The sequence below is a fragment of the Dermacentor andersoni genome, chromosome 3, assembly GCF_023375885.2.
Source record: "Dermacentor andersoni chromosome 3, qqDerAnde1_hic_scaffold, whole genome shotgun sequence".
In the NCBI taxonomy this organism is placed as follows: Eukaryota; Metazoa; Arthropoda; class Arachnida; order Ixodida; family Ixodidae; genus Dermacentor; species Dermacentor andersoni.
The window spans coordinates 16,384,315-16,528,493 of NC_092816.1; the positions used below are offsets into that span (position 1 = coordinate 16,384,315).

General features: G+C 47.4%; 2 protein-coding genes across 6 annotated transcripts in view; both read left to right on the forward strand.

The window, feature by feature from the left end:
* Nucleotides 1-1,584: 1,584 nt before the first annotated feature.
* Nucleotides 1,585-93,633, forward strand: LOC126520346 (solute carrier family 2, facilitated glucose transporter member 1-like). Of its 5 annotated transcripts, none has more exons than XM_050169306.3 (5): nt 1,585-1,907; nt 85,314-85,640; nt 86,953-87,378; nt 88,416-88,931; nt 90,975-93,633. In XM_050169306.3, exons 1-5 carry the CDS (start codon nt 1,749-1,751, stop codon nt 91,116-91,118), a joined length of 1,572 nt encoding a protein of 523 aa, XP_050025263.1. In that variant the 5' UTR covers nt 1,585-1,748; the 3' UTR covers nt 91,119-93,633. The 5 variants fall into 5 exon arrangements, with proteins under 5 accessions (XP_050025263.1, XP_050025274.1, XP_050025277.1 ...); XM_050169317.2 differs by lacking the exon at nt 1,585-1,907 and adding an exon at nt 40,437-40,523; XM_050169320.3 differs by lacking the exon at nt 1,585-1,907 and adding an exon at nt 71,692-71,791.
* Nucleotides 93,634-133,180: 39,547 nt separating this feature from the next.
* Nucleotides 133,181-144,179, forward strand: part of LOC126520395 (solute carrier family 2, facilitated glucose transporter member 1-like) — a 58,564-nt gene continuing 47,565 nt past the window's right edge. Inside the window, exon 1 of the mRNA XM_050169324.3 lies at nt 133,181-133,290. Within this exon, the coding sequence (XP_050025281.1) occupies nt 133,270-133,290 (21 nt within the window). The 5' untranslated portion in view covers nt 133,181-133,269. The remainder of the gene's footprint in view (nt 133,291-144,179) is intronic.

The following is a 144,179-nucleotide window of genomic DNA, read 5'->3' on the forward strand; positions in this document are numbered from 1 at the left end:
GTCTCGTTCCGTTCGTTTCGCTTGGAGAAGCGAACCATGTGCCAATTATTTCTCAGGAGCTTCGACGGGGTGAGGGTTTGCTGCCGAGTCACCAACGAAACTCAACTAGACGCTTACGCAACAGAGACGAGTCTGACGTCACCCACGCAGCGTTGCTCAGAGGGAAGCGTCGCGGGTGTCGAGAAATCGGAGGACTTCTCTCAGTTTACTTCAATAAAGAAATAATAAAAAAAACATTAAAATTTTGTTTGTATTGGTCAGTCGCGGGTCAATAAAATTTTCCATCCGTATTTTTTACCTAATAGGTATAAGCTGTCGTGCGTCAATCAAGTCGTGCTAAGTATCTAACAAGTTTAGATCGTGGTGCGTTATAAACGCAATGGTTGCCGAGTGACGCAACATGTGTAGAAGGGTTGTAAGAGTTTCTCAGAAACCTGCTATTTTCAGCGCTTACTGCATGGTGGTCCGCCTACGGTCTGGCCCTATGGTGAGGCTGTACAAGAACCGTCGTATTCGAATCACTTCTGCTTCAGACGTGGTAGCCAAGCCCATTAGCTTGTGATGTGGTTTGTGTTTCTTTGACTCCGTCCCAGTCGCGCTGCGCCTTTTGAATAGCCACGAACCAACTCGCCCAAATCAAAGTTTTACTCCAGCCTGAAGCTCACTGAAATATCTGTAATTGCAGCACGCCACACGCTGGGATGCCGTTCTGGAGCTGCTTCTTCAGCGGCGTGGTCACGTGCAGCGCTTTGCCGCGTCATTTGTTGACAGACGAGGCAACCCTTTTCCGGGCCAATCAGTAAATGACGGGGCTTCCTCAGTGAGAATGCCCACGTGCACGTCGCTTCCCGCATGCGTCGTCCTTCCCACGCGACAAATGAGGGCGCGTGTCGTCACTTTTTCGAGAAACGAGAGGGCGCACTAGACGAAGAGAGAGAGAGACCCCTGCGGAGCTGCGCGCGCCGTTGTGGACGACGTGCTGCGCCGTCGCGGGAAGAGCGAGAGGAGGAGGCACGGGGCCACGAAGGGGTCATTGATTTGGAGGCGTGCTGCAATTCGACTAGACATTGGGTCACCTTGGCAGGGATCGCGCTTTGTAGCTCCAAAACGGAATTGGCGTCAGTTTCCAACCGAACAGAAAAGTTTGCAACAACAGTTACAAGTGAAATCAGCACTCGAATTCAGCGTAACAGAATGAGAAACGCGCGAAGGATGACGCAAGCTGGGACGCTCCGCGGACCGCCGAGCCGCAAAGCTTTTGCGCGTGTGCGCCGCTCGCAAAAGCGCCCCCTGTCGGCTAGCATCGCGGTACGTAGTGTGAAGAGTCTGTTTCGTGTGACATGCCGTACGGCGACCGGCATCACGCGAGAGCCGAACAATGGACGTCGACAGTTGAGCGCGAGCGCGCTAGGCCCGCTGTCACGGCGAGGCGCCCACTAGCGCCGCTGCGAGCGAACTAGCCAGCGTAAACAGAGCCGCGGCTCGGAGCCGCCGGCTGCGGCTCGGGCTCGACCTTTCTCGTGACACACCCCGCGCACACCCCTCGGTGCGGCGCCGCTGCGCAGGCGCACGTGACGACAGCCGTGACGTCTGTCTGCACAGGGGGCCGGGCGCATGCGTGGCGCTCCGTGCCGCTTCGTGTGCGTCGCGGCCCGGTGCTTTCCGTCAGGGGAAAGGCGCCCAGACACAGGGCTCCAAGCACGCTCGCTCGCGCTCGGGGTTTTACGTGCGAGCCGCCGGCTACCGCCATGGAGACCGACCAGCTGAGGCTCAGCGAGATGGCGTACCTACACGTCCCGGACAAGGAGCGCTCCAAGAGCCCGTCTCCGTGCGACTCACTCGCCTCTTCCGCCACCGACATCTCCACGCTTCCCATCCACGACAGGACTCCGCACCACGACGAACAAGTGAGTGAAACCGTTCTCTCCGCACTCGGTGGGGGTCAAGCCAGAGGTCAGCCGCCGGGGAAAGAGTGAGCCAATGGGGGCTCGGGGGCTCGTCCACGACCCGGCGGGAGACCCGGTGACGGCCGTGGTTCGGCGTCGCTCCCCATGCCCCGGCTTCCCCGCGAAATAATTTTGCGCTCGCTTCCATCGATCCCTCGTTGGCCGGCATGCCGGCCGGTCTGGCGGCCACGTAGCAGCAGCCACGACTTTGCGGCAGGCTACGTATGCGGGAAGGGCCACGTCACTTTGCCGTCGCTTTCGAAAGCTTGTGTTAGGTGTGGTGGTCGACGCAGGCAGCAAATGGCTCTCCGCCACACGGCGATCAGGCGAGTGGCGAAGCCTGCTTGGCAGGGCGTCTCTCCGATTTTTCGAGTCGGGTGCCGGGACGCCGCTGCGGTGTACCGGCGCTCTGGCGAAGACGCACGCGCTCGGTCCGCCGAGGCTAAATATATAACGGGCCTCGGAAAATACCGGACGCGCTGGGCTTGCGGCAATGACGGGCTCCCCTCACTCGGTGCCCCGGGCCCCTGCAGTGTCGTCGGCACCGGCGCGCACAGACTGCTAGAAGCGCTGCCCTTGCTTTCGTGGAATACGCCCTTGGATGCTGCCGTCGCTTCACCATTCGTTATCATTATTTTATCGCTTGCTGTTGTCGAGCAGCTGTGAAGTGGTGAACATGTCACCTTTATCCGTCTCTGTACCGACAGACGTATTTTAATGCAAACGTCGGCAAGCGCGATGAGTGACCACTAAGAAGCATCACAATCACCTTTGTCTCTTAATACCACCACTGCGTCCCGATATAGTGACGATCTTGTGACACTCGGTGCTTGCATTCAATGAAGAAGATAGCGCCATCGCATGAAACCGAAACCTCGTTGACAACACAAATCTGTCTCGCCGCCAAGACCACGTCAGCCAAGTGACATAATTTTTGGCCTGAGTCCTGCCAGAAGTTTTGCGTTCTCGCACTATAACTCACAATGGTGACCCAAACTAAGTATTCCCGCCTAAAAGGAAGCAGTTACAAGAAACTAGGTCAACGGGTCGAACACGGACAACGTTGTCGGAAAAAGCTAATTTGTACTACTAATACCATAAGTGCGTGCTTTTCATTACTTCTTTTTAAAGAAGTTCACTATACGTACGGGCGGAGTCATTCGCATTCAGAAGAGCTTGGCATGATATTGAAACAGTGTTTTTGTTTCGCGCTAGAAAGAGAGAGAGAGAAAGGCAGGGATGTTATTCAGTGATTTAAATATTCGAGTGGGAGTATGAAGTAGAGATGCGTGGGAGGTTCGGTTATAATCACACGGTTACTGCTTGTACTAAGCGAAATTATGCTTCTCCCAAAATTGTTCAGTCGCTTTTCACTTCTTACTCATTGTTTTTTTTCGAACTTGTTGACTTCTGTAATACTACGCATGCGATGTTGATGTGTATCCTCGTAATCGAAAGCGATTTCGCACTGTCAAATATTCGAGTGGCCTGCATGGGAACGGTTATTCTGGTCATCGCCATACTCTCGCTGAAAACGAAGAAAATGTCGTAGACGCTACCAGTATCGCGGCTTATCGCAAGGTAGCGTTCTAATGAATACTGCAGACTCGTGAACCTGCATTACATTTTGAGCTACACGGTGTAACTTTACTCGTAGTGAGCCACGTTTTTGAAGAAAGTTTTGATCTAATATATCGCTTGCTTTAGATTAGTCTTTTGGACAACCCACGCCGCTTACTTGGGCTTGTTTTCGGAGAGCCATCCGCATGTCGGCTCGCGTTCATTTGGTTGCAGGGAAACACTTCACCGTTCATAGTTCCTGCAACTCTTTCTTGATGCATCTTCTTTTATATTGAACGGCTGATTACGATTATATAAAAATGAGTTCGAAGCATGAGCGCTGTGTGTTGGGGAAGTAACGGCAGCTAGGCGCCGAGTTGTAGCCCGCAGGGAGCTCTCTGCCAGATATTTATTTTATTTACGCATTGCTGCTAGTTTCTGGAAGGCCGTAGGCAGAGCGATAGAGTTTGAGTCCGCTGTGTCTAATGCGTAGTTCCACATTACGAGATTAGAGTTACCTGCTAACGCTCTTTCTGCGCGACTTTGCAAATAGGTGCAATGGATGTATGGTTGAGGCGGAATTGCGGTGAATCCTTAAAAACGAAAATAAATTTAGAACAGTTTTTCTTTTCATTGCAATTTACGAGTGCGGCCAAGTTTCGCACTGGCGTTGAGCAAGTCGCTTTTCAGTGGGTGAGAGCGATAGAGAGAGAGAGAGGGAGAGAGAGAGATAGATAGAGATATATATATATATATATATAGAGAGAGAGAGAGAGAGCACTGGTGCACAGTCAAGCTATAGCAACCGAACTCTTGCTAATTTTATCGCTCAATGGTTAATCTATACTCACTGTATACTGACCAAACATTGATTCATCTTTAGTATTGTGAATAATAATCAAGCTTGCAGACTATATATATAAGGATCAGAAGTAGAACTTCGCGGTTATCTTGGATTTATTATCCCTAACAGTTTCGGTCGGTGTACTCACCTTCTTCAGGGGCTACAGTATATATTGCAATACCTTTGTGTTCATCTATAGCGATAGCTAAACGTAAAGGAAGGACAGGAAGGCTAACCAGATGTCTCAGGTTGGCTACCCTGTACTGGGGTGAAGGAGTACGAAAGATGAAAGAAAAGAAAGAAAGTCTGCGATGTTACCACATAGTCACTCAGTGTCAGTGTCACATGCACAAACGATTGTTCTAAGGTCCGAAAGGAGGCGTCGACGTAGCAGCAGTTGTCGCGAGGAAAATTCCCAGGGCCAGCAGCGCTCATAACTGTAGCTACATCTAGCCGCAGAGTGCCTAAATTGGCAACTCGGTTGCAAGCGCAGCTGTGCGCTTTTTTTTTTTTTTTTTTTTTTTGCTGAACGTTGTTTACATTCTGCGAGACAGCCAGCTGTGTGGGCGGTCTCCTTGTGCCAGGGTTTATTTGTGGGCTCCTTCCTTCCTGCAGGCACTGACAGCTTCGACGGGGCGCATCGCGGGTTCAGACGGTTAATTGTGCGGAGCTTTCTGAAAGGGAATTCAAGACCCAAACTGAGCCGCGTACATGGAAAAGAAAGGAATGATTGTGTTGGTGTAGCACAATTTTCCAGTGAAATTATGTTGACATAACTTTAGTGGCACGTATTCTAAACACGTAGAAAATGATTTGGTCGTTATAGAACGGGCGATCCACCGGTTAACGATCGCCTTCTAATCTTTCCCTACATTGCCAAGATTGTAACTGCACGCCAGAGTTAGATGAATGCGCGATATTGTACAGGAATAAGAATGAAGATACGCGTCTTATGGCAGAGGCATGGCATATCTATAATGGTGGAAGTGCGTGCGTGAGTCAGCCTTCGATTACTTTACATAAGGAAGAGATTAAGTGCCTTAACAGTTATCTCTCACGTAGACCGGCACATGTACCCGACTGACACGTCGCATTCCTGAGCTTGCGCAGATGAGTTTTGTGTCTTCCTTTTTTCGCCTCAGTGCTCCCTTCAGTTGATAGCCGGCGTTCGTGTTGTCCACTTCTCTACTCTTATGTCCTGTCTACACGCCTCACGTCTTTTTTGCATAATGAATCCTTACCAACTAGCTCAGCTTTCTGTCGTTCGTGGCTCTTGCTCTCCTTTTTAAGTGTAGTAGGTGACACCAGGATACTGCACTGCGGCAAACCCGCAGGATTCACTAAGGCCTTATGAGGCACGTAGTATCTGTGCCTTGCTAGCGTAAGTTCGTCAACGTGAACCTGAAGCACGCGAATAACGACCAAGAGCACGAACGTAAGGTGCGTAGTGTGCGAGTGACACTTTAACTCCTCAGTGATGTGCGAAGAGCCTTTGGCTTTTTCGGTTCAGTTCCAGCATTTAAGGTTGCGCTGGTTCACTTGTCTGTTCACAGGTGTCGCGCTCCGTGGATTTCCCAAGTGCAGAACAGAGCAGCCCACCCGGCTTCCAAGGGAGGCTTTTTTCGTGAATGAGCTCCATGCGAACTCGTTGCGGAGCGTACACGCTTCCGTGAAGGAGACGACGCGGCCTCGGCGTCATTCGCGCGTGTGTGCGAAGTAGCGGGGCACGGCTGAATGAAGCAAGCGACGAAGGGGCCGGGGGGCGTCGGGGCGTGGACAAATGAAGCAAGCGACGCATGCCGTCGCGTCGCTCTATAGCGGCCGGGAGGCACGCGCGAGCTTCTTTAAGAGTGTCACGCTGCGTGCCACTTAGGACGCGGCGTGCTTGTTGTTAGCCGCAGTCTAGTGTGAGAGCTCTCGTGTTCTACCTTGGTTATCTTGTGACATTAACTGGCACGTACAGGAGGCGATGAGAAGTGGCGCAGTTCCTGCGTACCTCGAATATTACCTGTCGCACCGCAACGATTGTTGCGGTGACTCACGGGATTGTTTAATTTAGTGCCACGCACAACAGTGGGAGTCCGCGCTGACAGGCTTAGCTTATTGTTTTGACATAATGGTGTTGAGTTTAAACGAGAGCAATTTCGAATTGACGCGGACTGTCTCGCTGACGTCTTCTTATTTGCTTTTCATGCGCCAGCTGCGTGTGCGGAGGAGCGGCTCTCTGTTGGTGCGAATCATTTTAGCGAGAAATCCTTAATTGTGTTTATGGACCTTGTCTGCATTCTATAATGCTTTCCCGCTCACCATCTCTGTAGAGGAAGCTTTAGCGCGTGCTCTATTACACAACAAGCTGTTCCTTTTCTACGGGATCTCAGATCAAATCCCAACAAAGTTTTTTCTTTTTTTGACGTATTAGATTACAAAATTTGGTGCTACCAAGGCCATACACAGCACATTTAAAGTCGAGAGCCTACAATAGTCATTGCTGTGCATACGCATGTAAGATTGTACGCACTACGAAGTGCAGCACAAATCACCAGGATACCAATGATTAGTCGGACTAATTAATTAGTTCTCCCTTTTGTAAAAAGAAAGATTTTGCCGACGACTGGCCGCAAATCAAGTAAGCGAGAAAGTGGCATCCGCCGTCTTGACGGTCGGACGCGTGAGCGTGAAACTTCCTTAACCGGTCCGCGTCGCGCCTCAATCAGTCAGCGGCTCCGCTTTTGTTCCTCCCCCCCCCCCCCCCTTAAACCCCCCCATGCCCGCGCCCCCAGCGGCACTCGGAAAGCAGCGAATTGCTACATCCGCGGCGAGCGGCCTTCCCCATTGTCTCACCACGGCAAAAACGAGGGCTAAGTGCGTCGACGTTCGATGATGCCTCAAGAAGCCAGCCACAGTGCAACGACTTTTGCTCCCTTGTTCTCGACGCCACTGGGTCATTCCACGTTAAATCAACGAACTTTTTTTCGAACACTCCACAAGTACAGCTGAAAAAATTTGCGCATGTTTGTTGAAGTTCAAAACTCGTTCTCCACGTTTATTTTTGTTGGAAAACAATTTCTAGCATTTCGGCGACTTGCTTTTTTTTTTTTTTTCAGGCCAGCTCAGCTAGAAGGTATCAATCTACTTTTTTCTATCAAAGGCGCATTGTATGATCCAGTCGTTCAAATAGTCTGTATGGCAAGACAGTGAAGTGGCGTGGCTGCCAAAGCAGCCAATTTTTCAAGTAGTTTAATACTTTGAGTGCTGTTGGCACCGTAAAGCGACGAGAATTGCAAAGTTTGAATATCGTTTTCGGAACGCAGGAAATTCCAGACGGCAAAAATTAAGTATAGAATGGTAGCCCGGTTTACATAGTATAGCCTAAAAATATTTGAAGCTTTGGAACTTCAGCATGTCGCCTGAAAAAAAAAAAATATGGGAGTAAAGTTCAATATTTTTGCAAAAAGCTTCGTTTTCAAGGTCAAGGAAGTTGCTTTGGTGACCGGTCTAAAAATATATGTACTACATCATTAGATAGTTCTGCACGTCTGCTATGTATGTGAGGAGTTACAAAAAAGGATGTGTTATTTTTTAGACACGAAAAATGATTTTTTGATTGTTTGTCAGCACGGGCATTTCTCCGACATGCGCCCAAGCTTGCCGGCCTGAGGTGCACACGAGAACGAGAAATGATCCTATGAAGCATGGTCTCGCTGGCTTCATCTGCAATGCAGGTGACAAGAAAATGGTGTTATGGCTTGCGTTTTATTGCCAAGAGACGCACGCTCTATCTAACGCAATGTGGCGTGTGCTTGGTGTGTGCCAGGTGAGCCGTGCACACAGCCATTGCACGTGGAATACCACGACGTGTTAATTTCGTCAGGGAGTCCTGCATAGTTGAAGTGTACGTTTCATGTCGTTTATAAATAGTAATCTTTGCACTTAAGTAGCCAGCAAATCAAGAAAGAGCACTGATATCGGCCACGCTAACATTTTAAAAGATATGTCGCACTGCAATGCAATGCGACGTACAGGGGAGCAGGACACATTGTGCTCTGCTCCCTAGAGAAAAAAACACTGTCACGAGACGAGACAAGTGGAAAACAACTTCGTAGTCGCCACTGAAAGCCTACACGAGCGTGGACAAAGTCTTCTGGTGTTGCGTGTTACCACTGTTCAACAGCCTGAACATGCTTGGCTATCAAATTCATATGTGCCCTCTTCAGGGAGATGTGCCCAGGCTTGGTTGATGTTCACTTTTCGCATTTATAAAAAAATAAAAATAAATATGAGTGGAGGCTGTTACGCTTGATGTCCATTGTCTTCGTATAGATAAAAAAAGAGCAAGTTACAATCTGTTGAATAGTTTGTTTTATTTAGAATCTCCCCTTCACAGACAGCAAGGCTTTATATATTTATGCAGTCTTCATAATCCACGTACGAACATTTCAAAATTTATTTGTCGTGTTTAAAAATGACACCTTATTTGTAACATCGCACATACATAGCAGACATGCAGATCTACCTTATGATGCATCATATATTTTTAGGCCGCCCACCAGAGCAACTTTTTTGACCTTGAAAACGAAGCTTTTTTGCAAAAAATATTGAACTTTGCACTATTTCTTTTCTTCAGGTAATATCACGAACCACCAAAGGTTCAAATATTTTTCGGCTATACTATGTCAACCGGGCTACCATTCTACATTTGGTTTGTCTTCTGAACTTTCTTATGTCTGAAAATAATGCTGAAACATTGCAATTTTACTCGCTTTTGCGGGTGCCAGAAGGACACGAAATATTGAAATTTGAAAAATTCGCTATTTCGGTACTCACACCACTTCACTGTCTTGCCATAGCCAGAATCTGAAAGTCTGGATCATACAACATGCCCTTGAAAAAAAAAAAATTGATTGGTGCGTTGTAGTTTAGCTGGGCAAGACTAAATTTGGCAAGAATGCTAGCAATTTTTTGCAAGAAAAATAAACGTGGAGAGTAAGTTTCTAATTTCAACAAACGTATGGATTGTTTTTCAGATATATCTATGACGCTCAGAAAAAAAAAATGCTGGTTGATTCGGCGTGAAATGATCCCACTGACATCATGGGTTGTACTGTCTATGTCAAAGACTTGAGGTTCGAGCACGAAGTGTGAACTTCTGGTTGAATTTGCCATCATCTGAACCAATAGTTCATCTCTCTCGGCCAGAAAGCCGCTCAGAAAACTGCGAGTGAGTGAGATCCTTAGTTTAGCATGACTTAATTTCTCTCCAACATCCCTCGGCGGCGATGTAAGCTTTGCTGAAGACGACGACAGCAAAGCACAGGGTGGGCGAGCACGGAGGAAGCAAAAGTATTCTGTGGAGCACGACATGTGATGCCACCTTTTAACTCGGCGGCCTGCATTCCTCAATGTCTCATACAGTGCACGCATTGCCACTTGCAACCCACTTCGTTCTCTACCAGCTGCATGTTACGCAATTAACGTCCGTCTCTTTACGTAAGCCATCTAAACAGACCTAACTGCGCTACCTGTGGCAGCTGTCTTAAAAAAAAAAGAAAACTTTTCGAAAGGGAATATAAAATAAAATAAAAATATAGGCGGTATATGTTGTTCGATGGCGATACGCACTTCCTACAGTTGTCCGATATCGCCTTCTCCTCTTATCTGCTCTTTGATAATAATAATAATAATAATAATAATAATAATAATAATAATAATAATAATAATAATAATAATAATAATAATAATAATAATAATAATAATAACAACAACAACAACAACAATGTTTTATGGCTTGAGATGTACCAGCGACTTCCTGCCAGACATCTGTAACAGAAGTTACGTCATCGCTGTCACATATTTCAACCAGTCGTGCAAGTACTAAAGAAAGAATAAATACACAAGAGATAGATGGAAAAGATGCGAAAGGCGGGGAGGTTAACTCGAAGCTAAATAACCAGTTTGCTATCCTGCACAGAGGAAAAGGTAAGGGAAGACATTTCATTCACTGTTCGTTCTCACCACAGCGCTCACTTCACTCAGCACGCTAGAATTACCTCTAAACTGATTCCGAAAACAAGCTGTGATTTTGTATGCCGTTTTATTTTTCTAGCCCACTATATATAGATATCTGACGAATGACCGGATACGCATTTTCCGTGATAAAGAATATTTTCAGTATGGTACTTTCTTTTTACAAGCTTATATGTTTTTTTCCCTCTATGCTGTTTCTTTAACAGACAAATGTAGGCGAAAGAGATAAAAGGCTGCCCGAAGGCTGTCTGGACATGGCCCCGGTATTTGGCGCGTAAGAGAGATGGGCAGAAATAAACATGTGCGCCATGCTAGGCACAAACAAGATGTATGCGAGCACCAACCATGTGAAGTTATTCAATGCCTTAAATGCTAATAAAACAAACAAAACGAAAACCATTAACTTGCCAAAGGGACGCCCTTGAAAAAATTACCAAGAATTACTAAACACAGAAACCCGAAGGACATATTAGGCAATCTTACACACTACACAGCCAATCAATAATATTTTATGAATTAATAGAAAAAAAAACGAGGTTCAGTGGGGATTTAGCGGTAAATGCGAGAGAAATGCGTAACCGTCACGGCGCACCTCTCTGAGGTATCGGAACCACGATTTAAACCGCGTGCACCACATTGTAGTGCTGTTCTTCAGGGGCTCACTCGACGCACGTCATGCCTAAATACAGGGTACGTTTTTTTTAGCTGGAAGAAATTTTAAAAAATTGTCTGTGGCAGATCTCGCAATTCTAAGCCTTGAGCTAACTTACTCGATGAGGCGGCCTTTACTTCTACGAGAAATAAAACTGCTGCATTGAATAATTAACATAATTACACTAATCCATTTTTTACTTAATTACTTTACGGCACACATTTCAATCTACGAAGCGTAGCTAGTAAGTGTACAAGGCCTACCGACTTGCATGCAACGAATTCTGAGGAAGACACTGGTGTTGAGATATGCGCTATCAAACCCACGGTAAGATGTATTGTTTTTCTACTTTTTTAAAGAAAACGCTGTTTTATGCATTGAAGCACGAACGTAACTGGAACGCTACTGCGTTTCGTCGGACACCTTGAAAATCAATATCTCGAAACTGGTGTGGTACTGATAACTACTTCCAAGTGAATATACCTTGCGAACTATACGGCCGCATGTTAGGTAGGTAGAAACATGATGCATGCAAGTTCTAACAATATGAAGTTAACGCATATACAACGAGCAAATATATATATATATATATATATATATATATATATATATATATATATTGAGGCTCCTTTAAGAAAAGTATTGAACAGCCACTAAACACAGAAAAACAAGGAACATAGTGCGCAATTGCACACGATACTCCGTACATTTTTAATATTTGGCGACTTAGCAGGAATAAAAGCTATTAAAAACAGCAAAAACAACAACGTCGTCTGAAGCGCGACGTATATGGAGAAAGCTTTATTGCTTCTGCAAATCCATGCTCAAAAATGAACGACTGACTCCGACACCGTTCTATATCCTGCAGACGCGTTCTCTCTTTGCCTGGAAGGCTGGAGCCAATGCTTTACACGAGCATGCTGTATCTATAGCTCCTGTCTGTCTGAAAATGGAACGAGGCCAGGTCAGATGAAACGCCGCTCTCATGTCCTTACGCAATGGCGAATTTCGGAGACAACCAATGAATCTCACGGAGCACCGACGTGCTCGTGCCCGCATTGGGCCGCAGTATGTAATCGCGAACTTTGGCTAGACGGGAGGACGAACGCGGAGGCTGAATAAATGCGCATGCTTGCAAGAACAGAAGTCGTGGTCGGGTTAGCATAAGAGTGCGTGGTTAGGCGCCTTACTTGACTGCTAGTCCAAAATAATTTGCATGGATGGAAAGAGCTAGAGCAGTTCGTGTTGCACCTCGCTGGAGCATTTTCTTAAGACTGCTTTTGTGATAGCCGGCATTGTAGTAGCGAAACTTGACATGTTGTCGCAACGACGTTACCTTATTATTATTTTTTTAGTATGTGTGAGGGAATAGGGGGAGGAGCAAAGGGACATATGCGGCGATTCTTAGAAACTAAAGTATATATACGGCTCATTTTCTCTGCATTGCGGACGCCGGTTAACACGGTGTGCAGTGGTCCATCTGTGGAGCGTGTGCTTGTCGTGATTTTCTTCTCGTTTAGTCGCTCGCATTTATCTGGCTCGTGGCTGAGCTATAGCTACAGAGTTTCGGTTCTGCGAACGTAGAGTAACTGTTGACTTCCACGTCCACGGCCGCACGTCACAAGAGCGCGCAGCTGCGCTTCCGCTATGCTGTATACACCGGCGACGAGCCGCTGTTCACGACGTCACAGAACGCGCGTACTATATATCTGTGCTGTCGACGTTGCCCTCCGAACGCGTCCATCAGCCTTTGCCTATGGCAGGCCAGCTTGACGTCAAACACATTTGATTTTCTCCTAGTTCGGACATTTTTTGTTAAGTTCTCCGATGAGCGCGTAATTTGTTCGTTGTAACTTCTTTTCTTGTTCACTTGAAATGACATCTTCCTCTTTCGTTTCTGACTTCCGTTTGCCCGACTGTTCAAGTATAGGAGCGCACTGTTACAAGACTACTTGGTTTCAGTGCACCAGCGCCTATAGGAGTTACGCCACTTTCCTCGAGAATCAGTCCCGGTGCGAAGAATAGCTGTAAATCTTCCACTGAACTTTGCTGCTAAATATAACATTTAAAGAAGAAATATAAACCCGCTTTAGCTGGAGCAATGGCCACGGGAATGTTTTGCCAACACTCCCACCCTTTCTCTGTCCTCCACACGCGCCTCAAGCGCCGTCGAAAGACGGGATGGACTCTCGACGACCGTTCCATTTCCCAGAGACCCGATTCGGCGCCCACCCCGCGAACAGCTGGAACCCGCCTCGACAGCTACGACGGTGCGAGCGGCGGTCGCCGGCGCAGCCAGCACGACGTTCGCTTCTTCTGGCGCCAGCAGCCACCCAGTTGGCTGCTCGCCCCGTCGACAGCTGTGCGCCGAGCCCCATACCCGCAGGTCGAGAGACCGCAGCTGCGGCGGTCGCTCCACCCGTTCTTCGTGAAGAAGAGTTGGCGGCCGCCAACTCACGAACGGCACAGTGTGTGCTGCCACCGCGATTAGGTTACTGCCATCAACCTCGTAAGTGCCTGGCATCGGTAAGCGCAAAAGCGACCCGAGTTGTTTGACCCGGCGTCCTTTGCGTCTCCTTCAAGATTCGCCACGAGTCACGGCGATGCGAATAGGCCTCGCGGTGACACAGCGGAAGCGTTCAAATCCGTGCCTGGAGAGAAGCTAAGCCCCATCCGAGGAGTCCTTGTAGGACGAAAAAAAAAAACTACAAAAGTAAGACTTGCTGCCATGAGAGAGCACTTGAGATCAAAGCACCCACGTGCGGTTGCTGCCGTTCTTGGGACAGATGACGTCATGCTGCTCTAGTCGCTAAGGGGCACGGCCTACGCTATATGAGGCTCTATTTTGCAGGGAACGCCGCGGAGCCGGCTTACCAGGTCATCACGAGCAACCTGACCTCTCTCATGCTTTCTTCCAGTCTCCACCATCACCGCGTGTTATGGGATCGAGCGGCCCCGTTCTCGCCATGGAGGAAGGAAGGTTCTCGCACTCGAAACGTTTTCCATGGATAAAGGCAGCTGAGCGAGGAGGCCTCTCCGGCTAACTTTGGATGTTTCGGCGTTTTGCCACGTTTTGCTTCCTTCGTGCTTTGGCGATAAAGTGCTGCTGCTTCGCTCCGTGCAGAGATGGCAGCACCAATCAGTCCCAGGCTCGAGCAATCGCGCCGGCGCGCCTTTTGAAAACAAAGATAACTTTGGAGACCATGCGCTCGTGTGATGTGTTTCCGCAGACGATGTCATGCGAACTCGGGGTAGCCTAATGGCGTTTGTCGAGGCCAGCTTTTATTTTGGTTCCCGCTTCATCCAGTGCAAAGTTTGGCTGAGCCGACTTTCTGAGCGAGTCTCTGTGCTGCATTCCATCTGCTCAGCACGTGGCACCGCGCCTACGCTGCCGAACCCCACGCATCATGCATTTTTAGAGCGAGCTCAGCCCGCCAGATGACGTCACACAAGCTCCCTCGACATGCGCGTCTGCTGGCCGTCTGCATTGTGCGCGCCCCCTGCTTGTGGGACATGGGCTTCCCGGTCTTTCCGACATGCACGTCTGCTGGCCGTCTGTATTTCGCGCGCTCCCTACTTGGGGGACATGACGCTTCTCTGTATGCCGCTGGGCGGTTATCGCAACGTCGCGTCACATACCCACATGGGACATCTCAACATCACGGAGGCCATAACTGCACCTGCCTGACAGCGGTGCCTAAACCTGACAGCGGTAGTTGCGGTACCACTACTAGGGCCGCGGTAGCACTGTGGCTATGGCGTTGCTCTGCTGGGCTAGAGGTCGCGGACTTGATCCCGACCTTCACGTTAAAGAACCTTAGGCGGTCAAACTTTATCCGGGGTCCCCCACTAAGGCGTGCCTCATAATCATATCATGGTTTTGGCACATAAAATTCCAGGATTTAATTTTTTTACCACGTGACCTCAGGCTTCCCACAATCCACCCGTTTTTTTTTTCTTTTCTACTTCGACACTCCTAATGCTAACGCATTACTAATACTGGGGCCTCAGAAATCCCGTGCTCAATGCATAAAGCCTTGCTCAATCTGCCAACAACAGATAATGCGCAGGCGTTCGTCACTGCATGATCGCGTTTATCTCGGGGCGCTGGAGCGTCATACTTGCAGCGACCGGACGTTCTAGGCGGTCTAATATGAAAATGAAATTCTATGCGCTGCTGATATGAAATGGAAACGTTCCTAAGATGGCTCGTAGAATCTGCTATATATGCAAAGTGCGAAAGCACTTGTTCGCTGGTTTAGGTAGCTAGCACTCGGCATCGCCCTCAGAAACCCATTGAAGCCAGCGCTCTCACGTCAAGGACGGGTGCCGTTGTTGCACGTCCCGTGGACTGGAACAATGGCAGCGCGTGCGTACGCCTGCGAGGCATCGTCGCTGTTATTGTGCCCGCAGCTGTGCGGTCGTTCTTCGCCGCGTCTGTTGCTTTCATCCTCAGCACAACAATCAAGTACGATTGATTCGCGTACAGGGCATGGATTTGAATATCTGCAGAGGCAGTGAACGTTTAGTGCACTTCTTCTTTTCTTTTTTGCAGCACAACCGGCAGGCGCGCTTTCTTTCTTTCTATCTCAAATATTAAGTTAGCTCTCGTTTCTAATCCTCCTTGTGGTTCTGTTAACATCTCATACCCGCCATCTCTTTACCAATGTTTCGTCAAGATTTAAGAAAAGTAAATTCTCCTTGCGAAAAAGTATCGCTCGCCAGTATCCGACCATATCCCCTTATAAGTATTCCTGAAGGTGAAAGGACACGTCGCCTATAGCGAGCGTGAGCGGAGGTGAGTGCGAGCAGAAGGGTGTCCACCTGCTTCGAGCAAGTTTATTCGGACGAGTTCCTGAAAGAAGCGAAATAGGAAACACAAAAGTTGCCCAAGACCTCGCTGTGTGCTGCTTACAAGTCAGTTCGTGCTGTTCCAGGTTTGCTGCTCCTTGTGTGCCGATTCTAACGGCATATCGTGGTTAATAAAGTGTGTATGCGTCCCATAAAGGATGTGTACACAGGGGAAACATAAAAAAGAAGATAATAATAAGTGCGTATACTATTGGGCCTTCCTGTGAGTGTAAGCGAAACCTTTACGAATTTTAGAGTTTACAGATTGGCAGGTATCACATTCCCAAACGCGCAATACGCCACCCAGTAGGCGTGAAATAATCCTTAGCAATCCAAACGAGACAAATGTTCAGATGAAGATGAAGGCTCGATTATATATTAACAGCGGTCGAACAAGGGTTGTTGCTTGAGCAAGTGTTCGACAAGGGGACTTGTCTTCGTCAGGGCAGCGACTTAGCAGCATTGCCGTAATAAGAAGTTTAGTCACATCGCCTTGGCGCCGTAATAAACCTCCCCGTTGCCATCATCAAAGCCTCCTCCTAATGTCACTGCGAAAACGCACCGTTGTGCCTTGGCGCAGCTCGTTCGGGACAGCACAAATGATCACTCGTCATGGGTGAGAAACAAGAAAGAAAGAAGAAGGAAAGAGAAAAGAAAAATATTATCGATCTAACGTTCGAATGCTCATTCATGCGTCCACTCATGAAGAGGTTGCGTGCTCTGACGATCAATATAGCGTCCGTTCTGACTGGTCTGCTTTGGGTGTAGTTTGGGTTGATGTTAATCTCGCAGAACATTTCGGTCAGTGTCTCCTTTTACGAGGCACAGAATGTCCGCTACGTTTCCATAAAAAGATTAACTCACCGAACCCTCATTTTTTTATAGCCGCCCACCTTTCGGTGGTGCATTGTGCTACTGAGCACGACGACCCGGATTCGATTCCCAGCCACACTTAGATGTAGGGACTGAACGCAAAAAAAAAAAAAGGCTATCGTGTATCGTGTTTTGGACGCATGTTAAAGAACACCTGCAGGTGTTTCTTTAACGTGCACTCCTCCTGCCTTCTCCCTTAGTTATATTGAGGCGCTCCAAATTTGTTTATTTTTGTTTTCACTTTTAAGTCAGCAATCGCAGATACACATCTTGGTAACTTTCACTTCGCTGGAGTATTCGGGTTGTTCTCAACGTTTTCGTCGTTCGTTCGTTTCTTCCTTTCTTTCTTTCTTTCTTTCTTTCTTTCTTTCTTTCTTTCTTTCTTTCTTTCTTTCTTTCTTTCCTTCTTTCTTTCTTTCGTTCTTTCTTTCTCACGCGAGAGATACTGCTGCAACGGCGTCGACTACCTCGCAGCTGTCTGCCCCCCTTCACAGATATCTAGACCAGACGTACATGTAAATACCGCGACATTGGAAATGACATTGCTGCTCTTCTTATACAACTAAACTTTTGCAGCTACATTTCTGCATGTAACCTTGTGGGAAGAGCCATTTAATCGTGCTATTTGCAAACATCCCGTCGAGCACCGATTTGCTCATACAAGTGGAGTCCATTGCACAGGGTGTTGGGGAGGTCAACGCCTAATTGAAGTTCGCGATAAACGCTGAATCCCGAATCTATTTGGGAATAGAAGCGGATCAACATGGGCAATGGAGAACTTTCTCTGGCCGTGCAGACGACAGCAGACGCAGACGCCATTTTATGCAGACGGCCTGCAGATGCCTGAAAGGCTGCGACAACTTCCCTTGCGTGACTGCGCTCCGCTGCGTTCACCGTACAGCGCACAACAGCACTGGTTTGACGCGTTGCGCCTTTTTCTTGTGGGGGTTGGCGAACTAGAAATTTTATCGAAATAAGTAGCAGGCCATGAAAAGACTTGAGGCACGAATCTGTGACGTCCTCGTGAGTGTCCCATAGCAAATCCTTCGGAAACGACTGCAATTTTCCCAATGACCACATATACATATTGATACATGCATATTGCGTGTTTCTTGTGGACGATGCATGCGGGCGCCCCGACGAAGACGACTAACGCTCTCTGGCTCTCGAGCTGTCGGCTCAACTGGCCAGAGAGCGTCCGTCGTCTTCGTCCGCTCGTACGCTTCTCGTCAACGATAAGTCTCATTTTAACGTTCAACAAGGCTAAAAAATTCCCGACCTTCGTTCTGCAAAATTACTTTGCTCTCACTCAATTTTACCGCTGTAACAGAACCGTAAACTAAGAAAGGGCCGAGTTTAAGTACCTTGTTTATAACACTCTGACAAACGGGGGGGGGGGGGGGGGGGGGATGGGATACAAAAGTTAGCGAATCTGCCAAAATGTTGCATTTTGTGTTTTTATTCTTCTTATTATTATTTTTGCTCACAAGAAGCGCATGTATAGTGGCTAGATCCTAAAGTTTGTTCAACTAGTACGAACTTGTTAATTCAGGAAATTTGTGCGTGCGTGCGCAGGTGTTTATAATTAGGTGGGTGGGATGCATCTTATACCGCTCATGTCACTGCCTTATTGTTGCTAGTACTGTATTTTATATAGATGATCTTATCTTGTGGCTCTCCTTATCGTTTACGGCACTGTATCTATCGGCTGAAAATGGGTTCTTTCTCTTCTGAGTAGCCGCGGTATGATTAAAAACAGGTAGACAATAAAGAGAAAAAAAGAAAGAAAAGGAAAGAGACCGGTTTGGTGCTGCGGTTATAACCGCTTGGTTTAGTTCAAAGTTTTCTTTGCCGGAAAGAAAAAAGGAAGGAGAAACATTTCGTAGGCGGTTGATGACACCACGATGACGTTGCACAAATACTTGGCAGGCAAAGTGCAGGAAATGAAGTGCGGGAGAAACAATTCATCACACGTGGAAGTTCATATATTGTTTAGCCACGAGCCGTTGTCCAACTATGCATCCCAGTCTTATCTAGCTTTATCTTGTGAAAAAGCCAATACGCGGAGGATAGGTCGCAACGCAAGTAGTGATGAAAGAAAAGTTACGAACCTTGATACGCTGTTTACATAGGTAGGGCAGCAGTCAAAGGTGCGAACCATTATAAACATATATGATAATCTCATTAGCATGGATGTCTAGCCATAGACGCGGATGGCCGTTTATAATCGCGTCCTTCACTCCCTCTTCATGTCCTGTGCTAACTCGCGCAATGGCGAGATGTCGTCAACCGAGCCAGCGCGCTACACTTTTTCATATCGTCCGACCTCACCATTCACATGGCAGTCACTTTATCACCGGACTCTAATAATACCAGCGTCTCGTTACGCCAGTCTTATTGAGAAATGTAACCGATCTGAGTTCAAGCGTGGGCTAGTCGGTGAATTATATATACGGCTGAACAGCAACGAGGTGAGGGCTGGGCAAAGATACTTTGCGGTTGTACCATGATACGATACAATATACTCAGGAAACAACTATTTGAGATACAGATACAAGATACTACCGAAATTATCGCATTCGATACGATACTTTCCATTTGTATCTTAAGATACTTCGATACATTCGCAAATGTCTTAATATAGATGTATATTACGTAGCAGCAAACTCGTATGCACAAAATGTTTGCTTAGAAATTTCTTAACTCCGACCAACATTGTTTCATTTGAATGAAATGTCTGTTAGTACCTATAATTTTTTGTCTTTCTTGCTCAAAGTATGTTTTCACCCCGAAACGATGTAATGGGGTTGTTTTAGTTGCGTAACATGCAAGCTCTTCATACGCTACGCTGTCAGCGGTATTTGCTTGTTGATTTTGTAATTGATGGGAAACGCTGCCCTGCTTGCCAACCAGCTAGCGAGTCGCCACCTTATTACAAGAACGCCAATAAGAAGCCTTTGCATGATGCCGCAAATACCGCTGTGGAGCTTTACCTTGTTCGTAAAGGTATTACCGTTTACGCAATACCGGATCACCGGACAGGTTTACAGCAGCAACAACACTGACAGCGACATTTTCTTGTGACGCGTCGTGTATACAGAGAGCCCATGGAGCTGCAACGACCTTTCGTTAGCTGCATATTCATTAACGTGCGATGATTTACGATTACTTTTACGATTTTTCTTCTACGAGAAAACTTGTGCAGCCCAGCAACGTTTCATACGCATTGTAGTAGCACAAAGCGGCACAGGATACCACCGCTATTCACACTACTGCCACTTATAGCTCGGATTACCTTGTAATTTGTAGCAGTAAGAAACAAATAATACATGTAATATATTATTTTTGTCATATGTTATGAATAAATATATAATAATATATGAATAAAAATATAAAGGCTGTTCCGTATCACGAAGTCGTAGTGAATATGCAGAAACATGATACAGGCGGCACCACATATGACATTTAGGCATGAAGTATTCTGAACTTACATGTTAAGGTCAGACAATAGAAAATGAAATAGAAAGACAAATTCAGTGCTTGTGGAAATTCAGGTGGCTTAGTGGCGGCAGTATCAGCTTGGGAAGCGGAGTTCAGCCAACGTTTATAGTTTCGCACGGTGATGTTGCGATAGCGGTATTTGTATCTTAAGATACACCATACATTCTTTCATATAGCGTAAATACAGATATTGATACACGTCCTGCCAGACGTATCATGATGCAGATGCAAGATACCCAAAGAGTATCTAATATAATATCTAAGATACATGCATGTATATTCCATATTGCCAGCACTGAATGTGCCGTAGCAAAGACGGAAGAGAAAGCGGACAGACTCGGCTTTGACTTCAAATAAGCTCTTTAAGTTCTCTGTGCAAAGATATGAAAAAAAAAAATTGACGCAGAAACTCCACTCGAGTCGTTTAAGTATGCGTAAGCATCGTGCCACTTGCTCATCTCCACGCAGCCCGGTGTAATTATCAATCTTATCAAACTTAATCCGACTAACTTATCACCCCTTATCGGTCGTTATCAACGTTATCGCACTACATCCGACCCATATAAATCCCTATCGGACTCCATCCGACCTTTATCAGCCCTTATCAGTCGATCCGATTCCTGTCAACCCTGATCTGTTCTTATCAACATTATTGGACATGATTCGACCCTTATCAATTCTTATCGGGCCTTATTAACTTTATCGAACGTAATCCGGCCATTATCAACCTTATCAGAATTTCTCCAACCATTATGAGCCCTTATCGCTCTTTCGCACCTCATGCATCTACGTGGAACCATTATCAACCGTGATGAGAACCATATAACCCACCTTCACATCTTATCATTCTTATGAACTCAATGACTGGTTATCTGTCCGTGTTGCGCGACGCGAACCGCATGAGCTCAGAGAGATCGGTGGAATTTGTGTCGGGGAAGGAACGACCCAACGCAAAGCGCATACCGCGAACACCTAAACGCATCGGGGATGTGGCGTGTTGGGCATTGAATTTTCGCAAAACCAGAATTTTCCTAATTCCTATAGTACTCGGAGTCGTCTCCGACAAGGCGTTACGCGTCCTCCGCGACGCTGATCCGAGCACCCTCAAACACCACACCGTCATCTGGTTTCCCGCCCACCTGGGTCGGATCCCGGGCGCCCCGCCCAACCTCAACGAGACCCCACGACGCTGCGCGCGCGCTGTCACCGACCGCGCCGTCACCCCCGGGCAACCACGTCTAGATGAGTTGGGGGCGAACAGGGACGCCCCAGTAACCTACAATGAAATCACCAAACACTTTTACTTGGGACGACGTCTCTTTCCGCCCCCGCACCCCAAACTAAACAGGCCGCAGGCGCTAACGCTACGCTTATTACAGACAGATACCTATCCAAACCCCGCCACCTTACACATCATCTACCCGGACGTCTATCCAGACGATGCGTGCCCCTCGTGCGGGGTCACGGCGACACTCGCACGCGTGCTCTGGGAGTGCAGAAACGCTCCGCCCGACTCTACCTCCGAAAAGTGGGAGAAGACCACACGAAGCCCGCTCCTACAAGACCAGCAATGGGCCGTCCAGCAGGCTCGCGCAGCGGCCGCCAGGTACTCCCTGTCGGTCCCTGCGTGGGAGACGCCCACTGCGCGCTGTCGTGCGTCCTGCAGCACTTTTATTAAAGTTTTTCAATCCAATCCAAGTCGGGTCTGCATGTAGACTTAGAGATGGCTTTTATTCCACCATCACGAAATCTTTCCAGAAAGCTTTCGTAAAAACTGCTGTCCGTTGACATTTGTTTTGCGCCGCCGGTACAACGCATTCATATGGTTCAGATGTATATACACTTTTTACAAGCGCGGGTGTTTACACCCAATAAAGAAAAAAAAAAGTGGGTGCTTAGCCGAGTGGGTAAGATACTCAGCTTCTGAGAGTGGGGTCGTGGATTCGAAACTCAATACCGTCAACGTTTTTCCTTTACAATTTATTGTTTCTTTACATTAATTCTTCATAGCGATTCGTCTTACGTGATGGACAGGTTTTCTCGTTGGGCATGCATAGAAATGCTTACGCATTAAAAAGAAAAAAAAAATAGGGAACACTCAAAGCATAAAATACGGAATGAAGTAATACAGAAATGCCTTATATGGGTGTCATACGTAGTTCTAATGGAGCTAATTTGTCGGAATACAAGTTTCCTTATATGAAGACTGTAGTGGGTATTTGCCTTGTTGATATATATACTCTTTGACGAGGGAAACAAGGGTCAGAGTGCCCCAGAAGGAACGAGTTTAAACCTCCTGAATTAAACCTAGTACAACCACATTAAATACGCAGTTTAATCCGGTCGCACCGCATTGCGTATGTGAGCGCGTTTAATTTCCTCCTTCTCACGCGATGCTGGTCGAACCGGAGAGAACGCTTTCACTTCGGTCTTTCGGTCATCGGTCTTTCACTTCAGCCAAGAGACCGATCCGTCCAAGAAAGCTTTCGTGCTACGGGAAACCGCGTTCTGTATTAGCGCAAACAGGTCGTTCTCATGATTAGCCGCGCGTTGTTCGCGCTTCCAGACCCTCCGGTGGAAACGAACCGGATGGCGCGGTCGTCGAGGGACGCTTGGACGCGCACCCTTCGCGTTCCGTGTGTGGTATACGTGCCGCGCCGCGGAGTGACTCATCCGCCGGGGCACGGACTCTGCGCAGGATGGATGCCGCAGAACATGCCATCGGAAATAAGCGCGGCTGCTTTAAGATTTGGCTCACCTCCTATCAGCGGCCATCGTGGCTCTTATTTCGGGCCAAGGTCGGGGTCCCAGTCTCCCGAGAGCCGCGGTTTATTTAGAACAATCCGGCGCAGTGCCGCGGCGCCGCTCGCAATGGCCGCTCGTCATCGCCCACGTCTGAGAGAGCGCTGCCGCGATTCGGACCTCTCAGCTGCGGAAACATCCGATGGCCTGTGGAAATACGGTTGCCCTGGAATACGTAGCTACAGGCTCACCTAGTCGCGTTACTGCAGCTAATTTCTTCGCGCGAGCACTTCCCTCGTTTTAATGAATCATTCCGAAATAAGGCGTTCCGAAACGACCCGAAATAAGGCTTCGTCAACAAGTTGGAGCTTAGCGCTGCCGTCGTACAACTCCTCGTCACTGCATTCTGTGATCGTTCCCTGGTGCCGCTCCTCGCGTCGCATGCGGTACCGTATTCTCCACAGCACTGTGAGGGTTTGGCTTTTCCGCAGCGCTTTGTCGCTTAATGGCGGAGCTCGTCGAATGTTGTAGTGATCATAGAGGGGTGAAAGCGAAAATTTCGTGTCTTATTCGGAGAATGGCGCCGAACATATAAATATATATATATATATATATATATATATATATATATATATATATATATATATATATATATATATATATATATATATATATATATATATATATATATATAACGCACGAGACCTTTTCGGGATGCTTAATTAAGAAATAGTGCTCAAGTCAGTCTTTCTTCTTGAGGTACAGAATGTCCAATGTAATATGACGCCATTGCGAACCTAAAGAAATGTCAATGACGCAACTTTTGAAACCCTATTTCCCACGTTCTCAAGATATTCTGGACAGGCTACACGTTTCAAAACAAAATGGGTGCGACGAAACGCATGTAGTAAATCTCCCAGTTGGGTGCTGCGCTGAAAAAAAAAGGAGCAGGCCCATCGAGTTTCAGCTTGGCTTTCTGTGTTATATTTATTTTCCTTCTCGCTTTCTTTTTTTTTTTTGATCTGCCACCACGAAATATAAGCTTCTACAGAAAACGCTTTCAATCTTGTCGCTACGTGTACAGCTTGTCTTGAGAAATGTGCGCCAATAGGTTTTGTAATTACCGACATAAAGCTCCTGCATGGAGAACGTCATTCTATGTGTTATTCATTTGTTTTACAGGTCAATAAATTTGCACGCATCAGCGGTAAATGTCACCTACATGGTCAAACTTTTGCCTGTCGCATTTAGTCCTCAAACATCCAGATCCATAGCTTGCAAAAGGAAAACATTCCCGTTGGAGTTGTCGAGAAAGGTTACTTACACCTTTTTCAGACATACCGTAGCGCTCTGTGGCGCCTTTTATTTGATGTTCTCACAGCGAGCTCAAGTGCGCTAAATCGCACGCATTTCTCATATTTGAGGGAAAGTAATTTGAGGAAACGCATCTGAGTAAGTTGTCCTTTGTCCCGCCACTGTGCTCTGAGAAGCCACACTGGAATTTGCACACGTTCACGTTCTGCAGGCTGTCGTCATCGTCAACCCCCCCTTTTCCAGCGTTTGACTTCTCAGAGAAACCACGCGGAAAAGGATGCCAACTGGAACGTGTGCGTTTGTCGAGATGAATGATAAATCTCATTTTTTGAAGGGGCGCAGACGGTGAGCCTTGGAACCTTGCCGACAGGGGGCGTGACGGGCCCAGACAGCGTGGAAGGCGAGACGGACTGAAAACGGAGGACAGCCTCGTCGGCGAGCGTGGGTGGGCTTCTGGCGTGTCTCGCTCCGACCGCACGCATGCCGGCTTTGTCATCTCTGTTGTTTTGGACGCCAATGCCATCGGCGATGTTCCTTGTACGCCACATCGCCTTTGCAGTGAAGGCACACGTGGGAAATCAAGACGGCGACTACTCCCATAGATGAAGCCGTTAACAGCTCACCCGGTCTTGAACATCCGCCGTGTTTCGCTCAACGAAGACGGAACCTTGCATGAAAAGTTGTGGAATCTCACGAGATGTGCAGCTGTCGGTCAGTAGAAAGATCAGCAGAGTCGCGACGAAGTACTGGGGCCAGACGATTGCCTTGATGAAGATCAAAAACTGTTCCGGAGGGCTAACGCTTGACAAGAAGGCGTCATCTCGGGTGTTTCAGAGAGTGCTGCTTAAGCAACGAGGCAACCTGCGACAACTCAAGGTGTCGCTGCTGCAGCGCTATCGCGAGAAGGTATTGAACACAGCAGCACATTAAGATGAGTATTAAGTACCTTGGAATCATTAAAGGGACACTAAAGTGAAAATTGATTTCTTCTGCATCAGTAAATTACCGTTTTACAACACCAAAAACACCACTGTTACAACGATAAGACGGTTGGTAAGCCAGAAAAAGCGGAAGAACGAAATACGGGTGGCGACGCCTACACAAGTTCCCGCACCTGGGGGCTGTGACGTCTTGGATTTTGATGACATCTTCTACGGCCTACTAAATATATATAGCGGTACAGATTGACTAAATTGTGTTCTAAAGGAACCAAATATTAAACATGGCAAGTTTCGGGAACCTTTACTCAGCCAACGCGGCCCAAATGCGAAAACATAGTTTAGCATACCTGACGTCACGCTGACGTACCGGCGCTGGGGTTTCGGTGCGAAATTCAAATACTGAGACTTGGACCTTCATTACCTCATCTAATAATCAAACAATATTTTTGAAATGACTGCCTGCAGGGTTCTCAAACAATGCTTCATTAGTCTAAACTGATTTATTGTTTCACTTTAGTGTCCCTTTAAAAACACCATTAATTTTAGTACGCTGCTGTATTGATCCTATTACACCAACTAGCCCAAAACGAACTTTTTGTTTTTGCAATGTTCTCAAGCAAGATTGATATTTGCCGATTTTTGATCTTTTGTAGCTTTTCTTCACAGTGATTTTCCCAAATGGAAAAACTAATTTCTGACGCGCTACTTCCAAGCTTGTGCGACAATATAATTACTTTGGTTTCTTGCACTTCTTGTCACAGCAAATGTCCCCATTTGTGTGGCGTGTGTTCCTTCCACTGCCTGCGGCTAGTATTTTACATATTACTTCCTCTAATTGCTTCTTTAAAATTTTTATGTGGTTTATTTTCAGCTTTCTCTTATTTATGGGACCTCATTTTCTCTCGCCTTCCTCAGAGCGTCCTTGTCGATGCAGTTGTTGCCTCTCATTATGCGACAATATTGTCCTCCTCCTAGAGATTTGGGTGCGACATCCACGGCTGTAACCTCAGGTATCTTCCGTCTCAACTATATCTGCTCGCGCCTTGTTACATCTCAGCATCCTCATTTCAGCCACACCAAACCTCAGAAGCGTTTCTGTCCTATATAGGGCTGTTCGTTGTACGCCACAGACTTGTGAGCGTTTCCTTTCAGCTCGGCTGTTAATTTCTTCGTCTCCTTTTCGCAGTAAGTTTTGTGATATTCGAATGACAGGTCGAAGGAGTGGTTATAATACTGCTTTTATGCCATCGATGCACACGATCCCGTACTTATAAAGGTCGTCTTGGCACCGGTTTGGCTTTCAAAGCCGTTCCTCCGGCACGCTAATCGTTCTGTCAAGCCTCCAAGGTCCAGCAGCGGCGTGCCAAGCAGCGGCCAGTTGCTGTCGGTGCCGTAAGCGACGCTGTTTTTGTTTCGTCATGCTTCGGCGTTTTGCGGCTCTCTCGCATCCTGTGGGTGCTGTTCACAAAGGGGGATTCCTACACTGCACACCGTTGTTGCAATCGAAAACGCGCACGGACGCGTGCACACACACGCGCACGTGGTCTTTATCAAGGAACAATGCAGAACTTCGGTTGCATATATTTCAACTTCAATTTCATTTTATTTCAGGTCTTGCCTGAGGAGACAGAGGCTAAAGGCTGCAATCGCCTGACAGTGGCCTCTGCTCCCCTCAGTTCGCAACAAGAGCAATGCAAAAAAAGAATCACAAATAAAATATTCAAAGCTGCATACAAACTAAAAATGATGCAAAAATTAAAGTGATGATCACAGTAGTGAAAAAACATTTGCATTTCTTCACATCAGAAGAGTTACTGAAAGAAAAATTTCTAGATTTGTTAGCAACAAAGAAGATATAGAATACACTCAGTATTGCAGAAGATCAGTGTTCTAACAATGGCCCTTCACAATATCACATCCTAAAGCAAATTGAACTAACAAGAGTAACTGTAAGTGCAACTGACTCACATTAATTACAGATTGAAAGTGTTATGGAACACAGTAGTATTTCGTGCATTTTTTCTATAAAATATATAATAAAGAGATGATCAAAAACTGACTTAAGTACTTATGAGATGCATCCTCAACGTATGCTCTGATTTTTTTTCTGGATCACTCCAGCTGACTACACCTTCATATATAATGCACGGTGTTTTCCATAATCTGTCCAGACTTTAAGAAGTCGAAGTTAAACTTTTCTAAATTTATATCTGTCAGTTTTAGTAGTAGTGTATTCTTTAAAAGCATTTGTATGTGTATATGTTGCATAAGCTTCAATAAGTATATTTGATTGGCTTTTAACATGTTATGTTTAATGAATATTTCCCGCGTGCGTAATTCGCCTTTGTATATAATTTTAGAATAGACGCAGTACTCTTCTTGTAAGAATAGAGAGAGAGAGAGAGAGAGAAATGAATGCATAGAAAGGCAGGGAGGTTAACCAGAGGTAGTTCCGGTTGGCTACTTACCATTGTGATTGCAGTCAGTAGTTGCCCCCCCAACTAAAGTACAGTATGCAAGTTTTGAATACACTAATTTGTAATAAAGCCACAACGGTATTAACGAATAATTTCTCTGAATGGAACCTATGGCTTTGGCTATGTCTGAAGTCAAATGTGTGTATTCTAGGCCATGTTTTCATGGAACCAGACTCACAGAAATTTCTTTTCATTTGTTCGCCTAATTTGTGTTCATTAATAATTAATTACAATATCGCATGCATTACGTTTGTTTGGTGGTGTAAAGTAAATAGTATGTACTGTGTCTGTGCATTCAATTGCAGCTTGTTTTGGTGTAACCATATGATAATTCTTCTAAACAGGGGTTTGTCATTGCTTCTAAGGAGATTATATTTTTTGGTGCGAAAAATACGTTAGTGTCGTCTGCATACATTACTATGTCATGTTTAATGCCGGTCTCCGCTATATCATTGATGTAAAGCTAGAACAGTGTTGAATCGAGTATCAAACCCTGTGGCATACCTGTTGTGACGTTTAACCGGCTAGAAGAGAAGTTATTTATTGCTGTGAATTGATATCGATGACGTAAATAATTGGTCATTAGTTCTAGTGGGATACCCCTTATCACATATTGTTGTAGCTACAACAACAGCTGTTCATGACTAACGGAATCAAACGCTTTTCGTAAGGCTAAAAATAGACCCAGTGTGTAATATTTTTTTTTCGATTCCTTGAATAATCTTTTGTTTCATATGGAGTAATGCCTGCTCCATTGATTTTTCTTTTAAAAAAACATATTATGAGTTAGATATTATGTTGTAGTTATAGAAAAATTTCATCGATCTTTCACTAATGGTCCATTCAAGTATTTTTTGAGAACACTAGTAACACGGATATAGGTGTATAATTGGTAAGCTGATTTTTATTTCCCCCTTTGTAGGTAGGGACCACCCTTGCTGTATTTAGGCAATCTGGAAATGAGCCCTTTTCAAACATCAAGTTCATTACATAAGTAAGAGTCGGTGCTATAATGCCGGCAACATCCTTCACTGGTTCCGCTTTCATTTCATCGTAGCCTGCTGAAACGTCATTTGCAAGTTCACGAAGCAGTAGCTCCGTCTCCGGTGTGGTAACTGCCTCAAAAAATGTAGTATTTGTCAAGGAATTAAGGGCCTTCATTGACAGTTCACTATCTGTATCTCCACTATCATGTTTTCCCGCGTTTACGAAATATACATTTACCGTATCAACTAAAGCTTTGCCTGTTATAACGCAGTCATTAACCACTAATTCTTGAGGGTTCACTGGAGATTTATTCCTTCCAGCGATTCCATTAGCTGATTGCCATACTCTTTTCGTATTAGTTTGGCAATGTGCGAATAGATTAATGTAGTAGTTATCTTTTGCTTTTTGCAGATCTGAATTAAGTTTGCTTCGCACCTTGTACTCCGCGAAAAGGTCGGGGCTTCTACATACAACAAAAGCACGATGCATCTTATTTCTTTCTCGTATTCTACGATGTAGAGTGTAAGTCATCCATGGTTTCCTTAGGGCTCCTTTCTGTGTCCTGGCATGTTTGTGAGGAAATGAATTGTCATAGCACCGTTTGAATTCGGAAAAGAACATCTCGTAAGCAATGTTTGAATTATTTTGTAGATTTGTACTAGACCACTGAGTGGCATAATTTTACGAAAGACGTCAAGAGATCTACTATTTATATTTCTGTACGCTATAGTGTTTTTAGTTTTCCTAGTGGAAATTTGAGTCATCATACGGTACTGCGGCGGAGATGTTCACTCATGTCGCAGGTTATCGCGTCTGAGTTGAGTTGCTCTCTTTTCACACAGGCAACGCAAACGCCTATGTAGCTTGCACTGTTTACTCCGATACGTGTTGGTACGTTAATCACGTTTTCTGAGTTATAAGCAGCCAGTAAATTCCTGAAATAAACGGCGTATGTTTCGTCGTCAGTTGTGTTTATGTTTTCATCGCCTACAATAAAGAAAGGAGTGCTTTGACGCATCAAAAAATTTAAAAGCCTTTCCGTATAGCTGAGGAAATAACGTTTTTTATAGGTCACCTATAAATAGCAGCTAGCTGGAACTGTTTTGTAGTAACTATGAGGCATTCTACATTGGTGTATGATACTTTGTAATAATCTATGACGTCATAGCTGTAACCCTGTTTCAAGTATATCGCCAGACCACCGCCCCGTTCTCGTAATCTGTAGAACCGTTCGCGCGTGTAAGCGCCAAGGGAAGGAGCGGTATCATATTTTGTAAGCCAAGTCCCAGAAAATACAACAGCTTCGAATTGTGTTCCCAGTGATCCTATAGGTAAGAATGCAAGTTACCATATTTGTTTCTATCACTTCTTGCGTTCAACTGAAAAAGCGGAAAGCATGATTATTGTACCTTGTAAGTTGCTTTATATGTTTGTGGTGAATGTATCATGCAACAGCCCATGCTTGAGTTTTGGTATTAACTAAACACCTGGGTCATCTTTGCTATATCATCTTGATTCGAAATCCGCATGGCCCCGCTTTCCTCGTCCTTTCGTGCAAAGATCTTTCCTCCGGCCGTTCATACCAATTCCGTCCATATGGCCGTCCATACGCCTAGTTCTCGCTTTATTTTTTTTTATTGTAGTGGTAAGAGCTTGATTTTTGTGTCGAGATAAATGCTCGTTGATATATATTGGTGATTTCTTCTCACTTTGTTCAATGCCTCTTCCTAGAATCTTTACCTTCTTTGCTTTCTTGAGCACTGTGTCTCACACAGAACGTCTTACCAAGCATGCAGTTATGTTCTTTTCTTCTAGGTCTTTAGTAGGCACAGGATGACATAGGCCAGTATCATCATCACGAATTTCCATATTTAAAAACTGGCGCGCCCTATGCACAGCACTCATTGAGTCAAGTTCATCGGATACACCCTTTATTTCAAGGTTGTTTGTTCCTTGGGGTTGTTCCATTTCTTAAATCTTAAATCTTAATTGCTTGTTTTGTTTTTCCAATTTCCCATTTCAATTTCATATATAACGAACCTCATGCTTATTCGAAGTATTTCGGGTTTCTAGAAGCAGCACATGTATACTTGAAAAAAAAAGAACTCTTTTAACGAAGTGAATTTTCTGTGCTCAGGATTTTTATAACAAAAGGTAATTGGATCTGGCCGTTCTCTTCGATTGATAGAACTTGAGATCACAGGTTTACCGCGGTCAATCGCATCAAAAAAGACGATCGGCAACAGGGAGGCCGTGCCAGGTGTCGCTCAGTAAGTTCCGTGGGCGGGAGGCTTCGACGCACTCCGGCCGCCCCAGTTTCTCGAGAGGGGGGCCACATGCCTTGGAGTGCCCATTTTTTTATTCCAAGACGGCGATGAGGATCTCGAAGGCACTGTGCAGTCAGAAGCGACGGCCCTCGCGCGCACGCTCCGCCGCGTAGCGTCGAAGCACGGAGAGGAAAGGTGGGCGAGGCGGCGGAAGCAGTACGTCGCATCTGGGGATGTTTTGGTTTCCACTGTTTACAGCGGGACATGGAGCCGCTCTCGCAGATGTGCAGAGTAAAACAGGGCCGAAGAAGGCGCGCGTGCGCGAGCGAAAGTCAACGACCGCGGGGCGGGAATCGCGCGTGCCCTTCGCACCAATTCGGGCCAGTCGAGCATCTCCCGAGCTGCGGAATTGCTAGCATCACTTTTAAGCCTCTGAAGCCTATGCCCCGGCTGATCCTAGCGGTTCTCGTATGGCGTACGCCCGCTGTGATTGACAATACAGCGTTTAAGCTTTTCTGGCCGCCGAGGCAGCTTGAAATTATAGGTCAGTGTCCTAAATGATGGGCGTTTCCGTGAAAGCAACTTCCGCGCCTGGACAAAGGTTCTTAGAGCGCGACGCACTGAACGGTCTAGCAAAAGCAGGATAGACTGCATTCTTTCAAACTTTTTTTTATCTAAAGCACAGCCTGTTCAGTAACCATTGCAACACTCTTGAGCAACGGCTCGCAGTTAACTTTTCAGTCGAGAGGCCTTTCATATCGCACAGAGAGATATGAGGATAAGGGAACAAAATGGATGTTAACCAGGACTGTGCCCGCTTGGCTACCAGACGGTAAAAGTGTGTGCGCCCTCCACCCCTCCCTTTCCCGTTACCCCCCTCCCCCTCCGCCTCTATCACACGCCTCCCCGCCAGCCCCCCCCCCCCCCCCCCCCCTTCTTTTTTGCCTTCGTTGATGCTGAGGTCAGTAAAGGGTTTTTGGCTTGAACGACAGCACTAGTTTCACAAGCGGGCATGCTCTGTGTGTCTAACTCGTCCACGACGTGGACTCCGAAAAACAAAAACAAAAGAACATCATACAGTCGAGACGTGGTGATTTCAGTTATTTTGCATCGGAAGGAACAGAAACATGAGCAGCTACTATATTTAAACCCTCGGTAAGCAACAGATGCATCATTAGCGTGGGGAGTATGCGGCGGGGGTGGCAGTTACTTGTTCCGGAGGCTGCACAATCCGGTGTGAATGCCGGAAAGGACAGCTGCAGTCACCTGGGAATATCGTCGCCTTCCTTGCCCCGTTCTTCCTTTTCTCCTAGCGCCACAGATAAGCATTGATGTCCGCCAAAACACCCAAGAGACAGTCGAGAAACTAATACACAATCTTTCTGTATTTCCACACCTGTCACAGTAGCCTTATGTTGAGTGCCTTGTGCAGTTCGGGCAACGAAAGGTTTCGACATTTTCGGAAAAATAAACGGGGCTTAGAAAGACGCACTTAGTGGCTACGGCTAGACGACATGCGTAAGGGCAGCAGCAGCCTTTCAAGACCCGCACCTGCGTCATCTGGCGGCACTCGGCGAACAGCCGTTTCCCAACCACATCGACAACGATGATGGTGGACAAACGCTGGGTCACATGAGAACGCCGGTCTCTCAATGGACGGAAAAGTCCCTTCGCCTACGAAGACGAACGAGAAACTGGCGGGATGCCAGTGCGACAAATAAGAAATTGATCCCCACGTGCCGTGGCAGCGATGGAAAGATGGCGAGTCGCCCGAATAACGGATGGTCTCGATTTTTTGTCGGACCCTCGGCAAGTGCGCCACCTACCTCTCTGCGCCTAGAGGTAGAGTGACCTGCTAGAGGGTAAGTAGAGTGGCAATACTAGAAGGTAACCGTTGATGCTTGCAAGTTCCAGTAGGAGCGCTGTTCTACAAACAGAACCAGTAAGGCATAGTGTTAATGCGTAACTGTGCAAAGGCTCCATCATCGATTATGAAACCACGAAGGTAAATCTCTTCATGTTTCTCGCGTGTGCAACGATATCCTATGCATCGAAGCGAGATCACCTAGATCGGCTCTTTATACGGAGATATTTATTTATTTATTGAACATACCTTACAGGCCCCTTGACAGGGCATTGAGTAAGGGGGGTAATAAAAAAGTACAAAGTAACTTGTCGGTGCACAACGTACGGCTCAAATTTGCAGTTTAACATAAAGGAGAGGAATCGATGATAGTGTGGTATGGCGGCAAGTACAAGGTTGGGCGGGAAAAAGGATAACATGAAGAGAGAAAAAAAATATTGGCTGGCATTATACATATGGCAAAACTGGATACAAGAACTATAAAGTATACCGATTACAATGACAACAGTAACAAGAAAAGAAACTACAACCAAAGATAGACTGACAAATATGCGGAATCTAGGTGCATGAACAGTTGGCAGGGTTGAAAATACGCACAATGGTAGGGCATAATAAAAACGCAGGAACTAATGGCGTGCACAGTAAAAACATTTATCAATATAAGGAATGGAGTCGTGCACAAAGTGGGATACTGAAAAAAACAAAACACGTGCAGTGGTACAAAAAAATGACGGATGTCTTTGGTCTTAAATCTGTCAAAATAACAAATAAATAAATACATTGGTGGTATACAGAACATGGCACCGGAAGTAAAATAAAACTGGGAATACTAGTGGCAAGTTTTTATTGCGAAAAGAAAGAGTGCAGGAGTTGACGGAAATTATCGTGGTCTGGTTCGGATGCATTCACGAAGCACGTTTTAAATACATAATGGCTCGTGGGTTCACTTTCCTGTGCCTTGTACCATCATCACGTGCTCACGACTACTGTAAAACAAGATATGCAGTGTTGATAAGAAGAATCACCTCGGTCAGTTTCGAACCTGACACCTTCAACTAACTGCTTAAACAGAACGACGGCGAATTGTGGACTCTAATAAACAGCAATATCTCGCAAAGCACCCGTTGCGATGTGCATTATACGGCCCGATAGTGTTGTGAGCTATGAATACGCTTAACTGGATGCCGAGTTCAATAGGTAGCAAAGAAGACTCAATTCCCTGACGCATCTCTTTCTATTGCTGACCCTTCTTTCCTTTCTTTTAACTAGCTAATCGCAAATAATTCTTTCAAACCTATTACACCACTTTCTCTAGTGGCAAGCATCACCACTTAGCATTCGAAAGTGAAGTCTAGTTCTATTAAGACGAGTAGAATGCAAAATATCGAGGTGCGTAGAGAAAACGCGTTCAAACGCAAAGGTAACTCACAAGAAGAATGAACGATATAGTTGTCCTTTGCAACGACACATGTCAACAATACTGTATAGGCTTGTACAGATGCGACGGTATAACGAACAATACCGGGTCTGTTAGGATTTAGCTAATTTACAAAAAGAAAAAAGAAAAAAAAAAGAGAAGGGGGTGCCAACAAAAGGGTCGTTTCTCAAATAGCAGGTTCTCGCAGGTTAAGCACAAGTTGAAGTTAAAGCTATGTTGGTCAGCAGCGCAGTATTTAAAATATTTAAAATTAAAGTCGTAAAACATAGATAATTTTCTCCCGTGCATGGCGTAGCCCCGTCAGGCCTACTGGTCTTTAACTTCACTTCTAGTTTCTGTGGATACATAAACTGAAATAAAGACTCACTCAACTCAACACAACTCAGCTCAACTCAAATCAACTGGCTCAACAATACGAGTTAGAATGTGCCAGCGGATAGACTGTTAGCAGTGATCAGTGATTTGCTGATGGCATGACAGATGGATTCGCATGTCCCAAGGCAAACTCCTTGGGCGCTTTAATGTCGCTTCCATTGTTCCTTCGCGGATAGCAACTGTTAGCATGTAACAGGTGCTATAAACGTATACATCGGTGGGGCTCACTGGTTCATGTGGCGCGCCTGGGTGGCGGCCAGGCTGGTCGCGAGGGCCGTTGCGACAGCCGCGTCAGCGTGACAGCTCGACGGCGACCCACGCGCGCTGGCCCGCTCCCGTCTCCGGACCACACCGACGCGCCCCGCGGCACGTCCGCACGGGTCGGCGAGCAATTCGGGGCCCGTTCCGCCGCGACCTTGGGGAATGCCGGCAGTGACGCGGCAGCGTGCGTAAGGAGCGACCTCGATTTGATCGACAGCTTGTGTCTTGGTGCGCTGCTGTTGAGAGCCGGGCCCTTTCGCGCGTCCGGCAATGACGCGTGCACGAACTTTGGATGAATGGTGCGAAGACGTGGGGGCAGTCGAGTCACTCCTTCTGTCTACAGCTGCTTCTGCGTGCTCGATTATTTCGTGTGATTAAAGTTGAAAGGCCCTCACCGCACTTAATTGCCTTCTCTATGTGCCAACGGAGTGCTTCGCATGCGTGGACAGCTGCTGTCCTTGAGGCGCTACCCGTGGACGCTGTTGTGGTCTATATGGCTTCTCGAACGGCGTACTGTATGTAGTGCTCCAGAGCGCTTATTCCTCTTTGTTCCATTCCTGTTGTGGATGGACGCTCGCAACACCTAGACTGACATTTAATGCTTATTGAGGACCTTACGGGCGCTTTGCTGCGTGCACTCAGTGTTCACTCTCTCCCGCTTTCCTCTTTCTGGTTACCCTTTCCCTTCCGCCAGTGTAGGGTAGCAAACCATACGCTCGTCTGACTGACCTCCCTGCCATTCTTCTCCTTGCTTTATCTCTTACCGGCGAACAAGCACGAGCTCTGGCGTCATTCGTGCTACTGAATTTCAGAGAAAACCGCTCACACTCGAAGCTTGTTGAGGCCAGTAATCTGCGAATAATAAAGGCATTATGTAATAGACGAACGGCAAGAAAAGGGCAGCCGCGCTGGAGACGTTGCTGTGCAACGACGCATGCGTCGTTACACAGCGTATATTTCATTACGTTGCGCACTTGCAGTAGATGACATGCCCGCCGTGTGCAGCGTGTACATAACCGTTGTGTTGCTCATATTGCGTGTAATCTAGTAATTAAAATTGAATTATGGGGTTTTACGCGCCAAAACCACTTTCTGATTATGAGGCACGCTGTAGTAGACTCCGGAAATTTCGACCACCTGGGGTTCTTTAACGTGCACCTAAATCTAAGTACATGGGTGTTTTCGCCCCCATCGAAGTGCGGCCGCCGTGACCGGGATTCGATCCCGCGACCTCGTGCTCAGCAGCCCAACACCATAGCCACTGAACATGCAACCACGCCGGGTTGCGTGCAGTCTACTACGTGTCTACGCATAGCACGGATTTTTTGCCACACTCATGATTTTACTCTTGTCCGCGCGCGACGGCACACCTGCTTTCCGAATGCCGTTCCAGTCGATGGAGTATAAACGCATGCTACATGCACGCGGCCTTTGTAACATTTCTTCTGAGCTTCCCGAAACAATATTTTGCGTCGAAACGCACAAAATTGGGTCACTCAAGATGAAATACAATACTGGCGTTCTTGTGTAACGTAAGTAGAGACTGTGTTAGCCGACAGGTCGGTGAAAGAACAAAGGCTCAGCATGCTTTCGTTTGATTGGACGAGTATCACTGGTGTAACAAGTGCTGCACCTGCAGGCACGGCAGCAGCCGCGAACGTTAGAAAGCGTCTTCAAAGAAATTACACGATGTTACTATGTTTTCCTTTTCAAAAATTTCATCTTCAGTGCGGGTTGCATATTTGCCTTTCAGTGCGTTCTTGCTCAAACACATAGTTTGGTTGAGGAAGTAGGCGCGGGCACTCTTTAGTTGCAAATGCCTGAGATTGCGAATCGCCTCACGTGTTGCTGTACATCTACATGGATGTTTAACTTTCACGAGACGCTACATGACATGCCACTATACTGAAGACCATGTGACTACCCAGAGACTGACTAGGTCAATCCCGAGCTATTGCAGCCTGTCACCAGTGAACATATGGAAGTGAAACCTCCTATTCGATGCGGATTCCTTCTTGTTCGTACGCTTACTGGTGCTATTTTTGGAAGCGTTCGCCTGGCAAGAAACAAGTCCTGAAGGGCGTGCCGAATTTTCGATGCTCTCTAACACGCCGTTTTTCTTATTAGTTGCGTTACTCAAAGGCTAAGCCTCGCTCAATGCGTGGCAGCTGTTTCTTGTGTAGCCAGTCGATCTTCTTTCGCCGATGCACGTGCCTTCTTGCGCCATGTAGTCTAGACTGACTGAAAGACTGGCGCACTCTTGTTTCATTCTTGTTGCTCTGAGGCTATCGACCAGTTGTTTACATCGTTTCTATAAGAAAAATAGATTGACAGAAGTGGTGATCGAAGTAATACATCGTTGCTGAACTGTGCGATATGTCTCTGGCAGGCATAGGTGAATCCTTAACAAACGGCGAGCAGTCCGATAGAGGAGCCGTCCTGGTCGTCACCTCCTCCTGCACTTTGCTCTGGCGTCGGGGCTTCACTTCCATCTCTCGACTTGTCTGGTCGTTTTCACACAGTGCTGCACAGCCAACCGACATGGTAAACTGTAGCGAGAGATAGCTTAAGCATTTACAACAGACTTCCGTCACCCCGTGGCTGAAGTAAACAGGCTGAGTGTTTCACTGCGGTGCATAATTGTATGACGAAGTAGCTGACCGCCAGGACAGTATCTGGATAAGATCGAGGGGCTGACGGTATGTGACGGTGATGACGGTATGAACATTATGATGAGGACGACGACGAAGCTGGAAAGATGATCGATCGATTGATAAATAAATAAATAAATAAATAAATAAATAAATAAATAAATAAATTTATTTATTTATTTATTTATTTATTTATTTATTTATTTATTTATTTGTTTATTTATTTGCCCAGGAACAACTGGACGTCTGAACAAAAATGACAACATTAATAATACAATTATATGATGATCCCCACTAAACAATATTCTTATGCGTATTAGTAAAACACAGTGTAGACTCATGTAAACGGTGAAAACGTAAAGTCAACACAACCACAAAGTTTTGCACAACCAAATGCGCTGAGATCTTCAGATGCTGAAGGTAGAAGATCTGCATCTGAAGACCTCAGCGCATTTTCTAAGATTAAGAATGACAAACTAGCCAATGTAATTACCATTACATATCAGTTTATGCGAATCGACTGAAGTGGTCGCCAGGCACTGAAGCGAAGGAAAGGACAGTGGAATCCTATAGGTCATGTTAAGATAATGTGGCAGTGGAAAAGAACACGCCAAGCAAGAGAGAGAGAGAGAGAGAGAGAGATAGCAAAGAGAGGAAAGGCAGGCAGGTCAACCTGACGCGCGTCCGTTTTGCTACACTACACTGGGGGTATGGGAAAGGGGAATAGAAAGGAGAAAAGAGGAAGGAAGTGATCACTATGTGTGCAGTGAAGCGCCGTGACACCAAAGTTCCATAGCTGGTGATCTGAGTTGATCACATCTGGGACGACAAAAGGGCCTGTGATCGTTGCGCGAATAGGAGGCTGCGGGTGAGCCATGGGGCTTACTCGAGGCTTGCACTGGATTAAGCACTGGATTAAGAGCATCCAGCACTAGCACTTCACTTCTAGCTGACGGAGTATGCATCTTGCTGAAAAGTACACGAAGGATATTTATGAGGGGCCGAAGTATCACAACCACTTACCGGTCTTCGGACAATTTATCGAGAGTCGGCGCTGTGGACTCAACCGCGGTGCGCTGTATCATTCGATGTGACTGTGGCTCCAACTCTGGCTCCAGCTCTGGCATCGGCTGTGGCTCCGGTTGTGGCTCCTGTTGTGGCTCCTGTTGTGGCTCGGGCTGTGGCGGTGGCTGTGGCGGTGGCTGTGGCGGTGGCTGTTACTTTGGTAGCGCGGGCCAAGCTTCAGGCTGTGTTCCAGTACTCGCCGTAGACGGCAAAGTAGACGGATAAGTGGACAGCGGTCATCTTAAGCCTCATTCTAATTGTTACTTCGTCAAAGTACACAGTTTCGCGAAGACAGCATCGAAGTCAAAAACGATGCAGGCTACTTTCCTGTCCAAACAAGATGGCGGCTGAGCAGAATGCTCGGAAAGCCGACAGGAAGGTTGTCTGTGCAGAAGACGTAGACACGCTATCCTACGCCCTTAATGTAAGCTGCATTGTGTTTTTCATAAGTTTGCAGGTGCAAAGACTTAAAATACAGAAATAACGTGTGCTTTTCTCAACTTTTTCTTGTCACCGCGAGGTGGCGCCATGTGGCAGAGGTGTCTTCCGTACGTCTTCCAGACGGCTAGAAACGCGTTCCATTACGTGGCCTCAAAGCTGTCTCGCTGTCTCTTTAGCTGTCTTCGTAGACTATCTCCGATGGCGTCCAGAATTGAAACACACCCTCAATATTGGTCTTGTCTGGCGCGGCCTTGTTGTAGAGTTAGACTCGACTTCGCCAAGCCCAGGGGGCAGACGAGGAGGAGTTGTCGGTGGTGGCGCGCTCTTCACGGAGGCATCTGCGTTCTTTGAAGTCTGACGGCGTCGGGAGCGTCGCCTTCTAAGGGCCGCAACAGCTTCCCGACTATACGAATGGTCTCTCGCCATGTGCTTCAAGACCTCATTTTCCTTCTTCATTTCTGTTCAGTCCTTTGAGCTAGCACCATGGAACCCAATGCAATTGGGGGAGTTCAGAACCGTGGCCACGCAGGAGTCTACAGCGTGGGATTCTGCGCAGCGCATGCAAACTCTCGTGTTCTCGCACACAGTGCTCACGTGTCCCAGCCTCATGTAATTGCGGCATTGGAGTGGCCTTCGGATAAATGGTCGCGCGGGGTGTCTAAAGTGACCCACCTTGAGGTGTGAGGGAAGAGATTCGTCCTTGAAAGTTACCTTCACATAGCGGAATGCGCCGTGTCGAGACACATGAGTTATGGCGAAGCCATCAACGGCTTGCTTCACTAGAATATTCAAGTCAGCAGCTGGAGATGGAGACACCAGTGATGGTGTCACTGTCCAGAGGAATATTGGAGCGGACCTCGAGGCCGCCAAGTTCCGTAAGTAAGACGCATCGAATGCGGGGCGCGCGCGTGCCGAGCTATAGCCGTAGCGGTAGCCGTCCAGGACAGAATCGTTTCCGCTGGGGCAATGGTGGCCTTCGTTGGACCCTCGCCTCCTTCTCCGCCCAGTTAGGTTTCATAACCACGGCAGCAGTGGTCATACCGAAGTCGAAGGAGCTTCGATAACCACCCCAAACGCGGTGTATACGTACAAACATCGTCTGGCAGTTCCATGACATGCATTTACCCCCCGCTGGGGCCGTGACGCCTTCGGTCGCGCCGAATAAAATCCACCGTCGAGCGTGTATGAGTGACGGCGGACGTTTCTTACGTAAGTCGTGGGCATGTTAGCGCGCATTCGCGGCAGTCGCGAAGACGGCGACTACGTTCAAACGTGGCGCGTCACAGAAGACCCGTTCTACAAGCGAGAAGGAGCGTCCTTTCCCCGCCCGTCTATTAAAGCCCCGGCGCGTGAGCGCACGCGCACACTCGGCTCGCCATGAGTACCACGAAAGGACAACTGGCCGTCATAGACACCACGGCAGCAACAACCAACGGCAAGCGGAAAAAGGTGAGCGCCGACGCCTTCGCGCGTGACCCTCGTGAAGACGCTCGCCGCGTGCGCGAAGACACTTATCACCGCTACTCGCGCCCACCGGTCGCCGATTCAGGCGCCCACGTGCATTCGCCCATTCGCTTTCGTGCCTCGTCATACCGGCATTGATTAGCCTACAAGGAAATGCAGCCCAACTCACGAAATTAGTCTTAAGTCTACGGGCGCGTCGTGATTTGCAGGTTCTTGGGAGCTTTCACGATTAGCCGAAGCAAGATAAGAGGACGATAGCCATAAGGATGGCTAGTGACAAGAGGGGGTTACGCGAAATAAATTTCGTAGTGCGTGGTCCAAACCGTTCACGATGTCTCTCATATTCTGCTGGCTGTTTTTATTTACAAACGGAACATTTTGATTTCTCTCGCTGTCGGCATTTCCCAGACCTCTCGGTTTTTCCCTTGAGAGAGAGGAAGAGGGTGAAGGTATGCGTGCGTCTTCGCGTTTCTGACGTTCCGCGGAGTTCTCGAGAAGCTTACGTTGCGCCCACACAGTGGGATTACCTGACATTACACGTCACGTTCGTTTGGCCGGTAACTCTGCGATTCCGGCAAAGTCTTATGAATGAAGAGAAAAGGCGCCGCTTGACTTGAGCAAGATAAACGCGCCGTATCCTGAAAAGATGGCGGTACCTCAGTCTCCATTTACTCTTTCCACTGCTAATAAGGAGCTGAAGTTTTTTTTTCTTTTCTAGTGAAAACAGGCGAGTATCTTTGCAGGCTGCATCCAATGGAGCACTGCACGAGATGAATGGCAAAACGGCGATTATGGGAACATTCGGCTGCGGAGTGGGCGCAGTAGCTTCAATGCTCATTTAATGTTGCCCAATTTATTGCGCAAACGACGTAAGCCAAGAGGAACTGAAGAATCGGCGCTGAGGAAACAGGAGGCGACTCTGTCGAATGAGAATAGCTTTCCTGTTCGGTTCGGTGCGCTGAGAGGAAAAGTGAAGCCTGCCGGAGGTAAACATATTCAAAACAGTTGTGAAACCTGGACGACGTATGACGATAAGGCAATACATGTATGACGTACACAGGAACTTACAGAAAAAGATTGCAGCCCGCTTCTAGAGCTATCATGATTTAGCCTTTGTTCTGGTTGCGCGAGCACATGACGCAATTATTTCTTGAACTTGAATGATGGAAGGAATCATGGTGCAAGCTTTCGTCGCGCTGCACGACGGCTGAGATTATGATAAATATCCGCTGTGCTGTTGACAAAGCAACAACTAAAGGAAAGGGGCGGAACTTATTGTATTCTATAGATATATATTATGGTGATTCTTTACAGCGCAATACAAGACAAGGACACAAGAACGTATAAAATAGACGACACGGCGCTGTTCCTCTCGACTGATATTTTGTTGAAGATATGTATAACACATATATAGGTGCCAGTTTATAACCATGACATTTACGAGGCACAGAGATGCATCGAGGCAACTGTGACAATCTGGCGCATAATCAAAATTGACATAGGTAACGCAATTCCTTGTCATAAAGAGTGATAGACGGTTCGCTGATGCACGCTTTGGCCCTAATCTTTATATTGTGAGCCTCGGCGATTTCCCTTAATTGGCTTGCGTGTTTAAAAATGACACTAGTTTTCTTTCTTCCTCTCTTTTTTTTTTTTTAATCGGGGCGACAACCGCACAACTTGCAATGCTCCGGGAGATGAAGTGGCGCCGCCCCTTGAAGAGATAGCTCATGCTCACGAAGTCGAACAGTCACACATCGCTTCGTTTGTCCCACGTACTCTCAACCACAAAGTAATGGAATGGCATACACAACCTGCCTAGCGCAAGTGATGTACCTGTTCACATGTTTGACAGTGCATTTTCCCATTTTCCCGTGTCGTCGTTTTTATACATTCTTGTGTCCTTGTCTTGTATTGCGCTGTAACGAGCCACTATGAATTCCAACCAACTGGCCCAACTTGCCGTTTTGATGCGATATATATTATGGATTCTTCTTGGCCGAAAACTATCAAGTTAGGTAGCAGCATTCTCCAGCTGACAAAATTTTCAATGGCGTGGCCATCGCAGAGGCTTTGCTACATTGTTTATGCGGCTTATAGCCTATGCATCTGTCAGCAAGCAGCTTGACGGCGGGCTTAAAAAAAAAGAAAACATGAGAGATTAGGCTATGCACAATTTGCGCGCAGACACGTGGTACTGATCTTGATGTGGTTCTGTCAGTGGTGAGTTTTCCGTGTTCCGTTTTCCACGCGGAAGAGCAGAGCGAGAAATGGTTTCTTTTCTTTTCTTTTTTTTTTTCTCACATACCCACTTGCTCTGTCGAACACCGACGCATGGAATGTGCTTCCGCAGGCTCTTCGCGATGTGGCACTTCGACTGCGTCATGACTTAGACGTGACGGAAGCGTAAGCAATATGCGCTTATGCTTGTCTAAATAGGCTGTCGAAAAGAAAGCAGTTGCTAATCTAAGCATGTCAAAAATCGCGTGCTCAACAACACCGATTTTTTTATTTATTTAGCTGCTCTTTTTACCCGTGCAGTGCAGAGGGAGAATACGATGATTATTGCGTCCAAGTTGTCGGCTAACTACTCCTATAATGTCGCATGTATACAGGTGTATTTAAATATTTGTCTATTGTACCTCCACAAAGCATCCGACGCCACTCGATCTTAGCATACGAACGAGTGATGCACATCTTTAGGCGAGAGTGCACGTACAGGGAGGTGCCATGCATGCAGTGCTGCCAGGCATGTTGCAACGTGGGCACCATCAGAGTAACGACCGGAGCCCGATCGTCAATTGTATTCAGACTGCGAGGCATGACACAAGTATCAGATGCAACTGCCGTTGTGGCGCCCAGGTCACGTTTTCTAATTGGCTCGAACATTCGATGACGTTACGTCATACGCAAGCTGCGGTAGTTAAGCCAGTAGCGTGAATCCCGCCTTACCGCATGTTAATTTCAAGAAACATCTCGCGATAGCACCACGGCACGCGTCGTCTGAATAGAGTCCAACGATGTGCGCGGGGAAAAGGCGCCCAATACAGCAGCACTGGTCGGGCTGGTGCACGTGCATGGGTGATGAGTCCTGTTCAAAAGCAAGTCTGCGCAAATCCTAACGAATCTCGCGCTGTGTGTGCGCGCGCAATCGGAGCACCAATCGGATGAACCGGCTGCGACTGCGCCACCACTTCTCGAGACGCGTGTGCCCCGTGGGGGCAGGAGTGGAAGAAATAAATGGTCCTTTGAAGCCGAGGTCATTCCGTTTGCGGCGATGTGCCCTTGGCCACGTTGCCCCCTACTCGGGCTCGAGAGCGTGTGCGACGGGGGAGCCGGACTCCCTCGCGTTGCGCGCGCGTGATTGAAAGGGTTGCCCGCAGCGGCGCGGCTATAGGCCGGCGGAACAAAGTATCACGGAGCGCCCAGTTCAACGCGCTTCGAAGCCACGAATCTGATCACCCTGCGCCGGGACGACAGCGGCTCCTAGAAGGAAGGGCGAGGAAAAGAACGCGCCTCTCGGCGGCCGCGTGAATGCAGTGATTGCACTGCACCGAACGATCGCCTCTGACGAACAGTGAAAAGGTGTAACGTATAGCGGTGTGCGGCGCTGAGGCCTTTTCCTTCATTTTTTTCGTTTTGCCCAGAGCACCTTTGATACTATCGCAGGCGACTGTCCATTACAAGGGCTTCGAGTTTAACCGCTTCTGGAGCGAAGGAGAACTGTCTGGCTTGGAGTGTAACGATGAGAGATTATAGAGTGGAAGCCTGTATAACATGTTCGGTTTGATTATTGGTTTGACTTTTTGTGTTGGGCCGTCTCTTGAGCTGTAGGCATCACTGCGCGCGCTAAGTCTGGGGACTATCGGTATTAGCGTGCGCTAACGAGAGCTGTTGAACGTCGACGACGGGCGAAGTAGAAGCCGCCGCACGTAGAGCCAGGTGATCCAAGGCGAAACAAAGTCGCATCCACGCGCCCATAGGTGATCTGATAGGCTCGTGTGCACACAGCCGGCATAACATTGAGGAGTTTGTTTGCGGGTTATTTCAAACACCTACACGCCTGCAAAGGCAAGGCGCGGCACTCGGTTTAGCGTGTGCGTGAATTACCGGTGCTAGTTATGCGTTGCAGTGCCTACGCCGAGCACGAACTGGGAGTCTTCTCGCGGGTCATTACACTCTGAAAGCCTCTATCGCTCTCGCGGTCAGAGGGCATTATCACGAAATGGCGGGGAGTGGCTGGCGTTTGAACTTTGTCTTAACTTTTAGCGCCAAGCAGTGCGTGCTTAAACATCAGCAAAAACCCACAAGTATTGTGTGCGCAAGGGTGTTTGGCTAGGCCATTACGCCTGTTTGCTTGAGGCAATTTTCGAAGCGCTGATGAGCGCAGGTTTTCTCGCCGTAGAGTGGGTGTAAGTGAGTGCGCGCCCTTCCAAAGCCTTCAAGGCGTTGGTAAAGAGTCCGCCGGTAGAGGTCGAGTGTCTGCAACCTTGCCTGAATTCATCAAGAAGTTGTTAGCCCTGGCTGACTCAAGAGGAGCCGACTGAGAAGAAGCGACAAAGAATATACAGGAAAAAAAAGTCGTTTGTCAATGAATCACGCAGTCTTCGAGGGCGCTTCAAGAAAGAAAAAAGACAGCTAGCTTGAATAAAAAATTATAAAAAGAGAAGTAACGAGTCTGCCTAACGTTCACCTATAACCAGAAACAAGCGAGGCAATTACCTATACTCACTGTCAAGGTAGCCGAAATCCGCCTGGTTGGGTATAACACTTGGTTGGTGAGTGCTTAATTAGTGCAAGGCCTGTAAGACGCATGTGGAAGACTTACCAGAGCGGGGTACTGAATATTCTGTGGGAATTCATTTATACTATTTGTGACAACTTTAAGGTTTTATATGTTTATTTACTACATGCAAATGTACGAATAGCAAGCATGGGGACAAGAAGTACACTAGAAGATAAAAGAACAACTAATACGATCGATACATTATACAGCAGGCAAGGATACAAAATTCTGATAGAGGAAAACTGCGCTGCAAACACTGAAACACCTTTTTCGAGCTTATCAGTAAAGTCCAAAATTTTGAAGGCATCGCATTATATTGCATGATGATAGGTAAAATAAGGCATGTACCTGTGCTGTTATTCACTCGTCAGCACATAAAACACGTCTATCAAAATGAAAATGTCAAAATCCAAAATGCCACATGCCGAAAACAATTAGGTGACAATGCATTTCACTGGTTGATTGTCCGTGAAAAGATATACTTAAAAAGATTAGTGCGTCGAACGGATGACACCAGCTGATGATCGTGAGTTGGTTGGGTTGGTATACGATCGGCTTGGTGCAAACATTAGCCGAACGCAAGGTTGGAAGAAGTTAAGCTGCGCACCCGATCAATGCATCGCAAGTTGAGCAAACGAGAAGTGTCAGAATACATGTCGTCTACTAAGAGACACGTGTACGCAGACCAATCAAGCCAATATGTAGTTACCTTTCCTCGGTGGTTCAAAATTCCTTCCAACAGCGTGCGTGAATAAAAGGGTTGAACCATGAAATTTTATTCGCATTGTATTTCCCTCTATCGGCCTTACATCTTCACTTTGGATTCCTAGTAGCGTGGGCTTCCAAGTGCATGCAAGTCATCGCTTAACACATGCGAACAACTACAGCGCTAAGCCTTACTATGGCCTGTCTTATAACTAAAGAAATAAAAATAAATAATAAAGAAAGTTGCTTTCCCTCTTGACAGGCAGATTTTTAGGCTTTGTAGTTGTACTTTAACACCAGCAATGCGGCGCTGTCGTGTGTAGTTCAGTAGCTAAAGACGTTTATTTCGATTTCACAAGCTGTAATATGCACGCTATACAAAGGCTGGACAAAATCTCTGATGGCATGTGTTCCGAGGACAGTAGAAAACGAAGTCAGACAGCTTATAGTTACATTGATTTATCGGTTGACTGACAGAGTGCCTGACTATAGCATTTCACAACTGCATCTCGCCATGGCGGCCGCAGTAACGGAGGTGTCCGCATTAAGTTGGACGACCTGGGTTTCCTTACCGCGAAAACTCATTGCACGATCGAGTTAGTTTTCGCATGCCGTCTCCATCGAAGTGAAACTGCCGTGGCCGGGAGTCAAACCAGGAACCGTAGTCACGCGAAAGTGCAGCTACTGTGGAAAATAAATCAGAAGCCGAATTCACAAACCCGTTATTTCGATTATTAGGGCTGTTTGCCATTGGTCAGCTGCCGTCGCTATAATATGTACGGCATGACGATGAGCTGGCACCTGCTGTTTATACGATAGTACTTCTTTTTAAGGCTACGGGACCAGATGTAGAGGTCAGATAAGAACATTCGTGTGATATAAATACGGGAAACTCGTGCAGTTTAGAGAAGTTTTCACGCTTCGCTGAACTATACAAACATTTACAGATGCGCGTTATAGGCTAACATAAGCTGTGCGCAATGCGCGCAAGCTCCAATAATGCCGGTGCAGAAAACACTGGCTGTTTTCTTCTCGAAAGCGTCACCGTGCTGAAGCGTCAGCGAATGGGTCAATAATTGACGCCAATTTAACACATCTGTGCCAGCCAAGGGGAAGCCGAATATTCTTTTGACTAAACGCGCTCGTCCGCTGTATGCATTCGCAGTTGCCCTTGTGGTACCTGCCACCGGGTAAAGGGCGGCACATCGAGGAAACGGGGCATTTGGGCGCCCGCACATGGGCTATATGCTGTACTGCAAGAACGTTTATGGTCTGATATCTTCGCATCTTTACGCATGTGCTAATCGATTCAATCGTTCAAATAGATGCTTCTGGAGCTAAGAGAGGTTTCGGAAGGTTTTGCATCGGAGAGACCACGAAATACGCCGCTGTAATACTTCACTTAGATCACGCACGCTCGCGTGGGCATTGACGGCTCTTGGGTTTAGTATTTACGGGCTATTACTTTTAAAGTTTATATATGGGGTGAATTGGGAACTTATCGAAGTGGGACCACCTCGGGCATCTCAGGCGCGGCACCGTCCCCGCGCCTGTGGCATTTGGCACGCTCTCTCCTTTTCTGTGAGGAAAAGGAGAGAGAGCGAGAAAGCAAGCAGAAGCAAGACAGGCAGATCGATTAGACGAACGTCCGATTTGCTACCCTACACAGGTAGTGAGGGAAATGGCGTCTAGAAAGTGGGAGGGAGGGAGCGCTGCGTGCGCGCGGGAGGATGGGAGGACTATAAACGGACACCCAGGCCGGTGTACTTCAAGGACTGCACTAGTGTGCATGTAGCTTCTTGCGCCATCGTCAGGTGCATGAAGCCATGCTAACATTTTTGACTCAGAAAATGGTGGAAGTCGTACCGAGAAACAGGTAAACAGCCAGGTGTGCCTAAGAGGCAAACAGGCCTAATTCTTGACGGAATTTGTCTTTTCGTGCTAACAAGTGAAGAAAAAAAGAAGAGCGCAAGAATTTCCCGGTACACCTCAGTATGGACAAGGTATGGTTACATTCTCCTGTTTAGTTGGATATACATATCACCCTTACAAGGAATGTTGTTGCAAATCCATCGATTTTCCGTTGATATTTGTGCCACCACCAACAACGAATTTGTGGAAATTCCATTGGTATTTCATGGAACATCTGTTGAACAGATGTTCCTTACGTAATACCCCACATGGGGCTCTTAAGGGAATAATAAATGATGATGATGATGATGATGAACAGTCATGAAAAAGTCGCCACCATGAATCTATTGAATGTCCATCGGAGTATTATTGTGTCATTTTCTCATTGGATAGATATTGAATAGTCACTGGACTTAGCCTGCCGTGAATTTCCATTGCATTTGCATTGTACTGGGATGTTTCCCACTAAGGTTTAACGTAGCAAGATTATACTCGCTTAGGCTGAATATTAACTGCAGCCAACAGAGAAACCAAGAAGGCACATGAAAAGGCATTCTTATATGGTGAATTTTATTTCCCTTGCGAGGCGAGAGAACTGGCTGATTTTTTTTTTTTTTGTGTAAAGAGCGCTTGCACCTGGAAACTTGGTGCGGCTGTATCCCGAAAAACAAAATATTTTGTCAGTAATATAGTCAAGATGTACCATAAACAAGTTACCTTAGCAGTGAAAGATTATCGTTATTTAAGCCGCAAAACTAAGGAATCTGTATTTCTTGAAGGTTTTGTGGTTGAATGCAGGTGAAATAGTTCTAAGCTATAGGAAGAGCATAATGAGCCATGTTAAATGTGGCAAGAGCAATGTCTCGGCTGCGACATGGGGTCATTATTTATCTATGCAGTGACCAATACAATAATTGCATATATGCAATAAGCGAACTTCCATCCAGATTAAACTAGCTTCATGTTCTTAGCGTTCATATGAAGAAACGTCTAATACTTTTGTGTTCTTGCTTAAATGATTATCATAAATTACATAATGTCTATGTTAACTTATTATGGTCGTGATGTCGTCACAAGACTTGCAAAGCTAATTTATTAAAAATATTGCCACTGTTTGCAGTGCACTACTTCCTGTGTAACTCTTTCATGACTTTAGGAGAAAAAATGCAAATATGTCAAAGTCGGGGCAGCCTGCTGAACTAAATGAACTCCATGCGCAACGTGGCTGTCATAAAAATGTGATGAAGCTCTTCATCTCTGTATGGGTGCGTCGAGAGGAGTGCTCCTTTTCTGTAACGGAGAAACGTTCCTGCACCATTTTCGCTTGTACCGGTGCTCTTAACGGAGTTTTTCCGTTGCTAGTCGAATAAGGTTGCGTCTGTCGTTACACAGACGCGTAATCGAGAACTGTTGTATTTGCCTCCTTTTTCCTCGCTCAGAAGAATGGGCCATCGCGCGACGATGGTCGTGGTGTCTGGCGCGACGTGCGTCCACGTGACGTTATTGCGTCGACGTAAAGCGTTTAGGGGGAAACTGGATGACACTTGCGGGGTGCAGGGACTGGCGGAACGAGGAAGGACGCCACAGCTGTATAGCCAGCCGCCGGGAATGTACGTACACGATGAATGTACGCCTGGGGCTTTGTGTATACAAATGTTGGCGGCGCCGCTGCGATCACCTCTCACGCTAGCCGCAGTGAACAGCGCGCAGATGCAACGAGCTGCTGCTATAACATTACGATTTTGGCCTTGCGGGAGTACACGAATTTTTGAACCGAGGAAAGCTCCGTGCGGTCTTATCATGCGGACACGATTGTACAGCGCTGTGAGAGCGACTACTGCAGATTCTGAGTTCGCGACACTGTTCGCGCTTGAGGTTAATATGTTTTCGTGAGAACCTAGAGCCGCTGTTACTAGCCAGATCTGCCGAACGGAATAACCTGGAATAATTATTTTGCGCTGACTGCTTTATAAAATGGACTTTCAGACTAGATGATGCCAGCCCTTGCTTTGAGAGCGCTGCATGCACAGCGTAGTGCATTCAATGGTACTAGCGCTTGCGGAGCGATTGCAAGGGTATGTGGCAACGTGATCGTGACGTGGAAAACCGCCGGACTACGCGGCGTTTATTGCGGTCTTGCGATATACGATTACGCTAAATTGCTACGTCTCCAACGACTGGCTCGAAGGCGCCTCTCGCTGTCTGCACGAAGCTGACCGAAGAGGCTTTCTAAGGTGCGCGATCGAGGCGCTGTGGAAGTGGGTTTGCATTAGGACGAATCGCAAGGATAACGGACGCCGATCATGCAAAGAACAAACGTGCTGGGCGCCGCTCTTTGTTCCGTGTGACCTTGCCTTTGTATCCCCGTTTCTCCTTCGCTTTATTCCAAGACGAATTGGTCTCGCCTAGTTGCCTGAGCTACTGCCGTAGAATTTCCCCTTCATGACGTACATGCGGATAATTATAATGCATTTCGACGACGCTGCGTATTTGGTTTGTTATTATTATTAGTTTTGTGCATATAACAATAATCGGCCACACTTTGAGAGCCTAAATTTGTGTAGGCATTTTTGAGGAACGTCGTTATAGAGGGCGGTGGCTTATTTGAACACACCAAGCGGTCTTTAGCATATTCCAATGTCACAGCACGCCGACGTTCTTTTTTTTTTTTGTTCTAGTATGCCTTTCGTGCTCAAAGACTTCAGAAGCTTTTCCTCCACTCAACCGAGTTGAGCTCAGAGCTACCCTTCGTCCGAAGAAGGTGCTACGCTTCTCAAGAATGGGCGGAGTGTCAATGAAGCGCAGTGGCGCAGTGACAAATTCTGTATAGGGACGGCGCTGTCATCCGCGTTCTTGAGTCCAGGTGGAGTTTTGAGGGAAGGGACATTATGGAATAAGGAGATTCGCAGCAGCTCCTGTTTACACAAATTAAACTTACGGCTTGATGTCATCGCCATTCATATTAAATCTAGAGAGAGAGAGAGAGAGAGAGAGAGAGAGAGAAACGGGGTGGGAAATTCAAGGAGGTTAACCACACGAGATTCCGGTTTGCTATATCCAGAAATGTTTTCAGGACACAAAGATCTTAACAGTCGCGGAATGGCTACGAAAGTTTTCACAAAGAATACGGTTGTGTGCTTATGAGTGCCACAGCTATTTCTCGCTTTTGAAGGCAAATATGAATTCGACTTCACAAGTGCTCGCTTTCATACCCTCGGCCCTAATTTACAGCTCCGTATTTTGTCCGACCTTCCACGACGTGACTGCGCCTTTCTAGTCCGTCTATGGCTTGGAGTAGCATGTTCAAATGCGCACTCCTTCCTTATCGGAACGGCCAGTAGCCCACTTTGTGACTTCTGCGGGTGCAGCGAAACGATCACGCACCTTCTTTGCGAGCGTCCTCGTTTCAACCGGCAAAGAGCAGCCCTCTCAGTCACGCTAGACCAACTGGACAAGTGCCCACTAACGGAAAACAACGTTCTTGGAAATTGGCCTACACAAACATCAGCGCGAGCCACTATAAAGGTACTGCTGCATTATTTAAGACACTGGACACTGTGTGACAAGTTATGACAAGTTGTGACTGTGCACTGTTTGATGTAGAATGTTATAGTGGGACGTTGACACTGTGTAAAACTATGCAACGCCTCCGCAGACTTTGTGACAGCGCCCACGAAAACAGTTCTGTATTGTGTAAGGCTTTTTCGTCTTTTCATATCCTTTTTCTCTAATATATCGCATCCCTTTCCCCATCCCCCGGTAGAGTGTAGCCAACCGGAGGTAGTCTCTGATTAACCTCCCTGTCTTTCCTTTGCCTGTCGCTCTCTTGCTCTTGCTCTGAAGGAAAAGCTTGCCATCTGCCCAATTGTAGTATAGCGCCGCAAAGGGAACCAGGTGGCTTTTATCTTTTATCTGCCGCGCATCGGCCTCCACACTGTCGATCCACACAAGTTATTTTTGTAATCTTACTCCTTCGTGTGGTTGAAGCCCAGCAGCGGCTATCTTCCCAAAAGGATGTAGGATTCTCATAAAACACAACGCATCCAGAGCTGTGTCAGTGTTATAGCTGCTCTGCACAAAAGCTCCTCCGTCAACATCAGCGCATAAGATTGCTTTTCGAGTGCTTGCGAATGAACACGTCTGTTTTCGTTTTTTTTTTCCTCCTTTGTTTCCATTTCTGTGCGCGCCAGCCTTTTGTAGTGGTCGGGTGGTGGTACTGTTTAGTGGCCAAGGGTGAAATCACCTCGGTCTCGTGTACCTCGCGCTGCGCTTATCGCGAGGGTACCAGATCCTGGGAACTTTGCGACCGCTGGAAGACTGACTCTTGAATTTGCTCTTTGGCTCGTCGCACGCGCGGGGAAAAAAAGCGAGCCTTTCGCGCAGATAGAAAAGCCTCGTGCGTAGAACGGCAAACATTAAAAAAAAAAAAAGACTCCCTGAGCACTTTGGCAAAGAGATAAAGCAGCTTGTTTTCTTCGTGGGCGTTCGCGGGGCAGCAGCATTGCTTGGGTAATGTATACATGTACGTATGCACCACACGTCTCCGTACTCTGTACATTCGGTCAACGTACGTGCCTTTTGTGTGGCGGCGCTTGCATTCCGTGGTCCCTCGTCACTTGCGCCATGACGGAAATGACACGCGCAGTGCTGTGACCGAGGACGGATGTGGACGCATATGATAGGCGAATGTGTAGCAGATTGACCGCCGTGTCGTTCAGCTGCAACTGTAAGGGGCGAAGCGCGAGCGGCACGCTAGCAAGCTTCCGCTGTCACTCACAACAGCGTACGGGACTTCCCTTTCAGGAGCCGCGTGCTATAGATTGTGCTATAAATTGTTTGTCCTAAGAAGGCGACAGCGTCCTTACAACGAGAGCTGCAGGTCATTTTTTTGTTACCTTCGATTACTTTATATAAATTTCAATAAACTTTTCTGGAAGGCTCACCGAAAGTCACCAGATACATTTGTTATAGGTGGTCTTCATACTTTCCTATACACTGCTCTGTCAGAAATCGAAGGATGATATTTGTTGTTGCGGGCATGCCTCGACCAGCCTTATCAGTGACAGAGAGTATGCAGTTGGGCCGTACGCGGAGGCACTGATATCTGTCTCCTCAGGCTGTCATCGCTGCGAGGTGAAGTCAGTGGCGTGTCATGAGATAAATGCTTGGATTAATCCTAGCGAGAAAAACAACACACGCTGCACGACATTGCTGCCGTGCATTCGTGATTACTGCGTCGTTGTCTGCACTGTGGAATCAAATACGGCCAAGAATGACCACACGGAACTGCGGAGCGAAGTCAGCCAGCTTTCAGTGACAGTATATCTGTAGCGTCCCAACGTCGAAACTTCCTCAAAATTAACGAATAGTATTGCCGCGCAGCCAACTGAAGAACAAAAGCTGTGATTCCAAAGGGCTTTCGGCACGAGAAAGTATTTAATTCGCTATTGCGCCGTGTTAAAGTATTACGCAGAGGGCGAATTGTAAAAGAACTTTCGAAAACAAACCGGTCCAACCTGTTATTACCTACAGCTTAACTGAAGTGACATGCTAGACATGGCTAGCCTTAAGACATGCTATAACATCACTTCTTGTATAAGGTACACTTTCATCGCCTGACAATTTACATAATTGATGCGAAAATTAGGCTAGTATTAATTTTCTTTATATCATGGACCATTTGATAACAGAGCTTTGTTAGTTCCTGTTACCGAGTGGTGAGCTTTATGGACATTATGCAGAGACTCAGATGCGAGCACACTAGCTCAAGCCGATCGCTCTGCCCCCTTTCCTTCACTAAAGCCCATCTCACTCTCTGGCGCAGTAAGATGTGTAGCATGACTGAGACTTTGGGTGGCCTGAAGGTAAATCTCGTCCTGCTATAGACTGGCCTTATCACGCAAGTGCACGATACGCCGCAGTCGTAATGTCTTCCGCAGATGTTGCTGCTCTTCTGCGAGGTTGCTTTCACGCAGCATAAGCTATAATTACTTCTGTAATTGGCGTCGGCAAGTTGTTGCGAAAGCCAGCTGAGTAATTGAAGGACGTCGAATCGTGTACCGAAATGGCTGCGCTTCAGCGCGTCAAAGCGTCTTGTCGCGCATAGAGGTGGCCACAGTTCAAGCTACTGCAAATGAGACGCGCAGCTGATGAGTCGGACTGGACGCGTCCGCAGAGTTTTTTCCTTTTCCTTTTTTTCTTTCTTTTATACTCTTCCCCTTAGTATATATTTTTTTTTTCAAGACGTTGCGCGAGCGCAACTTCGTCGCCCCGTACGTCATTTCGTCCGCGAGAGCATATCTAGGAGGCGATGAGGGGCAGCTTGTGCTGAGCGCAAGTTACGCGTTCTTGTTTGACTGTTTGCTTTTCCGACTCAGGTAGTTTACGTACGGACACCTCGTGACGTTGTATCGTCTGGCGCGCTGTTGCAAGTCTGTTCTCCTCCCGTTCTTCGTTAAATGGTTGCGGCAGCAGCCAAGAGAGAGAAAGAGCGCCCGTAGAGCTCGAGCTTACGCAGTCTTACTAAAGCATGCAGTGCTGTGGAGGCTGCAGAGCTAGCGTCACCCGAGCGCAGGCGCCAACTCCGGGAGTTCCTGCGCACGCCGTGCAATTTTGTCCTCCAGTGGAGAAGCAAACGACAGTGCAAATATTCAATTGTATGTTGTAATGGATCTAGGGAGTCTAATTGCTGGCTAAACTCCGCGCTGCTTCTTGCTCGAGTGTCCCTCCAGGCCACGTAGCTTTCGCCATACTGTACGGTTTTGGGCGAGACGGCACTCACACGCCAACGAGAGAGCGGTGGGGGCCATTTGAGAGTGCAAGCGGAGAAAGAATCGTGGCCACTTAGCGGCGCACCAGACGGCGACTGCTGCCGCAGCCGCTGCGGAGGTTACGCGCGTGGGGCCCATAGAAGGCGGCCTCCGGTCCCGGTCGCCTTGGGCGCCGCTTACGCCGCAGAGGCGCCCTATTCGGTAGCGGTGGCACGCACTGCGTTTGGCAGCGAAGCGGACAGCGAAGCTGGTCTGGCGATGAGAATAACGTTGCGTTGCACGATACTCTAGTAGTCACATCGCCGTGCAGGGTGCCATGAGTAGCTGGCCAGTGCGCTGACACGGGGTGTTTCCGGTGGCAAGTGACGACGCAAGCACCATACCCGTGGCTCAAGAAGCTATAGCATGCTCCTGCGGCGATTAGTCGTGCAGACTGGCGACAGTGTCCAGGTAGCTTAGGGCGGTCTAGCCAGGCAGCTGCGCATGCCCATATAGGAATTTCGCATAGGTGTCTGTATATTATAGCATGTAGTCTTGGAGGGGTTTAGCGTATGTGTTGAGTCAGTACTGGTTGCGGCGCAGGAATATCATAGCTGGAGTGTAGTCACGCAGGAGAAGGTTAATTGGAGATAATTAGGAGAGGCCTTCATCCTGCAGTGAATATAAAAATAGGTTACTACTGCTGCTGCAGTAGTTACCGGGTCCCAGAACACTCAGCCTGGCAGACTTATCTGGTCGCTCATTTGGTGGTATTTTAAGGCAGGCTCGCACATGTGCAATCTGCGTAGGAGGAGGTGGAGGAAATGAAGAGAGAAGGCAGGGATGCTAGCCAGAAATGCGTCTGGTTGTCTACCCTACTCTGGGAGACGGGAAAGAGGGAATAGAAAGATAAGCGGGAGGGGAGGGTGAGGAAAGCCGCGTTGAGTTTCGCGCACGCACGCGGAGGGCCTGCGCGAGTCAAAGGCGTTCACATAGGTCGGTCGCTCTCAAGAAAGACAAGAGTGCCTTCATAGCTTTGTGGGCCGACGAGCGATGGGGACGGTCTTCAAGTAGCACCTGCACAGGCAACGGCCGATCGTCCAGTCCTCGCAATGCCATATATAATGTTTGTCTTTCCGATTGAAATCGATGACAATTGCACAATAAATGTTCGATGTTCTCTTCCACGCCGCAGACGTCGAATGCAGCACTGTCGGTTATTCCAATCAAAGTAGTTCATTCAGGGAAAATGAGACATCCACCCAATCGTAGCAATTGCTGCGCTTGGGTGGATGTCCCGGAAATTCGTCTCGGCTACACTTTGGTTGGGTCCCCGGAAACACGTCCGGGACAAGACTAATTTTTCTTCAACTGCGACGCTTTTCTTTCGAGGAACCCGTATGGGCTTTGTTTTTAGCAATTGCTACGATTGGGTGGATGCCTCCTTTTCCCTTATTTATTGCTTCTCTCTACCTTGCGGGTTTCCGCAGAACTATTACGCCAAATCAAAGTAGTGTACGCCTTCGTGAAAGCCACTCCCAACCACAACCGGTATAGAAGCGATGCCTCACGTCGGTGAAGCCCGGTTGGAGGTCGGAGTTGGAGCGAAGGGTTCTGTGCGTACAACCTGGCGCGCCTTGTATTTGGGTTGTTCCACTCTGTTAAAGAGAGCTTGCGTGTTAGGTGACGAAGCTGCCTTGCATCGTCTGTCCTAGAAAGAGGAATGGGAACGCTGCGTTGTTCTTGATGTGACTCTCGGGCACCTTTGTCTGCATGAACATTTCCATTGATCCCGCATGGCCAGATAGCCACTGGAAAATAATTTCGTGGCCTTTCTGTTTGACGTCGTGATGAATTTTGACGATTTCGTATGTTAGCTGTTCTTGAGCTCCACGTCTGAGAATTGACTGCATGATGTGTAAAGCCAGTCTCAAGTCGGAAAACACAGCCCATGTACCAGGACTCCCTGTGTCAATAAATTGAAGCGCACTGCGCAGAGCCATCAGTTCTGCAGCCGTGGACGTCGTGACACGTGACCTTTTGAATCGCAGTGTCGGTATAAACAAAGCACCCCAGAACTGGTTGATGTGGTCTATCCGTCAGTATAGATGTGTATACGTGGCTGCCGTATTTCTCGTACAACAGGACTAAGCTCAAGTGTTTTAGTGCAAGCGGTGGTAGATCTGACTGTTTCTGAAGCCCTGGAATTCTGAGGTGTACTTCAGGACGGCACACAAACCATGGAGGAGACACCGACCTGGCCGCAGGTGTGCACCCCGATGTAAGCGAGGAACGATATGCACTGACAGTTGTGCTAAATGACGTGCGGGGTCTTTCCATGTTGAGTGCGGCGAGGTGGTGGCAAGGGGTCCGGGCAATGTGCCCGACATGCGCACGCATTGTCTCGACAGCGATGTGCGTCGTGATTGAAAAATCCTGAGCAATGACAATAGTTTCAGCCTTTGACGCATTGCGTGGTAATTCAAGGAATACCCTCAGAGCTTGGGCTTGAATGCGTTGAACTGTACGCAAATTGGTTTTGCAGGTGTCGGATATAAGAGGTAGGCTGTACTGGAGAAATCCAACAAACACCCTGTACAGCTGTAATATGGATTGTGTGGACACCCCTAAGTTCTTTCCTGCAAGGAACCCGAACACGTGACATATAGCAATCAGTCGCTTTTTCACGGGGTTCACGTGAGGAGTCCAAGACACGTCTCTGTCAATAACAACACCCAGGAACCTGTGACTTCTCCTGGACGATATCACTTGTCCGTTGATTCATATGGTGTATGCAGACATCGACTTCCGGGTAAACACCACCACTGCGCACTTTTCCCACGTCACCTCCAGAACCTTGCTTACGAAGGTAGCATGGTGTCGATGAGGCCGCCTTCTGAAGTCGAGCGCGAAGCTGAAGCCGTGTCACCCCCGACGTCCAGATACCGATGTCGTCGGCGTAGATAGAGAGTCGAACGGTGTTTGACAGGTTCTCGAGTAGCCCAATAAGAGCTATATTAAAAAGCGTTGAACTAAGTACTCCGCCCTGAGGGACTCCGCGGCTACTTTAATGCTGGAGTGTCGGGCCATCCCCGGTGAGCACGTAGAATAATCGCATCTGTATAGAGCTACGAACCCAGAGATAAATCTTGCCACCAAGTCCTATTGCTTCTAACGCTTTAAGGATGGCTGCATGGGTAACGTTATCGTAAGCCCTTTTAGCGCCTAGAAACAAAGCAGCAGAGAAGTGTATACAGGCCTTCTAGAATTCGACGTACACGTTATCAAGTCGACAACGTTGTCTATAGATGCACGGCCGTGCCTGAATCCTGCCAACGTGTCTGGATCAATTTCATAGTGCTTTAGGTACCACTCCAGGCATGTTAGAACCATGCGTTCCATTACTTTTCGTACACAACTAGCAAGCGCGATCGGACTATGACACAATGTACAAAGACGACTTGCCAGTTTTGAGAAGCGGAATCAGGGGACTTGTCTTCGATTCCCAGGGAACCGTGCCAGTCGGCCACTTGTCATTGCACAGGAGAAGGAGTGCCTTTTGAGCCCGTTCACCAAGGTTACACAGAGCGCTATATGTAATGCCATCTGGTCCTTGCACTTAGGATCGCTTGCATAAAGTAAGCGGAGCCTCTAGTTCGTCTAGAGAAAAGAGGCACTCCATACGGGGATCACGTGAGAATGGTGAGTGGTCTGGAGCCTGCGTTCCAGTGGAATTTGCTTCACCGACAATCCTCCTTAGAAGGATTCTGCGACTTCAATCTCTTTGCATTGTAGGTGAAGAGCCAGGGAATTAAACGGGTGGCGCTGTCCAGGAGTTGCACGGAGGCCACGAACAGTTCTCCACATAAAAGCCAAAGGCTTTCGGGGATCCGGAGACTCGTAGAAAGACATCCATCGTTGTGAAGCCAGAATTGTTCATACGACGCTGTATTTTATTCTGTGTTCGTCTGGCCAATCTGAAATCATGAATGGACTTTGTGCGCTATATCTTCGTTCCACACGGCGGTGTCGAATTCGGTGCGTGCGAAGCTTTTCAAAATCCAATGTGTGGCAACCTGTAAGGCACCTACGTAAGATGCAAATTAACGCAATATACCGCGTTGAAGGTGAGCAGGATGACAGGATGTGCTCGTACAGGATTTTAGAAGATTGCTCAATCGGCGACAATCGAGACGATGAAGCGGCGGCGCGCTATTTGAACTTTTGTTGGCGTAATAATGGCGTCATTCGCGTTCGTACGTAGTGGCCATCGAGTGTTGGGAGACACGCTATGGCGAAATGCCGTGAGACCGGAATGTCATAGTTTATGCTGCGAAATCGAGAACTGCGTAATTGTCTTCCCACACGAAGGCTTCAGCCTGAGTGAAAGGACGAAATGACGAAAGGAGGCCATCAAACCCTATGCGCACGCTCCTTAATCTGCGGGACTTCTAGAGAAGGAGGCAGGAAAGATCAAGGAGGGAAAATGCACTTAAATTTAAGGAGTAAACTTTGTTGTTCGCTTGCTCGCTACGGGAATAGGCTTCTTCCCTTATAACACTTCGGAATCAACACGCCGCGTGATTGCGGGTCTCCGTCTCAATAAAGAAGGGAGTTTGTTTCTCTCGCCAGCGAAAGTGCCGGAGATAAGAAGGACGAAACGACACCTCGCGCGGCAGAGCGGTGCCAGGCGCTTTCGCCCCGCAGGCAGCCTGAAATTGAGCAGCCGAGCTGCGTCCGCCGCCGACGTCAGCGGTTTAAGGAGGCGATAGAAAGGCGCCGATGGAGGAGCCGGCCGTCGGTCAGCACAGTGACGCCGGAGTGCGCGCTTCGGGCGGCCTCTCCCGCTAGGTCGACAAACACCGTCATTGACGAGGAACATTATGAACGAGGAGGGGATAACTTAGTTCAACAGCGATATGCATGTCAGATTGATAGATAGCTTTAACTGGAGTGCTAGAGTTGCGGGGAAAGCAGTGCTTTGACTACTCCATAAAAGTTCTCCGGCAATGAAGGGAGTCACCATACTGCACTAAAACGTCGAAAAAGTATTCATTGTAAGGAAGTGGCACAATTATGTTACTCATATGAAAAAGAGCAGCCTCTACCATATCTTGGTGCCAACATCTCCCGTTTATGTCAATTAAACTGCGGTACGTAAACAAACAAATAAATTAACAAATAAATGTATGCGCAATACGCGCTAATACTTTCAACACCCGTTCGAGCTAGTCAAAAATGTTCTCATAGCACTAGCCGCCGCCTTTTTAAAGAAAACCTGCAAGTGGCCGCGGTGCAAGTATGGCACGGATGGAGAAATGGGGTTGCCCAGTACTCCCTATATTAGTATATCGCGTGGCTGCTTCTATTCAAGCCAACAGTCGAACAACGCGTGCATAATGTTTTCAGTCTCTATTGCAATGCTCCAATCGGCCATCCATGTTTGGGCGAAAAATTTTCGGGCAACCCCCACTTCACCTGTCTGTCACGGGACGTCACGAAAACCGCGAGAACTCCCCATATGGGCACACTGATTATGCATGATTAGACCGAACGACCGAAAAACTTATTTCTGATTCGACGCCTTTTCCACCATTAGCCCTCTGTCCTTGCTCAAACCTTTTCGGGCTGCGCCCACTTCTCCTGTCTGTCACGTGACGTCACAAACCGCGAAAATTCATCGCGTCAAAGTGACGTGTGCGCGTTAAAGACGCATTAACACGCCGAACAAAACAGAATTTTTTTAAGAATAGCTGGAGACTGCCTTATTCCGAAAGGAATAGAAAATGGCTGCCCACCGGTCGCTCTGGCACTCGCTACTCGTTGCTGCCGGGGAGCATGTATTTATTTGCGTATAATAAAATATTTTGCGTGGCAATATAACGTTATCGAGCTATTTCGGCACGTATACCAAATATGCCAAATGGATGCCATTTTCTTAGATTTTTCAAAGGCGTTTGATGTTGTTCCTCACCAGATCTTATTACTAAACTAATTGTCATTGGTGTACACGAGAAAACAGTATCAGGGATCAAGAACTATCTCGAAAACAGAAAACAATGCGTAGCTGTGAATGATATTATGTCTGATTACATCAACGTTTTTTCTGGTGTTCCACAAGGCTCGGTTCTTGCGCCCCTCCTATTTCTGATCTACATCAATGATATTCGTTCATGCTTTCAGCCGCCTATTCAAATGCGCCTATTCGCCGATGATTGCGTAGTGTACACAACAGCGAATACCAGAGAGTATCAGGTAAAACTAAACGATTCGTTAGCTGCTATACAAAATTGGTGCAACATATGGGGGATGAAACTGAATGCATCAAAAACTACCAGTATCTCCTTCACACCCAAGAAAAATGCGCTTCAGTTTCCATACACAATAAACAATATACCACTAAGAAAATACGATGAGGTCACATATCTCGGGGTCACTCTTGCAACAAAATTAAATTGGGAAACTCATATAAATAGTATATATGACAAGGCGCTAGGTAAACTACATTTCTTGAGAAGAAAACTTAGAAACACACCTCCTAGTGTTAAATTAAATGCATACAGAACCCTCATTAGACCCACTTTAGGGTATGCTGACATTATTTGGGCCCCGCAGTAGTTAAGACAAACTAGAACGCATACAGAACTTAGCATTGAAATTTATATATTCACAATATTCACGTCAAACGAGCATTACGAACCTGCGCGTCAAGGCTAACGTTCAACCAATGGCTCAACGTAGAATGATTTCCAGATTAAAATTTCTATGCTTGCTTTATCACGGCTCCTATCGAATACCACAAGCAACATGCATTCAAGCGCCATTCAGACTTTCTGCCCGAACCAATCATAATAAATCAATACGACACCATCCCAACCATAATAACACTCACAAGTACTCTTTATTCCCACACGCCATTTTCCATTGGAACATACTACCCTCTAGAGCCGTAAACTGCCCATCTGCCAACGCATTTATTGACAGTATTGAGAATCTGAAATTCGAATGGTGGAATTACCTGTATTTCATATGCAGCCTCTGTAGATGCATTCTTATGATAAACGCTGTTTCTCCTGCTTCCCGAACCACTCATTTAAACAGAGTGTATATATTTATTGAGTATGTTCATTTTTGTGCGTGCTAATGCTCCTTGTTTGGATACTGTAGTTTCACTTTCTTCTTTTTTTTTTTGTACTGTATTCCATGTTGTAACCACTCCTGCATGGTCCCGACGAGTGCCTGCAGTATTGTAAAATAAATAAATAAATAAATAAATACGAGATTGCTCTGCCAATTCTCCTTTGCTGAGGATCCGTTCTGGCGGCATTTTTAACTGTCCGTTGTGCACCAGTGCGATTTTCGACCAGCCACCGCAAGCTAAGTAAGGGAAAGCGGACCAATCGCAGACACCAGCACGACCCTCCTCAACCGGTTATCTACTTTCACTGCGCTGGCTCGGCCCCATTGAAACTCTCCCCACTTGAGCGTACTCCTCGCCTCTTGCAAATCAGAAAAACTGCTCAATGTAGGCAATGCTATTCGTTTTGAAAGGAAAAAAAGAAAAGAAACGTACCTTCTATAAACGAGGAGCGCGTTTCATTGGACTTTTTCAAACAACGCTGGGTTTCACTGTCCGATGCTTGCCTCAGCGATTACGTAAATTTGACGCCAGGAGATTGGAACAAAATCACATTGCAATAGTTTTACGTTAGGGTCCATGGTGTAATTGCAACAAAAAATGATTTGCGTAAATAACACCGAAGGAATGCCTTTACATATTGTAAGAGTCATTTACTAAACGCGGCTAGAAAAGTTTGGGCCGCATGACCTTCTCTCGTGCGCGCGGTGCCGACACCATAGACGTCGAAACAAGGGCTGAAACATATTGGAAATGGTGTGGATATGTACTACGAAGCAAACTCTTCAAATAAAGCATTAACAGCAGCAAGGGCACCAACACAGAAAAACCAAACAGTAAGGACAACAACCTTGAAGCTGGGCGAACTATGTGCATTTCAATGTACGAGCCTGTGTTATACCGAGCTTTATGGTACTAAACGCCGGAGCAACTTCAGACCAGGTTAAAACGCGCGGTTGGGCATTGCTCCTACAGACGGCATCGTGCACGGTCGCTGTTGGGTACTTTATACTATTGGGAAACAGGCTCGGCTGCATTGGTATTTTACAGTTATAAGCACAATGTCCTGAATGCGGCTGGGCACGCTAATACGAAAACCGTCTCAGCAGAACGTTTAACTTTCTTATGTCAAACAGAAGAAATATAGTGTTAGCGGTACGCCATCCTCCATTAGAAAGCGAATGAGCCAATGCAAAATTAAAGGATTGCCTCAGCCGTATGGCCGAAGATTAAAAAGAAGCCTATTAAAGAATTGTTGAATCGGCACAAGAGACTTTTACCCGAAACCTTAGGCGAAGTAAACGCGAAAATATCGTCCGCAGGTTTGGTGGTGTCGACATTGCCTTCAAATTTTCCAAGCAGCATCCTGTCGCTATTTAGTTAGGGGATTGTCCTTGATTTGTTCTATTTTTGTCTATGTTCACGGTGCCGTTCGACGGTTGCCGATACCCCGATATCCTCCATGGCGCAGCCAACAAGTTTTATTATATGCTTTGACAGTTGATATTTTTCACTAAGTCATATCGTAATGAAATGCAATGACTTCGGAAAGTGAGCTTCTTCAATCAACTTTACTCGCCAAACGGACGATCAAAAATTAATCGTAGCATGCAAGTCCAGCCGGATATTACTGTTCTGTCGAATGTCCTGTTGGGGTCACCTCTACTGGTATACGTTGAGGTGTTATAGAAAGATTGGTTGACTTGCTGCCTGCACGAATGCGTGCTTGAAATCTCGGTTCAGCCAGGAGCTCACCCGTCTAAGAGGAATGAAAGCTGTGTTCCTGCTATTTGTGCCTGAGTACCTACGCCCGCTCAGGGAAAAGGTTAACAGCAAAGGCATTTCATCTGCATATTGTGCATGCGCTCAATAAACGCCTGATTATTGTCGATTTCCTGTTGGAAATACTCGAGACAGCCGGGGCAGTTTCCACTCGGTCACTTTCGCTGCGCAGACCTTGACTTTTTAAGACACGCTCGTTCAGCCACGCTCTGTTTGTTTGGGTAGGGATGTTGCCATCCTGCGAGAAGTCGCTACACTGAGAGACTGCACAAAAAGAGAGAAAGAAAGCAAAAACTTCTCAGTGCCGCCTAAGCATTTTAAGTCGCGTACCGCGCCTCGTTTACTTTTATGGACGAAATAAATAATGGAGTCGCCCGATCCTCCATCTGTGTCTCGAAAGCGAAGTCTGGCGGAGCAGGCGACTCTCGCTCTCGCAAACAGATATATTTTTAACTACTCGTTGCTCGACACCCGTACGGTGGACGAGTTGCTTTTTGGTCGCGTGCGCCATGGTCGCTACGTCACGTGGGGTGTGTCGGCCGCTGGCCAATAGGGAGGCGGAACCGCGTCGATCGCCGGAGCCGCAAGGCGGATACAGGGTTACCGACGCCGAGCACAGCTTGGCGGCAACGGGAGCCGACGGCGCTATCGACCGGCGCTTGTCTGTGCCAGCCTGGCTCACTTCAACCCCGTCCACTCTTGGCCAGGAGACGAGAGAGAGCGGGGACCGTTGTGTTGTGAGGAGACGGGGGGCCATTTCATCATCGCGCGGACGCTTTCGTAATGGCCGCGAATTTCGTGCCAGCTTTTCGAGTCAAGTTGTGCTGTTCGGTAACTGTGATGTGCTGGTGGTCAAGAACCTCTTCTCGATTGGCGCGGGACTTCGCTTTGGTCTGTGTGCTCAGTCGGGGTCTGTAATGAGACTTCAAGACTGCAAGAGGTGGCTCCTGTTTTGGCCAGGGGCACGCCAAACGGCCGAAGAAACGTCACATGCGCATTTTTTTATTCTAATTTTGACCTTTTCTGTTTACTGACACGACACCACAGGAATAAACGTGCGGCACACAAATTTCTTTAGGCACCCGCTGGATCGATATGGACAAAATTTCTTGCACTAATAAAATAAAATAAAATAAAATAAAATAACATAAAATAATAAAAGATGAAAGAAAACAAATTTTAGTGAATAATGACGACAGCACTTCTTTTATTTGAGCCCGCATTTTATGTTTCTTATACATAACAAAAACCACATAGAAATGATATACACCTTCAATTTCCGTAACTAAAACAGACGCCGCTATTTCTCAAACTGCCCCTGATTTATAAACCTATAAAGCGGAAGTTTGGTTGTTACAACAGGTGATATTATTTTCAGTTGACTTAACATCCTTGTTCCAAAAAAAAAAAAAGGGTATGTTCTAGACTTGCGTGCAACAAATTTGTCTGCTCGGTACACCTTGTAGCACACAATTTCAGAATTTTCGTCGCGGAGTTTGAATGGAGTAACTTTATGCAACCATTTGCTTTTAAATTTCAGGCCTGTGTTAACCTTAGTGCAAAAAATATTCTAAACACTATAGACTAGACCTGATTTAAGGCCTGTTTTTCGATGCTGTCCATGCAGTACAGCTATCGACTACAGTGTATCTTTCTCTATTGCCTTCCTTTTTGTGGTGCCGTCCGCTGGGGCTGATTTATTTTTTCCCTTTCTTCAGAGCGATCAATCACGCACTTGCCCAGTTAATGACCTTGTGAACAATAGCGCCAGGCTGCGGCAGAAAGCGGCATCTCTCCTTTTCGTAAATATCAGCATCGAGAAAAGACGCGTTAACTGTTCAGTCTGATAGCGTAGTGGAACTGCGAAACCTTTACGAGAGACAAGACAATGTTTCGAGTCTGCGCACGACGCGGTGGAACTTATTTTCGCGCGCCATATTTCTTTCTTGCCGTTTCGCAAATTTGACTGTTCAACGTTTATTAACGCGTCTTGCATGGTGTGATGTACAGTTTAAATGAAGTCCTTTGATGCTATCTCTCATCCGGGATGTGCAAGACATGGGTACTCGGGGCACAGTACATTGCTGCAAAGGACATATTAAATGCGCCCAGTGTGCAATGACAGACCGGTGGCAGAACGTCGGTGTTTGCACAAAGAATCTGAGAAAACACATGCAAGTAGCAAGCACAGCCCGCTGGCGCATCGTTTCGCTCGGTAATCGATACTGACAACAACAACGACATACTGTGCTCGACGCGCGGCTCTGCAATGAGTGCCGATGTGAAGCGTTCGCCCAGCAGCTGTTGCTCTTAGCAACCGCTGCTGCCTGAGGCTGTTGTGCAACGCAAGAGAGAAATCAAGGAACGTAAGCATAATAATTAAGTCTGGGCACGATCACCACCTATGAGGCATGTTGACGTGCGCCGCCGAAGTGGAGCTTGTCGTTGACTGAGCACAAAGCAAGGCGTCGTCTTTGCTCGGCCCGCACATACAACTGACCTAGACAAAACCAACGCCAGAGGGCACAGGTCAGCGCCGAACTCTGCTCACCAGCGCGAGGATTGCTTCGCGCTGTTTGCGTGAGTAAAAGCTAAAAAAAGGAAAAAAAAAGAAAAAGAAACGGGTGAACTTTCCCTACTTGCTCGCTCGCGTTGCTTGTCAGTCAACACCGTTGAAGAGAAAGATAACGGAATGGCTGGCCGAAGGTGCTCGTGCAAAAGAAAAAGCTGCCCGAGAACGTCCAGACGTTTAGACCTGTGCGTTAGCCGTTCCAGTCAGCCTGATGTGCGTCAAGAAGGAAGAAATAGAAAAGGTCCTTGCATAACAAAGTCGTGGAGAAGACGGTGCTTGGGCGAAGATTATTCGCAGGATGAGAAGTTATTACGACCTGTGAGCAGCGCACATGTCGTAAGCCTAATCGTTTGCTATCTCGTTAAATGCTTTACGATGTTCTTGATAAGTTTCGAAACTCAGGATGCTGCACATGGTTTTTAGATTCTGCTTCGCCTCGATGCTTTAGAATACTGCAGGAAAAACCGTGTACGTCACGTCTGGGGGAAGCATCGGAGTAAACCTGTAAGGTGCGTGCTAAACGTTGGTCTGTTTCGCCAGTCCGCGCATCTTTTAACTCGCTCATTCAAGGGTAATGAATACATCCAAATCTGAACGCTATTTATATTGTTAATGTCATATCAAACATAAAATCCCAACGCGAAAGGACAGAAATTTACATCCGCCGGCTTGTCGAGCAACGAGTCCAAATCGGCAGAGGGAACTGGACAAGAGACAGCTCCAGCGACCACAGAAATCCGCCTCAGGCAACAAGAAAGTCCCACTGCTGCAAAGAATTCGAGAACTCCAGCATGACCTCGGACATAAGTTCCACTCGACGGCAGTGCAGTAAATCGGCGCAACGGTGCCGTTGGCGAGTGGCCCACCGATGCCAACGTGCGTCCAAAACAACGCTGCGCAGCGAAACGCGCAGCGAAAAGAAGCTATAGGGCCAGATGAAATAATTTTCGAATGGTTTGTTCTGGTTCTTGTTTTGGTTGCACGTTGGCATCGGACTGTACGTGGGCCACTTGCCAACGGCACCGTTGCGCCGATTTACTGCACTGCCGGCGAGTGGAACTTATGTCCGAGGTCACTCTGGAGTTCTCGAATTCTTTGCAGCAGTGGGACTTTCCTGTTAACTGAAGCGGATTTCTATGGTCGCTTGGAGCTGTCTCTTGTCCAGTTCCCTCTGCCGCTTTGGACTCGTTCCTCCACAAGCCGGCGGGTGTGAATTTCTGCCCTTTTGTGTTGGGATTTTATGTTTGATATGACATTAACAATATAAATAGCGTTCAGATTTGGATGTATTCATTACCCTCGAAAGCTTCCCTAAAGCTCTGCAGCTCCATTGGAAGAAGACCATGCACACTGACAGAAGGCATAATTCGCGTTCGTTATCTGGTTCGATCGGCCGGTACTGTGGCCCCAGCGTTTCTCTACCTGGGGCAACTTACAGGAAGCAGCGGCCGCAAGCGGTTCTCGAGTGCGCAGGTCGAACACACTCCCTCGAACTTTTCTCTCAGACGCCGGGCAGATGCGCTGTGCGGGGCAGACGTGCAGAGATGGTTCGGCGCGCGGTGGGTCTGCGCAAGATGTACTACACGCTTGCGGCTCGTGACCGCTCGCAACTCCCGCTGAGAGTGCAGGCGCGTTATACGCGCGCGATTCCAGCGGCTGCATTGCTGCCTCCCCCACGGTGGGGGCTCGTTCTTGACGGCCGCGATGATGAAATACAGGTCCCGGCGATTTCATTCGCCGACCGGCTAACGTTTCGGCTCGCGCACGTTGTGTGTACTACAGCGCGGAGAAAGCCTAATCACCGCGCGCGCTCACTCGCGCACGGCTGCCCGGTGAACATTAATAACTGCCAAAGCGGTCGCGTCTTTCTCTCTCGGCGGCGAAGTAATTGCTTTCGACCAAAGAAAACATCGGCGCGCACGGGAGAGGAGGCGGCCTTGAAGAGGGAGGCTCTTTTGCCGAGGCAGTCGTGCCTTTAATTGTGCCTGAGTTCCAGCGCCACAAAGAAGAGGCGGCGCGCGCGGACGACACGTAGAGTTCGGCGGCCGCGCGGCCACACGCTCCCCTTGTTTTGGCGAGTCATGCTGCCACCGTGGCTCGCACAATGCTGCGGCGGATAAGTGCCCACCTTGACTTCTTATCGCTCCGAGATCGCAACTACATGCTCGTCTATATATAGTTACACAGGAGAGTGTAATTCTCCACACAAGTTTTCCAACAATTAAGCGACGACAGAAAGCGGATGCTTGGTGATTTTGAAAAAATGAAAAGGAAAAAAAAAGAAAAGGAGATTTGGGGGGGGGGGGGGGGGGGGAGGAGCACCGGTGAGATACGAACGGGCTCAGCGGGGCGTCGTCGTCGGAAAAATAAATCGCGGAGATGTTTACGTTTTTCTTTTCATCTCTAAAGCCTTGTCCTCTGGAACAACCAGTGAGGACACGTCGCGGGAGGGCGGCGCGCCGCTTATGACGTGAGTTCCGAGACGTAGGTCAAAACCGTGGGCCCACCGAAGATCATCGTTTCTCAAAAACTTGTCTGCAGTTCTAATGGAGAGCACGTAGATTATTGCAAGCTTGACCGCAGCTATTGTGCGGATTCGACTGTGCAGCGAGAGCTCTCAACATGTTTAGGGGGTGAAAAAGACTCGTTCTAATTTGGGAGTTCAAAATTAAATTCTGCTGGTTTACGGGCCAGAACCACGATCTGATAATGAGGCACGGTGCAATGAGTAACTCCGGTTTAATTTTGACCAGCTGGGATTCTTTACCGTGCGCCCTTATCTAAGAATACGAACGTTCTCGCATTGCACCCACATCGATAGGCGGCCCCGGCGTCCAGTATCGAACCCGCGAACTCTATCTCAGAAGCGCAATTTCCTAGCGGCTAAGCTACCGCGGCGGGTATGTGAGAATTTACGAGCACCCAAAAGCGTCGGTGAACGCCACCACACGCATTCGTGTATGTTTCAGTCATGCTTCAGTCATGCATAAGATGGCCTGCTTGTTTTTTGACATTAACTGCGTGGCTCAGCAACTCAAACAGTGTCGGTTGCTCGCCTAATTGCGCACCGCGTCTTTTGCCTCTCTATAGTTGCTCTCGTCAAACCTGTAGAAGGCGGGCGTCTCAATCCGCTGCTCCTGAGGCGTGTCTCGTTTCACGAAGATGTCTGCTGTACACGTAGTGGCAGCAACGCCTCCTAGAGTTCACGTATCTCCCATGTGCACAGCAACGTTGCACCTGGCAACAGTGGGTGGAACCGGTGTGCGAACATTAACGCGTCGTTAGAGGAATCGTACTGCGAAGCAATGTCATCACGACGAGCATAGGCGTGGCACGGAAGTGACACTGATGATGCACAAGCGCAAGACGCTATGCAGCTCAGTGCCACGAATCATGCGCTGAAAGCTGCCCGAATGCGTAGCCTTCTCATAAGACGTTGTACTTGTTTCCATAGGTAGCACGGGGTAGCATTACCCCCGTACGCTCGATGTCAGGTGTAGCTGAACGACACCGGTATTAGGTTTCTTGTTTATGCCACGACTTGACTTGTGAAGGCAGCATACTGTTCAGAATATACCCTCGGAAAAGCGAAGCCCATGGATACGGATTACAGAGCATATGTGTTTGTTTTCAACGCCCAACGCTTTGTCGCTTGTATATAGCGGTACTGTCATGCTAGCGAACAACGACAATTTTGTTGGCTGCATTAGGAGCCGTCAAAAGATGCAGAGTAGAAAAGCTAAGCCATCCCTAAGGGCTGTATTCTGGATCGTTCCATTTTGGAGCATATTTTTTATTTTTGTTTACTTATAATCAGCCAGCGGAATACGTGCCACACCAATGACTTGTTGCGCCGGACGCACGTCACACAAATATGACGTAGCGTCTCCGAAGGTGATTGACAAAGACAGCCCTGCACTTTTCGCTATACATCCACTTCATTTCTTTTTTCTTTTTTTCCCTAACATGTAAAGTCCAGTCGTTCTTTTCCTGTCTGGTGATTCCTTTACATTTTTTTTTCCATCTGTTCAACCGCGAAGCATGAATATACGAAAATTGAAAACCCGCCGCGATCACTTTGTGGCTATGGCGTTCTGCTGCTGAGCACGAGGTCGCGGGTGGGAATACCGGCAACGGTGGCCGCATTTCAATGAAGGCGAAGTGCAAAGGCGCTCGTATTTTTTTTAGATTTAGGTGCACTTTCAAGAACGCGAGGTAGTCAACATCAACCGGGAGTCCTCCACATATACGGCGTCTCTCATAACTCGCTGTGTCATCTTCGGCGTTAAAGACATAAAAGCGCCATCAGCGTGGGTGCTCATTGTCTGACGCGCTGTTTGTCAACTATCATGACGTCACGGCTCTGATCTTTCCTGCCCCCTTGTGCCTCGGTCAGACCGGCATTATCTTGTTGCTGGATATTTCGTTCGACACATCTAGCAGTTTGATATATCCCAAGCAACACAATGAAGAATTGCTGTCAATCGTTAACTTCTTTTAAATCTCTTCCTGGTGGAGTAAACGTAATATTGAAATGCCAAATGAGCGCTGAAGAGGTAACATATCCAAGCTGCAGCACGGTTCCTACTTAATGGAAATCTAAGTTTATTATTGGTGTTCTCGTGCGCAGCTCCCACTACTTTAGTCAGAAGGCAGGTAGCGTCTCACGTGAATAAAATATTTTAGATAAATAATTCACAAAATCAGTTGATGTGCTGTTAACAAAGCTGATTTCCTTCTCTGCAGCGCAAAAGTTCATCATCGAGTACTATTCACTTGTACTAACAACTTCGAAGCCCAAGTAGCGTTATTAACTGGAAATGACGAAAGCCCTTCTCCGAGATATACCATATACTGCATAAGTATACATGGCCTAATCGCGTGCTTGGCGCTTTGTTTGTCGAGACTGTCTTGGTGGAGGCAGCATGTGTTCCCCCACCAAGTTCGATAATGCATCAACATTCGATGTTAGTATAAGGGCTTTCAGGGGCGATTATATAGTCTTGGCGGTTTCCAGGCAGGTCATAATTCCCTGTAGGCAAGTTCGCTGTAAGCGGGTGTCATTATATCAAGGAGACGCCGCGCACGCGGTTGCGTTCGCGTCGACCATGAGTGACGTAAAGGCCGGCGAGATTGCGTTGGTTTCTTCAAAAAACAGCGCACGCGTCGGCGTTCGCGAGACGCTCCCCGAATTGCGTGCCGAGCGGAAACTCGGTCGCACGCGCGCGCGCGCACGCAGACCGGGGCGAGTGAGAGCCATGCGCTATCGCCGCTCCGCGCCGCCGCCGCAGCAGCCGGTTTCATGTTGGGCGAGCGTACGATCTTGCAAAACAGGAAAGCGCGTCTTGCAGTGCCGATGTTGGCGCGTGCGAGCGCGGTCCACGCCACGCTAAGAATAAAACGTGGCGCCGGGGGCACGGCTGTGACGTGTACCAATGTGTGTACTCGCCAGCCAATGGGGGGACTCCGCGCGCCGCACACCTCCCGGTTCATGTTGCCTGTCAGCCGGTCGACATTCCCGCTCGGCTCCACGCACGTCCGGTCGTCTGCTCTTGCTGCTTCTTCCACGGCCGCCGGAGTCTTCCGCCCATGCCCTACATCCGAAGACCCGTGAGTCCGCTCTCCTCTTCACTTCCCCCCCTCCCCCGTATGTGTAGGCGCGTCGCGTAAGATATTCCTTTCCCGGCGAGATGTTCGGACATGCACACCTGTAATGCGCCAGGAGGCGCGGCAGATCCATCTAAATGCGTGACGTGACGCGGGCACGAACTTGCTCACCCTTGAGCCGACGCAACTGCGGTAGCACAGTAATCGCATCGCAAGCCCAATGTTGTCTAGCCGGCAAGTCTATTCGCGTCCAGAGAGAGTAGTGCTTTCTTTTTAATTATTTATCAGATTTCACTGGTCGCTGTCGCCACTCCACTGGTATGTAGCCGCGAGGCCAACGGGTTCGGACGTGGCCGCCGGAGTACGTGAGGACGGTTGCGGTGGTGCACACGCCGAGGGCCTTTCCTCTTTCGCCGCCTAGGAGCGGAGGTGACGCCGGCTTCGCGCAAAGCTGTGCCGCCTGCTAAAGTTGGTGGAGCGCGTCGGTGAAACGGAAGGCTCATCTTCTCCGCGGGAGCTGCTCACCGCCGTTCTCGACTGATCGTCGCTTTGTTCTTTCCCTCTGCGTCTGTGCTGTTGCGTCGGCCACGCATCAGGTTAACGGTGTCGGGTTGTTGGGTGTCGTGCGAGCGAGCTAGTCGACACTCGGCCGCCGCCGTCACCGCTTCGTCGAGGCTGCGTGGCCGCACGCGTTGTCCGCCGACGCGTGCCCGACTCCAGTGGTCTCTGTGGCACTGACGCCGATTCGGCCATGGTCCGGCTCGATAACGCGGCACTCGACGCGGCCAGCCTCATACCGGTGTGGCAAAGAACTCGAGTTCGAGCTGTGAGTCAAAACTTTTTTCATATACGCTCAACCTTTGCCGTAAAATATGTGCGTTATCAGTGAGAACGAGTACCGGTCTGTTGGTTAGTCGCGCTGGTCATTTATGTCATTCATCCGAGTAACTTCACGAGTTCGCGCGACTTCCGTCGCACGCATGCCACATTGCAAACGAAGGCCTGAAATGTGCTCTTGCTGACGGGCTTGTCTATTGTTGGAAAGCAGTGACACTGCATTTACTCTGTTTGACCGCTGTAAACGCCACACCAAGTTCTGTTATAACCTTTATTAAATGATGGACGTTGCAAAATTAATTGATAGGAAGTACGCATCAGCTACATAAAAGCAATGAAATAAGGAAGCTGTTTGAACGGCGAAGAGCTGCGTGTGACGCTAGTGCTTCGTGACCGTGCCAGTTATCGTGCCTTCGTCGAAGCCAGCGAATGCGCTGTCGAAAGGGCGCAGAGGAGGGCTGTGGATTCGTCTTGGCCATGGTTGCGCCCGGGCCCTTTTCTTATTCGTATGGCTATAACGACGGCTATTATATGTGACCACCCGTCGTTGTGCTTGCCTGTTTCTAATATTTGGGCTGTTTAGCAGTGGTATACAAAACCATATTGTAAACTAAGGCAGCTGTAAATTAATGTGCTTTTGCGAAAAACTAAAAAAAAAAAAAATCCCTGAAGTTGAGGCACTTACAATTACACGGTACTGAATCGACGCTGGGTGGCACGACGGCCGATGGCGCCGTACCATCGCAACCATTGCTAGTTCAAAAAGGTGGCATTTGTTTGTTACCTAGAGGGCATGCTTGCACGAAGAGGCCAATCAAAGGAAAATTTGAATTCGACATGTAACCAACCTGCCGGAATAATATGCAAAGAACCGGTGCCATAGTCTGGTAGACAAGCTTAAACTTTGTTGGTAGCTATGCAGTTAAACTCGTTTACGTGTACATCAAATCAAAGGACGGTTGATTTTTGTTTTTCTTTTCTGCGGTTGTGCAGCTGCAGTGGTCAGAAATGAGGCCGATATATTGCGGTCGTCAGCACAGCGTTCCTGTTCCGGAGGGGTAACGGTGAATGATGCGCACCTTGTGTTTCAGTCAAGGTTGAAAACGCAGAGAGATTTCTTTTTACCCACGCATAATTTCCCAGAGCAGATGCTATATATTGTGGCAGTAAGTAATTAAATAACTAGAATTTGACAAATAACGCGTTGAGAATTGCAAGTCATATGTGGGATATTAAGTAGGGCAGGCCATTTGCGAACTTGAAATCAATCCGTCTCTAACTGGAACTCCCTTCGTGAGTGTCTCTCTGTGTGCATTTTTTAAACCCTTTCTTCTCTGTTCTTCTAATCCCTATCTCCCAACCCCAGTGTAGCGTAGCAAACCGGATGCTAATATCACGGTAACCTCCCTGCCTTTCCTCTTCATCTCTCTATTTCTCTGAAATGAATCACTGCTGAAGGCATGTTTATACTCTATAGTTGTTCCAAGAAAAGCACCAATTTCAAGGTTTCCAGGTTCCGAAAATCTGCGGACAGACACGTTGCTATTCCACGTATTGTTACATCTTTTCATAAACACTCCTGTACGACATACTATACTGCGTATAGACAAGAAGAAAGGGGGTTAACCGAGGGGCCTTATTTTTGTTAGTCATACCATAAGAAGCCAACAAACACTGACATCAAGGACAACACAGGGGAAATTACTTGTGCTTAATAAATGAAATAAAGAAACGATAAATTAATTGTAATGAAAGTAGGCGAAAAAACAACTTACCGCAAGTGGGGAATAATCCCACAACCTTCGCATTTCGTGTGCGATGCTCTACCAATTGAGCTGCCGCGGCGCCGTTTCCCAATCCACTTTCTTGGGTATTCATGTTTTCTAGTAGAACGCTGGGAGTGTTAGCCAGCGCGACCACTCACAGACCTTGGCGGCGGATGTGGAACATCCTTACTGCCGCTGGCGTCGCGAGAACGTGAGTTTTTTCATCCACTTTCATTTCCATTAATTTATCATTTCCTTATTTCATTTATTAAGCACAAGTGATTTCCCCTATGTTGTCCTCGGTGTCGGTGTTTGTTGGTTTCTTGTGATATACTGCGTATAGAGCACTTGTATATTCGCCGTACCCACTTTGGAGGCACGTATTTCGAAGCTGGTGCTATCGACCCGGTTATCTTAGTACCTCCGTCTATATATATATATATATATATATATATATATATATATATATATATATATATATATATATGGATAACTATGTCTTGTAGAATGCGTCTTGTAATCTCTGAACCCACGGACCGCGTAGTGCAAGTGTTGTTTCTTGTAATTGTGTAGAGACGGCTGCCATGATTTCTGCAGCAGCCGTTCGTCAGCTTGGTTATGTTTGCAGCGTGATGTTTTGACTGTCGCGCCGACTCGTAGAGTACTGTGTGTAACCTTCTTGAAAGAGAACGGGGTTGCTCTCCGTGGATGTACACTTGCTTGCGAAATGTACAACAGTGATGCTAGGTCCTACAGTGTCGGCATCTTTACTGCCCTATGGGCGACCAGTGGTGAAACTTGAGCGGACAGAAGCGCTGTAACGTACAGCCTAGAGAGAGGCGTAATCAGTTTTGAGTAGCTTATTTATGTTGTGGTTTCGCAGCAGCAAAATTTGACGGTCATTTTGATACAGATGTGTCCTTTCACATGACTGGGCACCGGACAATGTAATGCGACAGCGCATGCGCTCCTGTACACGAGCGTGGCCTTGAACTGGGCCTGGCTGGACGCATATGGCAAGAACAAGCGCTCATGCAGGCACGCGCCTTTTGTTCGAAATATAAGGCATCTCCTAATTTTTGTGCATTCCCTACCGGAGGGCGCCAAAAAGGTTTGTTAACGCGATTAAAGTTCCGTGCCACCTCCTGAGCGCCACTGATTCTCCGTTGCGTCACCTCCCTCGCTTGCAGATGAGGGAGGCGAAACGGGCGCCTATCTCCATGCCTAGCGCAAGATAGCCCAGCGAAGCGACAATCGCTGTATGTACACTGCCTTCACGGCGTACGATATGCTTACGCTAGACGCAGCGTCCTTCTATCTTTAGCATGACTCCGCAACTAGTTGCTGCCGTTCGCGTTTCTTTTTTATCGCCAAGCTTCGATAAGCAGCTGGTGTTCTTGCCCTTGTACAGCATCTTGTGGTGTAGCTGCGTGGGAAGGAGACGTGCTTCACGCCTAGAGGGCGCAGAAAACTTGGCACGTAGGCGTTTGCATCGGGAAGGTCCATGTTGTCACATTGGTGTGCTCTGAAGGACCTGCGTATACCGGTTTTAAGTTGTACTACCGTTATCGATACAGCAAGAAATTCGTTCACGTACCTTTACGCGCAATAAAGTGGCAGGATCGGGTATCGGAGTTCTTATGGCTCTTACGTGGTGAAACGTGTAGTTCTGAGACTGTATAAAGGGCCGTTGTGCTGGCTCGACGGCGGCTTTTATCATCGGCCGAGACGAATTCACGCAGTAGAAAGCATGCAGTTGTCGACGGGGAAATCCGGCACCGGGCACTGCCTGGCGCACTGCGGGTAAGCCTTCGCGCACAAAATCGAGGCCGTCTGCTGTTCGAGGTAGTGATAACGCAACGCTTCGCTGAAAACAAGCTGTGTAGCTATAGTTTTCACATTTCCGCTCGAATGGCAGCCGTCGCGCCGACAGCCTTACCCGCAGCTTTTGTGACCCTGTGTTCAAAAAAAAAAAAAAAAAGAACGCAGGCAAGTACAAAAGAAAAACGAGAGAGACCTAAGGCATACGCGAACGTTACTGAGTCATACCACTTTCAAATCAGCGCCTATTCCTGGTTTTTGTGAATTTTTTACCTACTCTAGACTTTCGTTTGCTTTTATGCAATTCGTAGCAGGCCTGTAGGCAGCAATATTACTCCGCACACGGCAACAGCCCCTTCAACCGTAGTCGTAGAGTATATATGTAATGGGCGTAAAACTGGAATAAAGAAAATAGTCTAGCATTCGTGCTTGCCTGCACGCACATGGATATGTCACGCGCTGGAATAACTGTGGCGGCTACGACCACATCTTGAACCTCAAATTACGTGTACAGCATGCGAGCGTGGTGCGACGTGAATTGGATACATCAGCAGAGACTGCGAAATGATAGCACTAATATTTAAAAGGTTCATTCATTTTGCAGAGGCTCGAGCTAATTTTGCTTCAACACCACAACAGCCCTTATAATCGTCATGAATGTGCTGGTCCTTGGCACCACGACTACATTACACTTTTATTAGTGGCACTGCGCATTCACGAAGCGCACAGCACGGCAAGCTTGCGCTTAATCGAATGCGAGTGGAGTAATTACGATACGCAATCAAATAGGGATTACACCCAATCGTAGAGTACAGATGCGTTCTGAACAATCATATAGTTATTTCCAGACGCGACGCAAGCGTTTCGGATAGTCTTCTAATTGCGCTGGCTGGTCTTTGTACTTCTGGCCCACCATTGCGTGATTCGTCACAATGATAACGCCTGTTTGTTCTGAATACGGTTCCCTCTCGTATCCATCTTAAACAAAAAGTTAAAAAAAGCTTTCGAATAGAAATCCCAACTTTGATGGCACAAACAAATAGCAGATATTTGATTTGAGGGCAGTGAACCTAATGACGCGGTATTCGATTGGCTATTTTAGCTTTCTTGAATATTCGCACACCTCTGTTACGTTGAAGTCGGAGGCTTCCCCCTTCCCTGGTCTATACGAGAGCGCACCGCCAAGCGGCGTGGTTGTGTGGCGGCCGCCGAGTTTCGGCACGCAGTTGGGCTGGCGCGCTCGTCGCCCTGGGAGCGCGCGAGAACCGGTCGCCACGGTGCACACCCCCGAAAACTTTCCGCGGTGCAGACGTCGGTCGCTCACTCTTCAAAAGCTGTGCAAATTTGCGCGACTGCGCAGTGTACAGCGTCGGCAAAACTGGTTTCGCGCAGTCTCGTCGTCTTGCGGACTCCCCCTCCCTACGTCTTCCGCGACGTATCGGGGATGTGATGTAGAAGGAGGCGAGGGTTGTCTTTGGAGCAAATACAGTGTTGCGAAGTGCGCGGTTTCGCCAAGCCTGTATGTGACGCGCTCACTGCAGGAGATGCCATCAGCTAGCGTCACACAGATGAGGTCACGTCTAACTGAAGCCATGCGTACGCTCCCTATCGCAAAGAAGTAAAGGCCGCTCACTGACTGCCACTAACCGCTGACTGGCATCTACGTTTTTGCCATAGGCTTTGGCCCACTTCGACTGCCAGTTTAGACAGTTTAGACTCAACGAGAAACTTAGAAAGGCACCTCGTTTGCAGAAAGCAGAGAATATTGCACGAACAATGTCAGGTTAAGTTCTGCACGAGAACACAAAAGAAACAGAAGTACCCTGTTGCGGACAAGCTGCTTCATACTGAAAAATTTTTGTAACGCGCTGCGCCAAACGCGAAAAATCCGAGAACACCTAAGCGCTTCTTATGAGTTGTGTATTGGCATCGAGTTCCACCATTGGAAAAGCTGGCGCCACCGTCGGCGTGACGTGATATTAGGGATCACGTGGACATAGCGGCCGCGTCGGCTACTTCGGGAGCGCCGAAGCGAGCTGAAAACGAGTTTAAATTCCCTTGTACGCTGCAGTCCTCATTTAGTGGCGAGATTTTCCCGCGTCGAGTGTCTCCTTTACAACGCTTGAAAGCACTACAATAGGTAGTGGCTGCCTTTGAAGGCGCGCAACATAGTAGGCTACTGCTCGGTGCCGCAGTGCCGGACGTACGCAACGGAGCCCGGTGTCAGCCTTATTCACACGTAGCCGCAGGACAAGAAGCTGCGTGAAGCCTGGCTCGCGAAACATAAAACCGGCAAACAGTCATCGGCTACTACTCGGGTATGCAGCAAACACAGACGCGAGGAAGATTTGTGCTACGGCGCCGTGTTTGCGATGTTCGCAAAACGAGCACTGAGACGCTCGCCCGAGTCCGCTGCGCGACTAATGTCATGACGGTTTGGTCTATGAACTTGTCAATGCTATAGATACTGGCAGTTCACTGGAGTGGAAAGGGAGCGGTAAGAAGCACATTAAAAAAAAATATGGCATATGGTCATGTTTGTGTTATGAATTAATGCACTGGATAACAAAAAAGAAGCAGCGGGAAATCGCACGCTGAGAACACCTATAGAGATACCCTGCGACGCAACTCGAGAAATAATATTGAAACGTCCAAGAATTTAGAAGAAACAGAAAGATCGAATTGTTGCTACGGCATATCACAGTCCCCGTAGGCGTCGAAGTCTCTACAATGAAATTATTTTTGAACAGCTCTGATAGCGCCCACGCAACAATGGTTGCTTGTATACTGTCAAATGCTCATACTGCGGCCTAAAGCTGATGGCACGGTGCGAGAACGCGCACGCGGCTAAAGCGAAACAGTGCGCGGACAAGCATGCAGATGCGCAGTCGGTCGCTGCGAATCTGTGCGATTGCTGCATTGAGGCTTCATTCTATTACGCCCCATTTAGTTATACAAACAGTATAAGAACATATTTCACATAGTTTGCTCTCAGCGTTTACCTACCTTTCACGCATATTAAGAAGCCGGTTCGGGAGACTCCATCGCGGCGACCGCGCTCAGTGGCGTTCACTGTACGTATTCGGTAAAGAGATTGCGCCTGTAAACGATTCTGTGCTTTCAGTTTACCCAAGATTATTATTTAGACAGTAAAAAACTTCTCTCGTTTCGAAAGTACTTACAGAAATGTCCGGGAGAGCTCACGCGCGGTGTTTTCAGTGAGCGCTGACAGCAAAACCTATGAGGGGCGCGCCGCGTGATCCCTCATATTACGCCAGCGAGGCGCTTCCGTTAGATGGCGACTCCGTAACTCCTCGACGCCAATACGCCGCTGAGCGGTCCTTCGAGTTGTGAACTCTTCGCGGGCAAACGAGCGCGTTGAGACGCTTGGCGTACAGCAGCGCCTCCTAGAGAGCACAGGGCCGGTGCACTTAGATCCGCGTCGCCATGCTACCTTTGGCCAACTGCCATAAAATTTAATAGCGACGCGTTCAAGTAAGCCGCGGTGAATTGCACGTCACCGCTTTCGCCAGGCCGGGTTTAGTAGTGGAAATTTCGGTTCAACTAGCATGACGTCATGAAGCAGAGTGCACAGGCCTACTACCTAGGAGGCGCTGGTTTAGCCCGGTGGGCAAGGCACTCGGCTTCTGAGTGCGGGGTCGTAGGTTCGAAACTCGCTATCGCCGACGTTTTCCCTTTGTTGTCCTATTACGCAATTATTTCTTTATAGCGGTTACCGAGGCGCAGTTGGAACGCAGGCATTCGCTCGTACGAGAGAAAGAGACATAGGAAAGGGGAAAGGCAGGGAGGTTAACCAGAGGAGAAGATCCGGTTTGCTACCCTATTCTGGGGAAAGAGGGGAGGGGGAGGTAAAGTGACAACAAAACAGAGATAAAGAAAGCCCACTTGGGGTGAGTGAGTGAGTGAAGTAACTTTATTTCGGTCCAGAGAAGACGCAGGGGAGACCCCGCGCCACCCGGCTAGTCCCACGTAGGGACCGCCAAGCCGAGCTTGATGGCCCGGTCGCGGGCACTCTGGACGGCCAGAGTTTGGTCGTTGAGTTCGGGGCGGCCCAAGAGCGCAGCCCACCTATCCTCGCTGAAGGAGGAGCCGATGGCTTCACACTCCCACAACACATGGTCCAATGTTGCCCTTAGTCCACAGGCAGGTCAGTCCGCACTGGGATATCTTTCAGGGTATATGGCATGAAGAACCGCAAGGTTAGGATATGCACGGGCTTGTAAAATTCGAAGGGTAACCGCCGGCGCCCTGCATAAGGCGGGGTGCGGGAGGGGGAATACCCGTCTTGACAGATAGTAGTGTGTGGTGATTTCATTAAACATGAGCAATGGTTCCTCGCGCGGCCTCGTGCGCGCCCTCGTTAGGGTTAGAGGGAGAACCCTCAATCGACCACAAGTGAGCGGGGAACCAAATGAGAGAATGCGGAGAGATACTTCTGACGCTTTGGAGAATGCGGAGGGCCTGGGGGGAGACCATACCGGTTTGGTAGGCCTTAATGACTGCCTTGGGATCACTATATATTTCCTCTCTGCGACCATCGAGCACAACCAGCGCGATTGCAACCTGTTCGGCTACCACGGGCCTCGAAGTGCGTACCGTAGTGCAGCAAGTGAGCCTTGAATTGGAGTCCACGATGGAGACGGCGAATGCCTCTTGTTGGACATATGCCGCGGCATCCACGAAGCTTGCCTCAATGTGGTTATTGCGGACATGCTCGAGTAGAGCTGTACCCCTGGCCCGACGTCTGCCGACGTTGTTTGCGGGGTGCATATTGCGGGGAAGGGGCGCGATGTGCAGTTGCGACCTGATGTCGCTGGGAATCCGCACGGCGTCGGGGCACTGGTCGACAGGATTGAGGCCCATCTCGTCGAGTATCTTGCGGCCCATCGGGGTGCCGGATAGCCTGAGCAGCTGTGAGTGCTCTTGTGCCTCGATAATTTCTTCGAGCGTGTTGTGGACTACGAGCTTCAATAGGTTTTCGGTGTGGGTGCTTGCAGGTAAGCCGAGGGCGAGCTTAAAGACCTTTCTGATGAGTGAATTGAGCTTGTTCCTCTCTGCAACATGCCAATTATGCATGACCGCCGAGTATGAAAGGTGGCAGAGAACAAAAGCATGTATAATGCGGATGAGATTGTCTTCCTTGTTTCCCCGGTGCCTGTTGGCGATCCTCCGAATGAGGCCGAGAGCACTCTCCGTCTTGGCGGTGATCTTTCTGAATGCGGTTCCATTGGCACCGTTAAGACTCGATATACATCCCCAATATTTGGAGCGAGTCCACTCTGGGCACCGGGGACCAGTAACCAGTGAAAAGCCGTATATCGCTTTCGGACGCCGGTTTCCAATCACAATGGCCGCCGCCTCTGGGTCTTTTCTTGTAGAGAAGTAGCTCAGATTTCGATGGAGAACATCTGATCCCAGTGGGCCGGAGGAAGCACTCGGTCGCATCGATGGCGCTCTGCATTGCGGCTTCAACTTGGCCGTCGCTCCCGCCGACGTACCAGATGGTGATGTCATGTGCGTAGATGGTATGGTTGATTCCTTGAATCTTCGCGAGCTCCTTAGAAATCCCGATCATTGCCATGTTAAATAATGTTGGCTAGATGACTGAGCCCTGAGGCGTGCCGCGTGAACCGAGGGTGATCTCTTGCGAGAGGTATCCTTCGATCTTGAGCTTGGCAGTTCTCTGGCTAAGGAAGGATGGGACGAAGTCGTAGGCCCTCTTCCCGAGCCCGAGGCCGGCGATAGACTGGAGAATGAATTCGTGTGAGATATTGTCGAATGCCTTCTGCAGGTCTAATCCAAGGATGGCTCTGGTATCTCCCGTGCTCCTGTCGATGATCTGATGCTTTATCAGCTTCATGGCGTCCTGTGTCGAGAGGCCGGCTCTGAAACCAATGATATTGTGGGTGTACATGTCATTGGCCTCGATGCGCACCTTGAGCCGGTTGAGGAGGGCATGCTCTGCAACCTTACCGACACACTTGGGCTATTTTATTTCGTACGAGCGAAGGAGTGACCGACCGTGATTGTATGTCTATGCTCCTTCGCTCGTACGAAATAAACCGAGTGGACGTAGATACGCGAGGCACCATTATTGCTTCTCGAAATTCTTCGTGTTTTATTTCGGCCTCTGATAAGGCACAGCAAGGTCTGGAAGAGCGTTGCCGGTAAAATGTTAAGGAGAGGGAGATTAATTCATAGAGAGGGGCACGGAGGTCGCTGCGATCGAGCCACCTTACCCTGGTCGGCTACTGCACTTTGCTGGAGGAGTTACGCAAATAGGACGAATGAATGATGACGTTGTGCACTGTTACGCGTGCCAAATTACAGTAACAAACAAACGGCGAGCACAGCGAATGTGCACCCGTGGTAGTTTTCCGTTGAGCTACGCGACGGCCTTCTTTAAGCCGTGACTGGAGATCAAGGCTGCTGCGCAAGAAATGCAGGAAGCTCTTATTGCCTGGCTTGTGCAACGGCATTTGATTATTCAACGTAACTCGTGCAAACTGAGGCGCTCGAATCTCAGATCGGGCGAGTAGGGTCGTCCCTAGCAGCGCAGACTGCAACGCAATCCAGGCACATCTGTGAATGATGATGATGAAGAAAAAATTTATTTATCCCTCATTAAAGCGTGTCTCTTACAGATTTCATCATTCACAGTTGCAGAAAATCAATACAGCAACTTTGAATGATGAAATCTGTAAGAGACACCGAATGGGGCAAGCTCATGTCGTTGCATCTGAACGTATAATCGATTTGTGGCACTGTCTTGGCATATAAGTTTCTGAAACGCTGCGCTTGACCCTTTGCAGTAGCGTGAAAAGGGATGGTTGTTCGGGGTGTTTATCGTGCAAACGTCCGAAACAGACACTTAAACATTCCGGAAAATATTTACCATTCCCCACTTTTCGCCGGCCAAACAACTTTATTGTATCGTCTTTACCCAGCGATCTGCCACGTGGTACATCTTTCCACCAACATGGTGTCTCTTTCCGTCTCGTGTTTAGGTTTGGGGATAATTGGAACTTAAACAAGCAGTCAATTTTGTTGCATCATTAACATTTTGTCGTTTGAGATACCTTCCCGTAAGACGTCTTCTTAACCGCCGGTCAGTTACCAATTAGGTGATATGCGTGCGCGCGGACGCGATCTTCTTGAAGGGCGAAGTCGCGCTGCGCGTGCTGCACACGCCGGTCAAGCGAGGCCCGCTTTGGACGAAAGCCGCACCACACGCGACGTAGACTTGCGCGCAGCGCACCGCTTGCACGCAAAGTGTACTTGGAGCGGAGCGCGCACGTAGAGGTTGAGCGCGGCGCTGTTCCGTCCTCGCCCACGTGCCTAGTGGGCGAGGGACAAAACCGTGCTGCTTGCTATACAGACAGCATGTGTGGTGCAGCTACCGCCAAGTGAGTGCGCCATTTCTGCACCGATCGATGTCCTTGGCAGGTTCCCGTCGCTACGAAATCGACCCGCGTCGTTTGTGATGCTGCGGTTACGACGTGTGAGGGGGGGGGGGGGGGGGGGGCTGTACCCGTCTGGCACAGCCCACCGCTCGTGGAGGACGACCGGGACGCGGGGGCAAACCCCTGTACTGGCTGCTACGGCAGGCGCTCTTTCGTTCCACAGTGCTGTTGAATACGGGCGTCAACTGTTTGGGACATCGAAACGAAAGTCGAGAGAAATTAACCGGGCAGACCCTGCAGTGCGAAAGAAGGTTCTTCACAGCTCACCAAACACTGACTGCTTGTGTTTTACGCATATAAACCTCCTACAGTGGCATTATAATACCTCCATACAAATGCACGCAATATATCGAGTGTTCTTTCGTTTACCAAAGCGGCCTTCAAAATTGGATAGCCACGCTTGAAAAGCACAAATTTAGATATGAGAAGCAATTAATTAGTTAGAGCTTCATGTCTGAATAGCAGTCGCCGCACCTAAAATGGCGCTTTCGGCATGATGCAGTCAGGTTGTCGCCAGTAGCAACGCGTGCATGGGGATTACGATAAGGAAAGCAACACGGGTTCGCGTGGTGCCGACGGCGAGCGGGGATGATGCACAAAACAGACCCAGTGCACGTTTTATAAGCATCTGGCCAGGAGCTGTTGTTGTTACGAGGTTCAGTGCCCAGACCAGGTCACCTGTTCTTCAACCTTACATGAATGCCAGATAATATGACGAACAGCATTCAGTAGTCCTAATTACGAGCGGCTGCAGCGGTGTTTTTGTCACAGGCTAGGCTTGAAGTAGCTTGAGCGCAGTACACCAGCACATCCCAATGGAAATATCATAACCAGACATTTGAAATATCTGAAAAGCTTGATATAGATGTGATGAGATGTGAAGCACAGCGGTTGCTCGTTCGTTACTGTGCTGTTTGGCCAGCCTGCCAGCAAGGGCAACTGCATTCACTCGACTACGGGACTATAGTGACCAGCCCCTGTTGAAGAAAACGCTTACTTGTAAAAATCGAAAATTGCTTGTTGATCTAGTTATTATCTGGATTCTAATTGAGGGTCAGCGCGCCATTATGCGGGCAACATCGCACTCCAGATCGTTTTTTTTTATATAGAAGCGATACCGGTTGTCGGTATTGTAGCATCTCTTCCTAGGTACTCCTTGCCAACTTTTGTGCGAGTAACATTGTCCCTTCTTTAAATGCTACGGCGGTACTTCATCAACACATTAGCAGAAAAATACAGTCGAATAAATTAAGTACCATTGAGAGTCCCATACCCGAAATGAGCCACAGAGTATCGCACATGGACGCAAGACTGCAAAGGCAAGCGCTATGTACAACCTGATCAGTTGTGGTCATACATTTACTGCAGTGTTGTTAAATGGACGTATTCCAATACAGCAATAATCAGCGTTTATCTTTGCCATTACTTGTGCCTCCGCACCATTGCCTCTTACGTGCTGTTTTCTTAATCACTGCAATATAGACCAACCAGTCAAACCTTTGTTCATTTCTGCTGGGCAGGAATTAACAAGCGGTGCATTGAGATTTCGCGCTGTTCTCTAACCTGGAGTATTTGCGTTTCCAAACGAATCATGAGCGTGTCTATTCTCATGCGCAGGGCCTAACGCGGCACCTGGTGTTCGCTATAGCGGCGGCGGCTTTGGGCTCTGCCTTTCAACATGGCTACAACACGGGCGTGGTCAACGCTCCGCAGAAGCTGGTTGAGGACTTCATCGAAGACACGTACAAGCATCGCTTTGAAGAGGATCCCGGCGAGGGTACAGTCAAGTTCATCTTCAGCATCTTCGTGGCCATCTTCTGCGTCGGAGGCATGATGGGCGGCCTGCTCACTGCCTTCGTCGCCGAGCGCTTCGGCCGCAGAGGAGGCCTGCTCCTCAACAACATCAGCGTCTTGCTCGCTTCCATACTCATGGGGGCGTCTAAGGTGAGCTCACCCAGGTGTTCCCCGAACACAGCTTTCGCTGCTGTCGCGCGGACTGTCTCAGTTATCGTTTAACTATGCCGTGGTCGAAGTTATGAAAAGCCTCGTTTGGCTCACTGTGTTGGCGGAAGCGAGTTAATCACCATGAGGATAGCTATAGGGGCTTGTTGGTACGACATATCTTATTTTGTTGTAGCGCAAGCTTAACAAGGACAACAGAAAGGTAGATCTCACACGCTACAACAAAATAAGATAATCACCATTGATTGACTTGCTGGCAAAGACGTAATGCTGTGTGCTAAGCGTGCCGTCTTAGTGACAGCGTCTGACCATAAAAATTTAATTGGCGATTGATTTCTGTGATAGTTTTTACCAGTCTGATACCAGTGTCAGCAATACAGCGCAGTGTTGTTGCACCGGTGTAAGTGTTGGTAAACCAAACATTCTGATTGAATTTCTCTGTTTAATTTATTGTATGTGTAGTCAAAATCTGAGAGTGCACACAGATTATATTAAGTGAGCTTGTCTGCCACACTGTTTTGTTTGCGCCAGAGAGAGATAGGTAGAGATAGAGAGTAATACCGAGGAAAAGAGAGGGAGATTAGCCTGTGTAAGGATAGGCTGGCTACTTTACTCTGGCGCAAAGACTAGGAATCGAAAGGAAGGATAAGATATAAAAGCAGATATGCGCGAATCTGCGAGGACAGCTCTTGAAGCCTGTCAGATATAGTCCACATGTCCTCAAGGAACGCAACAACTCATTTAAGCTTTCTGTGCTAATGACGCCCTAGACCATTGACCCACGATTATTTCGCCAAAGAAGCGATTCCCCAGCCTGGCTGTTGCCGTCACAGACCTCACACGCTGTGCTTTCGTCTCTCCATGCGAAATAAATATGCACTGGTGCATTCCACGCCAACTTTTCGGGAGCACGGAAGTTTTTCTTGAGGTCGTGTTATTCCGTTTGGAAAGTAGGCTGCAGATGCAGATCCCAAGCTCCATAATCGGGTGTCGGTGTACTCGGTCGATTTCTTCGGCACCAGTGTGAGCGCGCGTGCCAACGAACGTAGTGTGTTAGCGGCACGAAGTCGCATGTAGTGCAGTGTGCGCAGCAGAACATACACATAAATGTTACTGCTCTATCTAAGGACGTACAGATGATATCGTCAAAAGGTAATTGGTTGTTTAATGTGAGTGCAAAGTGCACTTATATTACGAAACACGGCAGCGTATCCATAGAAGTGACCGCATAAGTAAGCGCCATAGTATCGTGTTGTAACCAACGTGCTTGTTTTGTTCTTTTTCCATGCCGTAGTCTGCCCGCTCGTACGAGATGCTAATCCTGGGCCGGTTCTTCGTGGGCTTTAGTTCGGGCCTGAACGCGGGCCTGGCACCCATGTACCTAACGGAAATCTCGCCATTGCACCTTCGCGGTGCTGTGGGCACCATCTACCAGCTGGTGGTGACCATCTCTATCCTGGCCAGTCAGATACTGGGTCTGCCCTCGGCGCTGGGCACAGCAGACAGGTGGCCCGCGCTGTTTGCCATCACCATTGTGCCCAGCGTGTTTATGCTGGCCACGCTGCCGCTCTGTCCTGAGTCGCCCAAGTACATTCTCATCAACCAGGGCCGAGATGTGGCCGCCCAACAGGCGCTCACCTGGCTACGGGGCACTATCGAGGTGCACGATGAGATGGATGAGATGCGTGCCGAGTTCGAAGCTATCAAGATGGTCTCCAGGGTAAGTTGTTGCCGCAGTTTCGCAAGATTTATTTCCCTCTTCGTACTCGCTCTCAGAGCGACAGGCATTTCGCATACTGTCACGCGCCCATCTTCTTCAGCGCTTATCCTCCGTTCTGCACACGATTAGCCTTAGCAGGCGATCACAGAGATGAGATGGCGTCGCCTGACGCATTCAGTCGGCATAATTTCAAACGCCAACAGGAAGTGCAAACTAGAACACTTACTTTGTGTAAGGACGTCAGAGTGCAATGTGCAATCGCTGCGTAATATGTGCAATTTGTTTTTTTAGACAATGTGCAGTACAAAGGGTGTTCCAGAGTACGTCAGGATAGCCCACGATACCTTTACCATCGGGCTTTGGACCACCTGCATTTGTCTTTTCACTGCATGCCGGCCTTGAATTACCCGTCATAGCACTGTCGCAAAATGGTTAGAAGGGGCACGACTCATTGCGTTACTAGCAGACGTTCATCACCACCTGACATGCGCCATTTGGTATGGGTGTGTGACACATTGGCCAAGCTTTGATGTAACACGCCCCAAGATATTCGAGACTAAAACTGTTGACAGTATCATAGCAAGGCACCTTCTCACGAACGCCCGCCTGACTACACAACCGTCATCTGAACTTCCTTGAGGTATGCGTGTTCGGAACCGTTGTGGAAGCCCGCATTAAACTACACTCCAACATCTCCGAGTTCTTTCAGTGGTCATCTCTCTTAACGCTCTGTTTTATTTTTCTTCCTTTTCGCGCTTCGACATCAGCCTGGACTCTGCTCTGGTACCTCAGCGCCGTCGTTATCGCTGGAATAGGCCAATCGGCGTGACTAATAATTGGAATAGAAAATGGAATGGAACTTGGCAAAACACGGGCCCAGTTGTCGCTGTTACTGAGGTCCTTCCTCGATCCTCTCCTTTTAGTTTACAGTAAACATGAGTACACGTTGTGTTTATCACCATCAGTAGTACGATAATGGCTGGATGATTTATTCTTATCTGCTGTGTCGTTTTGTTTTGCTTCTTTATTTTGCGCAGGTCACCCTGTATGAGATGATGCACAACATGACGCTACGGATCCCTCTTCTTATCTCTGTAATGGTTATGCTGTCCCAGCAGCTATCGGGTATCAACGCGGCCATTTTCTTTTCTACCGACATCTTCCGGTCGGCAGGCCTCAGCCCGGAAGTGGCGATGCAGGCCACGCTGGGCATGGGTGCCGTTAATGTGCTCATGACCATCGTTTCGCTGGTGCTGATTGAACGGGCGGGCCGCCGCACCTTACATCTGGTCGGCCTCGGCGGCATGGCTATCATCACGGTCATTCTAACGATCTGCCTGGCACTGAGCGAAAGCGTGCCGTGGCTGTCGTACGTGAGCATTGTGGCCGTCATCGGGTTCGTGGTCATGTTTGCCACGGGTCCTGGCTCCATCCCCTGGTTCCTGGTGGGCGAGCTCTTCGGACAGGGCGCGCGGCCGCTCGCCACTAGTATCGCCGTGGCTGTCAACTGGAGCGCAAACTTCCTTGTGGGCCTCGCCTTTCTACCATTAACGGTGAGCACTCGTTGCGAGGCTTCTAGGAAAACCTCAAACAATCAAACTCAATCTGCAGCCTTCCAACTACAGCCTCACATAGTCGAGCATTAAGTTTGTATAAATCAAACTCATCTGCTCACTCACTCACTCACTCACTCACTCACTCACTCACTCACTCACTCACTCACTCACTCACTCACTCACTCACTCACTCACTCACTCACTCACTCACTCACTCACTCACTCAGTCACTCAGTCACTCAGTCACTCACTCAGTCACTCACTCAGTCACTCAGTCACTCAGTCACTCACTCAGTCACTCACTCAGTCACTCACTCAGTCACTCACTAAATCAATCAATCAAAATAATTCTGCAACACTGTTGGAGCCGGGAATTCTGGTCGTCGTTCAGGGCTGTACTCTTTGAAGAGATTTGGCTCCGGGTACAACTCACGTGCCAGTTATTGTCCTCTTCACAATTTGACTTGACGACTCAGACGGTACTTATGAAATTGAAGATTTCTTAAATATTTATTTGTAAAACATTTTCGATGCTGTGGATTGCAGGTATATATTTGTTCTATTTCATACAAGCGCAATTCAACGTTGTTTTTTATTATTGATCTTGATGCATGATGCCCATGGTGATATTGTGTGGAAATGCGGAACCTCCCGCCGCTCTTCAATCTTGTTGAAAAAGGACTCTGTGTGCCGAAAAAGGAGCAGCTCTGCTATATATAGCGCTGCTTTTTTTGGTGCCCTGTCGCAGACTATCCAGGAAGTGCTATGTCTGTTTTGTTCTATAGCAAAACGACAGATAAGTGCGTGGAAGTGAACTTCTCAATTGTTGCATGAATTCATTTCACCTCGCATCGTCATTTAATTGATTTATCAGTTCGTCATTATGGAATGACCGATGATGTAATGCCTGCATTTCTGGTATCTTTAAATACAAGTGAACCTAACAATAATTACAACGTGTAAAACAGCTTTTCAAGCCGACTGTACTAGCTTTCCCTGTTACATGGGAAATTGAACTGCATTGATGAGTTACAACTTATTAACAGATATGTCTATAACGTTTCGCTACTGTAGAAAAGTGCTTCTCACTGTCTCTTTTGCTTATATGTAGTTGTTCTCTTTAGTCATAAGAAAAATAAACCTTGCGAAAGTGCAGTGACTGCGCATTGCATTAGGTGGGGAGATGAAATTAAGAAATTCGCAGGCGCTAGTTGGAATCGGTTGGCACAGGACAGGGGTAATTAGAGATCGCAGGGAGAGAGAGGCCTTCGTCCAGCAGTAGACATAAAGTAGGCTGATGATGATGATGACTGTAGAGCAGTAGCTAAATTGCTCATTAAGTGAATATTGTAGTGGACGAAACACGCGTCACCTTCAGCACAAATATTACTCCGTGAGCATTCGCACTTACGTGGTCGTATCTACGTTAAACTGTGATATGAACTGCAAAGAAAGGAAGTTCAACAAGATCTGTTCTTCAACCAGTGCTTCTCACTGTCTCTTTTGCTTATATTTAGTTGCTCGCTTAATGTAATAAGAAAAATAAACCTTGCGAAAGTGCAGTGACTGCGCATTGCAGTCGAGTTCGCAGAAAGACATAGCCGGGAGATAAACCAATGAATTCGACAAATGATACTCAGAATCGCTGCTTCTTGTAGTCAAAAGTTTGACGATGGTATCATGATTGAAGTCTTAATTGGTTACTGGCCAAATCGAAAATCTTAAACTGAGACATTCTCAACCAACGAAGGCCAGGAATCCAATGCGTGAATCGAAACACTTGAGTTCTATTTCAGTTTCGGGAAAACGAAGTGATGGCAAAAGAAAACAATGTTACAACCCACTCAACTGGCTGTGTCCCCTTGAGAACTGCTTCTTGGCAAGTGGCTGGAGCTTCATGTGCAACTGAAATTTCGTTTTGGAATTTTTTTTTTACTTAGAACCGTAGAACGTCGTGTAAGAGCATTGCCACAAAAAATGACAAAAATGTTGTGGCGCCACAAGCAATGACCTCGCTGCGCGTGTGTTCTTCTCTTGCAGAGCGTGCTCCACCACTTCACGTTCCTCATATTCACGGCGTTGCTGGTGTTCTTCTGGATCTTCACCTACTACATGGTGCCCGAGACGAAGAACAAGAGCGTGGAAGAGATCGCCGCGCTGTTCCGCCAGCGGGCCTACCACTGAGCTGCGGGTGGCTCCCCCTTGCGCAATAGCGGCCGACAGATGCGCGGTCAGAGGCACCACGAGAGGACCGCCGCAGTCGGACGCCACCGGCTTACTGCGGCCCGGCCCATCCCCACCCACCCGTAGGGCATACCGCGGCACCACCACCGAGCTCAGCCCCAGGCATCATCAGGCCGTCATCGCCCGCTGGCAGCAAATAAGGGCGCCACCACACACACAGTGCTTCTGGAACTCTCAGCGAAATAGTTTTACCTCCTATAGCGGTCTTACCCGTCAGCTCTTCAGACCCGTGTGTACGGCTTGACTGCAGACGGGTTCGAAGCCCCGTTGATATCCTGTGTCGTCGTGTTGTCTTCGGCTCCTGTGTGTCTCTGTCGGTTTTCGGAGAGTGCGTGCGGCCTCCACAGTCGCTGGAAGTCTGTGGAAGCGCGTGTCGTTTAAACCTGGTGCAGGCTCGTAATAGGCCGCGTGGCATATCGTCCGGAGTTCTTAGAATTTCCCACCCACTCCTCGCAACCCAACCCCAATCTGGTCGGTTTACCTCTGCACGTCCGCCCTGAGCTTTTTTAAGCGATCAAAGGCGTCTACCACAACCAGTGGCAACTCGGGGCGGACGTTTCGGCCCACACGGCTCGCAAATGACGTGCACTGTGTGAGCGAATGATGATATATAGGCGACTTCCATCGATTTTGGTCAGATAACAGAGTGGTCCGATGACATGCACTTGTGATAATACTTGGACGACCTGCGACCGATGCTACTTACTCACTGTATGCAGCAGCAGCAGTCTGTGCGTGAGAGGGAACCGCCTTGGCTGCACCCGTCTGCGGTCTTCCTCCTGTACAAAACGTTGCCCAATAGAGCGGTACAGTAATAGAAACCCTCCCCGCGTAGGCTCAGTCACATCCTCCGACTGTATGTTGCGTGTCTCCTCAGCGCGAGCAAAGTGGCATCTGCGCTCCCTGCCGGCCTCCTTCAATGCTGCGCGTAGTCGAGGGTGACCCCGGGGTTCGTGCGTGTGCCAATCATCTCTAGCACAACAAGCTGCTACACCGACGATAGTGGTCGCAAGGAACCCACAGCACTTCCGAGCCTATAAACCAAGAAGCAGCTGGCTGTTCAGTTACACAGGGCAGTGGAACAGCAAGTTGGTTCGAATGTGTGTGGCGGTGGGTCGAGTCCGCCCGCGCGTTTTATTCTAATTTTAGTGATACAACACACGTATTCATCTCTTTCTAAGCGGAATTCGCAACTGATTATTTATTTTATTGTCTTGCAGTGTGTTGCGCCCTATAACTTGAAGGCTTGCGATGCTGAGGACCCGAGAATATGCATGGAATGCAAATTCTGGGACCCGTGGCTGCTTCTGTGATGTGTAGTTAATGTGCCCACCGACCCTGTCGCGTCGATCTTGCCATGGAGTTTTATGCGTACATTGGAAGAGGAAAATGTGGTGCTTGAGTCTGCAGGAGTCGGCAGTGTGGTGGTTCAACCAACATGGGAATGAGTGGTAGTTCGTGAATTTTTGTTGTGCTGCATCAGGCGGGTATTGAACGCCCTCATGCATTGTGTCTTCTCGTGATAGTCTTTTCAAGACTTTGTCATCTCGAATTTTTCGAGGGCAGTGGTTAAACTGAGTGGCTATCATTCGCCATCTTTCGAAGTATTGTACAGAATAAATCACTTAAAATACATATTAAAATAAGTTACTTTTTTGGGGAGCAAAGATACCTGACGTGATAACATTATAAAGTGTTCCCTTCAATGCTCTCTACCGCTCACGAGGTACCGATTGCCCGAACTCTTTTTCCACACCGAGCACTTCTTAAACAACTTGACGGCACCTCCTTTGCTTTCGCTGTCATTCAAATCAGTCAAGCAGCCTGATAGCTTCCGTTGTCAAATGATCGATATCTGCGAGGCATGAAGCCATTGCAATTTTCGCCGTACCGTCCATACACTCGCCATGTGCAAAGCTTTTATGTAGAAGGCAGGGCGATGGTACTTTGCGAATTACTTGGTGCCGCCTATTCTCTTTTTGAACAGGTCTGCCTCTTTCCTGTATGCGTTTCACGGTCCATCGATACATGGAGAACAGCTGTCATATACACATATTTCCTTGATGGTTGAGCTTTTACGGCGCCACGCTGCCTTGTAACTTTTGCATGAAACTCTATGGCCCACGTGTATTGGGCCGGTGGCCCCGGGGTCACCCTACACCCGCCGCCGGGCCGAATGCGATGCAGGGCGACTGCAGTTCCCGCTGGACGGTGCAGTTAGCCTGCCGGTAATCAAGCGGCAGCTATGTATTTTATCTTGACACTCTTTTAGGCGCCGCTACCTTGTACATAGAGGATGGCATTTATTTTTGTGCATATAGGGCAGCTAACAATATGAGGAGAGCTTAGCAGCAGAGGTGTCCCTCCGCGGAGGCCACAGTGCGTGTTCCACAGGAGTGACCACTATAGTTGTACATACTTTGCGGTAATAAACAGATTGTGCACTGTCTCGAAACCCATTTGTTTCACTTCGCGCGAGAATTTGCACGCAGCCCTTATCACGGGATCGTGATGATGTCATTCATAATAAGGTGCTTTTTTATTATTCAGCTTCTTAAGTAACGTTGTCCTACGAATCGAATCATTCATGAAGTACGCATGGCAACTGGTCCTCCAAAAGGAGCAAGAGCTGATGTGACTACAAGTAACATACGATGAACGTAGACTGTCTAGAACGCAAATTATATAGAGGTCGCAGGATAACATGACGGCACACAGCGTTGTTTTCCTGCTAACGAAGTACTAGCGACTGTGCGAGAGTACCGCCTTACCTGAAACATTGCGTTGAGGTACGGCACTTCAATTGACCCCTTTTACCGTGGTGCACATGGTAAGTTTTTCTCTAATATAGTGATTTAAAAATTGAATGCCATCAAGTGAGGCAAACTCTCCGCCGAAGGTGAGGTATAGGATGTTATACATTTGTCAAAGGTGGCTCGTTGCAGTCCTCTGTATTCGCTGGCCGCCAACATGAACGAAAGGTGAGTTCTCCATCACGCAGATTAAAGGGTAAAATCAAGATTTTACAGCCTTTGTGCTTGCACGGCGCCACCACTGTGCGTTTGTCTGAACGGAGCAAGGAAAGCGGCTTTTTTAGTGAATGATTACTTCGGTGGCAGCGGCAATCTGAAAATCAAAGGAAATTTCCCGACGCTGCAATGCTGCATCAGTGGGACCTATGCGTGCCAACCTCAGCGTGAACAAGGTAAGGAATAACAAAGCCGTTTGGTATAATACATTAAGTTAAAGCTAACTGAAACAAAGCTTAACCAATAGAAGAGGGGTGACTGTTCAACAGGATACAAACATCAGCTGAAGTCTCAACGATGGGATCAAAGTTCAACACTGACACATTCTAAGGAAATATCGAAAAGCACGTGTTCTATATTGGATTGGATTGGGAAAACGTTTATTGAGCCTGTAGTAAAGCGCGCCGGCGCGCTTCGGACGTGGCCTACGTCGTCATTGTGGCGGGTGCTCTGCGAGGATCCGCGCTCGCCGTTGCCGGCTCGCCAGGCTCCTGCTTAGCCAGCGCCTCGATGACCTGCTGGACGGCCTGGAGTTGTTTTTCTTGGTCGTCGCTCCGCGTTGCTTCCTCGAGCTGCGGCGGTATACGTCCTGAGTTAGCTTCGCTTGGATGTTTGGAAGAATTCCATAGCATGTGCTCGAATGTGGCCGTCTCCCTGCGGCACGCTCTGCACTTGTCATCGGGGTGCGATTCTGGGTACATCCTATGCAATGGCGCCGGGCTTAGAAGTGTTCTCGTTTGTAGTTGCCTGAAAAGCACGGCCTGCGACCTGCTCGGCCTTTGCAGGGTGACAGGAGAAGTGTTCGGGCCAGGCGAAATGCCTTGGTCAGTTCGTTATAGCTGGTCATCATGTCTTTGGCGCTGAACAACAGCGGGCGGCCGTTGCCTCGGGCGCGGTCGGTTAGTCCTCGCGCTCGGGCCTGTGCCGCTTCGTTGCGATTGGCATTCTTGTTCGACGCTTGTCTTGCGTGCACCGGGAACCACTTGATTCGAGTCCTCTTGTCGCGGTCTGCCTGTCTGAGCAGGATACGTGCCCCCGATGGGGCAATTCTTCCTTTGGCGTAGTTCCTCACCGCCTGTCTGGAGTCGCTGAGGATCGTGTGGGATTCTCGGTCTACGATGGCCAGGGCGATGGCTATTTCTTCTGCTTCATCCACTTGCTTGCTTGATGTGCTGGCGGTCGCCCACACGTTGCCTCTGGAGTCGACCACCGCGATCGCGAAGCCGTTGCGGCCGGCATATTCGGCTGCATACACGTATCTGGCGCCGCGGTCTTCCGCGTGCAGGTCCGTCAGTGCTTTCGCTCTAGCGCGTCTTATACCTTCGTTGAATTCCGGGTGCATGTGCATCGGCAAGCGGTCAACCCGCACGTTCCGTCGTACGTGGTCAGGGACGGGGCATTTTGGTCCCTGCTGTTCGTGATAACCGATGCCTAGATTGCACAGGATCTTCCTGCCGGCCTTTGTTGATGACAGTCTTTCCAACTGAGCGGCTCTTTGCGCTTCGGCGATCTCGTCGAGCGTGTTGTGTATGCCCAGCTGGAGGAGACGTTTCGTGTTGGTAGTTTCGGATAGACCGATGGCTGTCTTGTAAGCCCTCCGGATCAGGATGTCTAGCTTGTTCTTTTCGCTTTTTATCCACTTGTGGAAGACTGCCACATACACTATGTGGCAGAGTACGAAGGAGTGTATAAGTCTGATGAAGTTTTCCTCCTTCATGCCTCTCTTCTTGGTGGTAACGCACTTGAGCAGTCTGGTTGCGTTGGCCGTCTTTCCCGTGATGCGGGTGACTGTGTCTCCGTTCCTGCCGAGCGCTTCGATCGTCATGCCCAGGACTCGGATCTTGCTGACCGTCGGTATTGTGTTACCATCCCTGGTGGGGATGGGAGCTCCTGCTTTACCGCGTGTTCTATAAAATATTTCACATGAACACGAAGTCATTAGAGAAAGATGTCCGCTGTACAAATCTTATAGATACAGTCGCAGAAGAATGATAATCGCGTGTTCTTACGCTTCGTTTCTTAGTATACGGTTGTCAGCAGGGGCGTAGCCAGAAATTTTGTTCGGGGGGGGGCTTCTCCTTATAGAATTTGTCGAGGGATCAAATACATAAATAATAACTGCATTCAAATTGCCAAAGATGCTGCAAACGAATTATTTAACGCTACGCACTGTCAAGACACGTAAAATAAGTATTTTTTCATGAAGGAATATACTCGTATGCCCCAAAAAGTGTGCCCGAAATAACTGATATCAATGCTTCGATGTGTTTTGTTTATTTAGTAAGTAAAGAAAATATCGTACGAACTTTAGAACTATATCAGTTCGCAACCAGCAAAGGAGTGCATGCCGCTGATACGAAAAATGTAAAGGCCGTGAAATGAAGAAGTTGAGGACAAATATTTGAATGAAACTTTGTACATATGCAATGGCCAGGAAAAAATCTCAATGACGCTGTCCTTTGTTTCAATGTATTGCACAGGAGGAGCTGTCACCGGTTGTGTATTGTGAGTAATTGCACCGAAATTATAGTCGCAACAGAGCGCACATATAGAAAGCAGGAGTTCTGCAAAAGATACGAGGGCGAGCCGAATGAAAGCGAGCCAATGCGGATATATGACAAATGCGGCACGTCCTTTAAAAGTGGTCTCCATGAGCATTGAGATATTTGTCCCACTGACTAACGAGTCGCGTGATTCCCATCTCCTAAATCATCTTGGGTTACTGCTTCAAAAAGTCTGTAACTGACTCCTTCACGTCATCGTCTGACATGAATCTGGTTCCCGTGAGCTGTTTTTTCAACTGCCCTAAGTTGTGGAAGTCGCAAAGCGACAGGTCTGGGTTGCATGGCGGATATTGCAGCGTTTCCCTCTTGAACCTTGCCAGTTTTGTGTTAACCACATCAACGACGTGGGCACGGGCATTGTCATGGAGCAAGGTAACCCCATTCGTCAATTTTCCACGTCGTTTGTTCTTGATTGCGACACGCAGCCGATCCGTCGTCTCACAATATCGGAAACGATTGATAGCCTCACCAAAGTTTAGCAAATTTGATCAGTAATGGCCCCTGGCGATCGAAAAAAAAAGTCAACAACACCTCTTCGGTGGAAATGACGGCCTTTGCTTTCTTTGGAGGTGGTGAATTCGAAAGAGAGACAGAGGAAAGGTGAAAGGCAGGGAGTTCCGGTACCAGAGGGGAAGATCCGGTTTGCTACCCTACGCTGGGGAGAGAGGGGATGGGCAGGTAAGGTGGTAACAAAGTAGAGATAAAGAAAGAAAGGAGCACAGACATAAAATCACAGTCGTTCACTGTCGCCGCATACTGTCACCGCACAGCACAGTAGCACATTTAGCACTATAAACATCTGTTCAGGCTACAGCCGCTTGTCCAATTCTGCTGCCTTTAAAAACTGCAACAGTGCCCTCGTCGCCCTCCGCTTCGGAGGCTTGTGATGGCGGCATTTGAAAATAAATTACTCTGTTAGGGGTCTTCGGTCAAAGCGCGCTATCGCGATTGCAAGCGATCGTCTCTGTAAATTGTAGCAAGGGCAGTCACAGAGAAGGTGTTGAAGAGTCTCCTCGTTACCACAGTCATCACATGAGGCGTCGTCGGCCTATCCGATTCGGAAAGCAAAAGACTTGTTGAAGGCCACCCCTAGCCACATTCGACAAAGCAGGATAACTTCGCGACGGCAGAGTCCAGCTGGAATGCAAAGGCGTAGAGAGGAGTCTAGGTTGTGCAGCCGGTTGTTTTCAAAACTTCCTGCGTTCCACAAGGAGAACGTGATATCACGGCTGAGCCCTCGATGGTTTCTAGCGACATCTGTCCTTGATAATGGTATCGGCTCCTCTTCGTCGCCTTGAAGAGCCGACCGAGCAGCGTTATCGGCGTGTTCGTTCCCTATGACGCCGCAGTGACTTGAAAGCCACTGAAATGTCACGTGGTGTCCTTTTTCAGTGAAGGTATGGATTATTTCTCTAATCTCGAATAGCAATTGTTCGTGTGGTCCACGCCGCAGGGCTGATAGCAAAAACTGCAGTGCTGCCTTCGAGTCACTGAATATTGACCATCTTCGAGGTTGTTCTTGGCTGACGAGACGAAGTGCAGCGCGAAGACTGCAGCCATCGGTGTCGTTGGGTGATATATCTTGAAACTGATGGTGGTGGCTTTCGCTGGGAAAACCACGGCTCCAGAAGAACACTGAAGAGTTGCCGATCCATCAGTACAGATATGTACGTGGTCGGCGTACCTCTCGTGCAAAAAGATCTGAGTTAGTTGTTTAAGAGCAGGTGATGACCGCTCAGATATTTCCCTGATTCCTGGTACGGTGAGGTACACTGCAGGTCCAGCCAAACACCATGGAGGAATCGATGGCTTAGTTGCGGGGGTGAAGCCTGATGGAAGGCAGGTATAATAATCCGAAATCGTAGTACAAAATGATGCCTGCGGCCTTTCTGGCGGTAGTGTCGCCAGATGGTGGGAACGGGCACAGGCAAAGTGCCTAATGTGCACTCTCAGCACTTACACGGCAATGTGTGTTTGTATGGGTTGGTCCTACGCGATACCATAGTCGCTACTGTCAATGTTCGTTTTGGCAAACCAAGACAAACCCTGAGAGCCCGAGCTTGAATAGCCTGTAGAGCCCGAATATTTGTCTGGCAAGTGTTGGTCAGTACGGGCAAACTGTATCTCAAAAAGCCCATAAAAAGAGCCCTGTACAATTCCAACATTGTATGCGCTGACATTCCCCAAGTCTTTCCGCCCAGAAACTTGAAAAGCTGGGAGATTGCTGTCAGGCGCTGTTTCAAGTAGGTCACGTGTGAGCTCCATGAGCGATCTCTATCAATGATTATGCCAAGAAATCTGTGAGTCTTCTCAAAAGAAATTATGTGGCCATTTATGAGATGGCGTAGGGTGTCATTGGTTTGCGAGTGAATGCCATCAGTGCACATTTGTCTGACGAGATTTCAAGATCTTGGTCGCGGGGGTATATACCTGTCAGAGTAGCAGCTTTTTGAAGTTTTACACGTATCTGAGGACGTGTAACACCTAACGTCCATATACATATGACGTCTGCGTACATTGATATCTTGATCGCTGCTGGCAGATGATCAACGAGACCAATGAGTGTGAGGTAGAACAGGGTAGGGCTTAGTACACCACCCTGTGGAACACCTCGGTAGGTTTAGAATCGTGCGGTTTGACCATCGCCGGTACACACAACGAGTGATCTCATAAGAAGGCAATGAGAAATCCATTGGAAAACTCGACAACCTAGGCCAACCATCTCAAGAGCATCGAGGATAGCCTCGTGAGATACGTTATCATATGCCCCCTTGACATCCAAGAACAAAGCTGCAGATAATCTTTTGCATGACTTTTGATGCTGGACATACGTAGGGAGATCAACAACGCAGTCTACTTATGAGCGATCTCGACGAAAACCAGCCATACAATTTGGTAACATGTTGTAGTGTTCCAGGTACCACTCCAAGCTGGCAAGGATCATCTTTTCCAATATCTTTCCCACACAGCTGGTCAGCGCTTTTGGGCGGTATGAGGTGACATTAAGTGGGGACTTGCCTTGCTTCAGGAGAGGGACCAAGCGGCTTGTCTTCCATCCTTCGGGAACCAGGCCATCTTGCCAAGATACGTGGTAAAGATGTAACAGTTCTCTTCGTGCGCCTTCACTCAGGTTGTTCAAGGCGCGGTAGGATATTCCACCTGGCCCCGGGGATGAAGAACACCTGCATAGATCAAGAGCCGCTTCTAGCACTTCCATTGTGAAAGGAAGATCCATGCGGCAGTCGCGTGAAACAGGGATGTCACTGGAGACTGGAGAGCCTGGACCAGTTGCTTGGCCAGCGACCCTTGCACAAAAGTCTTCTGCGACTTCAGCATCCAGTCGCCTCTGGAAGAGCGCCAGCGCTTTGAATGGGAAGCGTTGTTCAGGGAGGGAACGCAGACCATATATGGTTCTCCAGATGTGGGAAAATAGCTTTCGGGGGTCTAGTGACTGGCAAAACATAGTCCAGCGTCGAGATACCAATCTATCCATGCGAAGTTGGATTTTCTTTTGTAGTCGTCTGGCTGTCCTAAGGTGTTCGATGGATTTTGTACGCCGCTTACGCCGCTCCGCACGACGACGGAGTGCACGAAGTCGCTCCAACTCTATATCCAAATCCGTGTGCTTCAACGAAACCATGACCGTGCTCATGGCGTCTCGCATTGCAGACTTGATTGTTTCCTCTAATCCAGAGGCCAAGCCCTCTCGACTAGCATCTTCCATGGCGGAAGTAAAATTAGTCCAGTCAATTAATCGAATGGTGCTCCGTGAGAAGGACCTGGACCTCCCTTTGATGTCAAGGTACGTGGGAATGTGATCACTCCCGTGTGTCTCGATATCCGAAAACCATTTAACACATCTTGTGAGAGAGCTGGAAACAAAAGCTAGGTCAAGACAGCTGCAATAATTCACACTTCGTAAAAACGTTTGGCTGCCGTCATTCAGGAGTGAAAGGCCGTGGTTGCAAGTGAAGCTTGCAAGTCTTTGCCCTCTTCATTTGTCCTTGTGCTTCCCCATGCCATATGGTGCGCATTAAAATCTCGGATGATGAAATATGGAGCAGGGCACACCGACAAGATGTTCGTTTATCTTTTGGGATCAAAATTACTTGAAGGCGATATATAAACGCCTACAAGTGTAAACATGAGTTTGCCCTTGTTACTTGTTAGGCAAATATATTGGTTGTCATCACGAGGCGGAATCGGCTGACAAACATAGGTCAGTTCTCGACGAATAAAAGTTTATATATACTGACGAAAGTCTGAAAGGCGCGACTTTAGTCCTTTTGTGTTCCAGTGAATGATTGACGCTGCCTTGACTGCTCGAAAGGGTGGGTGATGGTTGGCCATTTTTCTATTCGAGAGACTCAAGCACTGGGCTTAAGGCGTCCAGTACTTTCAGTGCACTTCGAGCAGACGTGGTTCCAAGGTTCGACAGAATCACTCCAGCGGGATCTATGAGGGGACGCAGCATTGAAACGACTTGACGATCTGCTTTGGGCGTGTCATCAGCGTCAGGAGTAGGCTCCCGAGCAAGCTTGACACTCTGTGGTTCTGTGTGAAGTTGCTGGCTTGGAAGCGCAGGCCATTCTTCCTGAGAAAGATTCCTTTCAGCCGACTTTCTTATGCTGTTTAGCCCCTTCTTGTCCTGATCGGTGAATGTGGGTGCTATAATGGAAGGGCCTCTCTCCTTTCGTGTCTCTGCCTTTTTTGAGGAGGTTCGGTGACGCCGACGCCAACGCCGGATCGTTTCAGCAACCTCCCTGTGTGTCGAATTGTCCCGAACCATTTGCTTGAAAACAGGACCTCTTTCTTGATGCGAGGGCAGTCCCTAGACGAGGCAGCATGGCAACCATTACAGTTGCCGCACTTGAGGACAGTAGCCTGGCAAGTGTCCTCCGCTTGAGGTTCAGCGTACCGGGGACACAGTAATGAATTTGGACAGACCCCCTTGACATGTCCAAGCCTAAAGCACTGATGGCATTGAAGAGGCTTTTGTATGAAGGGTCGAACAGGGTGTCGGAAGTGACCGACTTTGACGTGAGATGGTATACAATCGCCTTTGAAAATCAGTTTGACGCAGCGCGAAGTTCCAAGGCGGCTGACACGTGTGATGACAACACCCTCACTTGCTGGTTTGACGAGGATAGGCAAGTCCGCGTTGGGAATGGTGACATCAATGTCATAAATTACGCCTGCTGTGGATACATCGTCCATCCGGATATAGGAACGCGCTCTGGCGCCTCCTAGCTCCGAGATTTGCTGCAGTTTTTCGAGTGCACTCCCGTTGGAAACATCGATTGCGAGGACATTTTTTCCGTGTATTTATTCGAATGTCCTTAATTTCATTCCGCACGACCCCTTCCAAGAAAACAGATAGTTCTTGCATGTTCAGCAATCGGAGGTTGCTTGAGGGTTCCTTGGGTACGAACACGATCGTCTGAGGCCAGCGTTCAGGCCTTGACTTCAGAGTTGCCCTGCTCGCTTGCGTTGATGTATTCGCGTTGACAGTCCTCCTTTTGGCCCGCTTTCTGCGGACGGAGATGAAGCTATCATCCGATGGGTCTTCACCCGACACGGAGTACAGCTCAGTGTCCTCGGTGTCACTGAGCACGCTTCCTCTCTTCCTCGTGAAGGACGGCCTTGATGACCTCTGGCCAGGAGGGCCTCTAGAAGGCTCGGCGTCCATGGCCACAACACCGGGAGCCGAGGCACCAGGAAATTCCGAAGATTTCGCCAGAAAACAGAGAACACAGATAGAAGCCGTTCTACCAAGAAGACACTTCGTCGTCGTCCTCCCGGTGAATTCGAATGTTTCCACCAAAAGCATTGCCGTCGTGTTTCAGGCTCGTAATAGTGGCAGCATGATTCGTCCCCGGTTACAATCGCAGACACGAAGTCGTCACCCTCGTTGTGATGCCGGATCACATGAGTCAAGGCAATGCCGAACCTCTCAGTCTTCTGGTGGTGGTTTAAAATCTTGGGCATCCATTGCGCACACAAGAACCGATAGCCGAGATGTTCATGAATTATGGTTTGAACCGAACCGTGAGTGATGTTTACACACTCTGCCAGTTCATCGATGCTTATCCTCCATTCTTGTCTAATTAGGTCATCAACCTTTGCAATTGCGTGGGGGTGATTGAACGGTGGCTTTGGCCCGGTCTTGGATCGTCTTTGCAACTTTCACGTCCACGCTGTTCAACTTTTGGGGCGTCCATTATGTCACGCAATCATGTTCAACCCGGTGTGTGAGAGTATCAAATAACATTTATCTTCACACCTGCGTGTCCTTTTTCTAAATGAGAGATCCCTGTGTTCTACGTGCATGCCTGGCAGATAATGAACCGAACGATTATTACGCGGGGTGGGCTGGCTCACTTTCATTTCGCTCGCCCTGGTACATTAGAAATGCGAAGATACAATGTAATATACAAATGCGAAGATACAGCTTGATGAAGGGCAAGAAAGTGTCACTGGAAACAAAGTTCACTGCACGTATACACAAAACCTCGCAACAAGATGTTTAAATATACGTATAAGTCGCCAATAAATCTACATATCTAAGAAAACGTCACTCTATATAACGCGTCAAACAAGCCAAATAAATACGTTGGACGATCACAGATTCACACATCGCAGAATCCTAAGACCCGCCCCCGCCCTCCCTCCACTCCCGCCGATGTATCACGCGCGGCGGCGGAAGGCAGCGTGCTTCCTTCCCACATTTCTCCCTTGTGCACAGAAGACTGCCACCAGCATCGGCTCACCCATGCCCCCCCCCCCCCCCCCCCCCTGCTTTCACTCGCACATTCAGCATGCGGTACGTAGTCAGGATGTTATCGCCCGTGGACTCTATACGGAACATGAGCGCGACGGCAGGAATGTGCCTGGAGGGTCCATATAATTGCTATCGCAATAATATAATGGGTATCTGGCAACTGAAGCGTCCCGTGGCCTTTACTTTCCGCAAAAGAAGTAACGAAATGGACCTTTCACCATGCGGCAATTCGCTGCGCCGCAAGTCCTTTTTTTTTGTGGGGCCGGAGCACCGAAATGAAAAAAAAAGAAAAACGAAACTGAAACTATGTTTGCCACAATCTAATGCCTACTTCGGGCACCTAATGTGGCTACCGAAAGAATATAGAAGAAAACGTGAGACACATGGCCCACAGAGAACCATATGCATGTTGCTCGGTATCCTACAGCGGCGAGACAAGATCTTCCGGGAGAGTTTGCGCTCAAGCGAACGCGTTGTGATCCGTCGAGTCCCCACAGTGGTGGCGGCGAGCGACCATAGTTTCGTTTACTCGTCTAATAGCCAGAAGGAGTCCAAAACTCTGCCAGGCAAAAATCAACTCGGCCTGACAAAAACAAACGCGCACCGAAGTGCGCCGCGCGGTGGTCGGCGCAACACGAGAAAACGCGTACGCTCTGGCTGGCTCTGGCAGCCCAGGGGTAGCGACAACAAGAAAAGCAGGATCAATGTGTCCTCGCGAATAAAAGTCAAAGTAGAAAAATAAATAAGAACGTAGTTGCCTTTGCTGGCTTTAGTATCTTCACATGGATGCGTTGGCGCAGGTGAAAGAAAATGTTGATATTCTTTTCAGTGGCATGACGGCCCAAATGAACCACCACAACTCTTCGTCTCATCAGACCTCGCTGCGTGCTCTGTCAACTTGTCTGATAGTGTGTTGATTTGGCTTGTCTCGTTGTATGGTCCGATGTACGACTTTAGAAAAGTTAATGCACCTGTTTATGGACCTGCTAATGCACAAATGTTTATAACAACATTAAACCCACAAAGTTCCGGAATTGAAAGTCTAAAACACGACTTTGGAAATCTCAGTGCACCTTTCCCATCAAAAGTTTATGAGAACTGTATACCCATAAAGTATCGGAATTGAAATCCATGCGCTCCGTATATTACGCGGCCTCCGCGAGATGCTGCGACGAGCCCGCTCGCCATCAAAACACCCTTAAAACTTTGTGCTCAGATGGGGCTCCTTGCGTTATGTGACTTCCGGTGCATGGCTGTTTCCGCGAAATCCAGCCCGAGTTTGCAATGTTCGCGCTGAAATGTCTTTCCGAGTGTGAAAAAAGACATTCTAGACAAAATCCAGAATATATATATCAAAACGTTTATTGAAAAAAAAAAAAAAGTGCAGGAAGCGAGTGGGTGGAGCCCCTAGTCGAGGGCCCCACTGGCTTGAGCGGTCCGCCGTGCCTGGTCGAGGAGCGCTAGTTGCATCTCCCGATCCTCGCTGGCGAGCCAAGTCCCCCACTGCTCCCTTCCGGAAAGTTTGCCGGTTATTTTTGGTGTATTAATTTTGGGTGGCCTGTTCTGGCAACCCCACGTAATGTGGGCGAGAGTTGGCCGGCCTCCGCACCAAGGACAGCGAATGCTGTGTTGTACAGTGTTGGGTGAATGGCATGTTTCAAATAAACGTTTGGAAATGTGTGCGTCTGTATTCGGCGCCAGTCATAAGAGTCCCGCCTGGATAGGTCAGGGTGGGATGGACTGTACTTTTCTCGCTCGCGCCGTTAGTGCTCAAATATGTCTCGTGGTAAGAACGGGTTTTCGTCATAGTGGTTGGCCGCTCGGATGACAAAAGCACGAGCAACGCCGTCCGCTCTCTCATTGCCCTCGAGTCCTGCGTGACCCGGGGCCCCAGATGATCATGTGTTTTTGCGTTAGGTTGGATCCTAATAGGTAAGTGGTGCTGTGTGGTAGCCTCCCGGGGAGGAAGAGTCTACATGCGACTAGGGAATCTGTAAGAGTTATCGACGATTGTCCCAGAGCGTCCTTAGTTTCAATAGCTAGCGCGATGGCTGAAGCTTCTGCGGTATTCACAGATGCAATTCTAGCCGTGGCGCAAGTCACAAGCCCTTGATCTGCGGCCGCCGCTCCTACTACTGCGAGGGCGCACTTGTAAGCACCAAATCGAGCGACATCTGTGTATACTGTATCCGGGTTTCCACCGAATTGCTGCATTAACTTTCGAGCTCGAGCACTTCTACCACCCCGGTGGTATTTCGGATTCATGTTCTTAGGGATTGGGGCTACTATGATCCTTTCACGAAGGACTTTGGGCAGAGATTCGAGTTCTCCTCCCGCATACTGTGGACGAGTAGGGTAACCTACGCGGTAAAGTAATTTTCTGCCAGAGGAGGTTAAGCTAAGCCTCTTCCGTTGAGATATCAGCGTCGCTGTCCGTAGCTCCTCGTACTTATTGTTAATCCCGAGGGCCAGCAGGCGTTCAGTGGAGGTTCCCTGTGGTAGGTCGAGAGCCGCTCTGTACGACGTTCTGATCAACGCATCTAGGGCCTTTAGTTCTGTTTTCGTGGGGTCTTGGAAAGGGAGGCTATATGTGAGACGACATAGCACAAAAGCCTGAACGAGCCGGATCATCTCTGTTTCCTTGAAACCTTTTCGGTGATAAGTTACTCTACGAATCATACGGGAGATCTGTTTCACCGTAGTCCTAAGGGTTTTAATGGTGTGGTCTACTCGTTTGTTGATTTGCAGCCACAGTCCGAGGACTCCCTATTTCTGGACCTCCCTTATCTGGCTGTCTCCAAGAAAGAGGTTGACCGGCTCGTGAATTTGACGGCCTCGACCTCGGATCCTGATAAATTCTGATTTATCGGGAGCGCAGCTCATTCTGCTGCTGCGAGCGAAGGTTTCAACAACGATCGCTGCTTCTTGCAGGATTTGTTCTTTTTGTCCTAACGAGCCGCTGGTTGCCCATATCGTCTGCATATAACGCGTACCCCAGCCCGGGTATGACGTCGAGTGTTTGGCTAAGCGTCTTATGCAGATATTGAAAAGAAGGGGGGAGAGTATCGCCCCTTGCGGTGTACCTCTATTGGGCATGGGAAAAGGGTCTGAGCGCGTAGAGCCGATGCCTATTGTCGCGATGCGAATGGTCAGGAAAGAACGGGCGTAGTCATAGATTCTTTGTCCACAACCGATGCCATTTAGCTGAGATAAGTTCATGTGAAATAGTGTCGAATGCGCTTTTCAAATCAAGAGCAAGGACGGGATGTTCTGCACCAACCGTGGTGTTGCAAAGAACTTCGCGAAGTAGCAGGAACACATCTTGTGTCGACAAATCTTGGCGAAAGCCGAATATGTTTTAGGGAAATAGGTTGCGGTCTTCAATGTAAGACGTGAGACGTGTGTGAATCACCTTCTCAAATAATTTGCCAAGACAGGAGGTTAGTGAGATCGGTCTGAGATATTGTAGATCATGAGCTTTTCCTGCTTTCGGAATAAGCACGATTTTGGCCACCTTCTACTGTTGTGGAACCACGCCCCTCTCCCATATCTGTTCATTAAGATACCGAGTAAGCTGTTCTAGGTGCTCGTCGCTCAGGTTCCGGATCATATCATTTGTGAGGTGGTCTGGTCCTGGAGCAGTATTTCTCTTCGCAGCTTGCGCTGCCGCGAAGAGTTCTGCCTTAGTTATCGGGGCGTCTAGCAGCGCGTTTTCTTCCCCTTGGTATGGCAAGGTGCATGCGGGAGTGATTGCTGCTCCTACGTACTTCTCTTTAAGCTTATACTGAGGAGGGCCTGATCTGTTCCTGAAAATTCTCCGGCAAGTTTTTGAATGGCGCGGTTATTGGCCGTTTTGGTTTTTCCTGGTTCCACTATGCTGCGAAGTATCGCCCATGTCTTGGAGGTGTGTAACGTTTCGCGAAGTGAGTCGCAAAAACTCGCCCAACTCGCTGCCTCTAACTGGTGTGCGTAAGCGTTTGCCCGCTCGGATATTTCAGCAATTCTGTGGCGCAGTTTGCGATTAAGTCGCTGTTTTTTCCATCGTTTAGTTAGCCCCCTTCTGGCTTCCCACATATGTAGCAGATGGTTGTCAACTACCGGCGTTTCCGCTGTGAGCGCTAGCCGCTTAGATGTTGCTTTATGAGTGTCTCGTATGTGCGCTGCCCACTCTTCAGCGTTCTCAGGTGATATCTCCGGCATGGGGATTTTGCGATGATTTACCCAGTTCGTGATTACCACCTGGCTACAGGGTCGCCGAATTTTCGGGGAGCCTACCGACACGCTGATGATGAAATGGTCACTGCCTAGATTCTCTCCTAGATTGGTCCAGAATACCTCGTCGACATTATTTGTGAATGTTGGATCTGGAAAGGTGTCCGCGCTGATGTTGTTACCTAATCTCGTCGGGTTTTGAGCGAGAATGGTGAGTTGGAGATCATATGCTTCGGCCGCTCGCTCGAGCTCCCGGCCTTTGGGGGTGTCTGTTCGGTAACTCCAGCTGGTGTGAGGGGCATTGAAGTCCCCAAGAAGCAGTAGTCTATCCTGGGTGCCGGAGTGACACATGACGTACCGAACGAGGGCCTCAATATCGGCCCTCCTTTCTTTAGGTGGGCTATAGCCCACCTAAAGAAAGGAGAAAACCATAATCACGTTCGTGATTATGGTTTTTGCCTTGCTACGCTTCTGCGGTAGTATTGTTACGATTTGGTGGTTGATGCTGCTAGTCGCCAGATAATCTATACTGGTTGCTATGTCTTTGAGCACCGTCGTCGCGACCTTAGGGTAGTCTGGGTGGGATATCGTGTAGTAGCCAGTCAATTTGACCGGCTTGTTACCGATCTCTTTCAAACAAATAACATCAGGTTTGACTGGCACCGTGCTAATGTATTGCTGTAGAGCTGCCGCCCGTTTGTGGAAGGTGCGGCAGTTCCATTGCCAAATTTCGAGATATTCGTGATGTGCTCGGGTTCTACTCGCCATGAATAGTGCTTTCGCTGTCCGCGGTCGGTATGGGTCGCGGACGGCGGTTAGATTGAGCCCAGGGGCTAATGCTGGCTCGCTTACGAACCGCGCTCTTTACACTGGCCATGGATTCATCGACGTAAATTTTTAGGCTTTGAAATTGTGCGTACATCTGCTGCTGAAAATTTTGCATAGTTTGTAATTGATGCACAACTTGTTGGAGTGTGACCTCCATGGAATTCGGCGTCGTTATAACCTCGAGAGGCGTGCCTGCTGCTTTAATATGTGCTGTTTTGTTCGGTTCGGTTCAGCGACTAGCTTTGAGGGAGGTGAACTCTCGCTTAATTTCTGCCAAGCTCTCGCGGAGAAGCTTGTTTTCGTTAATGATCTTCTGATATTCGAGATTTTCTGTTACAGGAGCAGTAGGAGAAACGACTCGTGCCCAGCTTACCGTGTTACCTTGTGGCGCTTGCCTGGTCACAGTGCCGAGAGCCCCCGATTTAGGCGACGTTGGTGATTAGGAATGAGGTGGGTTCTTGGCATTGGAGTTCGTTCGGGTCCGCGATCTTGACCTGGATCGACGGCGAGTCCCTGATACCTCCGGCGAGGGATCCGATGCGGATGCTCCATCATCGGAACTGAACCAACGTAGGCGTTGAGGTGGCTTAGTTGAGCTGTCCTTCCGGGTAGTCCGTTGAACGCCAGTCCTCGGTGTTCTTTTGCTTTGGGGTTTGGGACGTTTCTTACAACTTCGGTCTCCTGTCATGTGACCCTCCTCACTGGCTGTACACTTGGGAGCGCACTCGTGTCCGGCTACAGGGTCCCGTTGTCCACATGTACGACATACTGGGGTGTCCGGCTGGGGACAGACGTCCGATCGCTGACCCATTTGGTGGCACACTTTGCACACCTGAGTGGTAATTTTGTAGAGATAGCAAGCAACTTCTCCCGCCGTTGTAGTAGACGTACCGCGGCGTAATGCCTCCGAAAAAGGTGATAACGGCCGTTTTAATGTTACGGAACATGCGCACTTGGAGAATTTCGACCCCTTGCGTGCGTCGACCCCTTTCGACCCCTTGCTTCAACAGCAGAATCAGAACTTTAGCAGCAGACGAAATGGACATGTCCACTAGGTGGACTCTTACCGAATCCCCCCGGTACACTTGCACAGCCTTGCGCTTTCTCCTCAGGCTGCTCAATGTGATAATTCATCGTTACGCCCAGAATCTCGCCTATAACACTTTTAGGAATGGGCAAACAGGCGCCTCAAATGTTTCCGGACTCAAGAACGACAGCTGCAGAGGCCAGTTAATATTCTGCGATACTTACAGCTATCACCTGAACGCTTCAACAACTTGTAAGATTTGTAAACATGAACGCAACTTTAAGAACCCTCAGACAGGCAGATACGTAGTGGAGAACGCAGTGACACCTATAGCAACCGCACCAGGTAGCGGAATATCAGTTGCATCTTGCCTACACAGATGGCGGCACAGGTTTCAGAAACAACTGGACGTTTGTCCTGTTTGTCGCTGTTGCCTCTGTTACGCGAACGCAAAGGGGCCAGCCAGGCAAGTTACTCGGCGAGCTTGTGTCATGAAAGAGCGAGCAAAATATGATCTGTTGCATTACAGCTTTCGCTCTGAATTTGAGCATATGTTCCTGTGAGTGCACGAAGCCGAGTAGCACTTAGGCATATATAGCTTAGTGGGCTCATTTGTTCTTGTGGACAACGTTAAAAAAAAACTCCATTGTCATAGTGGCCATATTGACATGAGATTCAACATAAAAAGCCACAAAGAGAATGTTAGTGTAATAGCAAAGTAGAATAAAGTAGCCGTATTTTTCAAGTGAAAGTTAAGGCTACTAGCGAAGTTCTAAGGCACTGCCATTTAAAAAGCGTACCCGCATATTTACCTTCGCAAAATGTAATTACCCGGTTTATTTGTAACGCCATGGGAGTGTGCCTAAAGCAACTACCGGTTACATCTCAACACCGGATCAATGTTTTCGTCTTAATAACAAGACAAAAGGTATACCTGTTCAATTCAGAGGTGTAACCAGGGCAGGGGCACACCGGGCACGTGACCACCCCACCTCTCCAGAAATTTCTTTGTTAGTATGGGGCATGCCCATACCCTCCCCCTAGCCCTCCTCGTCCCCAGTCAAGTGTGTGGCGTGAACAAAGTAAGTTTCGAGAACTTTAACCCGAGCCAACGTGGTCGAAAAACGAAAAACAAAATGCTTTGAAATCCACGTCATGTTGACGTACCGGCGTTGAGGTTTCGGTGTCAAATTCAAGAAGTGGTAATTTGACCTTCATTTTCTCTTCTTACAAGTAACACTCAAATAGTTTGGAAATAATACTGAACTGATTTAGGGTTTTTCTTTATAGTGTAATCCATTGCCACCTTCAACTAGGGTTTCGGTTCATTATTCTGTTATGCTATAATTATTTGAAGGTTTTATTTCTTAATTTCACACTGTTATTATTTCGCGCTTCCCACATTTTCAGCTTCTCAAACCAGTTATAGCTATGCCAGTGCTGACACCATGGCTTTGTGAAGATGCTAAATCCTGTAGTTTTCTTTACCTGCACCGATTTTTTTAAGAATTATATATGGCTTGTGGCATCATTGCACCTCCTATATGGGTTACTTGAGAGCATTATGCGCATGGTAAATCGCAATGTTAAATTAGGTGATTCACAAACTTTTGTTACTTTAGGACATACGGACTTTAGTCACTTTAGGACATATGTTGAACTTCTGCACATGAAGCTTGCGATTATTCTAGGCATGCCTATTGAGTAGAGAGCTACATTTGCACCACTTTTTATGCGCTTTCCTTCATGATGTAGCGCCCAAGACACATATTTCATGGGTGAAGGAGAGGTTGTCTGCAGTAGCCCATGTATCCAAATTTGTTGGCAGAAAGTCTTGGGGCGAATTTCTGCAATCGATGCTACAGCTATACCGTGCATTATTTATGGACTTCCTAAGATGCATCCTACCCGTGATGGGTAGCACCAGTAAAACGAATCTTGGCACACTCCAGCGTATACAAGCCGAAGTTCTACGGACGTGCCCCGGCCTCCCTAAGTGCACATCTACAGCAGCCACAATGTCCATAGCGCGTGACCATCCTATAACAATGTACATTGCAGTCGACGCTCTAAGAGTGCACATTCCACATGTCGTGAGGATGCCCTTTCACCATCTTGCTTGCCTGCCAAACTCTAGGCCGCATACGAGCTTTAGCCGTCTCCGACTACTCACGGAGCATCGCTACCGTCGAATTACGTCCCAGCAGCATGGCCTTCGTTGCCACTGTGGTCTCTGCATTCACCTGGAGTGTGCCTTAACGTTCCAGGCATCAAGAAGAAGGTGCAAATGCCGTCAGCCGCATTTAAACAGGCATCATTATTGCTTCTATATGAAGTCCACAGTGACCGCTTGCACGTATACACCAATGGGTTGGTCATGCACTCTAGTTCAGCCGCTGCAGTATTTGTCCCAGCAAAATCTACAGTGATAAAATTCAGGACATCGAATTTGACACTGACACACTGCATGCATATTCAGACACGCGTCACGAGCCGACTTTCCGGTGGCGCTACTAGATGGCGCAGCGTGTCCAGAGGGAAACGTTATACAGGGACCCGGCTGAACTACTTGCTTCACATGTTTCGGCGGTGAAATACGGCCTGTGGCTACATTACTTCAATGCTAATCGCATTAACGTCGACAGTTATTCTGAGATGGCTTCTGCCGGAATGAAAAAAAAAAGTTATTGCCATCTTTCCCCTCCAAACTGACCTCGAATTCTCCCGTCTCCAAAACAAGCATTGCCTTCACGGGGATGCAGCTTTTGCCTCATATAAAAGGTATACAGAAGTTCGGATCTAGCGTCTGTGCCCACGAAGCCATGGCGCATGCATGTTTCTAGTCTTGCAAAGCTTAGAGCGTCTTCGTAGAAGTGTTGTTGACTAAATGTTACCCAGGTACCATAATTTGCAGGAATTTGCAGCACGGAACTCGGTACTCACGTTTTCAATTGTGCTTTAGAGGCAACTCAAGGTATCTGTGTCTTGTCAAGGGAACATCTCCGGATAGTTACTGCTCGGTGCACTGTTTCTGCTTAGGGCACCCGCGGCTGATTGCAAGTCACCAGACAGCTGATCCAGCAGCTTCCATGACCAGCCATCTACTGTGCAAGGGCCCAGGTCATCGACTGCTGGGCCCCCTGAGATGCCTACAAATAGAAAAAACGACCATCATCAAGCGGTATTCGCAGCACAGTACTCGGCACTCATGTTTTTCAGTTGTTGGTTTATAGGTGAATGGTACGATGTGAATATACATTTCCTTGCTTGATCACCTCTGTCGGCTGCAAATCCCAACTGCTCCTTTTCATCCCAGTATAGGAATTGACTTGAGCATGTACCGCGCCGGAATCGGTTGTTTTATTGCGCATAGTAGGCCACGCTGGGTTTATTTGCCTGGGTGATTACAACCAAATACATCACTGGGAAACTGGCGTGGGGCAGGCCGACTGCCTGTAATCCTTTTCTGTGTCGCGCATCTGCGTATTTGCACTGGTTATGCTGAAACGAACTCCGGCCCTGACACGACTGATCAGGTCATTTCCCTCGTGAAAGAACTTGCGTTGACAAACGAAAAATGTCAGAAAGAGACATCAAGCAGACTAAAATATATCCAGACAAACGTGACAGAAATAAAAGGCGGCTCTCCGAGCTTGAAGACAAGTTGCAAGTTGTCGACAACTTGCGGCAAGATGTCACGAGCGTGGCTGCTACGCTGCAGGAAACGCATGCCCAACTATAGAGCATTGAATCGATACAGTCTCAACAAACAAACATATTCGTTGACGATTTAAATAATCGAATGCGTCGCAACAACTTGATCTTCAAAGGTTTCCCAGAACGAGAGACAGAAAATTGGACAGATATGCGGAAAAATTGATTAGTGATTTTGTGGCAAAAGCAACCTTGGCGTTCAAGCAGACGAAATTGAACGAGCGCACCGAGTAGGACAGAAAAAGTCAGGTTATTACCGCCCTATCATTGTTCAGTTTTTAAGCATCAAGGATAAGACCAACATTTTGAAGAAAGGCATTTAAGCTAAGAGACCTGGAATCCCTTCGTGTGTGGATCGCTGAAGACTTTTCGCCTAGAATTCAAATGACCTGAAAAAAGAAAGAAAACTCGGAGATTTTATACGCAGTGAACGGAAACACGGGATGAAGTACAAATTAATGTTCGACAAACTTGTAATCGGTAATAAATTCTATCCGTTTGATAGTTCAACTGAAGGGGTCGTCTCCCTTCCAGTTCGTGAGGCATTCAATAGTTGATGCGCGAAACATTTTACCGATACGAAACTATCATTCATCGCGTCTAATTTTCCTAGTTTGCTAAGCAAGCAGGACAAGCCTAGCCACACCTATGAAATGCTGTGAAGGAGACATTGTCTTGGAAGCCGAAACATAGTTTTATCCTGTTATTGACAATAACGTACTTTCTATATCTCGTAACTTTTCTGTATTTTGGAAGGATAGGTGCACCTGACGCGGCGATGATGTCACTATAGGGGTGAAAAAACATCCACAACTTTTGGATGTTTGGGATTTGACAATTCGTCCCAAACAGAAATTATTTGGATTTCATTGAAGCTGCCTGATTTTGTAACCTGTATCGTCGACGTATGTTATCGCCCGCCGGATTTGCCTATTGAATTGATCGAAAACCTTGACGAATCACTCAATTTCATTCCCGCTAAATAACCAGCCTCAGTAACAAGTCTTTCTGGCGACTTCAATTGCCCAGGCATAAATTGGCGGACGTGTGGAGCCGAAGGTGATTCTAGGAAAAACGAATGCAGAGAATTCATCGATCTGCCTTTCCAGTTTGGTTTATCTTAAATAGTTTTGTTGGCGCAGGACAGGAGTAGTTGGAGATCGCAGGGAGAGGCCTTCGTCCTACAGTGGAAATAGAAGAGGCTGATGATGACGATAATGAAATAGTTTCTGCCCCGACGCGTGGAAAGTCGATTTTAGACCTTGTGTTGACAACCCATCCTGGAAATATGATCGTGCACATTTTAGATTGTCTTAGTGATGACAATGCTCTGCATCGTGACTTGTAAATAGTAACAAACCAGAAGCACCAATGAAAACTGTCTGCGACTACGCACGTGCTAACGTTGATCGACTGAACAATGAATTATCACCATTCTGCGAGAAGTTCTTGGAATCGGTATCAAGTCGCTGTACAAATGATAACTGGACTCCAATTAGCACCAAACTAAGTTAAAAAAAGAAACATTCCTAAAATCACACCCACGACGCCGTCTCAAAACAGGTGGTTTAGAAGACACGCAAAGTGTTGCATCAACAAAAAGAAGTGCGTTTACGCTAAGGCAAAAGAGTCGGCCCCAGAAGATGGTTGCAAAAGTTACGGTCAACAGTCAAAACTATGGGAAGCATAAATTGAAACAGCTAATGAGAAATTCTTTAACCACGATATTTCAACGTTCCTGAGGACGAATTCTCAAAAATTCTGGAAAGCTCTCAACCCTAAATTCTTTACAGATGAACTTATATCTATAGTAAAGAATGGTGAAATTCTTTTGCGCTTACAGGTCGCCGCAGAATTTAATCTATCTTGTAGCTCAGTGTTTACCGATGAAATCAGAATCCCCCAAGTGCGCATACTGGTTCTATAAGCGCTACCATGGACGGCATTCTGGTTACGTAATAACAAATAGAACACGATATTGACAATTAGCCAAATAATTCAAGTCCTGGTTCTGACGGTATCTGCCCAAAACTGCTCAAGCTAACTAAAGCAACAATAGCCCTCATTTTCACTGCGTTATTTCGGCAATTTATTGACACAGCTCGCGCGCCTGATGCATGGAAAATTGTTCGTGTTATACATATATTTTAATCTGGAGACCATTCTGCCCTCACAAATTACAGATCCATCTAATTAACAAGCATGCCCTGTAATATATTTGAAAACGTAGTTTCATTTGCAATTATGAAGTACTTAGGTCGGCACAACTTTTTTTGTCCCGAACCAATACGGGTTCTTGCGCGGAGTTTCTAGCGAATCGCAGTCATTGGAGCTGATAGCTGACCTTCACGACGTTGTGCACAACCTAATTAGAATAGACGCTGTATTCATCGACTTCGCAAAAGCGTTTGATAAGGTGGCTTATAATCGTCTTATAATGAAAATGGATAACCCTAACATAAGCAGGAATGTGATGAGCTGGACCCTAATTTTTTTTTTTAGGTAACCGACAGCAGTTTGTTTCTGCAAATGAGTCTTTGCTCCGTACCTGTAACCTGTACATGATACCTGTAAAATCTGGTATGCCTCAGGGACCGGTGCTTGGGACAGCTCTGTTTCTTATTTACATTAATTACATAAGCAATAACCTTACTTACATTGTCCCGTTATATGCTGACGACTGTGTTATTTGCAGAACCATTACTATTTCTGATGATACTAATTTCCTGCAGTCGGACCTTGATGAAATCGCTAAGTGGTCCGAGAAATGGCAGGTGGGGATGAACATCTCCAAAACAAAATACATGACATTTACCACGACCAGTGTATCCCACATTTGCTTTTACACTATTAATAACGTGGCCATCGAAAAAGCGTTTACAATAAAATATCTAGGCGTTCACATTTCTTCGGACCTGATGTGGCACCAGCACATCGATTACATAAGTAGCAAAGCGTCGAAAACCTCGGTTTTGTCAGGCGACAACTGTACTCCGCCAACCAAGCGACATTGTAAACTTATAGCACACATTACTTAGGCCGAAACTGGAATATGCCGCTATCATTTGGAATCCACATCAAGAATACCTTACCAAGAAACTCGACTCGCTAGAGAATAAGCCTGCTAGATATGTCACGAAAAGCTTTCTCGCTACGACAGCGTCACTGACATTAAATTATCTCTAAATTTATGCATGCTCGAAAAAAGAAGACGTGTTACACTTCTATCTCACTTTCGACGACTGCATCATAATCCCTTGGAATTCACACAAGCCCATATCAAACAGGCCCTTCGCGTCTTTCCCCGATTTAGTCACCCTTTCAAAGTACAGCCAAAGTTCGCTCGTACTAAACTTACGCATCAGTCACCACTATTCCTTGCCATCTACCAGTGCAACAAACTGCCGCCTGAAATCGCTTCTGAGAACAATCACGATGCTTTCTTTTAATAAAGTGAAGTGCTGGATGCACACTGATACATAAAAGCGTCTCGACGACCGCCATCTTTATCTTGTATTTTTCAATCTTGTATCTTGTATTTCATGAAGGGTTCTTTCTCCTTTTTACTAGTGGTACTACGTATAATGTTCATTGATTGCTTATTTTTTCAACCCCCCTATGTAATGTCTGTAAAAGGGCCTTTAGGGTACATCAATAATATAGTATGTTGCTAGTCTAGTTAATTCATTCTTGCGTGAAATAATAATAAGCGCAAACTTTAGACGGAACAGTGAGGCAGACAAGAGACAGGCGCTAGTCTTAAGTAACAGCGGTAATTTATTTAGGGGAGTGCTGATTCAACGATAATATATCTATTTCTGCAAACAAGACGGAAGCTCACAGGAAGATCAAAAACTGAAGTGGCCAGCAGTGGGCGAACAAGAATTCTCCCCTAAACCAGCCTCACATATCCTTTTTTTGTTAAATGGAGTAAGGAGATGACGGTCCCTCATAGAGGCGCCGGCTACATCTCTACTCCGACGTGCAGTAAGTAGAGGAACACTATGGGAAGAACAAAGCCATAACAACACAAAAGCACTCAGGAACGAGTTCCCTCAAGTAGCTTACAAGTCGTGACACGTAAGCTACAACTTCGCAATCCAAGTTGACAAGCTAGAAAACACGCCCAATGTGGTCCGTATGAAAAGAAAAAAAATAAAGAAAGGAAGAAAAGCATAGAGACCGCCACAATATGACAAACATCATAATATAAGGTAGATAGACTTTATTGATAGGAAAGACGGAGAAGTCGACATGAGCTAGTGCGCTTTAGTGTGCTACTTTGCACTGGGGAAGAGGGAAGGGGAGTGAAAGTACTGAGATGGATGGATGGATGGATGGATGGATGGATGGATGGATGGATGGATGGATGGATGGATGATGATGAAGATGACGATGATGAGAAGTGGTGAGTGCTTATGCACATTAGACGGTGGCCGTACTAGAGTCGCTCATCTAGTTTTCGGTCATGCAGAAACCTCAACAGCACTTTAGTCGTCTGCATTGAATTTGCAGTGTCAGGCTATCCGCCGAGAATAGCGTGCTCAGAACAGTGGTTGCCTGCCAGCGTGGGTTTGGGAATTATCTAACGTCCTTCGGTACAGGGCATATATGAATGGGCAATCGCACAGTATGTGTTCCAGCGTTTCAGACGTCTGCCATTGTTCGCAATCAGGGCTGTTCGAGTGGCCGGTGACGTGTGCGTAGCGGCGGGTGTAAGCAACGCCCAGCCGAATCCTACGTAGCAATGATGCTTTGCTCCGCGTAACCTTCGAAGGCAAACAAAATTTACCTTGTGGGCCGATCATAATTAGGCGTCTCTGGATGCTGTCAGCGTGGGCTCTGTATAAAAACACAATGAACTATGAACATACAAATGACATCTCTGGGATCGTGGGATCTATGCTGCCCCAAGTGTCACAAACGTCGATACACATGTTTGAATAAGTGTAAATAAGAGTCATAAAAAGTCTAAAATCTGCCAAATGATTCCAAAATCTGTAATAATATTCCGCTATTCTCGTTCCGTAAAGAAAGTCTACAAATGCATGAACTTCCCGTATTCGTGATGTCTCTGTTGTCCACGTACCCAAGGGTTTCTCCATCCAGAGTGGCCTTCTATCAAGAATCTGCAGTTTTCTTGAGCGCTTTGGCGGCAGACTAAGTATTTTGCTACAGTGCAAGAAAATTCGCACAGGATTCTTCACAGGAACAAAGTGGGCCATTAGCTTTTCCTATTCTGTATAAGGAACACTTAGTGTAGGCAGAGGCAATTCGTAATCTATTTATTATTGTTTCTATAGCGCGGCTGACCTTGATCGGCAAGGTGAACGTCATAAGCGAATCTATCCTGAACAATGTTGAACATTTAGCCCATTTATTAAACCAAGTGTCACTCGTAATTGGTGTGCGTGCAGATCTTGCTATAGCGCAACGCCCTAAGCTTTTTGACAAAGGAAACAGCGAAGATTAATCCTTCTTATGTGCCCCGCGTGTTAATAAAGCACTGCAGCAGTATTCCTTCCGGAGAATAACAACATGTTGTTCCTATTTTGCAATGGCGTAAGCCTTTCTTATATTGTATACAAAAGAATAATTCGCTGTGCGAAAGCTGATGTTTCTTAGGGAGAGTAGTGATGCTTGAGACCCGCTTAAATCTACTGATTGATGTGGTTGTCCTTGTGAGCATATCAGTTTGATTGCAGAGAGAACTGTGTGATGTTGAAGCTGAAGGAGTATGTGAGACAACTTGTATGCTGATTGTTTCCCGTAAACTGAAATCAAAAACACTGCGATATAACTTACATCACTGCATGCATGATCCGTCTGTATATATTTGAATGCGGTCTTGGTGGTCAGTGCAAATATGTGAGAATGTTAGATATTTCGCGTCTGTTGGCGGCAACTTGGATTTGCGCGCAGTTCCTTGTACTGAAAGGAAAATATTTGGAATGTGGAGAAGGCAAGGAGGACGTGAGACGTCAACTTGCCAGTACTGCTGTGCCGGAAGAAGTTTTTGCATTGTTCTATAATTTTGTGCACCTTTTCCTCATCTCGCCAACAGCTTTAAATTTTTGGTCTTTTTGACTAATCAAGGCTCTTATCACGGAAAACATCCTTGGAAACTGGCCTACTCGAACATCAGCGCGATCCGCTATGAAGGCGCTGTTGCGCTGCAGAAAAGACACAGGACTTAGTGATAAATTGTGAGTGTACACTGTGTGACGTATGATTGGACGGTGACAATGCGTAACACTAAAAACGCCTTCGCAGACTGCGTGACAGTGCCCACAGAAAGGGTTCTGTATCGTGTGTATGTGAGTGTGTGTGTGTTTTAATTATTTTTATCTCTCTCATCGGTTGCGTCCATTTGCCCCTCCCTCGGTACAGGGTAGCCAACCGAAGATAATCTCTGGTCAACCTCCCTGTCTTTCCTTTGCCTTTCTCTCCCTCTCTCCCAAGGCGGCGAACTATGTCAATGGAAACGTTTCAGTGACAATCACGACGACGATAACAGCCCATTCTTTCTTCTAAAGAGAGCAAAGACCAGAGAACTTTCTCGGCTCGTCTTTATCATGAATAAAAAGTTACAGGGTGATTACGAGTGTGTTTGGCGAATGTGTGTGCTAGACGTTTCCGCTCCCGATTTCGAGTTCCCCGAATCGTTCGGAGGACTGAACGTCCAGCTTCTGCCATGGCATTTCAGTTTCAAGGATGTTTCATAGTGTTCCCGTTTGACCTACCACGCTCTTCTTTGATGATAGAGCACTCGTCGGCCTTCTAAGCATACATTGGCGCAGCCGAAGACGCTGTGACAAGATGGCATGACAATGGGATTAAGATTCCGAAATTATGAAGATGTAAATAGTACAACGACATCTGTATGACGACGAAGGCGGGCCGAGAATCAGATGAGTAAGCTGTAATTATGACAATGCAACGACCGCGACGGCTTCACGACAACTGTATGACAACGATGGCATGAAAACGCCGGCATCATCGCGATCGAATGAGGAGGGCATGATTACGATATGACGACCAGTGTGTGGCAAAGATGGCGTGACGACGAGTGCAGGACGATGATGGAGTGATGAAGACTGGCATATTGATCTAAAATTTCCAGAAATGTTGAAACCCTGAAAAGCCCCATGAAAAAAACGACATTTTTTTCTGGAAATCTATCAAAACACTAAAACATATCCTAACCGTTCCTAGCATCATCGTCGTCGTCGCCGTCGTCATCCTCGTCGTCATCATCATCATTATTATCATCATTAGCAGCAGCAGCCTATTTTTTATGTCCACAGCAGGACGAAGGCCTCTTCCTGCGATCTTAAATTACCCCTGTCTTGAGCTAGCTGATTTCAACTTGCGCCTTCAATTTCCTAATTTCATCGCCCCACCTATTTTTCTGCCGTCCTCGACTGCGCTTCGCTTTCCTTGGCACCCATTCTGTAACTCTGATGGTCCACCGGTTATCTACCCTACGCATTACGTGCCCTGCCTAATTCCAATTTGTTTCTCAGTGTCAACTAGAACATCGGCTATCCGCGATTGCTGTCTGATGCTCGCCGCTCTGTTCCTGTCTCTTAACGTTAACCTAACAGTTTTCGTTCCATCCCTCTTGGTGCGATCCTTAACTTGTTCACGATCTCCTGAGTTAACCACAAAGTTTCTGCCCGATATGTTAGCACCCGTAGGGTGCAATGAATGTACGCTTTTCTTTTCAACTACATTGGTAAGCTACCAGTCAGAATTTGGTAATGCCTGCTGCATGCGCTCTAACCCATTTTTATTCTTACTTAAGTTTCCTTCTCATGATCAGGTTTCCCTGTGAGTACTTGACCTAGATAAACCTACTCCTGTACAGGCTTTAGAGGCTGACTGGCGATCGTGAATTTTTGTTCCCTTGCCAGGCTATCTTATAATATTTTTGTCTTCTGCATATTAATCTTCAACCTAATTGTTACACTTTCTGGGTTAAGGTCCTCCATCATTTGTTCTAATTATTCCCCAGTGTTGCTGAACAGGACAATGTCATCTGCAAACCGAAGGTTCCTAAGATATTCACCGATGATCCTCCCTCCTATGCCTTCTTAATCTAATAGCTTGAATACTTCTTTTAAATATGCAGGGAATAACATTGGAAAGATTGTGTCTCCTTGCCGGACCCGTTCCTTGGTAGATTACTGTCTACTTTTCTTGTGGAGAAGCGAGGTAGCTGAGGAATCTTTGTAGATATTTCCTAACATATTGACGTATGCTTCCTGAACTCCTTGATTACGTAATGCCTGTATGGCTGCTGGTATCTCTACTGAATCAAATGCTTTTTCACAGTCTAAAAAATTCATATAGAGAGGTTGATTGTACTCCGCAGATTTCTCAATTACCTGATTGAGGACATGGATGTCAACCATTGTAGAACATCCCTTCCTGAAGCCAGCCTGTTCTTTTGTTTGATCGAAGTCAAGTGTTTCCCTGAATTTATTGGAAATTATTTTGGTGAATATCGTATACAACGCTGAAAGCAAGCTAATGGGTCTATTATTGTTCCCTTCTTTAACGTCTTCCTTCTTATGGATTAGTGTAATGTTGGCATTCTTGCAGCTCAAGGGTACACTTGAAGTCGTGAGGCATTGCGTATAGAGGGTCGCGAGCTTTTCAAGCATGATATCTCCTCTATCCTTGAATAAATCGACTGTTATTTCATCTTTCCTGCCACTTTTCCCCGGGTGATGTCTTGCAAGGCCTTTCCTAGCATAGGGAAGTAAAAGTAATAGCAAACGAGGGTACATACAAGAACATGTTGCTAAAAGCTTTGGCAAGATACTGACATTCTATAACTAGTAACCCACCTTTTTATTCGCTCGGAGATTATTGTTAGCTATCAGTGTTCTTGCTTACCAACCATGAAAGCTGCGCATTTTTTATTCCGTTAGTGAGGGGATGCTAGTGTACTGTCTGCACAGTTCCAGAACTTTAGTCCTTCAGATTGTGCATGAAGTTTGTTTACCATATGGTCAATGACATGTTGTGGGTCCATTCTGTTAAAATCTATAGATCAAACACGTGGGTGCCTTTAGACGCATGTATAGCTTATAGATGGTGTCGGGTTCTCACCTCGTGCTCTTGGGACAAAGGAACGACAACACAGTAGTGCAAACAATCACAAGGGCATTTATTGCACCTCTCATAGACCAATGCCTGCTATGGTATGGTAAAACTTTAATGCCTGCTAGCCGTGTTGCTATCCACAAAACATGCCAATGGGCGCGCGACAAATCGCGCAAGTCCGACTCATCGCGACCGGATAACGAGCGAATATGTCCGCCTCATGCTGGACACCAACGCCTGGTCGTTCGCGCGTACGGTCACGCGAACCGTGAGTGAGTGAGTGAGTGAGTGAGTGAGTGAGTGAGTGAGTGAGTGAGTGAGTGAGTGAGTGAGTGAGTGAGTGAATAAACTTTTATTGGATCCAGCAAAACGTGATAAAACGTGCACCCGGCTAATCCCACGAGGGGACTGACAGATCTAGTCTGCCGGCCCGATCGCGGGCGCGCTGGACGGCCAGGCTTTGGTCCTCAAAGACGGGACTTCGCAGGAGCGCGTCCCACTCTTCCTTGGTGAACTTCGGGCTCAGCGACCCGCACTCCCACAGCATATGAGGCAAAGTAGCAACCTCACCACAGGTCACGCAAGAACAATTCTTATAAATCTGGAGATATATGCTGTTAAGGGACGTCGGATTTGGGTAGGAGTTCGTTTGCAAGAGTCTGAGTGTGACCGCCTGCGGCCTGCTTTGATTGGAGTGAGGCGGCGAGAACGGTTGCGCGTTCGAACGATTGTATTCGTCCATTCCAGTATAGGCCTCGCGAGACGGGTCTCGCAGAAGCATGGATCGGCGCACGCGCGGAACGTCCGCGCCGCTTGCCGGCTCGGATCCTTTTTGCGCCCAAGTAACCCCGCCATTAGGTGGCGTTAGCAGAGCAACGTTCGCGCCATTTCTCGTACTACCCTGCAACAAGTATAGCGACCGCCTCCGTAAAGCTACGTGTCGAAGCCGGATTACAGGAGATTGTAGCTATGCGGCAAAACAACATATCAGGGGACGAGTGAAAGTCGCGCATCCCCACAATGCATCTACTCTACTGAGACCCACTAGAAACCATCTAATGATGCTAAAGTATTCTTTCGTAACTGCTTTTATTCTCCAATAGATGTACGGTAGCGCGATTAAAAGACACGACAAAAGAAGACACACAGGGACACACAGAGCTAAGAGCACTAACCCGCTTTTATTCATTCTGTGATAAAACATTCTTTCTTGTTTTATAATCTTTTCGCTTGAACTTCACTACTGTCACAAAGATTCGATGTCATGAATTACTTGTTCTTCGTGCATTTTGACCGTTTCCGCGCCACATAGCTTCTCGTAACATACTAGGATGAGCCTTTGGTTCAATCCGAACCCATGCAGTCCTTTAATGGAGAACTCTTAGCTGTAGGACCGTGCAAATGCTGTCAAATTTCATGAAGCCTTGACGAACAAGTGCGGGAGTCTTCATGGCAGAGTCGCCCCACGAATTTTATTTTTGCATCTTTTCTGCATTACTAAGATTCCTCATCGCGGTGTAGGAAGCTTTTTGCCGCTTGTGAAGCGTAATATATAATACCACTCAATTTAACCATTTCCTTCAGTGTACCTTGCAAAATAAATATTGCCCTTCAGACATCAACGCTAGCGAAGGAAATGTTTTGTCACACGCAACACTTTCAAAATCTGACGCTAAAAGGGCGTCAGTTCCAGTTTATGGAGTCCGACAGCCCGTCACCTTGGAAGATGACAGTGTAAAAGCTTCTATAGAGATTAAGGACCAATGCCAGGAAGGAACTTCAGTGGAGGCTTTTTTAGCTAGAACGAGACAGAGAGCCAAATTAAGCCGTTCTTTTGCAGAGAGAAGCTACTGGCAGAATAAACTCTAAATGCACAACAGAGGTCGGGGAGTGGAGGGAGGGCGCTCTTGCCGCATTATTGTGTAAACTCAGACGAAACGACTCAGGATGGCGCCTTTGCTTTGATGCAAGACACAAGCTAAAAAATGCACCACAGAACTGCCAACTTCTCTGCTCGCGCGCACTTCGCATTAGGTTAAAGGTAGACTGCAGTACTGACGCGAAAATTTTGTGTCCCAAGAGAGATCCTATACACAGGCGTGAGCGACGCAAGTCTAGGTTGCCTTTCTGAGCAAATGATGGAAATGCAGCACACCACCACCGTAAAAAGGAATTTACATAACCTGGATGAGGCAATATATTTCGCGTGAATGTTTGTGCCCACAAAATGAGATCGATCTGAATTTCGCATAATTTACATCCATACACTCCATTTTATTCAGTAAATTGGACCCTTTGCTTTTATTGTTTTTATTGCCTAAAAATTGATTGATTGTTCCTATTGATTACAGGAAAGAAAAAACGAGAAAAAACTGTTTTCCCCCAGAATTCTGCTTATTTTTCCAAGCCCTCACATCTCTAGGACTGCATGACGAGAATCGGGTGACGGCTATAGCTTGAGATGGTACGACTACGACTGCGTGATGATGACGGCGATAGCGTGACCATCGTGGCACACCCAGCGGCACATACGCACGAGAACTGCAGACCACACTGTCTCCGGTATCGGCCCATCACTGCGTACAGCCCCAACGGCGCAGAGCTGAGCAACGACTTAGGAAACGCGAACGCTTTAAAGACGCTGTATCGAACTTTGATGACAGAAAGAGTGGCACTGTAGGAGGACGTGACGGCGGCCAATGAGCCCGTGCCGTCGTCCCCTCATTTATTTCCGCAGACGGGTGAAGGCGGCGACCAACGTGGCCAACTTGCAGAACGACACTGCACGTGCCGAGCTTGCGCCTCGAGCCCCGCGCGCCGCCTAGCTTTACTCTCCTCTTCCTTCGCAGCCGGCACCAACGCGCCGGCTGACAGCGCCGGCCATGGCCTCCTCGCGTTGCTGCGTCGGCGGGCAGTACTTTTGCTACGCTAAGCAGTTATGAGCTAGGCATCGGGATATATCCGTGTAGGATTACAGTTTTTTGTAGCATCACGCTCGAAGCCTTTTAAACGAAGAAAGACAACCTCAGCGGCCCCGCGTCAATGAGTGCGGTAAGCAGCTTGACTGCAATGTACCCCTTCGCATGACCTTGTGCCGCTCGTGCCGCTGCTTTTTTTTATTGAAATGAAAATAAAGGAAAGAGACATAGTCACCTTATAATGGTGACGCCTACTCCTTATCTGCTTGCGTAAACAACAATATATAAGAAACATTAAAGTATTTAAGAAAATGAAAAAAAAAAACACATCATAGAGTCAGAAATACACAGCACACAGTCCTATACACCCACGAACATATAAATATAAAAGGCAAAGGCAAGTCGCGCCACAATGAGTTTGTAAACAAAGTCACAAACACTCACAAGCGGCCGTGATGTAGGGACTGTCATGAGCATATAAACAGATGAGAATACACAGAACACAAAAGAATATAACACGTAATATACAAGCGCTCATAATTACAAAGTATAGAAGCAAGTTGAAGTTGCACCGTGTGACTATTCAGTGCGATATCTAGCACTTGTTAGGGGTGCGTGTGTCTTCATAGAAATTTTCTAGTGAGTTCAACGCTTTTCGCTGTGCTGTTTTCCATAGCCATGGCCCAGCAATTTTGCAAGTTATAAAGATCGATGAGGTTCAATAGAGTATAGCTCTTGTTTTAGCTGTGGTCTCTGCGTTGCGTATATGGGGCATTCGAGGAGTAGACGGCGAACATCCTCATCGTCGTGGCCACAGGAGCAATCCGGGGAAGGAGCCCGTTTGATGCGATGCAGGAAATGTTTGGTGTTTGCTGTCCCAAGGCGCAGTCGATGAATGAGTGCCTCGGTATTTTTCTAAAGACCTACATCAACCTGGTATTTCAGTTGAGGATCCACTTCGTAAAGAATTGATTGCTTACGTTCCCGCGTTCGTCGTCGTCGTCGTCTTCCACAGCTGGCTCCGTTGCCGCTTCGTAATTCCAGCGTAGAATTTCACTTCTCTTCTGTCGTCGTAATGGGGAGGCAGCGTTTACGGGGGTATGAGCCATTGCTTGAGGACGTATGAGCCATTCATTGTCTTGCGTGGCGGATGGATTTAACGTTGAAGCAATTTAATTTTGAAGAATAGCAAGCGGCAATGCCGGGCGGATGCTGCTAACCACGCCACCGAGCAAACTCGAGACATCGAACGCAAGCGACAGCGACGGACTGCTAGCATACCGTCACTCACGTCGTTCTCTCCGTTGCAGCCGAACGTGTGTGTAACCTCATTAATAAACACAAAGACGTCAGTCGCCAAACCAATCCAACCAATCGTCAAAACGAATGCAGCGCCCACATCTCCAGTGGTGGGGCCTTGCGCACAATATAGGGAGCTCTGGATTAGTGGTTCCGCACATTCCATCCCAGCTACAAATATGGGAAGGCCACGAGTAGTGCGTACTCCTCAGGAAGAAGCTGCCTACTGCGAGCGTGAGCGAGAGTCGGGTCGTGAACGGGCTCGTCGTCCTAGGGCCTGTCTCACGCACAAACAAAAAAAAAAGGAAAGAAAGAAAAAACCCTGGGAGAACCACAAAAATCTAGTACCCCCAAAGGATGCTCACCACGCGAAGCATGTAAAAGCGAAAATGAGGTGAAAGAATGGTGAAACAAAACATTTACAATATAGAATGCTTGCGACGTTCAGCTACCGCAGCGCCGCTTCCCTGTCCACTTTCTTGGTTATTTATGTTTTCTTGTAGTACCCTGGGACTGTTAGCCAGCGCCACCACTCACAGAGCTTGGCGGCGGACGTGGAACATCCTTTCTGCCGCAGGCGTCGCGAGAACGTGATCTTTTTGGGTGAAGGCAACCGGTCACCTGCGTTGCCCACCTGCGGCAATTAAGTTGGTTTTCCATCAACTTTCACTTCCAATAATTTATCGTTTCTTTATTTCATTTACTAAGCACAAGTAATTTCCCCGATGTTGTCCGTGGTGTCGGTGTTTGTTGGCTTCTTATGATATGACATTTTACCAGATATATATATATATATATATATATATATATATATATATATATATATATATATATATATATATATATATATATATATATATATATATATAGAGAGAGAGAGAGAGAGAGAGAGAGAGAGAGAGGAAAGGGGAAAGGCAGGGTGTTTAACCAGCGGGGAAGATCCGGTTTGCTACCCTATGCTGGGGAGAGAGGGGAGGGGAGGTAAAGTGATAACAAAGTAGAGATAAAGAAAGAAAGGAGCATAGACATGCAATCACAGTCGGTCACTGTGGCCGCATACTGTCACCGCACAGCACCGTAGCACTTGCAGCACTATAAACATCTGTTCAGGCTACAGCAGTTTGTCCAATTCTGTTGCCTTTAAAAAACTGCAACAGTGCCCTCGTCGCCCTCTGCTGCGATGGCTTGTGATGGCCGCAGAAAGAAGATCAATGTGTTGGGCCACCTTATCAGTAAAGATACCCGCCGTGGTTGCTCAGTGGCTATGGTGTTGGGCTGCTGAGCACGAGGTCGCGGGATCGAATCCCGGCGACGGCGGCCGCATTTCGATGGGGGCGAAATGCGAAAACACCCGTGTACTTAGATTTAGGTGCACGTTAAAGAACCCCAGGTGGTCCAAATTTCCGGAGTCCCCCCCTGCGGCGTGCCTCATATTGAGAAAGTGGTTTTTGCAATGTAAAACCACATAATTAATTATCAGTAAAGATGGCGTTCGACCAGATCCCGGCAAGGTTGCTGCCCTGCTTCGCTTCCCTCGCCCTGAAAATAAAAAAACAATTAAGTAGTTTCTTGGGCCTGCGATCCTACTTTCGCCGCTTCATCAGTCATTTTGGTGCCATGGCGTCCTCGCTGCACAAGTTGCTCACGTCGGGCACTGCTTTTCCTTGGACAGACGACTGCGAACTTTCTTTCCAAGCCCTCAAGCAAGCATTAACCACCGACCCTGTCCTCTGTCACTTCGATGAGAACGCACCAACTTGTTTGCACACCGACGCTAGTGGCCATGGGATCGGTGCTGTGCTCCTACAGCGTGATACCACCTCACGAGAGAGAGTTGTTTCCTATGCCAGTCGCGCATTACCGACTGCCGAAATGAACTACTCGATCACAGAACAGAAATGCTTCGCAATAGTTTGGGTGATACAAAAAGTCCGACCATATCTTTATGGACGCCACTTCACGGTCATAACCGACCGCCACGTATTATGCTGGCTGTCGTCAATTAAAAATGTGTCTGGACGCCTTGGTCGCTGGGTGGTCCGCTTACAAGGGTGCGATTTTGTCTAGTAGACGTTGTCTACATGTCTGGGAAAAAGAATCAAGATGCCGACGCTCTCTGTCGCTGCCCCCTGCCACTATTATCTTTGAGTACATCTCCCCATTGCTCGCCACTTGATGATGAGACTAAGTCTCCACTCCTGTTATTACCTCTAGCTGTTACTGGCACGTTATCTTCCAATAGCGTCACTCAGCTCGCATCGTGTCAACGTTCTGATCCCTACTGCAACAGCATTATCCAACGCCTGTGCAGAACTACTTCTGCACCAAATGCCATATTACGTCGACAACTGCGACTATATTTAAGCTCGACAACGATGTGGTGCACCGCTACATTTACAGCTCTGACGGACACCGCTGGGTGCCTGTTCTTCCACGTTCGCTGCGCACACAAGTCTTCGAAGCCTTTCACGGCGACCCATCTGCTGGCCATTTGGGTTTCCACAAAACATACCACCGCATTAAGAGCCGTTTCTTTTGGCCATACATGTCTACCTTTGTGGCGAAGTACGTCGCTTCTTGCATGCGTCCAGTGTCAACGGCGGAAACGACCGCCTTCGCCTCCTACTGGGCTTTTACAGCCAATCGCATGTTCCGAGACACCCTTTTCCATCGTTGGAATAGACCTAGCCGGCCCTCTACCCATAACACCGGCAGGTCATCGATCGATCGTGACAGCTGTTCACCAGCTCACACGTTATGCAGAGACCGCTCCCCTACGCTCTAGTTGGGCCTCAGATGTTGCCATCTTCTTTCTGGATGCCATTGTGCTGCGTCATGGTGCATGTTATGTACTGTTAAGTGACCGCGCCAATGTCATTCGATACATTTCTATTGTTAATTACCTCATTTATTGCACGCAAAATTAGCTTTGGATTATGCTTGCTTCCAGCGAAAATTACCGAGTAATAGTCACGCTTGGCTTTGCGCAAGTCATTACTTATTTTATCCCTAAACTGCTTAAACACGACGTAATCATTAGGATTTCTGGTTGTCAGAAAACTGTGGTACAGCCGATCTTTTTTTTTAATCATTCTTCAAAGCCTAGGTGAAACCCATGGTTTCTTAATTTTTTTGGATGATTGTCTCGTTTTTAATGGAAAACTTAAGTTACAAAGCACTTTAAATTTATCAATGAAGGCATTATAAGCCTCATCCACTGAACGATATATAGTTGAGATATATAGACTTTTTTCGAACTGGAGAGGAAGTGCTCCTTTGGACGCCCATTCGTTCACCAGGTTTGTGTGCGAAGTTTGAATCCCGCTTCCTTGGACCCTACATTATTTATGAACAAACATCCCCCGTGAACTATCGCGTTACTCCAGTAGACGTTTCTTCGGGCCATCGTTATCGTGGTTCGGAGATCGTTCACGTTACGCACCTCAAACGATTCGTTCGGCGTTTCCCTCCTGGCTAAGACGCGGCCTGGCTGGCCGCATGCGCGCGCGGGAAAATTAGAGTGAAAATTATTCATACGCTTCATATTCTTACCTGTACATACTCATCATCACTGTCTTGGGGCCTGGTGGTAGGACTCTCGCTCGGAAGAATAAAGAAAGGACTGGCTGCCTAACCCTTGTCTCACAATACGTAATAATGTTGGTTCGCAGTTGAACCCACGAAAAAAAAAAGGGCGGGGGGCACAACGGACGCAAGTGTTGATGCTGGCAAAAAAAAAAAAAAGAGAGAAAGAATTGCTTTATAACCTAACCGCACTTTACAAAATGCTTTTATCGGGTGTCCTTAAACGCATTGAAGTTAGCCCAGCATTGAAGTTAACGTATCGTGCTGTCTACGTCTACCTACTGTCTTTGTTCGCTAGCGCTAAACTGCTATTGATGTGCGAATAACAGCGCGGCCAACATAGAGCAGTGCAGCATAAGAACAAATTCCGTATTTATTTATTTATTTATTTATTGTTTGTTTTTTTGTTTACTTACACTTTACCTTTAAGGTACACAAAGGCAGAATAAACAACCATCAGCGCGTCTTGTCGCCTTCTCCCGTCCAGGTACCACTGGCCAAAGATCGCGACTGCTAGGTCAGCGAGGTAGATTACGAAGGCCGCATCACACATGAAGTTGGTTCCTTCACAATATATCTCGTTGTAATCGAAATAATTTTATTCTTCAAAATTAGCTTTTCTTCATTGTAAAGCCATTAGCTTCAATACTAATTGTTAGTATATTTATAGTTTGTTTTAATATTATTTGTGCCATCCCTACTCTTTCCCTTACGCTATATTTTAAGCGTTTGTCCTTATGGCAGCTATGAGCGCAGAATTTGCACCCAGCAACAAAAGAGAGAGAAAAGAAAGAGAGAAGGCAGGGATGTTAATAAGAACAGTATCTCGTTAGCTACCCTACATTGGGAAAGGGAAAAGGTGTATATAAAGAAGGAAGAGAGAGAGAGCAATCTATTGAATGTGGGCACGTTCTCGGCCAGCACTTGCGCAGTCAAAGGCGCCCGCACAAGCCAGTCCTTCTGAGAAAACACAGGAGTGCCTTCGCTGCCTTCTGGGCCGATGGTCGGTGGAGTGGTATTCCAGCAGTGTATGTTCGCTCAGGGAACAAAAAAGGGCTAAACCGTGGGTTCTAAGGTGGGAAGTTTGACTTGCGTTTGATTCATAACTGCAATAGACATTATCGGCAAATATGGCATGTCACCTGAGAAGTTTTGACGCTAGTGATCTTATATCGGCGCGCATAGGTGTACACTTGCTGTCTGACAGATGATTGCGTGGTGCGGTGCTACAATTTTGAGATTCTGGAGTGAATAGCTGCATATAATATGCGAATTCGTGCCGTTTCTCGAGTAAAATTTGTTGAAAGTCCGCACTGTGGGCGTTTGCTCATGTCCGTCTAATCTTCCTCGCGCTGTACCTACCTATATGTTCTATACTGGTTCTTTGCCTCCATGTGCTTATGCTGCGCTGATAGCTATCATGGATTCACCATTGCAGTTTGCAAAGATCGACAATTTATTAGGTTATTGCCTATCAAACCACCAAAGCCAATCGTCCACAGAGCCTCAAGCACGGGCCTCAGCCACATGTCATTCGCTCCACTGTAATGTCTCCCTTTAATAGATCTTGCCACCCCAGTCACACAACCAAACGAATTTTTACCTATGGTGATGCTCAAGGTTCCTCTCCGCTTCTCATTTGGTTGGTTGGTAAATGTGTTTAATACAGACTGGGTACAGACCTTGGCAGTTCACACATTATTCGGGTGATTTACATAAGTTGGGCTACAACCAAGAAATACACGACTGTGCTACACTACATTCGTCTTTTTCTGGATTTCCTGCTGACAAAGTAGGTGCACCGTAATATTAATTTGCCAGATCACAAAATGGTTTCAACAGGTTGGGCAATGCTGAGTAACTTGGCTCTCTGTTCTACAGCTGCTGTTTTACCTAGACGCTTTCCACACACACACACACAAAAAAAAAAAACTGCAAGTTTGAACCTGTTTCTATGACTTTCTTCGACAAACTCGTATCGCTTTCAACACCTGTGGCTTCCGTATGAACGTCAAATGTTTCGCGGAGAAAATGTGTGCGCGCTTTTCGCTGATAGGACACGTAACGTCAGCCGTAGCGTAAGTATTTAGGAGGCCATTCGTTTTTTTCGGGACGCTGCGTATACACAATTTTACGTCTGAAAGGATGCGCACACCGTGGCCGACGTCGTAGCTGAGTGCCTCTGAACAATGTGACCGCTTGAGCGTTTACAGAGAGCGCAAGATAGTTTTGTTGCGCGGGCCACATTGGATATGCTCCCTAAGCTAGCCTATTCTTCGTTTGAGAAGCGAACCTATCGCACTAAATTCTCGAGATGGGCTTGTTGATGCTCGACGATCGATTCGTTGTCTGCCTCCAAACCAGTAACGCCATTAATATTCGGACATTACTTCTCACGCTGGTCAAAGTGTGTCTTTCAATGTTTGTACAAAAAGCGTGCACGAGCGATCGCTGTCGGTCAGCGCGCAAGTGAACCAGACAGAAGACCTTGCAGGCTTTTCTGCAGAAATTTTTTTTTAAGTTATTTTAAATCTCCGCGGAGTCATTCGTGATTGTGCTGACTTTCATCTGGCTGTCCGCAACACAAAACAGTCAAGAACTCGTCCCAGCGTTCAGGAAACCGGCCCTGATCTCCCAGCACGCATGTGCAGTATAAGGGAGCGCGAGACGTGAGCAGGTCCGCGCTCGTGTCCCGAAATCTCCAGTTTGCTGAGACTGCATTCATCACAAGACTTTGGCGGCGCTTCAGCAGGTTGTCAACCGTACTGCAAAGCGGCAGGCAAATATGTTCGCACAACTCGGGATATAGCGTCATCACGGCCGAGCCCGCTCCTCCTCCGGAGGTGTGCCTCGTCGTGTGACGGGGGGACGTGATTCCTTCGGTTCGGCCGCGGTCGGCGCTATCGGCGGCCTCTCCAACGACGACGGCGCCTGGGGACCAGCGTCGGCCTCCCCCGCCGCCGCCAGACGCCGCCGCGCAAGACAGCCGCCGGGCGGGAAGCGGCTATCCGCAGCAGGCGATGCCCTATCAGCAGCAGCAGGTGAGCACTTCGGCCGGCAACGCGGGCTGCGAGGACGTGCGCAGGGCTTCGGTGATGGATTCACCGAGGCCAGATGGGTGGCGCGAAGCATTGGCTATTGGTTATGGATCAGCAGTTGGAAAAGGGGCCGATCGGCAGTGCATTCTGTTCTCAACACTTCGTTCGTGCCGTTCGTTTTAATCCTTTTTTTTCGTGTCAAAGGTAGTGACTTTGCACTGGGATGCTAGCAGCGCTTTGCGACAGCCGTGGTCATTAAGAGCTTCCATTTGGGCTCTCCTGAGCAGCGACTTGCAGCACAAGAGATTTGGATATGCAAGTGGTTGTGCTGTGCTCTGCGCTGTCCACTTATTCAATGGTATGCTCAATTCGTGTCTAAACTTGCAAGCTGTAGAGTTCAAGGCGTTTTGGAAATATTTTAATACCAGGACGCGACACTCTCCGAGTGCGCCGGCGACAGTATATTTGCTGTACTTGTGGCATTATTTTGTGGTATTGGGACAAGTTAACCGCATTTTGAGGTGTCAGTAGTTGGCCTGCGGCTTTATCAAGCTATCTGCGCCGCCAGGAAGGACTTAGTACTTCCAAATAACAGACGAAAGAGTTTGTCGTTTCAGTTGCTTGCACGAAACGGGATCGTAGTGCAATACAAAACGTCAGGTACGGATTAGCTCAAGCACCTTAAATGGAAGTTCCATCTCACTTGCGGATTAACGTGCGAACACACACAAAAAAAAATGCTTCAGGACTTATGGAAGCCGACCTTAAACGCCAATTCTGCGTAGCCCTACTGCGCGTTGACCAACCCTTGCCTACATTTGCTAAGCCTCCATCGCTTCGCAGAAAACGCCTTCTTCACATAGGCCGCGATCGAGTACGGTAATCTATCCGATTTACGTCTAGAGTTTATTTTGTTGCGCCCTTGAACACAAGTCCTCTAATTCCCATCTGCTTTTGCGAACGCTCTCCTGCAGCGTGAACTTGCCTCTTACAACAGCGTTGAAGAGCAGCTAGGGGGTTTCTGAAGAATCCCAGATATATCAGAGAAGCGAAAAAAGTGAATCACGGTTATAACCAATCGCCATGTGCAACTATTTATACAAGAATGAATATTACAAGTCACAAATCGCTGTTTAATCCAAACAGTAAAAAAAATAACTTCTTTTAAACAATACATGCCACAAAAAAATATGGCAAAAGTACTGCAAAACATGAATTCAGGGTGCTCAAATGTTTTCAAAATTACACCAACTTGCTCAAGAAGCTCTATCTAAAGAAATGTACTGCAAATTGGAAGAAATAATGCATCTGAGTGAATGCAGAGGTATCATTTCGTCTGATGTTTAGGTAATTTTACATAGACGACACAGTTGCGCTGGAACTGACCAAACATAATCAGAACTAAATGAAGGGTGATTATGGTTTCCAAGCCACTTACTTTATTAAAACGTATGAGACACCAAGAAAGTGGATAATTTGTACGGACTCTTTATCGGCTTTAGCATGTCTTGTAAATATTGATGACAGTCAACCACACGCACGAATAATATACGCAGTACTGAACAGTCTAACTCAGGCTACTGAAATAAAACATAAAGTGATATTACAGTGGATTCCGGGACATGCTGGCATAGCAGGCAAGGAATTAGCAGACTCGTTGGCAAAATTGGCCCATAAATGTGCAAAAATTCAATTCATCCCTTTATCACCAATGGACACGCAACGCATATTAAGAGTACTAAAGAAGGACTTCTGTATGTCAACCTGGTTCAACGAAAATAATAAGGAATCATTTCTTTACGAAGTGGACCCTTAATTAAAATACTGGCTAAATGTAGAACTTTCGAAAAGTACAGAGGCACTAGTTCATGGACTGCACCTTGGGACAGCATACACCAAATATTTTCTATACCGCATAAAACGGGCTTCTTCCCCGGCTTGCTGCTGTGACAACGACGATGAGGATGTTCGCCATCTCCTCGTCGAATGCCCCATATACGCGACGCAAAGACCGCAGCTAGAACAGAGCTACACTCTATTGATCTTCATCGACCTTTGTAACTTGCTAAATTGCTGGGCCGTGGCTATGGAAAATAGCACAGCGAAAAGCATTGAACGCACTCGAACATTTTAGGAAGACACACGCATCCTTAACACGTGCTAGATATCGCACTGAATAGTCACACGGTGCAACTTCAACTTGCTTCTATTATTTGTAATTATGAGCGCTTGTAAATTACGTATTATACTCCTTTGTGTTCTGTGTATTCTTATGTGTTTATATGCTCATGACAGTCTATATCACGGCCACTTATGAGTGTTTGTGAATTTGTTTACAAACTCGTTGTGGTGCGACTTGCCTTTGCCTTTTATATTTATATGTTCGTGGGTGTATAGGACTGCGTGCTGAGGACTTCTGGCTCTATGAAGTTTTTTCTTTAAATTTTCTTACTACAAATATTTTCTTTATATTGTTGTTTATACTATGCGAAAAGGAGTAGCCATCATCATTACAGGGTGACTACGTCTATTTCTTATATTTTCATTGCAATAAATTCGACAGCATGTTACACTCCTGTGGCAGATGAAGGCCTGCTGCACATGTAGTAATGCATTTAGTTATACGATAAGGGGTGTCAGACTTTTTGCAAGACATAACGAGCCACAATGTGAAGTAAACGTATGGCGCTCTACACGTCGAGCTCCTCAACGACACATGTGAACACCTAATACACTACCTAAATGTTCTTTCTTTCTTTCTTTCTTTCTTTCTTTCTTTCTTTCTTACTTTCTTTCTTTTTTTCTTTCCTTCTTTCTCTCTTTCTTTCTTTCTTTCTTTCTTTCTTTCTTTCTTTCTTTCTTTGTACTTTCATTCGTTCTTTCATTCTTTGAATCGTTCTTTCGGTACTTCTTTAGTTCTTTCGTTTCTTCATTCACATTCAGCCATTGCATTTTTGCTTGCGTATGGGGGCATGAGCCATTCCTGATGATAACATTTCTTGCATCATATTCTTTGCATCACTGGACTAGACACTGCTTTTTTCAGGTATGAGCCACTGCAACAGAGTCACTAGTTCAATATCTATATTCTGAGACAATTATATATATATATATATATGCACATTTCACAACAGAAATACCCAACATACACAAAGCACAGCAATCAACAAAACACAATACTCGACCCTCGACCAATGTGCCTCGTAGGGACTAGTGTCCCTAGGAGAATTCAAGCGCCTTCGTTGCGCGAGTTGCAAAGGTACGCTAGTCAATGGGCAAAGGGCGTGTCTCAGTTCTAGGGTTGGCTGTGTTTGTAGGATGGTCAGCGCGAACACTAGAGCCCTTCTTTATGGTGCAAATGGCCTGCAAGCGCAGTTTAGGTGGGCTACATCTTCCCGCAATTTGTACGCAGGGCACAATGGCGTCCTTATCCATTTGATATTAAATAGGAAATATTTAGTGTTTAAGACGTTTAGGCGAATTCGGTATAGACATGCCTGATCAAGACCTCATGGCATACGAAACTGGTAAATCAGACGTTTAGTAGTTAAATCGACTTTCGAGCTTAGTACACGTGAAATAAAAAAAAATGTGATAAGGCTGTTTCAGTTAACACTCGTATATCGTTAGCTTGTGGCCAACGACATTTGCAGTGGCGTGGATAGTCGTCTTTAGAAGCAGGTCAATGAATCACAATGCTGCATACGAATGCAGTTGGTGTCAATTTAAAATTAGTTTACAATCTGTTGTAAAGCCATTTCTTGTGGTCATACTGTAGATGTTCTCGTCTCTAGGTACACAGGCCTTGTGTACAAAGGAATTCGTTCGCTGGAGCGGTTCGTAGAGTCGGTCGCCTGCCAATCCTAATAGCCAGCACGTTATTGGCGATATCGATTGAACAATGACAAACTGTCCTCATGGACAAAAATTGTTGTTTATTCAACCACATACTTCCTCTTGTGACTTGTTAATGTTTGTTTAAAATAGATATATATGACGACATCTGATACATTTAAGATGCGTGATTTCGGTGTTTCGTTACATAAGAAGCGGGAAATCGAGTGCTCTGAAGTGAATCAATGCATTTCGATGCAGATTTTGAGGGTGTTCTTTTCGAAACTTGTATTAAGCACAGAACTTCCACTAAATGGATATTACTCGACTTCAGTGCTGTAATTGAGACATGGGCCCTAAAATGAATTATTACGACACGTAAAATTATTACGTTTGTAGCAATTGTTACGAACGGGTGGATGTCTGATTTTCCCATTAATAACTAGTTTAGGAAAGTTTCGGAATAGATAACGACACTGTGCAATTTGTCTTGTCTATAGTGTTCGTTTATTCAAGTAACCTAGCTGATGGGACAGAATTACGATGACTTCCACAGAAGGAAAAAAAGAACACCTTTAATGAACTTAAGGCAAGGTATCTTTAACACTCTTGTTTTAATTAAAATTTGTAACCTTGCGTATTAAAGGTGCTACAGTGAGACCTGCCGTCTAAAGAAATCTTTTATATTGGCGAACGCGAATATTATCTGAAGAGAGAGAGAGAGAGAGACAAAGGAAAGACAGGGAGGCTAACCAGAGATTATCTCCGGTTGGACCCTTTTACCGGGGAAGGGGGAAAAGGATGCGAATAGATGAGAGAAAATTAATACGAAAAGAAATGAAAACACATACCACACAGACTATACAGAACTGTTTCTGCGGGCGCTGTCACGTACTGTGCGAAGGCGTTGCATAGTTTTACACAGTGTCAACGTCCCATTATAACACTCTGCATCACACAGTGCACAGTCACAACTTGTCATAACTTGTCACACAGTCCGGTGTCTTTTAAATAACGCATCAGTTCCTTCATTGCGGCACGCGCTGATGTTAGTGTAGGCAATGTTCCAATACCGTTGTTTTCTCTGAGTGGGCGCTTGTCCAGTTGGTCTATAGCGTGGCTGAGAGGGCTTCGCTTTGCGGGTTGAAACGAGCACAATCGCAAAGAAGGTGCGCGGTCGTTTCGCAGCACCCGCACAAGTCACAAGGTTACTCCGATCAGAAAGAAGTGTGCATTTGAAAATGCTACTCCAAGCCATAGACGGACTAGAAGAGTGCAGTCACTTCGTGGGAGGCCGGACGCAATACAGAGCTGTAAATTAGGGTCCAGGTTACGTAGGCGAACACTTGTGATGTCGGATGAATTCCACTGAACCAACGTTTGGTTACGCACGATCGCGGAAAGTTATCTCGCTGCGACGGTGAGAGAATAGAGAGAGAATAAATTTACTTTTAAACAGGGGGGCAGCGACTTGGCCTGTGTGTAGAGGAAAAAATGTAAGGGAGCTCGGTGCACGTCACAGTAACGAGGCCTCGAATTCAAAACTTCACAGAGTAAGACGTTGCCCCTTTCTAGACAAATATGTGACAAGAGAACTTCTTAGCTTTATTCGCTGGTTACTGCCCCATGTAGGTGTAGGCTTACCGTACGCGGGTAGTTTAGAATTAAATTCTTGCTGGTGTATTTTTCAGTCAACTTTAATCGATGTTGTGCGCTTTCATCACTACTTAAGATATATTTACTAACAATAAGAATATTCAACTAACGTTTGCTCCTGACTGAGTAAAAATAGATGAAATCACGTGACGCAGCTCTCATTTAGGGAGGACTGGTTTTATAAATGAATTCTACCAGCGCACTAAACCATATAACTTCTCTCAGTGCTGCTTCATATAAAACCTGTGCATATCAGCAAAGCAAGCCAAACTGCTCAGAAAGTAAGGAAGCTCTAGCACTTATGGGCGGATGGATGGATGGATGGAAAAACTTGATTGACAGCCCTATGTGGGAGAAATAGCGCGGTCCCATAATACGGAGAAAAACAACTTTAAAAAAAACTTTACGCGTAACGTCCAATGAAATATGAAATTGGCTATGGCACGGGCGAAAGAAGACGTAAATCGTAGACGCTCAATAACGCAGTCTACGACGTGCTGACACAGTGCAGAGCGTAGCAAGAACAAGCTCTATGAGCAGAACGCTTGCTCCAGAGTTGGAGCACACGCGACTCTCTAGAGAACATGGTTGACCCTTCCTGACCTTCCAGATAAATAAACTGGGAAGAAAGTTCCTCACAAGACCAGTCGCATTTGGGTACAACGAAGCGTGCAATGACCGCGTTTCGCAACACCTTGCAGGCCGTTCACCGTCTATTAGGGATTCACAGCGAGGCCAGTTTCGCTGAAAGAGCTACTCATGGGCGCAGTATGCTCTGTCTATAGCGTCTCTCTAACATAGTGTGTGAATTGCGTGGCCACTTGCGTTGGGAAACAGCTCTCGTACTTTGCTTATGCTTAAAGGGCCACTCCGGCGTTTTTTTTTTAACCATATTAGGATAACGTCATCTTCTAATGGCATTGGCAGTCCCGTCACTAGTAGGGTGGTTCAATTTGATGAAAAATTCATCAATAATTTTAAATAACCAATGAAGAAGATACTGACACAGTAGAACCGTGTGACGTCGTGATGAGTCGATGACGTCAGATCCTACGCTGCCATAATGGAAACATGCAGAACGTTTACTAAACACGCAGTACACGTGGCGCTAACGCCAAACAAGAGGGGCTGATGATGTCTCCTGATGACACAGGGCGCTTTTACAGATTTTCCCAACTAGACAGCAGCGATTCCAGCGACGATTTCAGTGAATGTGGCGGTGTAGTTTCTGACGTGACGAATACAGGGTGGCCAGTAAAAAGTCATTAGTCGGGAACAAAACCAATCTTTAAAATTCATTTTCAGGAAAACTAAGTGACTTGTAGCTATATTGTTTAGCACAGGTCACCAGAATGCAAAAAGATAACGTATATTCAAAACTTTATTAAGATCAGTGGACGTCTAAAAATCTCCGGTGTTGCCCTTTAAGCTGTCCCCGTAACATTTGCGTCACGAGGTGTACAGCCGAAGTCGTTGCCGGCCAGTTTGCGAGCCACAGATGGTTTCTGACGTGAACCACAAGTGTGTCGCGCACGCTTATTCTGGAACACGTTTTTTCTGCAAATGCTCGGGGCTATCAGAAGGGTTTCGTTTGCGAAGCGCTGCTCGACACGAGCATGTTGCCACTGTGTCCTCGTCGTGGCCCCCGTGGGCCCGTATTGAGTAAAAGAATGCCTCTCATGGTTGAAGGCTAGCCCCCTGTGTATGGGTGCGACTAAATGTAAGCGCAACATGGCACTCTCATCTAAGGCAATAACTTCAAAATTTGACATGAAGACCAGATGACACAAAGCCGACAAATACTTTAGCAGAACTTCTTGTAGGCCTTGTTGGATGCACGTTCACCTTGAAGAATTCGGCGCAAGATGACGGGCATACTGGGCCAGAAAAACAAGATAAGTTTCGCGTTCGTCTCATGTGTTTATTTTGTTAGCACCGATTGTTCTTAGATGAGCACGTATCAATAAATAAATAAATAAATAAATAAATAAATAAATAAATAAATAAATAGATCAACCTTATCTTTTCGGCAAGATACACTGTGCTGACCAGCAATCGTACTCACTGACTTGAAACTTGGCTGAAATAAGCATTCCTGGCACCCGCATACATACATGTAATGATGGTGCGCTTCCATATATGTGCTCATCACGTTCTCTAATCTTCGAGACAGAATTCCTTGATCCCAATTGAACCACAGGACCACTATACCATAGAACTAAGTTTTTTTAGCGTTATATCATCACATCACATCACATCACATCACTCGCTTGCTCGCTCACTCGCTCGCTCGCTCGCTCGCTCACTCACTCACTCACTCACTCACTCACTCACTCACTCACTCACTCACTCACTCACTCACTCACTCACTCACTCACTCACTCACTCACTCACTCACTCACTCACTCACTCACTCACTCACTCACTCACTCACTCACTCACTCACTCACTCACTCACTCACTCACTCACTGACAAACTGCCGAACCGGCAATGGAAAAGATAAAGACTTGGAGCTACACATTGAAGACCTGGCTCGCTACTACGGTTTTATCTCCACTGGCGAGAAGGCGACGTTGCGTCAGCACAAGTAGACAGTTATCTGATTTTACCTCAACGCACTTTGATAGGGCTAGCACACACAGTGTCACGACGGATGAGCGCTCCAACGAAGGCTATGTGTTAATTTCGCACCATCGCCAATCAGCGCTCACAAACAATAGATCATGGTATACTTCTGGTAACGTTTTCATATTTGTTGTTAGGGCACTAAAAACAATAAAGTGCTTAAGCAGATCGCACGAACACCTCGGAACAATACAATAGAAAAACCGCTGAAAAAATAAAATAAAAATAAACTGTAAATTGCTTACAATATCCTGAATATCAATACGACTGTTCCCTATTTTTATTGCTATCGAACGAAACCGATTTATCGTGAGAGTCGTAGATATTGCGACAAATGCTATCTTCGAACGGGCATGAAAGTTTCTGTATAGAGGATTTCACATATATAGAATCACAAGGAGAATGAACGACGACTTGAGCGAAGAAACACTGCGTGACCTTGACAATTTTAGTGGCACCATCACTGAGCGCAACAATGTCATTTTTTCGAGAAAAAGAAGTACGCGATCTTGAAAATGAAGTGGGCGCGAGTTTTCACGTAACGTGTTCGTGAGCGACGCTGTCAATAAGACATAAACATGACAATACTCGGTGAAAACGTAAGTGTTCAGTAAACTCTTCGCCCACAGAACTGCACGGCACCTACCTTCTACGCCTCCGTGCACCAAAACTTAATTCGCCAGAGATGCCTAGTATTGAAATAAGTTTGCTTCCACCGCGGCGTCAAAGAAAGGAGCGAGTGTGAGTGGGTGGTGCACTTATAAAGATAATTTTTAATTGACAGAAGTGTATTTCTCTCTGTATTCTTAAGTTGTCACCGACTACAAGGTTGCACTAGCTGCAAGTGGATTGCTTGTACAGCTGAATGAACTGTTGTTTATTGCTTCTGTAGGTCTTTGATATAGCAGCGGCTCATGTTCTCTCAATGGAGGTCAATTATCTACGGTGTCCCTTGGAGTAGACGTATACACTAACAATAACAGCAAACTACTCTCCACGATCTTAGCAGCATATGATTTAAAACAGAAAAGAAGAGGCGACAAGAAGCAGTTGTTTCAATTTGCCATGGGAAGAGAGCGGAAAGCGGGTGCGGCGGGGGGAGGGGGGGTAGTGAGGTTGAAGATGTAAAAATTAGCGAATAAAAAAGCAAATATCATGGGGGGGGGGGTCAGAGAGATGTAAACAAAGGGTGTGAGGTTTACCACAGGTAGTTATGGTTGATGATTAGCCTGTACGTGGTGAAGGGAGCACGAGGATACAAAGCTGGAGTGCAAGGGGAAGGCGCGTAGACCTCAGGAACATGAGTAATGCAAATATAGTCTTCTCAGCGGAGTTCCTTCGGAAACTCTGGCCTAGGCATTTTGTTCGGATGATGGACGATAGCCCAATGTATCCAACACTGTGCACAACATTTGCGTCGAATTGCCTCTCGGAATTATAGAATGGGATGCAAGGATAACCTGTGTGAGTGTCTCGTCACAGCTGTATGTGTCGCACGTTGGACGGTCGGCCATTGTAATCGAAAGGCATAGAAGTTCGTAACTGCGACGCTGAGCCAAAAAACTATGCAACATGGTGTGGTCGTGTCATGGTAACCTAGGTGGTTGACGTAGCTGGAGGTTCGGGGACAACGAACGTAAACGACGCATGGTGAAATAGATCGTGTCCCACATGGGCAATGTACATTCACGGAGCATCGAGCGTAGACTGTCCACAGCGCTGGTTCACGAAAGCGGAATCCAGATGCATCGACCTCTTGCATGTGGCTTCGTCGGCTTGGTCATTCCTGCTGATGCTGCTGTGGGGCGAGAGGACATCGAAAAAGTATATCGTGCCCTTATCCTGTTGGGTGCATGTGATGATGGTGACATCTCGTATTACCAAGCACCTGAAAGCTTGAACACTGTGGGAGCTTTTACAGGAAAATCATGAGCCCTTCCACTCTGTGAAGGGGGATGACCAGCTAAGCTGTTTAGCACAGGGCACAGAGGTGGCATTGAGTTTCGAACAAAGGTACGAACAGATTTATTGTCCTGATCGGTGGTCACCGTGACGGAAGGTACGCACACACATTTATTTCTATACGTTTGCACGGATGACTGATACATACGTATATATATATATATATATATATATCCTCTGAATTACTAGAGGGATGAGCCATTGTTGATGAAGATAGTTTTTGTTGACGCAGAACAAGAATGCACGGGAGCCTAACAATAAACAGCTTCTTTGTAATACGTATGTTACAGATAAATCAGTCCCCGGCGTTAGCGATGGGAGGCATGCATTGGAGCCTAGCTTGAAGACTTTCCGTGGACAGAATGTCACGCGGACAGAAGCGATGCGCAGGTGTACGATACCTGTCCAGGAAGTAATGGTGATGAGACGGGTATGAACAAAAAATACGCGACACATATTCAAATACATTTAAGACTTCTCTACCTATTGCGTCACGGTGAGACTTACCCAATCTGGAGGATTTACCTAGAATGGGCATAGAACCAAGATGCAAGAATGTGGTAGCAGAACATATTAAAAAATATTCAACTAGACAGTTAACTATATGACGCACTGTTCCAATAAGACATGGGTGTTCTAAAGGTACTTATGGGCCTACATTATATGTACAGGCTTCAAGCCGTGATTTATTGTTTGACTACGCAGAACACAGGTGCGCTCACTCGTACTCATCTTATTGACACGCATATATGAGGAAACGTCGGTAACAACCGACGGTGCCGGCTACTCCTTATACCATGTGTGATATTGATGT

Bases quoted from the DNA above. Each gene is read 5' to 3' on its own strand.
- LOC126520346 (XM_050169306.3), top strand. From the start codon at position 1,749: ATGGAGACCGACCAGCTGAGGCTCAGCGAGATGGCGTACCTACACGTC. The intron at 85,641-86,952 runs GTGAGCTCACCC...TCCATGCCGTAG, and splicing joins TACTCATGGGGGCGTCTAAG to TCTGCCCGCTCGTACGAGAT. The intron at 88,932-90,974 runs GTGAGCACTCGT...CTTCTCTTGCAG, and splicing joins TCGCCTTTCTACCATTAACG to AGCGTGCTCCACCACTTCAC.